Source organism: Beta vulgaris, chromosome 2 (genome assembly GCF_026745355.1).
Source record: "Beta vulgaris subsp. vulgaris cultivar EL10 chromosome 2, EL10.2, whole genome shotgun sequence".
In the NCBI taxonomy this organism is placed as follows: domain Eukaryota; kingdom Viridiplantae; phylum Streptophyta; class Magnoliopsida; order Caryophyllales; family Amaranthaceae; genus Beta; species Beta vulgaris.
Genome location: NC_079203.1, coordinates 1,841,243 through 1,985,421, shown reverse-complemented (window position 1 = coordinate 1,985,421; position 144,179 = coordinate 1,841,243). Strand labels below are relative to the sequence as shown.

At 34.7% G+C, this 144,179-nt stretch overlaps 10 protein-coding genes and 1 non-coding gene across 28 annotated transcripts in view; 8 read left to right on the top strand and 3 right to left on the bottom strand.

Moving 5' to 3' along the window:
• The window catches only part of LOC104887749 (probable E3 ubiquitin-protein ligase RZFP34), a 6,159-nt gene extending 2,444 nt beyond the window's left edge, over positions 1-3,715 (top strand). For 2 of the 4 annotated variants that reach the window (XM_010672475.4, XM_057392420.1), the window contains 9 exons: positions 6-93; positions 1,204-1,263; positions 1,382-1,414; positions 1,531-1,608; positions 2,123-2,166; positions 2,493-2,616; positions 2,714-2,805; positions 2,901-3,012; positions 3,156-3,715. In XM_010672475.4, coding sequence (XP_010670777.2) covers positions 6-93; positions 1,204-1,263; positions 1,382-1,414; positions 1,531-1,608; positions 2,123-2,166; positions 2,493-2,616; positions 2,714-2,805; positions 2,901-3,012; positions 3,156-3,266 — 742 coding nt within the window. In that variant the 3' untranslated portion in view covers positions 3,267-3,715. The remainder of the gene's footprint in view (positions 1-5; positions 94-1,203; positions 1,264-1,381; positions 1,415-1,530; positions 1,609-2,122; positions 2,167-2,492; positions 2,617-2,713; positions 2,806-2,900; positions 3,013-3,155) is intronic. The other 2 variants (XM_048638111.1, XM_048638113.2) reach the window with 2 other exon arrangements.
• A 5,087-nt stretch (positions 3,716-8,802) lies between these two features.
• LOC104887750 (FCS-Like Zinc finger 10) lies at positions 8,803-11,917 on the bottom strand. Its single transcript, XM_010672477.4, has 3 exons — positions 11,513-11,917; positions 9,570-10,692; positions 8,803-9,473 (listed from the first exon to the last, which is right to left on the bottom strand). The coding sequence occupies exons 2-3, from the start codon at positions 10,667-10,669 to the stop codon at positions 9,326-9,328; spliced, it is 1,248 nt and encodes a 415-aa protein (XP_010670779.2). The 5' UTR covers positions 10,670-10,692; positions 11,513-11,917; the 3' UTR covers positions 8,803-9,325.
• Positions 11,918-35,476: 23,559 nt separating this feature from the next.
• Positions 35,477-38,706, top strand: LOC104887751 (uncharacterized). 2 transcript variants are annotated; one of them, XM_019248246.3, is made up of 4 exons: positions 35,477-35,651; positions 36,571-36,622; positions 36,710-36,848; positions 37,371-38,706. In XM_019248246.3, exons 1-4 carry the CDS (start codon positions 35,564-35,566, stop codon positions 37,392-37,394), a joined length of 303 nt encoding a protein of 100 aa, XP_019103791.2. In that variant the 5' UTR covers positions 35,477-35,563; the 3' UTR covers positions 37,395-38,706. The 2 variants fall into 2 exon arrangements, with proteins under 2 accessions (XP_019103791.2, XP_010670780.2); XM_010672478.4 differs by having other exon boundaries at positions 35,479-35,651; positions 36,710-36,874.
• LOC104887752 (hypothetical protein) lies at positions 37,987-82,279 on the bottom strand. 5 transcript variants are annotated; one of them, XM_010672479.3, is made up of 36 exons: positions 81,287-82,279; positions 78,782-78,926; positions 76,551-76,826; positions 76,237-76,404; positions 75,908-76,123; positions 73,364-73,458; positions 71,027-71,201; positions 70,498-70,907; positions 70,131-70,254; positions 69,411-69,506; positions 69,239-69,310; positions 67,779-67,916; positions 64,819-64,960; positions 58,896-59,257; positions 56,371-56,795; positions 55,951-56,289; positions 54,136-54,354; positions 53,207-53,297; positions 51,436-51,513; positions 51,057-51,347; positions 50,703-50,900; positions 49,277-49,765; positions 47,616-47,777; positions 47,119-47,448; positions 46,557-46,639; positions 46,281-46,397; positions 45,848-46,076; positions 44,986-45,351; positions 44,176-44,277; positions 43,234-43,377; positions 41,836-41,924; positions 41,577-41,659; positions 41,375-41,490; positions 40,461-40,546; positions 39,133-39,232; positions 37,987-38,789 (listed from the first exon to the last, which is right to left on the bottom strand). In XM_010672479.3, the coding sequence occupies exons 1-36, from the start codon at positions 82,162-82,164 to the stop codon at positions 38,724-38,726; spliced, it is 7,500 nt and encodes a 2,499-aa protein (XP_010670781.2). In that variant the 5' UTR covers positions 82,165-82,279; the 3' UTR covers positions 37,987-38,723. The 5 variants fall into 5 exon arrangements, with proteins under 5 accessions (XP_010670781.2, XP_048494067.1, XP_057248399.1 ...); XM_048638110.1 differs by lacking the exon at positions 81,287-82,279 and having other exon boundaries at positions 76,551-76,843; positions 78,782-78,893; XM_057392416.1 differs by lacking the exons at positions 76,237-76,404; positions 76,551-76,826; positions 78,782-78,926; positions 81,287-82,279 and having other exon boundaries at positions 73,364-73,402; positions 75,908-76,037.
• Positions 82,280-88,589: 6,310 nt separating this feature from the next.
• On the top strand, positions 88,590-96,183 carry LOC104887754 (DDT domain-containing protein DDR4). Of its 2 annotated transcripts, none has more exons than XM_010672481.4 (11): positions 88,590-88,887; positions 88,985-89,095; positions 91,335-91,421; positions 91,522-91,559; positions 91,656-91,737; positions 92,006-92,112; positions 92,196-92,355; positions 92,444-92,536; positions 92,654-92,774; positions 93,829-93,871; positions 95,161-96,183. In XM_010672481.4, exons 1-11 carry the CDS (start codon positions 88,768-88,770, stop codon positions 95,888-95,890), a joined length of 1,692 nt encoding a protein of 563 aa, XP_010670783.2. In that variant the 5' UTR covers positions 88,590-88,767; the 3' UTR covers positions 95,891-96,183. The 2 variants fall into 2 exon arrangements, with proteins under 2 accessions (XP_010670783.2, XP_010670782.2); XM_010672480.4 differs by having other exon boundaries at positions 91,644-91,737.
• A 2,781-nt stretch (positions 96,184-98,964) lies between these two features.
• Positions 98,965-99,048, top strand: TRNAL-CAA (transfer RNA leucine (anticodon CAA)). Its single transcript has one exon. It is a non-coding gene; the product is annotated as a tRNA-Leu (tRNA).
• A 26-nt stretch (positions 99,049-99,074) lies between these two features.
• On the top strand, positions 99,075-104,031 carry LOC104887755 (hypothetical protein). Its single transcript, XM_010672482.4, has 2 exons — positions 99,075-99,437; positions 103,141-104,031. The coding sequence occupies exons 1-2, from the start codon at positions 99,248-99,250 to the stop codon at positions 103,782-103,784; spliced, it is 834 nt and encodes a 277-aa protein (XP_010670784.2). The 5' UTR covers positions 99,075-99,247; the 3' UTR covers positions 103,785-104,031.
• Positions 104,032-110,835: 6,804 nt separating this feature from the next.
• On the top strand, positions 110,836-114,387 carry LOC104887756 (putative pentatricopeptide repeat-containing protein At3g15130). Of its 5 annotated transcripts, XM_048638108.2 has the most exons (4): positions 110,836-110,941; positions 111,428-113,379; positions 113,536-113,772; positions 114,095-114,387. In XM_048638108.2, exon 2 carries the CDS (start codon positions 111,464-111,466, stop codon positions 113,234-113,236), a length of 1,773 nt encoding a protein of 590 aa, XP_048494065.1. In that variant the 5' UTR covers positions 110,836-110,941; positions 111,428-111,463; the 3' UTR covers positions 113,237-113,379; positions 113,536-113,772; positions 114,095-114,387. The 5 variants fall into 5 exon arrangements, with proteins under 5 accessions (XP_048494065.1, XP_048494062.1, XP_048494063.1 ...); XM_048638105.2 differs by having other exon boundaries at positions 110,836-113,379; positions 113,539-113,772; XM_048638106.2 differs by having other exon boundaries at positions 110,836-113,379; positions 113,536-113,754.
• Positions 114,388-115,047: 660 nt separating this feature from the next.
• LOC104887757 (serine/threonine-protein kinase AFC3) lies at positions 115,048-119,945 on the bottom strand. Of its 3 annotated transcripts, XM_010672486.4 has the most exons (12): positions 119,767-119,945; positions 119,517-119,634; positions 118,564-118,590; positions 118,324-118,477; positions 118,125-118,173; positions 117,578-117,692; positions 117,335-117,426; positions 117,101-117,245; positions 116,479-116,543; positions 116,288-116,385; positions 115,663-115,768; positions 115,048-115,560 (listed from the first exon to the last, which is right to left on the bottom strand). In XM_010672486.4, the coding sequence occupies exons 1-12, from the start codon at positions 119,896-119,898 to the stop codon at positions 115,411-115,413; spliced, it is 1,251 nt and encodes a 416-aa protein (XP_010670788.1). In that variant the 5' UTR covers positions 119,899-119,945; the 3' UTR covers positions 115,048-115,410. The 3 variants fall into 3 exon arrangements, with proteins under 3 accessions (XP_010670788.1, XP_057248398.1, XP_019103633.1); XM_057392415.1 differs by lacking the exons at positions 117,101-117,245; positions 117,335-117,426 and having other exon boundaries at positions 119,767-119,944; XM_019248088.3 differs by lacking the exons at positions 117,578-117,692; positions 118,324-118,477; positions 118,564-118,590; positions 119,517-119,634; positions 119,767-119,945 and having other exon boundaries at positions 118,125-118,147.
• A 3,109-nt stretch (positions 119,946-123,054) lies between these two features.
• LOC130590314 (uncharacterized) lies at positions 123,055-131,949 on the top strand. 3 transcript variants are annotated; one of them, XR_008967901.1, is made up of 3 exons: positions 124,819-126,087; positions 130,902-130,958; positions 131,897-131,938. XR_008967901.1 is itself a non-coding variant. In XM_057392414.1 (2 exons), exon 2 carries the CDS (start codon positions 124,901-124,903, stop codon positions 125,846-125,848), a length of 948 nt encoding a protein of 315 aa, XP_057248397.1. In that variant the 5' UTR covers positions 123,055-123,111; positions 124,895-124,900; the 3' UTR covers positions 125,849-126,224. The 3 variants fall into 3 exon arrangements, 1 of the variants encoding a protein (XP_057248397.1); XM_057392414.1 differs by lacking the exons at positions 130,902-130,958; positions 131,897-131,938 and adding an exon at positions 123,055-123,111 and having other exon boundaries at positions 124,895-126,224; XR_008967900.1 differs by lacking the exon at positions 130,902-130,958 and having other exon boundaries at positions 131,897-131,949.
• Positions 131,950-134,140: 2,191 nt separating this feature from the next.
• Positions 134,141-137,679, top strand: LOC104887758 (two-on-two hemoglobin-3). Its single transcript, NM_001303089.1, is given in 4 exon segments — positions 134,141-134,583; positions 134,896-135,026; positions 136,837-136,981; positions 137,354-137,679. Coding segments are annotated over 4 exon segments (525 nt in total). The 5' UTR covers positions 134,141-134,446; the 3' UTR covers positions 137,466-137,679.
• The last annotated feature ends 6,500 nt before the right edge of the window (positions 137,680-144,179 follow it).

Here is a 144,179-nt window from a genome sequence, read left to right as displayed (position 1 = left end):
CGCAGATGTCAGCATTATCAGCGAAGATGCCGAATTAGAGCACCATGTTGTAATGAGATATTTGACTGCCACCATTGTCATAATGAAGCAATGGTAAGTCTACTTTCCACAATGGTAGGTACGTGTGGCTTTATAGTTGTCAGATTGTCCACGTAGGACCATAGGAGTAGAATGTTTAATATCAGCTCATGATTACTTCGTCACAGTATACCTGTTATACTTTCACCCCCAACTTTTGTCTTGAGAACTCTTATGCCTTTTATATGCTTTCACAGTTTAAATGATTGGTTGACCTATTGTGCTATAATTCTGTTCTGCTCAACAATGTTTTGAATTGGTGAATCATCTTTTTCTTCTTCCTCCTAAGTCATAGCCTCCTAGGAATATCGATAAGTTTGTTTTCCCACTGGATTAACTATCCACAATTTGATGCTCATATCATTTTGGTTCTTGCTAAATGCGTAGCATGATTCTATCATGTTAAATGGTGAAAGAAACCTTTTTAGGATGATCGCAGTGAGCTTTCACATTAGCAAAAACCATTATGGGATTGTTCCCGTGAGTTTTAGTATACTGCTGGGTGCTGGCTTGCTTTATTTGTCCTGTTGTGCTTTGCTATTGATCTGAAAGTGTAGGCAGATAATAAGGACCTGTGATTATATCTACCCTTAATTTTGCCTCGGGAGCGGATGGGGTTTGATGGCTAAGGCAGTGTCTGATACATAGGTTTCATACCTAGATTTTACGTCCTGAAGAGAAATTCATGTTAATTTTTAGTATCAATGGATCGAACTCCCGCTTTCCTTTCCAAGTTGATGTCAGTAATTGAATTTCCTGCCCTGTTCTCTTTCCATCCCGTCGGTCCTTTTGTGTTGTCCATCTGAATACTTTCTTTTTCTTTGTTTTCTCATTGTCCGCTTTTAAGTTTTAACTTCCTATTTACACTGGTCAACTATCTCAAGCTCCCTGACAAGCTTTAGTTCAAAGTTGTTTTAGGACAGGTGTACTGTTGCTCTTACTTGAATTTATATAGTCTGTTATTGTTACAACTTCGCTTTCAATTAATATATATTTTCCGCAAGCTTTGCTAGGCTTCCCAGGCTATTCTCAAGAAATTACGTTATACATTCCATCATATCCCTTTGATTGTTACTTCTGTTTCTGTTTTGCTCGACTTTCTGCTTATTTCCTATTAATATGCAGAATAATATCAATCTTGAAAAGACAAAGAGACATGATATTCCACGACATCAAGTTCATCAGGTGCGATTTTCAAAAATTTGATATTTGCTTGCTCTGTTCTATCTGAGAGCCTTTCTGAGTTTCTTGATGTTTTAATGTTATAAGTGAATGACACTGTCCTCCCATAATGTTCGAATAGGTGATTTGTTCGCTCTGTGGTACTGAACAAGAGGTATGTCTGATCTCTAATATTCCGAGCTTGCTGGTCCCAGACCTCAATTATTTTGAGAGACGGTGCTACTCTAGAACTTTGATTGAAACCTAACTTTATGGATGATGTCTAACCAGGTGCGGCAAGTGTGTGTTAACTGTGGCGTTTGCATGGGGAAATATTATTGTGAGATATGCAAGTTATATGATGATAATGTGAGTAGCTCCTTCTTTTCAATACCTGAGCCATATAGAAGTCAGCCATCAATTTTTCACAAACTATGCTTTCGATGAATATCATTTTGTCATGTAGTATGAACGAGACAGAATGTTCTCTTTTAGGTCAACCTAAGCCAACCAGAAACTGTATTCAATACAAATGTTCAGGACATGGTGGGGGTGCTGAGGGCTTTTGTATTACTCCTTCTGCGGCATATATTTTTTGCCTGTTTGCCTTTTGGCACAGAGATTAAGAATACTAGATAGGGAGAGAGAGGATAGATGGAGAAAGGGTAAAAAAAGAAGAGAATGTGCACTTCAAGTGTGCAATTAGTTTGGTAAAATTAAAGCAATAAAGGTAGGGGTGCAAAATAAAAGGGAACTGGATGAACTGGGGACTGGAGTTATGATTTATGCATTTCAATGAAAAGAAATTGTGATTAGTTAGAACACTTGGCACAGTTAGCTTTATAATGTCTCGTCATAATGCGTGGTTTCGGTGTTTTTTCAGACATCTAAGAAGCAGTACCATTGTGATGGATGTGGAATCTGCAGGTATGCAAGAATTAATATGAATCCTCGTTCTTTGCTAGATATTAGTTTAATGGCTTGCTTTACTCATTTCATTCCAAAGTAATTCGTCCACTTCTCTTTTGAAATATCTTCACATTGGTTTGCTTGTGATGGATGGTTCTCTCTTTTCTCATCCTATTGCTCATTGAAGACAGCTCAAAAAACTTAAAGCACTTGGGAATTTTGATGATTATTTTTGTGAATTGGGGATATCATCTCTAATTTTCTATCACCTTTGGTGTTCACTTATTGTGCACTGTGATGATTGTCCTTGTGTTTGCTTATTACAAAGTTCTGACTTTGTACAGAATTGGAGGGCGAGAAAATTTCTTCCACTGTTACAAATGCGGTTGTTGCTACTCAGTGGTCCTGAAAAATAGTCATCCTTGTATTGAAGGGGCAATGCATCATGACTGTCCTGTTTGCTTTGAGGTATGGAACACCGACCAACTCTTTTCTAGCATTTTGGATGGACCAACACCTGGACACAGGATTTCCTTGTAAGCTAATAGTTTGTTTGGGCTTGCAGTATTTATTTGAATCCAGAAATGATGTCACAGTATTGCCATGCGGACACACGATCCACAAAAAATGCTTAGATGAAATGCAAGAGCATTGTCAGTGAGTACTTTGATTCCCATGCTGCGTATTTTCATTCATTGTTGTTTGTATGAACTGGGCTGTTATATGGACCACTGTATGATCTCATCTTGCAGATTTGCTTGCCCCCTTTGCTCTAAGTCAGTTTGTGACATGTCTAAGGTGTGGGAGAAATTTGACGTGGAAATTGCTGCAACACCAATGCCCGAACCTTACCAGAATAAGATGGTGAGTAATTTCTCTGACCTTTGCCATCTATAAACTATAGTCATGGCAGGTGTGACTAATTAGATGTGTGTGCATATGTCGTTCTTCCTGAACTGATAATTTAATTGAAATTTGAGGTAAAATGTAACAATCTTTCTATGCAGGTCTCTATCCTTTGCAATGACTGTGAGTCCAGATCTTGCGTCCAGTACCATATTGTTGCTCAAAAATGTCCTAATTGTAAATCTTACAACACTCGCCAATTGAGAAGTTGAAGTCTGGCATTTATTCAGGAGCAACGATATGTTCATGGTATCATATGATTTGGAAGACATAACTAGTTACATCAGTCAGTGTTAGGAACAGCGAATTTTCATTACTTGAGCTTGCTCGAGGAGACTCGCTATTCTTCGGATCATCTTTTTTGCAAGTTCAGTGAAATGATTCGAATTAATGCCTGTAATTTCATGCAATTTACATCATAGGAAACACCAATGGATCTCCCTTGGTCCTTGAAATTGCATTTAGACTATGATTGGCACTCTTTCCAGTCAGTTTTTAAAGATGTAGTAGCATCTTTCTGTTTGCTGCAATTCATCTGCACATATTGGGTCTTCAAGGCAGAGCTCCAGGTACTGTAGAGCTCATCTTATGAATACTTTGGGTGTGATTTAACTTTGTTAATTATCTCATTGATATATATAATTCAAAATTTTTGTTTCAATTTTGGAATTTCAGCTGAGTTGTTAAAATAGTTGATATATACACATGATTGAAAGAATTTTACAGAGAAATATTTATTTTCAGATTGAATCTCTCAAAAAGATGTAGGTAGCTTTATATTACAGGTGATTAGCATGAATCTAGTTTGCATAATTTTTTGATTTAATTGTGCAACCTTTTAATTAACAAGGGGTTACCTCGTTGACTTCATTGAAGTTGAGGGTGGAAATGCTCTATTTTAACTCTACTTTGTTCATATCTAACCAAAGTCATCTTTATTAAGTACTTATTCTGTTTCAAATTATAAGGTATTCACGCTTTACGGGAAAAAAAAATTGACTAAAAATATCTCTCGCAATATGATAAATAAAAATTATAAAAATTAGTTACTTTCGTCTTGAAAAACTACAATAACATTATTTTTAAAATTTTTTTATCAATATAAATTTAGAGTAATTAACTGTTAAAGTTCGATCTTGTATTGCGTGCTTATATTTTGAAACGGAGAGAGTAAAGGTAATGCTTAATTGATCAAAGTTGACAATTATTGATAAGTTTTAGTACTAATCAAATTGAGTTTTACCTGTTTTAACTGATTTTTACATACTAATGCTTATCTAACTGACAAAGTTATATTTAAGTTTTTTTCGATTTTCTCTCCTGAGGTTACATTGCATCTATGAGATTTTCGCAAACAATAACAAATTATAATGTACTTCCTCCGTGTTTTTATTCTTGCTACATAAAGAAAGTGGAGGGTTTTTAAGAAAGGTAGAGAGAGAAAGTAGGGGACCACCACTTTTTGAATAAAAAAACATTTGTTAAGGAAAAAGTATGAGTATTTTAAAAGAGAAGGTGGGGGACCACCACTTTTTAATAGTATTTTAAGATTTTTATGGTGAAAAAGAATCCATTTATGATATGTAGCATCTATTATGACATTTCCATTTAAAGAAAATGTAGCATCTATAAAAAAACGGAGGAAGTATATCATACTTGTCGGGAGATAATAGTATTATGAAAACTAACTTTTATACTTCAGAAATAGTCAAAACCAAAATACTCGGACTCAAAAGGCACACTTTACACTGAAAGTGAGACAATTAGACAATAAGAGAGTTAGTGGATTAAGGTAAGTGAGATTTAGAGAAAATTGTCTACAAGAAAAAGATGTGATATGTACTCTCTGACACCCCTGATAAGAAATTAAACGAGTAATATGAGACAGATCAAGTATAATCAATTATCAAATCAAAAGTAACAAGTATTCCGTTTTAGATGATTTTTTTTACTTTTGACACTATTTACAGATGTAATTTTGACTATCTTTTGTGATTTGTACTTAAAGAAAAATATAATTATGTAAAATCCTGTTAGATTCATTTCAATATATATTTTCATAATATTATTTTTTATAATTTTTACTTATTGATAATTAGAAAAATGAAAATTTAAAATAATATATTGTGTGTACAAAAGAAACGGATCGACTAAAAAAATAGAAGTAACATAGTATTAGTTAAAGTATCCAAAAAGATCAATTCATGATTATGTTTGACTCTTAAGTCTAATTACACTAGAAGAATGGTGCATGTACAAGTTAAGGAAAATCCCTTGGAAGAAAAAGACAAACCGTGTTTCACCGACAAAGTTGAACTAATTTTACAGTAACAAAAACACATTCTAACATGAGGTTAATTATCTGATAGCTTTTTGAGCAACTTTCACTTAGGCTGTGTTGTGCCTTCTCCTTTTAAGTTATTAGTATATATATATATATGGGGCAAGATCACATGATAATGTTCCTTACATGAGAAATGAGAATGAATCTCAACCACAAGATTGGATTAGAGTTACAACACTTGTTCATTAGAGTTATACCAACCTTAAAAAAATGAGCCCATAAAAAAAATTCAAATTTTGAATTTTTTTTTCTAATACTCTTTTTTTGGAGTTACATCACTTTTTCATTAGAGTTATTTCAAACTTATTCATAAGAGTTATAACGAGTAAAATTAATTCTCATTTCTCATGTAAGTATGCATTCTCATATGAACTCACTTCATATATATATATATATATATATATATATATGTATATATATATATATATATATATATATGTATATATATGTATATATATATATATGTATATATGTATGTATGTATATATGTATGTATGTATATATATATGTATGTATATATATATGTATGTATGTATACATATATATATATATGTATATATATATATATGTATATGTATATGTATGTATACATATGTATGTATACATACATACATATATATATACATACATATATATATACATACATACATATATACATACATACATATATACATACATACATATATACATACATACATACATACATACATACATACATATATACATACATACATATATACATACATACATATATATATACATACATACATATATATATACATACATACATATATATATACATATATATATACATATATACATATATATATACATATATATGTATATATACATATATAGTTCTATTTTTTTAGTTGTTCAACTTGGGAAATGGTTTTATAGTGTTTGATTAATGCGAAACAAATCAATGAAAAATAAGGACGAGAAAAGCAGTGGAAGAAAGTAGAACTACTTTCTAAGCAACCAATCTACTATTATAAAAGAAAAAAAAAATCTTGGTTTCCTGACGGAAGAACAATTCAAAGATGAATATATGGAAAGTAAAACATGTCAAACGAGCCGGTGATAAGTGATATTCAAGTCAGTCAATCTTATTTATTGGGTCTGAAGTATTTTTCTAATACAAACTCTTAGTACGTCCTCAAGATGTACACTTAACCTCTATCAGCTTTAGGAACCTATTGAAGCTATGATGTATAGCGCACACCACATGTAAGTGTCTCACATTGATTAAATAAGAGAGATAAGTTCACTTTATAATGCAAAAGGGTTATTCCCTTTATTGCCATACGATTTTAAGGTGAAACCTCATTTGTCTTGTGAAGTGGAGTTTCTCTCGTTGTGCTGGATACCGCCTAGACTCATACTCCATCCATTTCATTTTAATCTACCCACTTACACTTTTCACGCATGTCAATGTAAAACTTTGAGGACATATATCTTTAGTTTTGTATTTGTAAAAATTATAAAAAGTACATATTAATAAAATACATACTAATACGAATCTAACAAGATCCCACATGACCATGTTTTTATTCATGTATAAATCACAAACGAGGGTCAAAGTGCAATTTATGAATAGTGTAAAATGTCGAAGTGTGTAGATTAATATGAAACGAAGAGAGCATTTAACAACCGGTGAAACATAAGATTATGTTAGGTAATGTATAGTGTGTAGGGCTCATCAAGCCAAATTTGCTAGCATATTGCAAGCAAAATCATTTTTGTTGGGATTTTGCTGATGTTGGGTCAGTATTTGATGGGTTTAAATTGGGAAGATAGGAAAATTAATCACTACTCTCTAAGTTTCTGCAGCTTAGTGAGTAAGAAATCAGAATCACTGTATGTCTGCAATTACATCAATATTTTCCTTATCCTGAGTTTTGCAATGAATTTGGGTGGTCATAAAATTGCACTGTCAACCATATCAATACATAACTGACAAATCGTGCTACCCTAAAATTCCCACCTATGCAGAAATGGGAAAATCTGGGACCCAAAAAACACACATACACACACTAACCATGCCATAAACCTGGACCAAGGAAGATCTCAATAATAGAAGTAGAAGTTTCATATCAAAAAGCATAATATGCAAAACAATGCAACACACGAATTGCAACTACAAAAACATTAATGTCACATTAATAATAGATGGGATTTGGTAATAAGAACCTCAAGAAGCCTATATGGTATTCTAGATGAAGCTACTGACAGTTCAAGGAGTCCATGTTCATTGTATATCGAATTAAACGCATATCTTAAATCGAATTCCGTCTACATCTTTATCTTAAATCGAATTTCATCTACATCACTATTCATGTGACGTCCTATACACCAACAATAAATTGAATTCCGTCTACATCTATATTTCACATCGAATTCCGTCTACATCACTACCCGTGTGACGTTACAAACATCGCATTCCACACTCATTTTTCTTCCCAAAATACCCTTTAATTAGTTGGGGAAATACTCACTCAATTTATGCCTAAAATGGAGCGAGTCCACATTGTCTTAGGTGTATCGCTCCTTCTTAACTAGATTTCTTCCAAAGTTTTTAGGTTAAAATTATGGACATTATTAAAACGACTTCGTGGACCAAAGTCGCAATAATTTATTGCACACCCAAATTGACTTTATCATACAAAAAATGACTTTATCAGAAGAAAAAAAACTCCGATTTTTTCATATGAAAACTGACTATATGAAAGCTAATTAACATTTGTTTAGTTTTTAGATTAAGAGGGTCTTATGTGTAGTGATAAAAGTTATCTATACAAATATATTAAAAGACGTGCGTAACAATATATACACGCCACGTGATACCTCTATTACTCCATTATAATAGTTTAATGTGTACATAAGTCATGTCAATTAACAAAAATAAAATTAGCTTGAAACAAAATATAAACCCGAGACCTTTTGCTATTATACGTGACACAATTACCGTCTCAACTAACTTTTAATCATATTTTAAGTGTCCACATGATTATATTTGTACCTTTTATATGTTGAGTATTCCTTAATATATTTTAGTAGGAGTGAAAAAAATACATATCAAGTCAGAAACACAATACTAACCCGCAACGCCCGAACCCAAATACTAGTAATTAATTAAAACAAGTGTAAGCTTAGTACCTGGATATGCAATAATTTAGACATATAGATGGAGGTTTTCAAACAAAATAGACAAACTTGTGACCATATTATAAACTAAAACAAGCTCTCCTAAAAGTGCAAGCATGAAGCAAAACAAAAACTTATTATAAGCTGCTGCAATCTCCAAGATGGGGGAATTGAGGTCATCATCCTTCAACCACATCATAAAAGAAATGATGATATCATTGTTCTTATGCATCAAACAACAACAATCACTACTTAAATTATATAAAATTATATCAAGCATAATAATAATAATAATGCACAAGGTTTTACATCCAAAATACTACTTATATATAGATTAATCTCAACAAATTTGTCCAGATGGGAGGCTTATACATCAACTCCTTTCAAAATGGTGAACCAAAAAAGAAGAAACAAAAAAACACTTCTTTTTTTTTTTTTGGTTTTTCACAATGCCTGGAAAATCCAGGAAAATGTGGCTACTACCAAATTAATTAGCCAAAATGACAAAACAAGTCATTCAACTATTTATAATAAACTAGGTCAAAATTATATTTTGATTTTTTAAAAAAAATCTAGCCGTTTTGCTATCCAACAGTCACTAAAACCATGAATGATGAAATTGCAACAAAAGAGTTATACTTATGTGCCATGAAAAATGACCACCTGAGGCTGCAAATACATACACAAAAGACACAGCTCTTTATTATCAGATGATCAAATTTTTGGCAGTTTCATCAATCATGGTGAATAATGGCTCTAGGATAGCAATTCACATTATCTCTATATAGCAACGAATATGTTTTTTTCAAAAATGTCGTCACCATTGTTCGACGATTCTCCGGGAGCATCGATGATCGATTTCTCTTGCTCCTCCTCGATCGAGATCTCCTCCAAACGGCAATCCCAACTGCAGAAAGCTTTCTCACCTCTGCAAGAAGGTTAACAAACAATATTGAGAATTTGAGATGATGGTAATGTAAGGGAAATCGAAAATCAGCACGAAAGCAAGGGGTCTCGAACGAACCTATACATGAATATATCTTTACCCTCTTCTAACTTCTTCTTGCAAAAGTAGCAGGAGCTCAAGAAATCATTTGAAGGGTATGGTGATAATGGAGATTTCTGCAAAGAATTTTCCAAACAAGGCCTAATCGTCTCGAAGCTTTCCCTCTTATTTCCAAGATCAATTTCATTGGGGTGACATTCCAAAACACAGTCACCAAAAATATGAGTCTTTTTGGGATTGGGACCATGTGATATAACACATGTATAGTCCTCTGAGAGCTCAATCTCTTCAGGAGTGAGAGATCGAGCTATGTCGTTGCCAGAGCCACTCGGCATTGAACCTATAGTCAGCTCATTCTCGGTATTAAGATTTCCTTCAACCAAATCAGAACTCGAACCGTTTCCAATGGTCCCTTTCTCAAAACAAGAACGCTTGGTGCTCGACTCGACATTACGAGTTTTCAACCTACAAATTTCAGACCCTAGTCTCTTAGAATCCAGAGAAGAAGACTGGATTTTCTCACATGGGTCATCAGACTCTATAGGGTCTCCTCCAATCTCAAATAAAACATCAGAGCTACCCTCTTGAAGATTAGAAGGTTTCAACCTAGCATTAGGGAAAATTGCATAGTTTTTAGGTAACGATTTCGGTGCCTCACAAAAATTGCCATGGTTAGGCGAATTCGGGGATCCTTTGCTCCTAATTTGAGACCCAAATAGTATAATCTTACTGTTAGATGAAGCCATTACTTTATCTTTCACAGGTTGGTTTATTTCATCATGATCATCAAGTGAATCTACAATGCTCCCAAGTCCAACCTTATGACATTCCCAACACTTATGGGTACCCTCTTGAGATGATTTTGGGAACCTAAAAGAACAACCCAAATTACAAAACAGCTTAAAATCAAGAGGTGAAGTTGGGCTTCTAACTGAGTCACAATCTGATGCACCTCTAGGTGTTAATCCTACAAATAGACCAGGAACATTAAAAAAAGAGTTGGTCTTTTGTCTTTGCCCTAAAACATCAGATTGTAAATTGGTTTCAGAACCACCATCTGATGTTATTTGACCCATTTGTTGATCTTTTGGAATTGATCTACTCCTTTTCTTCAGCATTATTACCAGAAAAAATCCCTAATCTGCATTATTACCAGAAAAAATCAGGAACTAAAATTGGGTAAATTTCATACTAAACACAAAACTTTTTTCTGCTAATTAATTACAGAAAAAAGTGGAGCTTAAAATTGGATACATTTCATACTAAACACACTTTTTTCTGCTAATTAATTACAGTAAAAAGTGGAGCTCAACAAAACATAAATCATCAACAACACTATTTCTCCAAGATTTGAGCCACAATAAAGAAAAATTACAACCCAAAATGCAAAATCATCCAAAGAAAATGTCTGAAAGATTGCATGTCAAAAAAGTTCAAACAAACAGAATCAGGAGGAAAGAAGAACATGCAAATCTAGAACCTCAAAGTAGTATCAGAAAATCAACTGAAACACAGAAAAAATCAAGAAAATGCAGATTAAAATTGATAAAACCCAGAATATAGAACACAACAGATCATTAAATATTTTACACAGATTATCACATTTCCCAAGTTGAGTATCAGAAAAGAACAAAAACCCACAAGCAGTAATTAATTGAAACAGATAAAGAAATGAAATAACCCATCAAAAATAAATTTTGAAAAAACCACAAAAAATACAGAAAATCACCCAGAAAACTGCATCCAAAAGCTCAACCACTGATCAAATCAAAGTTAAAACTAAAAATCACAAATGGGATTTTTTTTTTCTTGAAAAAACCCAGAAATAAAAGATGTATATTTTTCTTTTTCTCAATCTTTAAACAAAAATAACATCAAGATTGAAGCTCTAATAATCAGCTAAAAAAAGATAAAGTGAAGTGAAAAATCATAGGAGAGAGAGAGAAAGAGAAAGAACATACCTTTTGATTTCTTTAATTGATTTTCCTCACCTCTCAAAATCAAAAAAAAAAAAAGAACCCAAGTAAGAAAAACCCAAAATGAAGTAAATATATATAATGGTTGTGACTTGTGAGTATAATTTTTTTTCTTTTGTCTGAAAAAGTCTGAGTCTTGAATAAAAATGGTGGAAGAAAATAAAAAAAGAAGAAGAAGAAAAAGGGAAAAAACAAAGGATGAACAAAAGAAGCAAAAAAGACTTGTCCTGCACTTCTCTCTTACTTTCTCTCTCCTCTTCTTCTATCTTACTGTAAAATGCATCAAAATCAGCAAAGCATAGTGAATTAGTGAGTGAGAGAGAGCTTCTGAAATACTCTTCTTCTTCTTTCTCTCTCTAAAAACAACAATACTACTCTGGATTTAAAGAGAGAAATATATGGACTTATGTAGTCATAGATATTAGATGGTCAGGATCATTTCTAGAAAGTGCTTTTTTTATATAAAATAAATTAAAGACAAAGAAAATAAAAAAAATGGGATTTTGCTACTAAATCCTAGCATTTTGCCATGTCACTTGTACAACTAGGACCTCCTTTTTTATAATAGGAATATTTTATTTTTGGATTATGCTTTAAAATGAAAATAAGTTGTGAATTTAAGATTTTTTTTGCATCAATCGATGTTATAGATGATCAATTAATGCAACTTATTTTCATTTTAACTTCTTATATGTAGCCTTTAAGGCTGCATATAGCTTTTTCCTTTATTTTTTCTGTGGATATGATTTTTTTTGACTTGTAAATGAGCTATTAAATGCATTGATGGATGGAGTTAATTATCTAAGAAAATAATATAATTTTGAAGATGTCAATTTTAATTAAACTTTTTTTTTTTACTTTTATAAATTTAAAAATTAATCCACGATGTTTTTAGTCTTGATAAGCGATACCATTTGACATTTATGCTTGACAGCGTATAAGTTTTATTATGAATATATTTAATTAAGTATTTTTGAAAATTATGAAAATTTGATATTATGAGATTGTTCATCAAAACTAATCTAACAACAATTTTATTTTCTGTATATTTGCAAAAAGTAATTATCAAAGCGTGTCACTTATTAAGAAGCGGATGAAGTAATTGAGTAGATGAGCTTGACTAATTAAAACTAGCAATTTATGTACGCGATGTGTGCTTCACTTTTTTGGAACATAATTTATATCTTTTTTAGTCATAAATTAAGGGAAAATTTGAATATTGGATTTCTTATATTTTTATCAACAAAGTATTTTGTTTTAGTTAAATCATTTCACTTTGTTAATTGATTGTATTTTCCTTTTTGATTTACTACTTGAATGTGTATTGATTGATCAAATATTTGATTGATATAATTTTCTTTGTTAATTTTTTTACGCTATATTTGAGTTTGATTTTCTTTCATCTTTTTTTGGTAGAGTAGTTGATTTACTAAGGGGTAATTAAATAAATTTATTGGGGGCACCATAGCTCCCCCTTCCCTTATACTCCCTCCGTCCCTTAATAGAGTGCTCATTTCTTTTTTGGACACTATTCAAAGGTAAAGAAAGCCCTCGAAAAATATTTCTAATATATAAGAAAAAAAAACATAGTCATGTGGGGTCTTGTTTGATTCATCTCATTACGTACATTAAGAAAATCAAACTTTTATAATTTTTACTAATATGAAATTAAAGATATTAACGATACAAAACGTGCATTGGCAAACGTGCATTGGAGAAATGGACACTCTATTAAGGGACGGAGGGAGTATAATAGAGACATTCATGCTTCTTCTTTTTTTAATGGGAAAATATTCATGTTTCTATCTACTTCATTTAGTCTTTAAAAATATTCATAAATTTTATATTACATATGTGGTTTTCAAAACGCACTTCTTTGACCATTAATATATTATGTAGTAAAACTTTTAAATTATACAAAATTAATGTTATATCTCTATTATATATGAGAACTTTTGACAATTTTGGTGTCCATCCTCTTTGACCAATATACTATATTAAAAAGCAATTACAAACTCTACCAGTTTATAAACTTAAGAAACTAAAGTAAAATAGGAAGAAAAAAAGAGAAAATGGCTCCCTAATAAACTGCATAGCATAGCAGACTAGCAGTTACGTTCACTCTACCACTAAATTTTAAAAAATCAACATTACACTTGAAACACGACAATTTCTTATTTATCTTCTTCCTCTTTCCAATCTTGAATTACCTGCAGTGCAATATGTAACATCAATTTAATCTCTGATCTATCTATATGAGAACGCTTAAGGGATTCGACTCGTTTGTAGAGTGATATTATTTTATATGTTTATTTTCTGTCTTTTGGTGTTACATTGTTGCATTATTGATGTTTGCTAAATATACAGATAATATCATATTTTACTACGGGATTTGTTTTAATTTTAGAGTTAAGAAATTATTTTAACTTTCTATTTAATTTAATTTCGCATGCATCGTGTGCATTTAAGGTTGGTAAAAATATATTTATATCAATTTGAATCCAACAAAACCTCACATAATGATATTTATTTCAAATAATAATATGCAGATAAATATAAAACTAAATCGATGGATCAATATAGATTATTGATTTGTGTTATGTGAATATCTTTCAGGATTTTACGCGTCTATTTAACAGGACAACATCAAATTTGATATAATAATCTAATGAGATAGAAGTATAATATTCAATAATTCTGTAAAGGTTTAATACGCGTCTAACTTGCAGGCTATCTTTAAGAATCCAGCTTTTTTGAAAAAATGAGTTATAAGCTTATGACTGTATGTAAGCTAAGTAGTATGTAAAATATAAAAAATTTAATACATCATATTTGATTTTTGATTCGGTACCAATTATAATATTATGACCACATTAAATCCATATTTATGACATATAATGTTGATATAAGTAATAAAAAGAAAGGATGTTTCTATCATTGTCATATATATAATAAAGATGATCATGAAAATCTAATGAATTACAATGATTTCAACCCCCATTTTAAAATCTAAAATCATTTTGGAGCACTAGATGTCTAAGGTCATCTTTATTTATGACCATGATAGAATATTCAACCACGAAATATAGTGAACAGTTATCATTACACCAATACTAAATTATTACATAAAAGACCTTTTAGAGTCGCCTCTAAACAACTTTTTGAGTCGTCATCGCTAATTGTTGAGGCCTACGATGTCAATTAATTGTAAAGCGAAAATCATGTAATTGGAATTGAACACAAATTTTTGTTTCTAAATTTTTCTTTATAATATGTACATTGCGAAAATCATGTGCTTTTCTAATGTATATTGTGATGTTAGTTTAACTTCTCATTTTCTTTCAAGTTTAACAATATAATGTACTTCATCCGTTTCAAATTACTTGCTACACTTTTTATATATGAATGTTTCACATTACTGCTTGTTACACTTCTTTTTTTTCCTTATATGGTAACTTTAAAGGTGTCATTTTAGCAAACTAACCTTATTTACAAAAATAAAACCCACCTATTAACAACTAACAATAATTAACTTTAAGCTGGTCTCTTCCCCTTTTTTCATCACATATGCACCTTACTTAATAAAAGTGCAAGTGGTCCCCTCCCCCCCAATAATCACATACCCATAACCCAACTAATTTAGCACTAAGAAAATTTGCATTTGAAACCGCAAAAAAAAAAATATAGCGAGTAATTTGAAACGAAGGAAGTATATAGATACAAACACAACACAAGCATAAGTTTTTAGTATTTTTTGTTGTGTTTCCTGACTACTCAATTAATAAATTATATTTCTTATTTTATTACTCCGTCTATTTCAAATTAAATGTAATACAACAATGTGCGAAAATGTCTATTAAAGAATAATAGGGAGATAGAGGTCACATGACTTATGTGCCAATGAGTTGTTCCCTCTAGGGTTTCTCCTTGGAAGGGTTTTTTCTCTCTAGGGTTTCTCCTTGGGAGAGTTTTTTCCTAGCCTCCGTCGCTAGGTTTTTCTTCTTTTTTGAAGGTTTTTCCTTCATTCTTTCTTCTTTCTCTTTGTTTTTTCATCCCTTTTCTTCTTGGTCTCAATTGTGAATCTTTGTAGGGGCTTCCACTGGTGTTCGTACCGGTGGTAAGCCCCAAAAACCTTTTTAATTGCTTCCAATAAGTATATCCAATCATTAAGATGATATTTATTCTAGGATGTTCCATTTCTTTTTTTGTTCGTCTAATGAAGAAGGAAGATCTAACAATCACTATTCTCTGTAAGAATCTAGAAGACCATAGAAGTATTTTCACCCAAACGACTATGCATCAGCGGAAGTTGAGCCGAATCAGGGCGAACTCACAAGATTGTATTGGTTCAGATGAAGTTTTTTATTAAGGCTATTTTTTATCAAATCTGCGATGTATCTAGTTCTAAGGTGTTATATGCCTATGTTGGAATTTTCGATTTTTCAGGAATTGATTGTAAGTGTCGTTTGGCTATCCCTTATAATGAAATTATTTTTCTTCCTGTCAAAAAAAAAAATTAACAAGTGATACTTTTAGTTTGAAAAATAGATGGAGATTTCAACAATTTGTTTCTTAAGACTTTAATTTCTTTAACATCGAGATTTTTTTTTAAGGACTCTAGACCTATGTATGTGGACTTGTTCGTACAAACTATAAAGTGATCTTCACACAATAAGAGATCGTATCATTGGTAAAGGAAGGTGGAGGTTGATTAGTGTTATGGGATTTTTAGAGATTGTAGAGTTTCTATCAAGCATTTCTGTTTGGTTTGCAAATTGCAACAAAGTTAGGAGAGCAGCTATTGGAAGCATTAGAGAGGGTCCATTTACGAAGTTTTTAATGAAAAAGGTGGGCTTGATGAACAACCTTTATAACTAAATGGCATTTCAAATCAAACTAGTTCTTGTTTCGAGACATACACTTCATATTATTTAATGACGTGTATTTGAAGTCTTTTAAAATAGAAATTAGTCATTAGGTTCGGCTAAGCCTCGGGTAAGAAAAATTTTCATTTATTAATATAATACTTTCTGATAATAACACTAAGGGTCTGTTCTCTTCGGCATAAAACAGCTAAACTGAACTGAACTGAACTTATTGGAGCTGAACTGAATTGAACTTATCAGAGCTGAACTGAACTGAATTGAACTGAACTGAACTGAACTGAATTGAATTGAAATGAAATGAATTGAATTGAATTGAATTGAATTGAATTGAATTAAATTAAATTGAAATAAACTGAATGTAATAAATATATAAATAATATTTTAAACAAGAATAAAATGAATATTAAATAATAATTATAATGATAAGTAATAATAATGAATAATAATAATAATAATAATAGTATTTTGGATATTTTTAAATGATAGTTATAAATAAATAATATTAATAATCATAAATTAATAATAATAATTAATGATAATAATGATAATTAATAATTATTATTTTATATTATTTGTATTAATATATTAATACTTGATGATGATATATAATAACAATAATATCTAAGAAGTAAATTAATATTACTATTTTCATAATTAGATTTAATAATATAAAAATATTTAGTAATAAATAATGATTGGGTTGGACCGCAAAAATTACATCATAAACCGTCTTGACGCGATTTGATTGGTTTATGGGCTAAAAAAAGTGGGTTTATTTGTGCTTTGACGTAAATCATGTTCCTCCTAATAATAATAGTAATAATAATGAGTAGAACTATAATAAACAAAATAATATATAGAAACAATAATAATAATAATAGTAATAATAATAATACTTAATAGTAATGATATATATATTTTGATAATAATAATAATCATAATAATGATAATTATAATAATAATAAGAGTAATTAGTAAAATAAATTATACCAACATAATAATGATATTTAACAAAATGGTTATAAAAGAATGGAGCTGAACTGAACTGAACTGAACTGAAATGATTGGAGCTGAACTTAACTGAACTTAACTGAACTGAACTACTGATTGGAGCTGAACTGAACTGAAAATAAGCTGGGGATAACAGACCCTAAATACAACTTAGCCTAGTGGTTAAAACTTTAGTATATGTATTTGAGGTCTCGGGATCAAACCTATACTATGCAATTTGTTAATTTTTTTTATTGTACATGGATTACATGAACTAAAACTTCCTAGGGAGAGCGCCATGTGGCACAGTTTCTTGCTTTCGCACGCCTTTTAATATATTTGTATAGATATATGTCTTTAAATTATTATTTTTCCTACAAAAACCAACATGATGAGCATTGTAGCGTAGTTGGTTAGTGCATTAGTATAATATATGAGAGACCATGTGTTCGAGTCTTGAAACACATATTTTTATAGTTCGAGTCTTGAAACATAATCTCTTTATGCACCTTTTACCATTTACACTAGTATTTTACTTCGGACGATGCCTAATTGCCTATGATTAGTTATAATTATCAAATATATTATTCACAAATTTTCATAATTGATTCTATCGGCTTTTCGTAATATTTTGTCTAGTACGAAATCGAAAAATGTACGTTATGTTGTTCAAAAAAACATCTAAGGAATTGAGGATAAAAAAATAACAAATCTGATGGAATTTGGGTAACCAAATGTTATTACTTAATTAAAGAGTTAAAAATCAAAAAGCTTCTCTACATGTTTTTATAATTACATATAATTATGAGACTTTATTATGTTTTACTTTGAAACGTTAAGCATTAAAATTGTATTGGATTAGTGGTTAAACTCTCACATTTCATTTCAAGGATTATGGCCATGTTTGGTAAATAACTTTTTCATTGACTTTTGGCTTTTCAATTTGGTCAAACAACCAAAAGAAGTGTTTGGTTATTGACTTTTTGGTTGGCTGAAAAGTTGGCTTTTAAGCCAAAATGAAAAAAGCGGACAGATTTTTGGATTGGCTTTTGGCTTATTGACTCATAAGATCTCTAATAAACAGCCAACAACCACAATTAATTTTGTCACACACTTTTTCAAACAGTTGGCTTAAACAGCCAACTTAAAAAGCCGATACATACAATCAATGCTTCCAGCCAATCAAACAAGTCAACTAAACCAGCCAACAACCGATTTCCAAACAACCCCTATGTGTTCAAATCCTAGTAACTATACATTATTAGTATTTTTTATTGAGATTATAAACATGTGTATTACAAGTTTGAGAAGAGTGTTATGTGACACCGTTCCTTTGATAGGAACGCCTTTTGATATATTTGTATAGATATCAAATCATTGATTATATATATATATATATATATATATATATATATATATATTATATATTTATTATATATATATATATATATATATATATATATATATATTATTAAAATTAAAATTAATTTCACCAAATAGTTTATTTGCCAGTCTACACCATTCATTATTTCTAATTTAATATAACCAAAGTCCACGAACTTTAACATGGAAATTCAATTGCAAGTGTCAAAGTTATTTGATAAACAAAGAGTTTTTTTTAACCAGTTTCTCCGTTTCAATTTAATTATGATATTTTAAAAATCACGAACTCCTATGTAATTTTTGGAGAGGAAAGAGATAGGGAAAAGAAGATAAAAGAGTCTCATGTATTAGGAGAGAACTCGAGAGAAGTTATTCACCAAAATAAAAATATCACAACTAAATTAAAACTTACTAAAATAAAAAGTGTCACAACTAAATTGAAACGAAGAAAATAATATTATCTATAGTCTTTTTTTTCTTACCTCTTTAAAGAAGGGCAACAAAAGATATAGTATTATGTTTTGATAGTGCCGTTAAGTCGAAAAATTACAACTCAAAATGCCAAATTGGTAGGTTTCTTTTGCTTAAAAAGTTTGTAGTACAACGAAGTAGACATTAGGCCATGGTGTGTTCATCCTTTCTATGTATTTCTAAGTATTTTCTAATACATCCCTTACCAACTCTGTCTGATACATGTTTATGGCATGTACATTACTCTAAAGTTAACATCTTATACTATGAAAAAAGAAAAGTTCTCCTCACCTTTGGTGACAGTAGCCTAACTAAAAAGAGTATCAATGATTACATCAAACACTTTACAGTGTAAGTAATTGGACACTAGCTACTAGCTAGCAGGCCAAAAAAATAAAAATAGATCAACCAAAAAAATTAGATATTAAAAGTAGGAATTAATTTGATCATTTTATTTTAAAAAAATTGGCATTATCAAACTTTTTATTATATTTTCAAAATAATTTTAATTATGACGATTAAGGAATAATCTCAAGTTTTTCGACTTTTTCGCACTAATTAACATTTTCAAATCACTTGTCTTCGCTAATATGTCCTGATTTTTATTGTATTTCTTGCACTTCCATTTAATTGCAACACTTTTAGTTTTACACTTACAAATATACTATATACAATATTAATATCTTTAGCTATATTTTTGGTAAAAATTACTCCCTCCGTCCAATAATATAGTGCCTATTTCTTTTTGTGGGTCAAATTTTAAAATCTTTGACCGAATATTCTCATTTGTATATATAAAAAAAAAACATATTCATGTGGTATCTTGTTAGATTTATCTCAACGTGTAGTTTCATAATATCAACTTTTTATATTTTTTATTAATTAATCCGTAATCGAAAATATTAAAGGTCAAAGTTATGTGTTGGAGACTGTGTAAAAAAGAAACAAGCACTATATTATAGAACGGAGGGAGTATAAAATTTGATATTAATAAAGTACACATTGAGACAAATTCAACCAGATCTCACATGACTACATTTTTCCATACATATGAAAGTATGAAAAACAAAAACTAACTACATGAGTAATTGTAAATAGTGTCAAAACTAGAAGTATTGCGATTAAATGGAAGTAAAAGAAATATATAAGAAAGTTAATAATTTTATTTTAGTAAGATACATGAAAATTGAGATAATTTTTACTAACCCTTCCATTTGTTTTGTATCCTAAATCCTAATCCACCCCAACAAAAAGAAAATGTAAAAATAAAAAATTGGTTAGAGTGAATTTTCAGTCTCCATGCAAGCTTAATGATGACTTAAGACAAAATTTCAGAAAATTTACAGTGCAGGTGTTGAATAAATCTGAAGAAAATCTGCATACAGGACCTGTTTACTATTAATTATGCTTTCTTTAAGACTGTTTATTCTGTGAAGGCCTTTACTTTGGCTCCTTGTGACATGCATGAACCAACTCGCTCAACATAAAATAAAATACACAAATAACATCTCCTTTTTGACTATTTGAGTATTGGTATTTCTGTTTCAGTGTAGTATAATCCCCTCCTTTATATACTTCGTGCAACACTTTTTTTCGTGTTATGACTTATACCTTATGTTTTGTTTTTTTGGATTGAATAAGTTTGAACTGAAATAAATAAGTTTGAACTAAACTGAAAAGAAATAAATAAGTTTGAATTAAACAAAATTGGTCTGAACTGAACTGAATATTATCAATAGGATTTTTTAACAAGAATAATACAAACTTTTGCTCGTTCTCTCGCAATAATATAAACTTTTGATTATTTTTTAATAATACAAACTTTTAATCAAAATTCCTCTAGTAGGGCAATACCGATTTTTAACTTGTTGTAGGAGGTAATAAGTTGAGGTGGTTCAGGTGGATGGGAGGTTGGGGGAGGATGGAGAAAGAAGAAAGATCATTGTGTATTTTTTTTTTTTTGATTGTTTTACCGGTTACAAGTCAACTTGACCTACTGGAGGAATTTTAATGTAAAGTTTGTATTATTGCGAGAGAATGGGCAAAAATTTGTATAATTGTAGTTAAAAAATCCTTATTAATAATTACAAGTAGGGTAATTTTTTTCTCGTCATTGATAATGTTAGTATATTAATAATATTAGTAATAATGATAATAATAATAGTAGTAATAGTAATAAAAAATAATCATGATCATGAAAATAATAGTAATAATAATATAATAAGAACAATAATATATAATAAGAATAAGAATGTAATTATTATACTTCATAAATTTTGGACATGCATTATCAGTTTATCACCATTATATTTATGTCTCGATGTGTAATTTTCAAATATTAAATTTTTAGAATTTTTGTCTAACTAAAATTAAAAATACTAATCGTCGAACTACTTTAATTTTTGACATCAGAGGTTTCAGAATGAGTGAGCTAATTACATTTATAACCTAAAGTTGTTGAAAATTACATTAACAAAAAATACATGGTACAACAAATCGATAATAGATTATGCAAATGTCCTTATTGATCATTTTACACAATTATGTATCAAGCATCTATCAGCTACTTATCAAATATCTTTTATATAAACAGCTAATATAATCAGATAATACAATAAGCTAATAACTAACAACTATTCGTGAATTACCAAACAAAGCCATATATGTACAACTATTTTTCCAAAGGTTGTAAATGACAATATCACCTATTCAAAAAGTTGTAAATCACAAATGATTCCATCATTTATAGGTATCAATTATCACCCATCTATTTTATCTAATTGTATATATTGTTCATTTGCAAATTCAAAAATAAATAAATTCCAAGTGTAATATATCTAATCTTTATAAAAGTTGAAGCACTTTTTTTAAATTTTTTTTTAGTAAATTCAAAAGGCAATTCCACTTCCGTCTCTATATAAGTGTTACATTGAGTAAATTAACACTATTTTTTATATGCAAAAGAGGAAATAACTTAATAATATTCATGAACTAATTTTGACTCTATTTTCACACTATTATATATAAAGAAAAAAAAATCAAGTGAGATCTTATCATATTCATTTCAATGTACATTATTTCAAACTACAACTTCTTATACTTATTACTTGTTCGCAATTAAAAATATTATTAATAATTAAACGAACGCATTAGTTATGTGAAAAAGTGAATGTAACACTTATTTAATTAGTAACAAATGAGATATTAAACTACTACTTCCTCCATCTTTTTAGATGCTACACTTTTTTAAAAAGAGGTGTTTCAAATTAGATGTATCACTTCCAGGGTTATGCTATATGCAACCCTTATGATTGTATATATGATATAAATACATTGCTTAAAATAAAAATTAATTGCAATTGTATTAATCTATGTAATAAATAATCAATTAGGCATGTTCTCCCCAACTTATTTCCAGTTCAGTTTAGTTCAGCTCAGCTCAGTTCGGCTCAGCTCAGTTCAGCTTAGTTCAGCTCAGTTCAGTTCAGTTCAATTCAGCTCAACTCCATTCTTTTATAACCTTTTTGTTAAATATTATTATTATGTTGGTCTAATTTATTTTACTAATCACTCTTATTATGATTGTTTATCTTTATATCACTATTATTAAGCATTATTATTATAATACTAATAATACTTAATAATAGTAATATAATAATAATAATAATAATAATAATAATAATAATAATAATAATAATAAGAGTAATTTTTAAGCAGAACGATAGAGACTCCATTTAATTTGAAAATTGATCTAGCCCAAAGGCAGAAGTCAAAAACACAAATAAACCCACATTTTTTAGCCCATAAACCAATCAAATCGTGTCAAAACGATTTATGATGCAATTTTACGAGGTCCGACCCAATCATTATTTTTATTACTAAATATTATTATATCATTATATATAATTATTAAAATAATAATATTAATTTATTTCTTATATATTATTGTTATTATATAATCATCATCAAGTATTAATATATTAATACAAATAATATAAAATAATAATTATTAATTATCATTATTATCATTAATTATTATTATTATTATTAATTTATAATTATTAATATTATTTATTCATAAGTATCATTTAAAAATATCCAAAATACTTACTATTATTATTATTATTATTGTTACTTATCATTATAATCATTATTTAATTTTCATACCATTATTGTTTAAATATTATTTAATATTTATTACATTCAATTTAATTCAATTCAGTTTAATTCAATTCAATTTGATTCAATTCAGTTAAGTTCAATTCAGTTCACTTCAGTTGAGCTCAGTTCAACTTTTTTATGTCGAATAAAACATACTCTTAATGCTTTTTATTCATTTTTAGTTTATTATATACAGCCCTAAGAAGCTGCATTTACCTTTTTCCATAAATTAATCTCCTATTGCTTAGATCCCTATTTTTCAATCAGAGCCTATTTCCTAATAATTTCTCTATTTTTCTCCTCCTCAAAAATTATCTAAAAAACTATAATTTTAAAAATACAACATCTAAAAAGAAAACAGAAAAAGTAATATAAGTATTACTTGATTTTTGTTTTACTTAAACTTTGGACATAACTTCTTCCCCTTGAATTGACAGTCAAACAACCACAAAATAATTTTGAAACAGTCACACAAAACGGCCATTTAACAGACATCTACCAAATTCATTACTACTTTTTTTCTTTTCTTTTTCTTTTTTTTAAGGTTACCAAAATTATTACTTGAGTTTCACTTTTCAGCAGTTGCTTTCGTCAGGTCACTGTAAATTCTCTTTTTCTTAATATTTTTTCCCTCTTAAAGAATACTCAACCACAATAAAAAATTATTTTACCCTTCTCTCAAAAAAAAAAAAAAAAAATTAACCTTTGGTAAAAATAAAAATAAAAATAAATTTATTTGCAAGTTCTGGAATGTTCTGACATAAATTGTCGTTTTGTGTGAGTCAGCTTTTCTTGCTTTTAAGAGACAGAAATTATGACACGTGTACTATCATTCTTCTGTTACCAGATAATCCAACGGTTGAGATTGTAAGATTCTCATATAAGGTGAGTTTTTCATGATTCATCCAACGGTTGGAATTATTTTAAGTAAAAGAGAGGAGGTTTTTGGATCGTGGGCCTACCAGATACCACCCGTGTGTAATACCATCAGTTGTACTATGCTACTGTCTTCTTTCTTCCTTCCTTTATTTTCTAGGACTTTAAAAGAATACAATGTTGGTTGTTATTACCCTAAGAAAAAGAATACAATGTTTAACCTAACAAATATGAAATATCATAGTGCATTCATTGTATATTTGAAGAGATTGAGATGGTAAAGTAGTGACATTAAGGATGGTAATATCGCGAGGTTGGTGTGGAGGATGAACTTTTTACACTTGTGCATGCGTAAAATTCCTACTTCTTCTGTTTCGATTTAGTCGCAATAATTCACTTTTCACGCTTGTCGAGACATAATTTTGACGGTTAATATATACTATAAAATGTATGTAAAAAGTATTAAAAAAAGTTGATATTACGAAAGTATTTAACGAGACGAATCTAACAAGATCCCACTTGACTATATTTTTCATTATGTATAAAGTTCAAATCTTAGTCAAAGTACATACTATAAACAGTGCAAAATGTTGACTGTTGCGATTAATTCGAAATGGAGGAAGTATATATTTTTATTTCCGTCCCATCACCTATTGCGGGGGAAAGTTCCAGATCCATTATCCTTGTCCCAACTGGTACGTATTTAAACCCATTACCGCCCTACCACCCACTTCGTATCCACTTCATCCTCGCCCCAGCCCCCACCACATGCATGGGTACACGCACCCGTTTCGTACTCGCGTCATACCCACATAATATTTACATTTTGCAATATAAAATTATTAATAATATAAGTATACAAATAGGATTGTGATAATAAATATAGGGGTAGGGCAGGGGTGGGGTTGGGCGTGACAAAAATGGGACGGGGATGGTATAAAATCCACACCCACTTCACCAAACATTGCGGGTATGATTTCATTCCCCATTCCTGCCCCATCCCCACGCACCAAACCTGGACCCATTCTCGTCCTAGTTGGGCAGGAATACTCGATCAGCCCCACTACCATCCTTAAATGACATCACTGTACTATTACTGAGTTATAGAGATTAAACCTTGCGGAACTCATTTGAGAAATTTTCCTTATCGCTCCTAAATGAACATCCTTCATCTTACTTTTAAAAAATGGGTAATGTTATATATAGCCTAAGGGCTACATATAAGCATTAAATACATTTTTTTAAATGGAAATAATTTAATAATTCATAATACACCTACTAGGACCTGGGTGTAAGATTAAAAACAACTAAATACCCTATTTGTCCTCAATTTATTATCTGGAAAGGTTTAGACATGTATATTGAAAGTAAATTATAGTAAATTAGTAGGAGTTAAGTGTCTAGGAGGGTACTGAACTTTGATGAAAGTATCAGTTAAGGTACTGAACTTTCAAATGTACCAATTAAGGTACTCAAAATGGATGTCTGTTAACTTAAGGTACTGAACTTTGGTTTGTACCATTAACATCCTCAGAAATAAAAATAAAATGTGACATGACATTAATTAAAAAGAAAAAGCTGACATAACATTAATTATAAAAATTCCAAACTCTTTTCTCTCTCCTCTGATTCATCACCTTCTTTTCTCTCTCCTTTTATTCCTCAACCTCTTTTTACTTTTTACTTTTTACTGCTCAAACTTTAATTTAACATTAATTCTCACCATCAATCTCATCACCTCCTATATTAATCATATAATTTTGTTTCGTACTCTGACTCTCAATCTTAATGACCCATCAAAAATAAATAAAAAATATTAGTTTTTTTACAGGGTTTTAAAATGGAGATACAATGCCAAAAAAACTGAATAATCATATTCAGTATAATTTCCACAAACTATCTCGACTTTTTTCTCTTCCTCTGTTTTTCCATTTCATCACTTTCTCTTTCACATGATTTGGTAATTATATTAACCAAATCTTCTTCACATAAAGCAAACCCTCTCGAAAACCCTAAATTTTTTTAAGAAAAGCAAACCCGTTTTCTTTCTCCTCCACTTTCTTCTTTTATGGAGCTTCTTCAATTTAATACTCTGTTGTAGTAATAGGAGTTCCTCTGTTTGAGTTTTCATCCAACCAAACAAACCAAAAAAAGTGTCTTTTTTTCTTTATAATTAAAACAAATATCCAATATTGTTACCTCTTACCAGCAATATTATCGATTTTCCCAAACACTATTACAAATCAAAATTGTTGATATAATTTCTCTTGTCAATTAACAAAGATGAAGGTTCATAAAAATCTAATTCTCTACGCTTCTCGAGTGCGTTAATAAAAAACCAATTGAACACAAGGTGGAACTATCAACTATGTACACAAACAGCAAAAAGCACAAAAACTTGAAGCATGAAACTTAATCTCTTATTGTTACCTTTACTTGAAGTATATTTGTATATAGCCCCTCAAAAAAAACTTGAAGTACACATACTTTCCTGCACTTATTGACTTTTAAGCATAATTAAGTAACTATAACGTATCTCCTCTTGAAACATCTATAGAATATTGATATTAATACTTAAATTAAAAGAAGAATTGATGGTTTGACATAATCATAAAAAAATAAAACATAAAAAAATAAACCTAAAGTTTGAGTAGTAAAAAATAAAAAAAAGGTGAGGAATAAAAGGAGAGAGAAGAAGGTGAGGAATCAGAGGAGAGAGAAAATTAATGTTATGTCAGCTTTTTCTTTTTATTTAATGTCATGTCACATTTTATTTTTATTTTTGGGGATGTTAACGGTACAAACCAAAGTTCAGTACCTTAAGTTAACAAACATCCATTTTGAGTACCTTAACTGGTACATTTGAAAGTTCAGTACCTTAACTGATACTTTCATCAAAGTTCAGTACCCTCCTAGACACTTAACTCAAATTAGTAGTGTGTATATATGTTCTTTGTGGTAGACAGAAGTAATTGAGTTTGAGGGAGAATTAGCGTATGTTTCTTAGCTTCATATGTGGCCTCTAGTGACAATGCAAGTATTGTTGTTGTAGGAAATAGTGGTATCTTCATAATGGCTATTGAGACCGCAATACCCATAAAAGGAATGGAAAAGGAAGAGGAAATGAGAGGAAAAGATCAACACTACAGTTGGAATTCAGTTGATAGTATTTTTTTTTTTTTGTCATTATCTACTTTTTTTTTTAATCTAATAATTAGTGCTAGAATCTTGAAAAAATTTAGAAATAGACAAAAAGTCCACTTTAAAGTTGAATAAGAAATGATAAAAAAAGTGTTTTCGAATATTACAATTGATGAAAGTCGAAGCAAATCAATTCCTTCCTTTTGACGAATAGATGATAAAATCATTTTATTTTTCAAAATACTTCAATTGGTACACGTAAGAAATAGACCAATTTAGCAACTTTTTGTTAAAGTTTTCATGGAGTCAATTCTCATGATGTACAACTTAGTTTCTTAATAATGTTTTTCTTACAGATTTTTTTTGAGAAAAAGAGCACTATAATTTTTTTTATCAAGTTCATTACATGAATTGTGGTAGGTCAATGATATTTCATGATAGAAACCAACCCAATTTGATAAGCACCTCCTACCCCTTCCCTCATTTTTAAGACATATTGGCGCGTCTACCATCTTTTGATCCTTATTAATTTATTATCTCCCTTGAAAACGGAAGCTTATAAGACCAACAAAGTGACAAACCGTCTTTGATGAGTGTTTTATAAGATTGTCTCTAACAAATTTTCTTTCTCTATATGTATATAAATTAATTAGTTTTCAACATTATTCTTGTAAATCAAGCACTATTATTATTATTATTATTATTATTTTTTTTTTTTTTTTCATTGACTTATCAAATCTAAATTTAAAGTAAGAATTAACGGGAAATAATAAAACAAAATTTACTTTTTATACAAGTAATGAGTATTAGATTTTACGTATTGCATAACATCAAGATTAGTTGAACTTGTTCCATCATCCTTCGTTTCAATAGATATTTTATGACTCTAACTGAGCTCTACGATGACTTTTTAAGCTTATTCTATCATTTCATTTAATGTGTTTTGTGATTATATTGCTTTAAACGACAATGATGAACTTCGTACTTTTGATGATAAAAACAACAAACACCAACAATAATTAGTAGTAGAAGGTAACAACATTATTGTAAATTGATAATACTAACTGCAAAGTAAAAATAATTATTGTGGTTGAATTTATTTATATTTTTTAAAAAAAAAATTGTGGTTGAAATTAGCTCTCACTCTACAATTTGATGGTATACCGTATATTTTTTTTTAAAGGTAAAGAAAAAAAAATTAGGTATACCGTATATATGTGTGCTTTAATTGGTAAAATACTAAAATGCTTAAATATTCTACACAAGTCAATAGGTGCTACAAAAGTATGTTACCCCCAACTTCCCTTTAATAATAATAAGAAAAATAAGAATAAGAAAAATTGATAATAGTTACACTTATACTTTTCATGTATGTCGATGTACTATTTTTGGTCTTTATTTTTCTAGTTTTGTATTGTAAAATATATAAAAATTCGATATTCTAAAAGTATATATTGAGACGAATCAAACAAGACCCCATTTTGACTATATTTTCTCTTAATCATAAATTATAAATAAATAAAATGATAGTCAAAGAGAAATTTGTGAATAGTGTCAAAAAGGAGACTTTAACTATTAAATAGAAATGACTAAATTCCCCTAAAAAAAAAAAAACTATTAAATAGAAATGGATGTATTACATATTTATTTGATAGTTTTATAGGAATATGGCATAGTAGGCAATAAAAAGTATTTGATTCTTTCTTTAAAGAAGTCTAACTAGTCAAAACTCAAAATTATAGATTAACTACTAAGCTGTAAATTTGTATCAAAGATACATTAGTGGCTTTGTGTTAATGGTAATGGTTAGAAAATGAGAATTGACAGAGTTTTAAAAATAAATTCACTTCATAATAAAAGATTATACAGACCTTGTAAGATGACAAAGACTATAATTGAATTGTTTTTACTTTTCAGTTAAGACCATTTAGAAAATTTGGGGTCCTTTAATTTTGATCATTATGTTATGAGCAATATCACTTGCTAGACTTTTTTCTTTCTCCAAAGTTAGTTCACGTTCTTCGAGAAGCTAACAGAGTAGCAGATTATCTCACCAATTAAAGAATCATATTATTTATGCTATCAAAGTTGACAAATTTACTGGAGTTGATCCCATATTAATTAGATTAAGTTGTTCTTCTTAATTCATCATGTCAATCTCTTAAAAGTAGGGTGATCTAACTTTAATTTGGGGTCTTTTAATTTTGGATCATTATGTTATGATGAATATCACTCGCTAGATAGACTTTTTTCTTTCTCCATAGTTAGTTCACGTTCTTCGAGAAGCTAACAGAGTAGTAGATTATCTCACCAAAAATGATCATACTATTTCTGCTACCAAAGTTGACATTTTTACTGGAGTTGATCCCATATTAATTAGGTTAAGTTGTTCTTCTTGATTCGTCATGTCAATCCCTCGAGAAAAAGGTGGTCTAACTTTTATATATACTTTTACAAAAAAACTTTAGACATCCTATTATTGGACAATAATACTCTTATACTATTTTCTTTTTGGGGAGCACTTGTGCTATATATATAATATATGAATATTAATATATAAACATACAAAAGCTTTCTTAAAGAAATGAAGTAAAATTCTATTTCGTTTTCTTTAGTATTCTTATTTTTTTGGACGGAAGGTGAGGGTTTGTTACCCTAGTTATTACAATTACACCTAATAAGAAACAAAAGAGAAGATGGAATGGAATAAACATAAGCAAAAAATAAGAGGAAAATTGAAGCAAAGATCCAAAACAGAAGATGACACAAATTTATTTATACACCAGACAGAAGCATAAATTGGACCTTCAATAATGTTGTTGCTTCGACCCCACCAAATTTTGTCAAGCTTATACTTTTAAATGTTGCATTTATTTGAATTACATATAGTTTTTTCTTTTTTTTTTTTAAACTACGTTAAACTTGACCTCATTGTAAGGAAAAAATATTTTAATTTTAAGGTTGGAGGTTTGATCCTCAATAGAGACACTTTGGGAGAAGATTTACCCTTATCATTCCCCACTCTTAAAGTGTCCGCTCACAAACCCAGGCCGAGGCCGGATCAACCTGCGAGAGGTTACGATCTGATAGGGTTATTCATCTTACCATGAGATCCCTAATGGAAAAAAAAAACTTTTTTTAATGAATATTATACCCAAGTTTTTCAGATCACATGAAGACTAATAAACGAATTTCTCATTAATTAATACATTCGGCAGATTATAACAAATCTTAATTTGTTAGAATCTTAGACCACTTATTCTTATCCTTAATACTCTGGACAATTATATTAAAATCAGTATAATGAGGAAAAAGTCATAAGTCTTGCAGGGACAACCAATGATAAATCTTATAAAGTTGTTATTTCTTTGCTTCATAATTTAGTAATAGTTATGAATATTCATTAGTTCCAATCAATCAAAAGATTCTTAATTTTCCTTTGTTCAAAAGCAATCAACTATATTTTTCTATTGCATTACACAACAAATGAAAATGACTCAATGATTTGGAGCAGATTACGTATCTTATATAGTATGAAGAAAAAACCACAAAGTAGTTCAAGTTACGTTAAATACTACAGTATTAATATTTTGTATTTATGTGTTTTATGACAGGTAAAAATTGGAAATTAAATTAGTATCATATGGAGTAAAAATTTTCGGAAAAGTTTACACCAATGGTCATCTAAACTGTATGTTGCTTGTCTTCTCTCATAAAAATCCCAATTATGAATCATCCGAATTTTTTTATAGGGGTGTCTTCTGAAAATGAGGAGTATAATTTTTTTAAAAAATACTTGGGATTTCATTAATCAAGCCAAAGACCCGTTTGTACACAATATGCAACGATAAGGAAGGAGGGGCTCATAGGCGGCCCAATTGTGCCATAGCACAACATGATTTACAGAAGTTTAAACTGGAAAAAAATTATAGCCAAGCTAAAAATTCATCATTTCTTGAGAGTCCTTAATTGTTTTGCTAGCGAGTCTGTAATCATGTTTGATCCTCTTCCTTTATAAATGATAGAAATCCCTGAATCTCTTTTGGACTCACCCCTAATGAAGTCTATAATGAGATTCAAATTCCATGGAACCCCATCTTATGTCAAATAAAGATATGTCAAACCTCAAATTACATTAGTTGGGAATAAGGAAGGGGAGAGCAAAAGTTTAGGCGGAAAAAATGGATAAAGGTATAGTATTAAGTATTAAGTATTAACCAACGTTTAAACAAAACTATAATCAATAGGGGATCATTTTATAAAGACATCCTATGTATATGGATTTATCTAGAGCTGGTACACGGGTCATGTCATGTCAAATTTTCGTCAGATCTATCAGTAAACGGGTTGGACACACTCAACCCTAATCCAACCACATTTATTAACGGGTCAACAACACGTAACTATGTTACTCGACCCGTTTATCAAAATGCATGTATACATAAACTAAACAAAAATGCTTCATGTATTTCTAAACGCACGTCTTATATACTAATATATATCTTGCCTAAATAAACCAAATCTAACAATAACCAAAGAATAAATCTTATATATTTATGAAAAATATTCAAATTATTTCAAGCAACCTAATAATATTAATAGTAGAATAAAGTTTAAACGGATTGTCGTGTCAGATTCGGGTTGAAATGTTTAACACTAACCCAACATGTTTAATAACCGGGTCGTGACTCATGTCGGATCAACCCGATTACTTAAACAAATTGAAAATCTTAACCCAAACCCACTAATTTCGTGTCAGGTCTGGTCGATTGAGTTAGCAGGTCGTGTCACTTTTTATCACCTCTAAATTTATCTGGAATAGCCAATAGTTAAAGTTATCGTGGAAAACTCAACTAGAAGTTTATTATACTCTAGTGATTTTTTTTTCTAGTTTTTAAACTGTATTTCAATTCTTGCAATTAATTTTCTATTTTTAAGAATTAAAACTATACAAGCTTGAAATCCATGAATATAGTTTGCCTCCATTTTTCTCGAATTAACCCCAGCCATCTAGATTTAGGCAGATTTTCTACATAACAAATATATAGAGCTTAAATATGCAAATCTTATACAATATACAGATTTATTCCTTGTGTAACAAAACATATTGTGTTTCCTTACCAAAAAAAAAGAAAGAGAGAGTATATATATATATATATATATATATATATTATATATATATATATATAGTGTTTGTAAGTGCTAAAATAATAATTAAGTGGATCTTGACATAATGGTTGCTCACTTTGTCCCTTAACCAATTAGTCAAGGTCTCGAAGGTTCGATTTTTAATCTTTGGGAAATGAAAGTGATTCTTAATCATCCCTTTACCTTTAAATGAAACATCTGGGACGAGGAGATTAGTCACTGCTATCGGTGATCGATACTGTAATTGTTAAAAAAAATATGCTAAAATAACATCATCATTGATGATGGCATCAATTAAAATATTAAGTGTTCATCGTGTATGGTTTGGCTATCAAGGCATAGGGTGGTACGTTTATGTTGGTACTTTTCTTACGGAGTAATTTATAAAATTCGCAAGTAACGAAATATTCCTTCAGTAAAGAAATTTAAATGAAGATTTTATTGTTATTATACTTTTTTAATATAATTTTTTTCGACATAGGAACGCTCGTCGAGTAAGATATAATGTTCAGGTTTTTTGCTGTTAGATGGCCTCGAATATTCAGACAATACTTCTGAACTTATAAAATTCTTGGACCGTGCTATATTGGGTATGAGAAACTTATTATATTCCTTTTATTTCAAAATATAAGGTCCGAACGATATTTAAAGTTGAACTTTGCCTGTTAATTACTCTCAATTTATGTTAATATAAAATTTTAAAAAATAATGTTATTATAGTTTTTTTCAAGACGAATATAATGATATAATTTTTATTTATCATATTATAAGAGATATTTTATGATCAAAATAAATTTTCGTAAAGTATGAATGCCTTATATTTTGAAACATAGGGAGTACACACTAAGGTGGTGATTGAAGGTTAGTCTCCACTACTTTGTGACCCTATGTCAATTATTATTAGCCTTAGAAGACCCAAACTTAAATTAGAATTGCTATCCTCATTAGTTTTGAGAGAGCTAGAGAGATAACGTCATTTTGCCTAATTTCCCTCTTTTATAGTGAACAAATAGGGCAACCTCTGATTTTGTCTCTCTTTGTACAAAAATTATAAAAAAAAAAGACGTCTAATCTATACTAATATATTAAAAGGCGTGCGTAAAGAAGGAACGGTGTCACGTGGCGTTCTCCCTAAGGGGGTTTAACTCCATGTAATTCACACACAATAAAAAAAGTTAGAAATTGCATAATATAGGGTTTGATCATGGGACCTCAAGAACATATTCTAAAGTCTTAACCACTAGACCAAATAACATTTAGTGTTATCATTTTAAAGTATAATATTAATGAATGAAAATTTTCCTTATCCGGGGCATAGCTCGGGCCTAATAACTAGTTTTAATGTAAAAGTAGACATAGTCACTAAATGGACTAAACCAGTCACCGAAAGAAATTAACTTAGTCACTATTTGGCTAATTTTCTTTTTAATATTGGGCCTACTATTGCCTAATTTAATTTAAAAATAGGCGGTCTCTTACAAGACAAAATTCTCTTTGTATAACTGTAATATACTTCCTCTGTTTCAAAATATTTATTACACTTTTTTGAAATGAAAATGTCTCAATACTTGTTACATTATATCAATACTAGTCGCATATGCACACGATGCGTATTTCAACAACCTTATCTAGTTGTATATACGAATGAACATATATTTTTTTGATCTAAAATTATTTTGGAAGTGATATAAATTATTGAGTTTATTTTGTAAATGTTATTATCTTTTTAAATTGAAGGTGACTGGTTTAACTGTACAATATTGTCACTGAAAAAATTTGGTCGAATGATTTAATAATTCCTTATCAGTGACTTTAGTATAGTTTTTTCACGATTATAAATGTTAATAAACCATATTGTTTTAACTTTGTAAATACGAATTATTATGTTGTTATGATATATCGCTAACTTTTTTATTGAAGATTCTAATTAATTTCGTGAATTGATTGTGCCAATATATTTTGTCAAGTTATTAATCGTAATTGCATATTCCATTTTTGACTTACTCATATGGCAAGTTGCATTGATTCTCAATTTTTTTTTATATAAAAAAGGTTATTTTAAATAATTATTAGAGGGTATTCTAGTCATCTCAAAGGGGGACACTACACCTCCTCCATTGGCTTATATAATAGAGATATTTAGTTTTACCCCTAAGCTTTCTAAAAATACTCTTAAAAGTTGGAGGTTCCCCATTCTCATTTAAAATAGCCTTACTTTTTCTTTAATAAATGTTTTTTTATTCAAAAAGTGGTGGTTCTCCACTTTCTTCCACATTCTTAAAAACTCCCTACATTTTCTACATAGCAAGTATTTTGAAACAAAAAAATATTTTCTATGTATATTCATGAAATCAATTATAACTTTTTTTTTCCGGCAATGTAGCATGTTTGGGTCGAGGCCCTATTGTCAAGGATCCCGAGACCAACTAAGCCCAAACACACCCCCCAAGGTGTCATTCACGGGGTTAGAACTTGGGAAATTTCCCCTAAAAACGATACAGACTATACCATTAGAGCAAAGAAATATATAAGACATATCAGACACCTGATATAATGCCCCCCAAAGTTGAAAAGTTAGGCTTAAAATTTACGTTTTACATTACTAACACAATTACTATTTACTCAAATAATAAAGTGATTCCTAAACAATTTTGTTTTTGAGGAATTTTTAAGTAGCACCATAAGAACGTTTAGCATTTTCTTTATTTCTTTTACAAATATCTAATAATCAGATTTTTAGCATTTCTCATATTTGAATGTTGAGTTATTAATCAAAAACACCAAAACGACGCCGATTGGAGTATAACATTAACCTATTGAGATCGTTACTAAAGATGCTTTGGCCTAGTGATTAAAATTGAAATGCTATATGTTCAAATTCATCATCATTCAAATTTCCCGGCTTTTTTCCCCAAAGTAAAACAAAAACACATTTTCTCTCTGTAAAACTCTCTCTCATTTCTCTGATCAATCGTCAACAATGGCGTTTTCGGAGCAAGCAATTGTAGCTTCACCACCTCAAATGGAGCAATCGATTGTTGATTCTCACTTTTCCTCCGTCCTTTACGGTTCTCTCTCCATTTTCCTCTCTCTGTTTTTTTTTTTAAATTTTCAGTTTGAGCTCTTCCAATTGATTAACAAATTGCCAGATGATAATAAATTTTATTTATGAATCGTTGCGTTAATTTCTTTAACATGTAGTTTTGATCAAATTTCTGGAGCGATAGTGTTGAATTCTTATCTCGCTGAAGATTCTTTTGAATTTTTCACCTGCAATTTGAGCTAGTTCATTTTCCTGATTTTTACAGATTCGATTCTTAATGAATTTAGCTAGATTTAGTTCTGAATTTCGAGAGATCATATATGGTTTCTTGTGTTGTAATATCAATGTTGCTGAAATTTTTATCTGATTTTACGTTAGTAGTTAAAACCATTATTTATCAGCTCATAATTGGATATTATTAGTTCGTCGATCATCTCTTTACACCGATGCTTGATATGTGAAATTCAATTGCGTAAATTCAATATTATGGCTGGATTTCGTGCGAAAATCTTCACTATAAGCTTCTATTTCTCTCTCTGATCTGCAATTTAACTTCAGTACCTAATATTTTGGTCACTAAAACTTGATATGTGAAATTCAATTGCGTAAATTCAATATTATGGCCGGATTTCGTGCGAAAATCTTCACTATAAGCTTCTATTTCTCTCTCTGATCTGCAATCTAGCTTGAGTACCTAATATTTTTGTCACTAAAATTGTATAGAGTATCTTCTATTCCACAAACTAATTGAGTTTTATAAGGTTACAAATAGTAGTTCAAGTTTACTTGAGCATGAAAGGAAAAACAGAAAAAAAGAAAATTAATATTGATAAGTAGTTCAACTATGAGAGTCAATTGGTGCTTATTACTTGTATATTGTTGATTAATTTCTTATATATGGGGAGATTAAGGGGTTTAATGCGAACTTTTACTTCCGAATGCAGATCTTTCGCAGCAAGTGCAAGGAGCAATGGAAGACATGCTTAAGATGATCAGGTGAATTTACATTCCTTAGTATTGCTTGCTAAATTAGATCATACTCGTGTTAATATTTGTATGGTTTTCCTTCTTTATTTGGTACAGCGAAATTGATGTACAATCTGCTGAAGTAACTGAAGAAATGGAGAGGTGCAAAGAATATGCTCTTGAGAGGAGGAAGGCGATTGAGGAAGAGAAGGAATGTTTCCAGAAAGCTGCTTATGCTGTTCTAGACGTGCTGAATGTAAGAGAGGGCAAACAAGATGATCAGTAAGATCTCTTGCATTAAACTTTACCATGTCAAATTTATGATTTTCATATCTTTATAATATACTCACTTCATTCTGAAATAAGTGAAACACTTGTCTCAAAAAACTCACATAAAAGAGAGAAACGTTTCACTTATTTGAGTATCGAGGAAGTACTATGATTATGGTTAATTCCTCAACAAGATGATATGCTCTATCAAGAACAGTGTTACCTAATTTATATTGCAAGAATGGAGACGAAAATGCGATTCACTACCTAGTTTTGTTAAATTATCCCAAAACTATATCAATTGTGTGTACTGTATCACGAGGGTTTAAGCGAATTGGGTAAACTGCTCTTGAACACCGGAAACATGGCCTAGATTCAGAGCTTAGAAGTTTGTGTTGGTTGTAGATAATAGAGCTAAGTAAATACTTTAGAATTTGATTTAAACCTGCCTTTGAAGCTTTCATGTTTTATGCTAGTTTGTGCCTCTAATTCAGTATGCATACAACAGGATGTTTCTGGAAAATGGGTCTGAATACTGAAGCAGATTTGCCTTAAGTGGATACAATTGGTGCAGCTGCTGAAAGTTTGACATTTGCTTGGTAAGGTTGTGAGCGTTGTCTTGAACTATGAGATCATACAAATGAGTCGTATAAATGATTGTGCCATTAATCAATTTACCATCCTATATGCTTACAACAACTTCTGCCTAATTGTATCCAATTCTACAAGAATTAGGATATGAAACTCATTAGTGATGCTGGATTGCTGCTACCAGCAAAGAGAAGTTAAGAGTTCTAAACTATTGTTGTTTGCTACTGCTTCGTTTTCCATGAATCACAGAACTTCCCAATTACTTCCTCCGTCCCAATTTAGTTGCTACATTTTGACCATAGACCCTATTCACGTCATAACTTTGACTATCTTTTACTCCATATACATAAGAAAAACCATAGTCATGTTGGATCTTCTTTGATTCGTCCCAATTTGTGTTTTCCAAATATATATAATTTTTATAATTTTTTCATATATGCAACTCAATATTTGGTGTTTGAAGTTGCATCTCATAAACTGTGATAAAACAAATGTAGCAACTAAATTGGAACAGTACATTTTCAAAGCTTAAATTATACTGTCAACCAATATACTTGGAAAAAAGATATTAGAGTGTAACACCATATTACATTATCATCTCATTTGGTACGCATCATTGTTTTTAAGAGTATACAAGCGCTTGTACCCTAGCACAAATGTAAACAAGGGATGGTCAAAACTCTGTTGTTACAACGCCAAACTAGCTCATTATGTATATACAACTTCTGTTCCCCTTCCCCCACCCTTCGGCCTAGTCTAACAACATAAGCCTCAACAGCTACAGAATAGCGGAGTATATCATTGCCAATGCCGGGTATGTACAAGCTCAAAACATTTTATACAAAAATTGGCGTATACTATGCTCCAAAATGTACATCTGATACTCTTCAAAAGATTTAGATCAGGTTGCAAGAAAACCAGTGCTTTAAAACTGTATTCCTATTTATTTTTTTACCAAGTAGAGGTAAAACTTGTTGCTTGTATGCTCTATCAATCTCAATCCGCAGTAGATTGTTATTGTTTGGTACGAGGTGAACCCTGCTACTGCTGAAAGACATGCCAAGTCAGAACTGCAATTTGTCTGTTGAAGTGTTGTATTGTAGATGAAACACATCATCTGTATTAGAGGCATCAATTTCGTTCTCATCAAGAATACGATGCCTGACATCACCGTGTTCTCTCATGGGCGTAATTGGAAGCGCGAAATGAATATATAACTTTAAGCCAAGTGCTGTCATCTCAGTCCAGTGTAATGACCCCAACAAAAAGATTACATATATTGAGCTAACCACTGTTTGCACATGTCAAGAACTGGGAGTGCATTTGCATGTAGAGCCTGCCCAAATATACATAACAATGTTTATCAACTTAACCAAATCAGATGAGAAATCAACAATCACATAAAGCAACTGTCTTTTTCGTGTGAAGCATGAGAAGAACTGCTATGTCTAAGGTCTGCAACAGGATGTCTTAATCATAAATGGACAAATTTACCTATCGATTTTGTATTTGCTTGAGGTTTCAATCAGTATGGTAAACACGTTTGAGTATATTGCATTAAAATGATCAAGAAAATAATAACCTCTTAGACATAGCTTACTCGTACAGTATGGCAGAATGACATATCAAGTCTAGTTCCATTATGCTGGAAATAGATCAGAAATTACAGACGATCATACCTGATGTGCTACGTATTGAACATCAGCCACACTGCCACTTCTAGAGGCAATCTGGAAAGCACTTTTGAGACGACCACAAACAACACAGGCCAACACCTTCCTGCACAGACAAGTCCCATTTTTTTAATATCCTGACTGATATCAGAAGTTCAATTACATACCAGTTCTAGTTATCCGTAAAAAAACAAGACAAGATAAGTTAGCACCCTTAGAAGTGGAAGGAATAGATATTCATCTCAAGTCCAGGTGGTTGGAAAAACGGGTCTGACATTCAACTGGGGGGAAGGATGGAGCGAAATCTTCCATTAATATGATTCCACATCCCTTTACCATTCCTATACCCAAAGAAACCTATTTCTAGCAATAAACAATTACACACCAAAATTTACACTTGCGCAAATAGTTGAGAGCCAAAGAGATGACACTGAATGCTTCACATAAAATCCAAAGCTCCTGGATCAACTTGAAATTCTGCCCGTTGCTATCTAATCTCTATCATAACTCTTTGCCATACATATTATTGTATACTGATTTAGGCAGAAATTTTCTTTGTGTACTTACTTCCCAGATGGTAAATCCTCTTCAAAGTGGGAATAAACTTTTATCTCCATGCTATATTGCTATGTACATTATCTACACAATAATATATTTTCCAAAGAGGTATTAAGTTGGAATATAAGACAAAAACACACATTCCGTATTATATATCATTTTTAGCTTCTTATATGGTCCTTAGGGCTACATTTAAATTTTCCATAAATTATTGCTTAACAAACACAATTTTCATACAAATCACATTTCTCAAGTAACCAAGAGCTATAGCTAGAATTTCCCACATTGCAACACACATATACATCATTGTTGAGTCCATACCATCACCCTGATAGAGAAACAAGCTTTTTTGTATAATGATGTGTCATTAACAATTAGAATAGGATGGTAAAGTCTTTCCAAGTGAAGAATCCAAGGAATTCCAGCAACAGAGCGGTCCCTTTTGACCCTTTTTGACATATCCTAGATACAGGTAGCATCGCTGACAGGGTTTTTGGTTAAAACCCACAATTATAGGTTGCGGACTACCAAGATAGTAACCACACTGATTCGTCTATCACACGTTCACCAACATTATTGGCTACAGGAAGTGCTCGGAACGCAACACCTTATCAGCTTAATTGCCATATCTAAAAGCAGTTTCATATGCACCAGGGCAGTCATTGGTCAAAAAGATAGTAACCAATTGCTCAAATCAAAGTACCAAGATCAAAGTCCGTACACTTGTACACAGAATTACATCAAATGTAATATGCACAAAGTTTATAGTTCACTACCTGTGGGTACTAATCAACATGTCTATGAGACGATCTGGGCGCTCCTTGTGTTTGTTAGCGTATACACTTATAGCAGCTCCCACAACCTGAAGCATCATTATATTCAAGCAATGTGAAGTCAAAGAGCAATGCATTGGAGAGACAATCATAAAATCCTAATGGAGCAAGATATATCGTGGTAAACTAATAGGCCGAGATAAAAAATGTAAGATCTAGTAACAACATCTTATCTCTTTCCAATGTTGATCATATTCATATATAATCAAAAGCTTAAACAATCAATCAAATGAACTATTTTAGAACCAGTTGATGCTTAAGCAGCTAAGCAATGATGGTAGGATCCCAGATCACCTTACTGTTTGCAAAGTTCTAAGGTTGACAGGTCCTAATATTGTCTTTTCAAACTTGAGTTTAGTCTAGTTTGGACTCTTATTCAAACGGGATGACGACTTAAAGTGATCGATCAACTAATGAAACTCAAAAACATAAGTCACATTTTACCTTTACGTTTAAACTAAAGAAGGAACACAGGGTGATTTGATTTAGCTTTGCATAATAAGTTCTTAATCACCAAGCCAAACTATCTTTTCCCATTAGATGAATGACCTCTGAGAATTCGTTACTTTAGCTCAATTCAGATATCGTTTAAGACCTCATAAGTCACAATTCAGAAAGCTTAAGAGAAGAAAGACTACGCTTCAAAAATTCCCAACCAACAATTGTTTAACTCCTCTGTACGCTCCTTGCAGAACACATCTTTCGACAATGTTTCTTAATATGTTACTAATACGAAGCAACTTCAGAAGGAAAACAATTTTCAATGTTGTAAACAAAACCGTCTCTGATGAATATATGCTAGTGAAATCTATTTTCGACTTGATGAGTATTAAGTCAATGGTATTCATAAGAAGTACCTCATCCCAATCATCATCATAAATTGTCCCCTTGATGTTCCTTAAGAATTCATTCAACTGGTTGCCCTTTTTCCTTTCAGCAAGAGACGCAGCCACAGCCGCATATATATCCACAGCTGGAAAAGCCCGAGTTAGAACCACAAAAGTTCAAAATATATATGCTTTAATGATATAATTGAATGACAACAAAAAAGCAAGCTACCAGAAAGATTAAATTGACAGACTACTTGAAAAGCTAAGTCAAAGTTTTTCTCGGCAAGAGTTTCAGCAATTTGACACCTCCTCCTGCAAAGCATCAACACAATAGCCAAGTTGATTACATATTTTTAGGCCCTTACAAAGCGGGAAATATAACTGGTTAATGATTATAGCAGGGGGGAGTAAATATCAGATACAGTAATTCGATACATGAATATGGTAATTAGGCGCCACAAATCTGTGTTGCCAAACGTATCAGAGACCTGAATGTTTCAGGATCATTTGGATTTCCAAATACCGAATTCTTCCACTGTGGACCTTCTGCGTCATTGAGGCATTTCACAACATCAACCTATGATAGTTCAGAAAATACGAGGAGCACATTAGTAAATGAAGTCATCAACTTTGCAAACACGTGCAAAGAAACAAATCAAAAAGATGTCATATTCAGATGGTCTACATATAAATGAAAATAATAAGCAGAGGTAACCACATTTTGAGCATAATTAAAAACAACTCTCTGTCTCTCCAGTATCCATCACTCACAATCATATACATTTTTAGCAACGTCAAAATTCAAAATGTGAATGGGTCCTATATTATGTTAACCCCGCATCAACAGATATAGTTTAATATATCTCCTCTCACATGTGAACAAACTAATAGGGAGTTGATAATGTCATTTAGTGTAAAACTCACAATATAGTGTCTAGTATCTGCATAATTTATTTTAGAATCTATAGGGGTGAGCTTTACTCATATTTTCCCGTCTCTATGATGGATGTAACACTACTCAGATTAAAGGGGGCACCTAAACTTTTTATTACACTTTTTTCAAGACAAGAGAATTGATATTAATCATGAAGAAAGAAATTACTGGCAAAAGGGAGCGGGAGGGGGAGGGGCAAGAGCAGCAATCTTCCAGAAAATACGAAAGCCAATTAACAGGATCAATCTCGTTATACACCATACAAACAGTCATGGTAGAGCCCTAATAAGCTAGAAACCGAACAGACAATCTTAACCTTTTCAGAAACTAATCTAACTAGACACTTTATTTGGGAAGATTCTGTATAAGATCGACCATCTTACCATAAAATTAATGTAAGTCCACCTCACTTTGTTCTCTAAAAGGGTCATTTTGTTCCCTAAAAGGATCACTTTATAAGCTAAAAGGATCACTCTATGAGTTAAATGGGTCACTTTTAGATAATGGGTCACGCCATGTCTTAAAGGGGTCAATTGTACCATAAATGACCCCTATCACATATATGCATGTAATTTGATACACAGCTGTTTGGCCTCTACATGAACTAGAATCGGAAAATGAAGCAGCACTATCAGGAAGGTATTGAGATTGCATACCAGCAGCCAAAAAGCAATGCACAATAATAACTAATTGTTTTTAAAGGAATATATATTGGGTTGTCTTCATTTAGATCCCATTTGGTCTTTAAGCAAGTATAATTGAGTTGGCAATTTTATCAATCTTCGTAACTTAAAGGATGAAAGATCCCAAACACTATAATTATTTACTCCCCCTTTCAAAAACAAAAAAAAAATTATTCACTCCTAAAGATAGATACAAAAAGTTGAAGCTTAAGCATCATCAAAGTTATAATGTAAATGCAGTCCCTTCTGTGATAGAGTGATGCCATTACCTGAATAGTAGCCCTAGCTGAAAGTTTGTTAAGTCCCTCCTCGGTAAGTTTCTCTGAAGCACTCTTACTTCGAGTAACTTTGGCAACAAGTTTAGTTGTCTCACCAGCTTTTTGACGGGCTGCTAATCCATCCTCAAAATGCACCTGCGCTTAAATGAAATGAAAATGAATATTTCATATGCATTTCTGCTTTATGCATGTAAAGCATGTTGCTCAAAGTAACCGCACATCATCGTGCGGTATGTCTCCGGAACATTCCAAAAGAAACACATAAGGATGAACATAGTGGAGTTGTTAGTGGCAAGCTTAACTTTCTGCATAGGTTAACAGTAGCACTATCACTTTAACAAACAGAAGAGGAAACTCGGTTGCAAAAGCACATTCTTAAACTACCTAAAATTATCATCATCTTCACATTGGTCGTTGTTGATATTGTATAAATTCAGATATCGGGAAGGGAAGTCTGATATCAAAACCTGACTTGCTCCATCTTGCACTAGTCAATATCTATCGAATTATTTTTATTACACAACTACAAGTCTACAATGTCCGCAAATAAAGTATATTATTTAGGCCACCAATTTCCGAAGTTTCTATTTAGTAATAACATGTTACATTAGGAAATTATTTCACAGAAGATTACAAAGACACTTGTGCAAGCCAAGCTCATAAGTGTTGGTGGTGAGGGGGGTGGGTGGGGTGGAATGTACTTAAATTCAGTTCCAATGGAAGGCAACGTGTATTAAGAGCATTTGATAAAATATCACCATTATCTATCTCGATAGCTAGTTTATTTATAAGCTTAAGTGCCCAACTCTTCTAAGTGTCAATATGAAGCACAATCTGTTATAGACTTCGATATACTTTAGAAAGTTAAAAGAGACATAAATTATTGCGAGTTACAAAATGCAGTCATGGACAGATTAAGCATTAATTAAGTACCTTGGCATTTTCCAAATGCTTCACTGCATCTTCTTGTGACAAAGAATTCATAAATAACTGGATACAACAAAGACCAGCAGCAACATGGTCTCTTTTAATCACCTACATCAATAAAATGGTGACATACGGAGGCCAGTTAAAGTTTGCCTAGATTAGAAAAAGAAGTCTGCTAGAAACGCAAATGACAAATAAGACAAGAGAACTACAAGGAAAAACAGATATGAAGAGAAGAAGGCATGATAATAAGCATTGATCGGGAGAAAAAGGAACGCAAACTGGTTACAGCCTTCGCAAATCATAAGCATCAGTATAATTTATAACAGGCAGAAATGGAAAAGAGAGCCATAGATGATGATGGGACAGAAACCAAAGTATCAGAAAGCTCCGTCCCCAAATAGACTTCCCATTTCTTTTGGGCACAAGTATTAAGGAGAAGTTCTAGGTGGCTTCAGTTGCATAAAATTAGAATAAAGAAATGGAGGTGGTAGTCTTGGTACATTATTCATGAATTCTTTATTGAGGATAGATAATGTAAGTGGATAAGATAAGTGGGTGGCACCCATGATGGAATTATTGGTAAGTGAGTAATATAATAAAAAAGGGAAGGTAAGCAACAATTTTAATGTGTGAATTCATCCAAATAAGGAAATGGAAAATATATTTGGGACAACCATAAATGGAAAAATGGAAAACCTATTGGGAGATGGAGGAATATATTATTTGATAATGTAAGAATGACTTAAAAATTCAAAAGCCATTCAATGCAAAATTCATTCTGAATCTAACAAATAATTAAGGGAGTCTCATTACCAGAAACTTGTAGAGGTAATTAAAATGTTTATGAGTCTCGCAGTAGTTGCAGATTTTAGTCAATGCCGCTTCTGTATACTTGTTCACAGCATCATCTAGGGATGCTGAAGATGAAATTCTCACAAAAATCACTTCCTCCAACACTGACATTGCACCATAACCTATACATAACTCGCATAAACTATCAATGGTCCCATAATCAGTAACCAATGGATCTGGTCTTTGTGGAGACGAAGATGAAGTGACTGTCCCGACAGATGATGGTTGAGGAGGTGGAGGAACACCATCAGGCGAGAAGAACAACAAGCAGGCATCATTATAGTGTCCATGCCTGAACATAAAATCTAGTAATTCCTGTCGTGCATACTGCAAAGGAAAGAAAATAGTTCGACAACTTAATGGCAATGGAAATGATAGTTTATACAAACCACAGGAGTTCCCAAAAGGATGAGAGGGGAGGGGGGCGGGATGGAGTGAATTGCTAAACTGTGAATATGCAATCATAAGAATCTGAAAAGTTAGAAACAGCAGAGACAATTAAATCCATAGTCTATCACTGCTGCTCATAGCTATACTGACCACAGCTGCACAGATCAGTAGAATTACAATTTAGCAAAACACTGAGTGAAAACTATGTTCTACCAGTAAACATACGACCGAACCACAATTGATTAATGGCCATACCAGAAGCACTGACCCATAAACCGGAGACCTCACTAAATTTAAGAAAATTATGGGCAACACTAGTGGCTAGTGAGACCAATTATTTGAAAGAATGGAAAGATTACGTTCTTCTTCACTTTTGACTCCAATACTTGTCATCATAATATTCATAGAATACATTACAAGGTCTGATGCTTACATCCTGAAGGTAGTTGACACATTCAAGGTAGCGAATATTGTCCAGATTGCTGCGTGGCCCATCATCAAAATCTGTGCTGCTCATTGAGCTACTATTTGCAGGCTCTTGAGACCCCCTTGACCTCTCTGAACGAGGAAAAGTAGATGGCATGTGCAGGACATTAAGATAGGAATCTGCAGATAGGGAATCATCTAGAATTGTTGGTGCACTTTTGGCCAGATGCTCATACCTGTCACATACTACAGGAATCAGCTTCTAAACAAGCAACTGCATACATTTCTTTCTGAACACGAGATATCCTGAAGGACTTGAACTATATCTAATACAATGAAAGAAATATATGCTTGTGCAAGTGAAACCAAAATTCCAGCATTCAGCCCTTCTCTTGATAAAAAAAAAAGCAGGGCACATAATACAGCACATGCACACTTACATGGAACGAACTGCAGACACGTCAACCGGTGGACCGCCTTCAATAGTATCTATAATCTCCAAAATAATGGATGCAACATGGAATTCAGGATCATTCTTGCGTAGCTGGAGAGCTTGTCTGCAGGTTAGCAGTAAAGTGTTGATCATAAACCTCTGAATTATGGCCTAATCCTCTTCCAGAGGAGCAATTATAGAAACAGAAGTTGCTGAAGAGAATAGTCATTTTAAACAGAAAGATTAATGCCAGGTAGCTTCAAGTTATACATGAAATGCATACATAAATTTTACACGAGCCTGTGAGTAGTGCTCCATCCGAAGTAAAGCATGTCCCCAGGCGATCCACACAGGAAAAAGATCGATCTGGCAAGGGAACAAGGAACTCAAATAATGTTAATAAGGTGATAAGTAACAAACAGTGGATTCCATCTTTGAGATTAGATGTATCCTCCTTCCATCTAAAAGAGATTAGCCAAGTCTTAACAAAGTGCAATGGAATACCAAGTAGAAGCAAATCGAGTGGACGGCAATTAATTAAACACAGTGATACTGAACATTTAGAAACATCATATATTAAATTCAGGGGTGGCAGAATAGGTATACATGCAGCCTTACAAAAAATGATGCAATCGATGAATAAAAAATACTACACTTTTTTGAAGGGAAAGGAGTGTGTGTGTGACCTCGTCTGGAAGTAAGATGTGGCAAAAGCGTATATGTAGGGGGATCTTAAGAGAAGCCATAATGAAGATTGAGAAAATATCATATTTGAGAGTTGCAGGAGAAGACCAAGGAGGCAAGGACCGAGTGGAGGTCAATCACTTTGATGCAGAAGAAAATACCTTGCACTTTTTGCAGGTGTAGACAGCCATACTGTAACGTTCCTCACTTATTAATCTGTCACGAAGACATGCCGATGACTCCTGATCAGCAATATCATCAAGAGAAACAGAGATTCCTGATCCGAGAAGGCTCTGAAGTAATTCTGCTCGTCGAAGCCAGAAATCAGCTTCTGACAAGAGCTCAGATAATTCATTAGTAATTTGATTGCCAACACCAGAGCTTCCAGCTTCAGAAGATCCATCATCTGCATCCTTGCTTCTTTCAATACTACCAGGTAAGTCACTACCCCCAACAAGTTTCTTAAGCAGAGATCTAGCATAGAGTAGTCCCTGCAGATATTGCACCACAATCATCAAGTGAAGTAGGTCAAAAAAACACGGGAAATGGTAACTGATCTGGATAGCATACATTTGCACACCTCTCAAATCAATCCCCATTCTTGTAATTAGAGACAAGAACCCACTAAATCTTATAAAAGATTTTCTATGGTCACTACCTCCACAAAAGTTTCTGTTGCATGGTATGCTCGCCCAATGATTTCAACAGAAGCATTCTCGGGAAGCTGTTGAGAACTTAAAATGCATTTCATTTGCTTGACACACAAATCTATGGCACCTTTGGCGGAAACTGATTCATCAGAACACAGGGATAAAAGTGCCTAGATAAAAGAAAGAAACCATAAGTATAGAAGTTCTCAACTATAAAAAATAACACTATAGCACACTTCACATCAAGGCAGTATAGAAGCTTGCTGAACTGGAATTATAAATGAGCATCAAATGAAGGATGATTATTTCTAGATACCCATTTTTCAATATTTAGTAACAATGTAACAAACACACAACTTGCATCCAAAAAGAAGAGCATAATAGTCAATTCTTAGTCCAGAATCTATTCTCTCCTAATATAAAAACCGGCAGCTTGCTCTTAGTTCCAATCATAAAAACTGGCTCCTTATCTGTGAAGTTGGTAAAAGGATTTAGACTAAGAAGGAGAAGAAAGGGGCAGCTTTTCGACATTTTTTATCAGACAAACTTCCTATGAGTGGTTACATCTAGGCATGACATTAACCGAAAATGAAGAAACATCCAGTTATCTTTCCGATCATGACGTCATGGTGATAAAAATTAACCAGCACGGGGATTAGGGGTATTTGACCTATAAAACACCAAACCACCATCAAACCTTATCGCACTCTTACATATATCATGCAATATCAAGTCCAGATAAGAAGATTCTGGGTGAGACCCAAAGTCTCACAATGAATTTTCTGCCATAGAAGATTATACAATGAGCATCAAGTCATTAGATTTAATAGCTAGTTTCTACTAGGAGAGCACTGTAATTCTCTCAACTCTTATAGAACAATGCTAAGTAATCACTAAAGCAATGAACTAAAAACACCAATATGTAAAGGATAATGGTCTCAATCCCACAGGGCATTGCTCTATTAATAATATCCTTCATTATAAAACATGCATCAATTTGTCAAGAGCAAAAGGAGAAAAATTAGAGAGATGTATATATTTTTTCAGTCATACTAAGAAATCTGAACTAATGTATAGCAATCAAGGCGGCAACTAAAGATGATAAATTTCTCCCCAAAAGAGTTAACATGCACAAACTACATCAAATAGCGAGTTAACCAACATTAGGAAAGCCTCTCTAGTCTCTAATAGTCTTGACCTATAATAGTGAAGGATGGGTACAATTGGAACCATAGAATCAAAACTCAGCCATTCCTCGAGTTGTAATAGATTCTCAAGTAACCATTCTGCAGAATCCTGTTACAAGATGGCAAGAGAATTATCACATCCTCGCATTACAGTGACTCGCTGCGTTAGAATGTTTTTTCAACAAGTCCATAATGTCGCCAAAATTGGCCAAAAGTATTAAGTAAATAATTGTATGCTAATCAAAAATATCAATTCAAAGAAAAGTTCACCAAATATATATCCCACTCATATTATGATAGGTTTGGCTATATCATGTTGCATAAACACATTTTAAACTGCAAAACTCAAATGAGGATACAAACCCACTTTTGAGTGACCTCGGAATTCAAAATTAAGTTAGACAAAGATTAGCTTCAGTACTCAGCTAGAAACATTCAGTTATTGATATGTCTGAGATTCTGGTGTCAATCAGACAGCATACCTTAAACAAGATGATGTCTGGAGCACTGTCATATCGGTGAGAAGAGCGAAAGGCATCATCTTTGATTGGGTCTCCTGTCAGCATCCATTCTTCAGCAATTGATACAGAAGGAAGACGATCTTGTCCTTCTGTAGATAACGAGGAAGCATGATCCTCTTGTATTCCTGTCATTGCTTCCCAAGCAACTTTCTCTGATGGTGTTAAAACAGAGCTTTTCCTTTTCCGGTATGGCTCCTTAGGAGGGACTTTATCTGCAGCACCACGCGGAGTCCAAGAAAATGCTCGCCGAGCCTCCTTTTGCAAGTTACTAAAACTACTAGTCAAAGATGGTTTTGTGGGAGTTACGGTTCTTGTTTTCTGCTTAAGTTTAGGACCAGATACAGATATTCGAGTTTCTCTGGGTGGGGAGCTGATACTGACAGCGATAGCCTTGGTACCATATTTGAGGATTACATCGTTGTCCCTTAGAGAAGGAAACTCCTTCAGGATCTGCAAAAATATTTCCTCAAGTCCACCATAAGAGCAACAAAGGTAGTTAAATATTTTTTACTTCTAGGAGAAAGACAGCTGAATAAGTACAATAACCAACCAGCATGAAGTCCACTGTTCCAGCATAAATTATTCAGAAAGAGACAAACGACAATTTAGCATATGCGCATGCTCAGAGTTGTGCACACACCCACGCGCGCGCACACGCAAACACACACACACACGCACGCACACCCACGCACGCACGCACGCACGAACGCACGCACGCACGCACGCACGCACGCACGCACGCACGCACGCACGCACGCACGCACGCACGCACGCACGCACGCACGCACGCACACACACACACACACATATATCATTTACTTACCACTAAAACATTACCCAAGCACGATACATGTCAATCTCTCTATACAAAATTCCCCACCTAAATGAAACTCTTTAAGAAAAATAGAATGTGCTGTAAAATCTGTATCTTTTAAGTAAAACTCTTAAAAAATCTTCTTACCTCTTTTTGGTAAACTAATGTTTTTGGAACTTCAAGTTAGTTATGAAGATTTTACATTTAATTCTTAAAATTAAACCCAAAAAAAGTTAAATATCTTATATATAATACTTCCTCCGTTTCTAAATAAGTGCAACATTTGCATAGTGTTTACTATTCACAGTTTAAACTTTAATTAGCTTTGGTGATTTACATTTTAGGAAAAACATAGTCATGTGGGATCTTGTTAGATTCGTCTGAATGTGAATTTTTTTAATATCAACTTTTTATAATTTTTACTTATTAATAATTGAAGATATTAATGGTTAAACTAATGCATTGGCAAACGTGCAAACAAGAAATGTTGCACTTATTTAGAAACGGAGGAAGTATATTCCAAGTTAAGCTGAACAATAGTGTATATATATGTATATATAAGCAACAACATACCAGAGAAGCGGATTGTAGTTGTTTTCTCATCAACAGAACCTCCATGATCAGCTGAGGATGCTCATGCAGAGAAGAGCATCTTTGCTGCCACGGCAACGGCAAGACAGAAAGCACACGAAGACCCAACGCCCATGAGTTCAGCCTAGAAACCTCAGCATCAGATAGATTACTATCTTTCCTCTTCAGAAAAAAGTGAACCTTCAGCAAGTCATGAAATAACAATGACATAAGTGAAATTCCAACAAATCAATCGAATTTTCATAAAAAAAAGTGTGTGTGTGTGTGTTGTTCTATTTGAAGAGATTAAAAATGTTAAAATTACTAATAAAGCACCAGAAACAATAAAATATTTACAAGAAGTTGCTTTGATCTCAGGTTAGGTAAAAGCTGCATTGCTCCCATTGCAACAGGTAAAGCATCATTTGAGTCGCGCAAAGTTGAAAGAAAACGTGAAGCTTCAGCTGGCCCCCCTCCACTCAATGGGTCTGCTGTAAGAAGTTTGACAAGTTGTCTGCCTTGCAATTCTCTCCGAAGATCAATGGACAACCCTGCACTTTCAGCCACCTCCAAAGCAGCAGAAACAGCGCCCTTCTCAGCTAATTTAAGTGCCAGGCCCTCAGGATCATCCTTACATGCTGCTTCCACCTTAAAAATCAAGTAACACAGAAGAACATATTTAGATAGTAAGTATTATTTATGCACATGATAACATCCAAAACAGGCTCTTACGTACCTCCTGCCAACTTCTGTACTGGTCATCGGCAGATAATATGTGCTTGTACTTTTGTAACGCTTGTTTTCGGTGAAGAATCTAAACATCAAACAGATCAACTGTCAAGAATTTTCTAATTGAGGGGTCTGTGATATCAGTGGAACCCCGAAGCAAGTGAGATGTAGCTGAAGAAAAATCCAGTGGATATAGAGTAAAAAGAAGCTATTTGAAAATTTTGAAGTTTCTTTTAATCATGTAGGCTTAATAAACTTGAAATTTTCTTTGTTCTCTACGATTTACATAGGAAAAAACTTGTGAGATTAATCAAGTAACAGATTATAATTACCCCACAAGAGACAAACTAAGAATACTTAAACGTCAACTTATAGTGGAGAGGATAAAGAGCCAGATGTTCTGAAATCAGCATAACTCCCTCGGAGATGACACAAACAGTAGCAGAAGACATAACCTTAAGGCCCTTGGCATCACAATTAGAACGCCAACAAAGGATTTGATATTTTGATGTGCCTAACTATATTCAAATTGACTTGACCTCAACTTTTATAATGGACCAAGAAGGAAGAATAAGGCCAATTTGCTGCCGAGTTGAGTTGGCACTTAGATCTATATCCAACGTAATCAAGTTTCCACCAGCTTTGCTAACACATATCACTACTTTACAAGCTAATTTGATTTTTATTTCTTGTAAAGAGGGAGGTCCACACCCCCACCCGCCCCAATTATTATCCGCTCCTACTTTGAACATATAGGTTAATAACTCAGAAAATACAAATGATACTTACTATGATACCTCCATGTTCTTTTAACATACAGGTCAATCAGTTAGAGGATACAGGTAAATCATCAAAATATTTTGACATACAGGCGAATCAGTTAGAACAAACAAATAAACATCTTGAACATAGTAAAGTTTTGTTATGAACATAGTAAGCATCTTAACATACAAGTTAGGATTTTTAGCGTCAACTCGTAGAGAGTTAGCCTTTATTATAAAAATCAAATGTTAGCAAGTTTTTCTTGTATGCTCAAAGGATATTTGTGTATGTTCAAAAGTCCTTTGCCTTTGAATTTATAATTATATGTTCAAAATTGTCATCTCGGGACCATAAATAGGTTTGCATATATAGTATCACCTATCCCCCTTTTTAAACCAACTACATCCCTTTCATATTCTTCAAAATTACATCGCCCTTTCATATTCCTCTGTGAGAAGAAAGGTCCTAATCTACGAGAACAAAAGTTGGAGAAAAGTCGAACGTAGAAGCAGTTTAGAAGCAATATTTGGGATACGCAGTCTCCATTGATGTAGTCCAGCAAAGATGAGAGCTCCAGAAAATCGACTGCGAGACAACAGATAGAGACAAATAGAGTGGTAGGTATCACTGTCAATACTCAGCACTTTCACAGCCTTCTCAAGAAAAGCATTTGCCTTATTTTAACAATTTGTTGGTGGGCAACGGGGGTGTGAGGATACACCATTTTTTAAGCACTTCCAGAGCCTCGTTCAAGATGTTCAAAAGAATGAGACATTCCAATTGTCAGCCTGGCATTTTGGAGGCGTTCCATCCCAACATTTCATCTTTCCGATACAAGAAAACACCAGGACAACATTTCCAAGCTTAATAGTAATATGAAGAACAATCAAATCGAAACATCCCAAAGAAAAAGGCAAACCATAACTCTGAAATGGAGGAAATAACTAATAACTTTCTAGTCATAATACGGTTGATAGAAATATATGTTAGGCATAAAATGAAAGAGAAGCAATGACCTCATTCTTAATAGGCTCATTCTGAGACAGATGGCAGCTACACATAGTAAGTACATCCAAAGCAGAATCTAGTTCCCATCTATGCAGACACCTACACAAAAAGGAGAGAAAAAGTGTATAATACCAAAAAAAAAACCCGAAAGGACCATACTACAAGACCTTCAAAAGCAGCGACCACTATCATGCGTATAACAGTCTCATATATACCAAAACACAATGAAAAATAATTTGCTACAATATCCTTTGTTGTATCGTTACTAACGATAAGCGACAAGACAGAAAAGCCTGACCCCAAACACAGAGTGGGGGGAGGAGAGGAGTGTTATCGTTCCGCCAGAACAAAAATTGTCCCTGTTTCCGATCAAATGTTCCACTATTTGTAGAAAAGAAGTTTGATCTTCTTTAGCCAATTTTCTTCCTCTTTTTCACTGTTTTCTTTTATACACATCAAAATCCTTATCCTTTACAGATGTGATTCGTTCCTAGCTTTATACTTCCTCCGGTTTTCTATACTTGCATCGTTTCCCTATACTGGAAATTGCATATTACTTGCATCATTTCCTAAATTGGCAATAAGTTCTCTTTATATCTCTCCTAGCACATGGGATCCCCCCCCCCTCTCTCTCTCTCTCTCCCCTTCCTAAATAATTGTGCTCATGCTACAATATGCAAGTATAATAAAACGAACGCAGTATCAGCATACACACATACATACATAGGTACGTATATATATGTATGTACACGGATACACGCACATGTTTCCCCTTCTCTTCTTCTTTTGTGGCCTAGGGCCTAGGTTCAATCCTGGAAATTCTCCATACAATGTAATCACAACAATTCATAGACAAAATATGTCAAGAATATAATTTTGCTTCGCCCTTTTCCATACACACAAATAAGCACAGTAAGATGTGTCTAGTAGGACATACCTTAGGGCTAGCTGTGCTGCTAGTTGTTTGTCCTTCAATCTCAGACAATACTGCCAACTGTTACTTAGCATCCTGTTTCCGAGATGTTGCAAAACTCCAGAGTTTCGACGATTTTCTTCACATTCAATGAGAAGTCTAAGCAACTGATCTGATGCCCCACCTCGCAAAAAACGATCAGATAGAGCAAGCGCATCCGTCAAATTCCCCTCGTCAATCAATCTGTGAATAATACACAAAAAGGCATGAACATATTAATCATTTAAAAAACCACTTTGACAAAAGAATGAGCACTAATTACCTAACTATGCAGAACTAAAGCAGCGGCATTAACAGTATTCCACCCCCCAGAAAATTCTTCTACAAATATGTGTCTCCTAGAAACTCCAACAAGTATGACGCTACACTTAAAAAACTGATAAAACAGATAGAAAAGAGCCAGATAGGTAACCACGTTAAAGAGAGGTAAAGAAAAGCAACTTCTATAAGAAGATGATTTTACAGTCTAGTCATCCTCAGTCTGGTCCCTCATAATACCAAAGTCGCCCATAAGCAAATGCAGCAAAATAGTGTAGATAGAAACAAACAGGTTTTGTACACGTTGAACAAAGCAACTAGCCTAAAGAAATTAGCAGGATTCTAACGAAAGAGAGCTATTATATTAGGGGGAATATACAAGAACAAGTTCTTCCTATTATTCTTTATAAATGCTTATGCCCATCTTCTTTGCTTATCTAATACTATATCAGGGGGATATATTACAATAAATATGCAGTCTCGCGTGTTAAACAATGGCAACCCCTTGAAACTTCAACACAGTAAGATGATTATGATTTTTTTTTGTCATGCTCTACGCAAATTTCCCAACCCCTATTCTTAACCTCTTACTTCTGGCCAGTTATTTCCCTTAAGCAGACGAAAAAGGTTATATAAACTTGACACTTCAGGTTTATGTTACTGACACTCTCATGCACATGTTGCCAAAAAAATTGCAGAACCAAGTAGGCAGGTTAGCCTTACAGATGATGATTCCTGACTATCGCTAGTGATTATTAATATGTCCAGCAGAGCTGATGTCGTCAATCTCATGTTTTACACATTTTGCTAATATCACATCCATTGAAGGCATTACTAAAGACTGCTAGCAATGATTCGGGCTTTGTTGTTCTACACCTCAGACTCCGAAACTTGTAATCTTGTATAACTTGAAATGAACTTATTATTCCTAAGCTGCACTAATTGGGACTTTTTAGCCCTGAAACAAAATTAAAGAGACCTGAATTCTGTATCCGTGAGCTGATCATATCTGAACTTATTACCCAAAGGTCAAAACCAAAAGCGGACTGATGTCTTTTAGTAGCTAGAGAAAGTGAACATTGAAAAATGATTTGCAGTCTAGAAAAACAAACTACAATCATTATGCTCCTAGGTGGAGCTATGGTAGACGAAACAATCGGCAGTCCCCTTTGAAATGAATACAAAAGCTACTTTGCCACCACTAATAAGTGACCATTTCCGCAAGTCAAGCTGGTGCTTTTTCTTGCTTTCAAAGCCACGCCGTAGATGCAAAGGCATGAGTGTTTTATATTCATTGAGCAAAGATTTTATAAACTTGTAAGGCGCAACCATGATTAACCGAATCTATCATGCGGGACCTTATTTCATAACGTGAAAAGAACAAAGCTTAAATATAAATTTCGAGGAAGATAGTATGGGATTAAGACGACAGGTCGATGAACAACTAAGCTATACTCTTACTTATAAAAATTTAACAAGCAACTCAGAATTACTATTTCATAAAGGAACAACCAGAGATACCGTTTAACAGCCCTTTCATACGGTTCTTCATTTTCCCAGTTAAAAGTTTGAAAAGTAGTTGCATCGTCTTCAGCAGCTTGATACTTCATGGAATCCTGCAATGTATCACGGTCAGCTGTAGCTTGAACAATTTCTGTAGCAGATGGTAGAGCATTATTTCCGATACTATCATCAAATTCTGACTCAGTGTCGGTGTCATGCTCTCGAGGTCGTTTCACAGAAGACTTCCTGATGTTTTGTGTACCACCAGCATCATCCATATCCTTGGATGTTACAGCAAACTCAGAAACTCTATGAAGGTTAGTCTGCATCTGTATCCATCGATTCAGAGTTGGATATCTGCAGACGAAAACAATAATTAATAAGTCAGAAAGTAATTTACACCTCTTGTTGTGACATATATACAATAGTTAATTCTACCTCTCTGACTGATCAAGAGCAAATTCATAGAACATCCTGTCATCATCTGGTGAATGCAGCACTTCTTTATTCAAGGATTTGAGAATGGATGAGTCGTTACTACTGTATAGTATATTGCTTCCAAAGACACATGCTAGTACAGCCCTAACTGGTGAAATTTTGACCAAATGCTTTATTATGTCCAACTGAAGATGGTATTGAGCAATTCCAGCTGAAGCCAAGGAACTGCTGACATGACTTGGATGGTTACTCTTAGCACTGGACACAACCAATGGAATACAAGCCCAACCATGGCCGAACCGTGAAGGATAAACAGGAGGTACACAAGCTGATATCACTTCATGAACAAAATCAGCAGACATGATATCTGCGACCTTTTCGGCTGCCTCGGTGCTGCCTCGTTCAAAAACTAAGCGAGTTACCAGCTGTATGAAAACCATGAAATATATGAGACATTGCAACACAAACCTCCCTGAACTTATTACACCTAATTCTACTTCATCAACACTGAAATAATCTTATGTATACACCTGACCGGACCTGCTGAGCCCTAAGTGGACCTGATGAGCCCTCAAACTTACTTTTTAGAGGTGAACATCGCACCCTTAAAGGGTGGTGTCCCTCCTCCCTCCCCCCTCCCCCCTCCCCCCTCCCCTCCCCCTCCCTCCCCACCTCCCCCTCCTCCCCACCTCCTCCCCCCTCCCTCCTCCCCCTCCCTCCCCCTCCCTCCCCCTCCCCCTCCCCCCCTCCCTCCCCTCCCTCCTCCCTCCCTCCCTCCCCCTCCCTCCCCCCCTTTCTTTATTAATATGCTCAGACTCATCAACTTAGTTCAACTACCCAAGTCACAGACGTCAAGCTCCAAATGGCTATCTAAAACTCTAAACTTCGACACTTCTTTTTGGCCAAGAATTGTTTGCTTATACACCCATGTATAAAATCTGAAAGTATCATTGCCCAAATGGCCTGATTTTGACACTCTTAACCATGCTCTCCGATTCACAAGTTCAGAATTTTCCATGTCAAGCCATCAGAAGTCAGAACCATACTAAGTTTGACATTTGTACCGGTCCAAGCACTATAAGTATGGTTTATTTTGGATTTTAGTTGTCAGTTTCTTTCTAAAAGATTAAATTTCATTACATTCATTTCATATTTAACGAACATTAATAATTCAAGATTGCGTCAAATACAACAAGTATCATGATTTGGTCGTAAACATACACAACAGCTAAGGATAACAAATAATGTAATGAAGAACAAGGATAAATTACTTCAAAGAGCAAAACTCGAATTCGTTATTCCCACTATAAAAATATACTCAACATGTAGCTAAAAATCACTCCACGTCCCATGAAGAACTACTCACCTATTATAGACACACAATTACATCTAAGAAGAGAGATGTAAAAACTTGGGTCCACATTCGTTATTATATTTATTGAGGAGAAAGAGTATGAGTTTATAATTTTTGAAGAAAGATAGAGAGCATGGAAGAGAGAGAGAGAGAGAGAGAGAGCATGGGATAAGAATAAGTATTACGTATATTTAGCCTATATAGGAAAAAATTACGAGTAGTGTATCATAGAATGGACAAACACGGAGACTGAGTAGTTGTTCAAAGAACAGAGGGCGTACAATAGATTCTACCAACAACTAGAGAAGGACATACTTAATTTGAAGACAAAACGTTCTAGAAAGAGATATGACATCGCCATTCAAGACTAGGTGTTTTAGCATCCAAAGTCTCCAATTGTTCCACTAGATCTATATTTATATGCGAATACAATAAGGGTTTTGTTAAACATGGCCCTTAGGGATGATAAAATTAAGTTGGGAATTTATGACAAAAATCACGTGTCATTCGTTGTAATTAAAGGAATATTTTCCTTTGAGAAAATTTATAATGGTTAGACATAACTTTAAGGGCAGTGCAATTTCACAAAAATAAAACCAAAAGTTCAAAAGAATTGAAAAATGAGATATAGGGGGACCAAAGATCCACCAAAGCTAATCAAAAACAGAAGTTCAATCACATTTTACATTCAAAAGAAACGTCATTAAATGCCCCATGTCAGTTGCCCAAATAAATGTCAAGAAACCCTAGCCCCTCATAAAAAAATTCCTTGATGTATACCTGATCCCTGGAAAACCTATCATTAGCATAAAGATTTTTGCCGCTTCTGCCTCCCAAAGCTTACGTATAATAAATATGTCGACATTTTCCCTTCTAGTGATCTAGCCACACATAGATTTTACTTCCTTCACTCTCGTCAAAGAAAAATCAATAAAACTACTAAGTTGCCACATCTCAATCGATTGACTAATAACTTGGCTAAACACGTATACAAGATAATGAGCCAACGTCGTCTGTGGGTAAGTGGATCATTCTAATTTCAGATGCACCTTTTAAAAAAAAGTATCCTAATTTGCTATAATCAAGACAGTAAAAACCCAGACAATATTGTTCAAAAATAAAAATCAAGGTTCATAGGCAAAGATCAAAGTCAGAAAATGAATTTACTTACATCCTTAGGCCATTCATATATGAGGGAGAAGTAGTTAAAGTCATGAGTTGTATCAGTGCCATCAACGATATCACCAATTGCAGCAATATGAAGAATAAATTGCGAGAGATATGTTGATTGTTTTGCACTTAATGGATTAAACAGCCGCTTCTCAACATCCTTTATGCCATAAGCTGAAGGTTCTGCAATGCTTTCCCCAGTAGCTGAACTGAAGGATGCCCGTTTAGCAGTTCTAAGCCCAAGACCAACAAAACTATTCTTGTCAGAATCTAAAAGAAATTTTGGCTCCCTGCCTTCAACTTTGACAATATCTATCCCTGCTTCTTCATCAGCTACCGCTCTTGCAAGATTATGAAGTTTGCCTGAAACAAATTACAAGTAACTTGTTATGACACTAATCATGATATACACCCACAAAAAAATAAAAATTAAAGAGCTAATTCCCAAGATATCTCAACTTTATATACCCAGCCACCTGTTTTTAGGTGGGGATAGGTTTAATACCAACACACTATTTCAAGTCCTACTCAAGGAGATAGCACCATAAATCACCTACACTTGAGTAGAGGATATAGGTATGGGTAAGTATCTGATACATTTGCTAAGAATCAGCTCAGATTAGTGACCAAAACAGAGATTATGGACAGGAAAAGAGAGATTATGGGGCAAAGAAGACGAACTAAGGAAGAGCAACCAACATATGACTGAATTAATGCTTATCAAGGTGAATAATCACCCATTACAGCCTTGCCAATCATTCGAAAGGAATAACACTCTCCCAAGCTACGAACTATTAATTACTTTCCACAATGTTCATGTTGTCGACTTTATTTGTTTGCCTTTGTCGTTGAGCGTTTTGCTTGCAAATGTTTCTCAATACATATTGTGGAAGAGGTCTCTTTTCATTCTTCAAAGGTTCCAACTCATCACCACTGTTCTTAATGCCAAGAACTTTGGTAACATGATGCGCAGAAAAAGACATAGATGTGTAAAATTTTATCATTAAATCTGAAATTGATTTTTTTCGTTCTCTTTTGTTGTAAAATAGCAACTGCTATTAGGAATTTAGGGATGCCAAAACTTCATGTTTACTCATTATGTGCGCATGATGTTACCCAAGTTCTTGGCATTAAGAACAGTGGTGATGAGTTGGAACCTTTGAAGGATGAAAAGAGATTTATTCCACAGTATGTATCCCCTTTGAGAGAGACGTTTGCAAGTGAAACACTCAATAACAAAGGCAAACAAATGAAGTCGACAACATGCGTGGATATTACACACTTGACCAATTAGTGGGCTCCACTTACACTGATTAATATGCTTATTAGGAAGTAAAACCAGAAATTAGAAACCATTAATAGGTTTCCTACCCCCAAAGGCTTCCTATTGACCTCCTTTAGGACTGCTGATGCAGCAGCTAGCTTAATCTGCTGCCAGAACCCCTTTTTATGGCAATCTAAGCCAGCTAAACATATGAATAGGACACTGACATACTGTAATTTTAGTCCCACCTCTTGCTTTACTTGATAAACACCCAAAACACAGCTGCCCAGAACCACACAATCTCTCTCTCTCTCTCTCCTTCCTCCCCCTCTCCCCCCCTTTCTCTCCATCCCTCCTCTCTCTCTCTCCCCCCCTCTCTCCTCCCTCTCTCCTCTCCCCCTCTCTCTCTCTCCCCCTCCCTCCACCTCCCCCTCCCCTCTTTCTCTCCCTCCCCCCCCTCCCCCTCTCTCTCCCTCCCTCCCTCCCTCCCTCTATCTCTCTATCTCTCTCCAGTTTCCACGTTTTCTACTCTAGGTGAGTTTCTTTCATTTTTCTTCCCTTCTCTCTTCATGTTCGCCACGTTTTCTTACATATTCTTGTTCTATTCTTGAATACCCATAACCTAGAGCCTTTGTTGATGCTTTAGAGCCATTAGAAGTTGGAGTTAAAGCCCCTAATAATTCAGCTATGCTGCTGAAAAATCTGTCAGTTGCTCTTTCAGTTTTTTCCTAGATTAGCTAAGCTTTAACCTTGTTTTCTTACCAATAATTTCTTATTTTGATAGTATTTCAAGATATTCCAATAGTTGGAATAATAAGGACCTTTAATCAAGGTTTAAGCTATGATTTCTAAGGTACTAAGCTTGAGTACCCCCATAACCTTTCTTCTTTAAAGCTAATATTGCGGTTATGTGTGTAATATGAATTAAAACTTAATTTCTATGATGTAGCAGAATGTGTATGAAACTATGACCTGTTTAGTAGTACAGTATATACTTAGTTGTTGCAAGCTTATGAGAATTTAATCTTAAGTTCTATTCACTAATTATGGTTCTTATAAGTCAACTAAACAAGTGTTTCTATTTCTTAAGCTTATCATTAAAAAAAATTATGTCATATGTACAAACGTGTACTTAGTGTCTATAAAAGTATTTGTTGCTTTGACCATATATTACTAAAAATTATTAGAGTTAAAACCCCGATTTATGGTCAATTCGCATAAATGAAATTGGTGTGATATTTATTATGTTGATCTTTGAGTGACACTGTGTTTTAAGTTGATCATATTATGTATAACATTCTGCCTCTATGTCTTAAATTCATGTTTCGTCATCTATAGTCTTTCGATAGAGGTTTAAAGCGTAAAAACTAAAGTTAGTAATAGAATGGTCCTATTCATTGATCTTGGTTTCTCTTTTTGAATCTATATATATGTAGATTGTATGGTTCATAATATGAAATCATTTTATGTTAGACGAGCAATGAGGTGATGAATCGTTCCCCATGGCTGCAACCTTGGGGGTTCCATAGGGAAACCTGCCCATAGCTCTATGGAAAGATAATCGGGTGAATTCAAGTAATGTCAAACTTGAATATGAAAAGTGATTGGAATTGGATTATGAACTTCAGACTGGTCTCGGTAATGGCCAAAAAAAAGAAAAGGTTGGGTACGACCCCACAGCAAAGTTCGAAAATGTGATTTCAGTCACGGTAGCGGTAATGGTCACGGGAATTATGCGATTGTCGTACCACTAAATATCGGCTTTAACCATGATATCCCTATAACCCGCCTAAATGCAGTTTTTTTATACCTTTAGAATGCGGGTAATATCGGTTCGGTAGTTTTGAAAACCTTTACAACACGGGTGATATGATACGATGCGGCCTTGTTTTGCCTGGAACGAAAGAGGAAAATTGGATTCACGAAGGTTTGATCATTGAATCACTTCCTAATAATATGTTAGGGGAAATAAGGCAGAAATAAGCTTGTTGGTGTCCGATCCGAGTTGTTCTAATAGGTTTGCTTCGGTGCTAAGTAACCATATGAGGGGTTACTTTGCGCAACAATTAAGCCAAGGAGTATCAATGATTAAATGATGATTTCCTTGCTCAGTAAGGCATACTTCACACATTTGTAGGTTTCCTACATCTATTTTGCTTCTTTGTTTTAATAGCATTAGTTTCATGAAAATTTGTTACAAGTTTGTTTCCTGTTCTCATCGGCAGAGTTAAGAAGGTTGTCATTTGCTTTCCTAGGACATTTAGCAGTTGAAATTGGTGGCCTATATTATAGGACATAATATGTAAGAACAAATTCAGGTTGGAGTTAAATTAACTTAAAGCTTTGAGCTGAATTTCAGTTTGCGTAGCCAGCAAATATGAACTACCATTTGTGTTTATCTTGTGCTTGAGATCATCAAGATACCATCTAACTTGTGAGCATATAGTTCTATCCGTCACACTTTTCCATCTAAATAATAACTATAATACGTCCATCATTAACCATTGAATAGTTACTAAATTGGAAACTGAGCTTGCAGCTCGTGAGCAGCTCGTGAGCAGCACGTGAGCAGCTCGTGAGCAGCTCGTGAGCAGCTCGTGAGCAGCTCGTGAGCAGCTCGTGAGCAGCTCGTGAGCAGCTCGTGAGCAGCTCGTGAGCAGCTCGTGAGCAGCTCGTGAGCAGCTCGTGAGCAGCTCGTGAGCAGCTCGTGAGCAGCTCGTGATCGACTCGGTCAATACTCTGGTCAACGCTCGACTCGGATTTGCTCGACTCGAGTTTGTGATTGACTTGAGACCTTAACGAGTCGAGTTGAGCAAGCTCCAACTCAACTCGATAAGCTCGCAAGCAACTCGTTAAAAATTTTTTATATAAATTGTTGAAATGAGAATGAAAAAGAAATATACTTATAAAGAAAGTAAGGTAAACAAGTCAGAAAAGGGGAGGGAGAAACAATGCATAAAACTTATACCACATTGGTAGATAGACAAAAAATCAAAGCCGATTTTACTTTATAAAAAGATGGTGGCTTAAACAAAAGTCCCACATTGGTTGCAAACTAAAAACCAAAGCTTCTTTTCTTTATAAAAGGGAAGGATGACACTTGAAAATTTGGGTTGAGCTTGATGGATTTGTGTTGGGTTGAGGCGTTGAGCATAATGAGGCCAAGTCGAGTTGAGCTTGACGAGTTCGAGTCGATCAATCGAGCCGAGTCGAGCTTAACGAGCTCAAGTTGAGTACTCGAGCCGAGTCGAGCATCAATAATTCTTATCGAGCACGAGCGAGCTAGGAAATTTTGTGCTCGACGAGTTTCGAGTCGAGCACGAGTCGATTGATTTTCGAGTCGAGTCGAGCAGAACCCAGCTCGCGATCGACTCGCTTGATTAGCACCCCTAGATCTCTATTTCAAGATTGTTGCTTATCCTAAAAGTTTCATCAGAATAAGGATTGCTTCTTTATCGCACCCATATACTTCCTCCGTTTTTTTATAGATGCTACATTTCCCTTAAATGGAAATGTCATAATAGATGCTACATACCATAAATGGATTCCTTCTCACCATAAAAATCTTAAAATACTATTAAAAAGTGGTGTCCCTCACCTTCTCTTTAAAATACTCATACTTTTTCCTTAACAAATGGTTTTTTTAATCAAAAAGTGGTGGTCCCCTACTTTCTCTCTCTACCTTTCTTAAAAACCCCCCACTTTCTCTATGTAGCAAGAATAAAAACACGGAGGAAGTACAAAAGGAGGATAAGGTCAAAAAAGCCATGCCCTCGGGCTATCATCAAGTAGCTCATGTACAAAATGAAAAGTCAACCAGCAATGGCAAGCTGAAACTTGACTCCCACTATAAATAAGCCTCATAAAATGAAGCTCAAAACCTTGACGAAGCAAAGCAATACCCTAAAAAACCCTTCCTCACCAAATTACCGACAGACCACCAGCCACACCTAGCTAACCAACCTTTTTCTCTTCATTCTTTTCCAGGCAACAAGCACATCTAAATAGAGACTGCAACTGACAGCAAGTACTGTTACTAACTAGGTATGTTAGCTTTACGGAAAAAAATAAAGATAAATAAATAAAAGACTATGGAGATCTGCATGCCCAGCTGCCCACTGGATTAAGCAGAAGAAGAATAAAATTTCCGAATAGTTTCTGCAATCACGAGTCCTTAAAGAACAGAGTAGTCTTTCATGCTTATTTGTAGCCTTTGGGTTTGCTCGTAATTCTTCTTCCATCAGTGTAGTAAAGTATATTCCATATCTATTTTGTGATGAAAATTTCTCGATGTTAATAAAAAAAATAGAATTCAGTATTCTTTACACCAAGAAATTTCAAAGATTATACTGCACTATTTGTGGATAACTTACTGAAAAAAATACTAACATGAGCCTGAAAGAGAGTCCCCCATATCAAACAGGACAAAAAACAATTGATTAAGCACTGCAACTCATCGAATCACTAAAGCATGAAGGAGGGATGAGAGACCCCGTCCCCTGAGAGAAAATAGCATGCCCTCAAGTCAAAGAATCACTCATGATATTATCTATAAATGAAGAAAGGACAGATGATGCTTAAATAAGGAGTATGGTCCAGTCATTCTTGACCACAACAATATCATCAAAGACAATCTAATCTATTAATTTAAATATCTTACCACTCAGAAACTGCCGCTTTCCCATATGAGCATCTTCGATAATCTGATGTAGCAATGCAAGAGCACGATCTCTATTCCCTTGTTGATAAGTAGTAGTGTTGGTATCCCCTGACAAGGTAGCCTGAAGGACAGCCGGATTTTCCTGGAAGTCACCCATAATTATAATAAACATACAACGGAACCGCAAAGATATTCTAGATAACATAAGAGAGACTAATTTGAAAGAAATAACGATCAGAGAGATCATTATTTTGAAAAATTATGATGCATCAATTGTTTCATTCAGTTGACGAGGATTGTTACATTACACTGATACAGATAAGTATATTGTGAATCTGGTTCAAGTTTTGGACAAGGAATAGATTCAAACAGAACCAAAAACAACATATGAATGGTATATATTGATATCTATCAATGACGATAATGATTATATGATTATCCAATCACTTACCTACAGTTGTGATCTTTATGTAGCAATAAACATTAAAAAATAAATAGCAGAAAAAAGCTCAGGTTTCATTAGTCAGTTCATTGATTTTTACTAGTTAATAAATATAAACAAATTTCATTTCTTTTATATTCCAGATATTACTGAACACCCCATGCATTAGTAAGCATGGTTAGAACTTAGAAGTATAGGAATATTAAGAAAACAAGTTGAAAATGTTGGAAGCTAAACAGAAACGCAAGAGAATGAAACACAACTTCAGAAGGAAAACAATGCTACCTAGCCAAGGTCAAGGTTTGTTTCCACCTTTCAATTTTAGCCTACTTCACCGTCCTACAAGTACACGTAGTGATGAAGATACATTCAGCTCAAATATATACTCTCCTACTACTTTTGGCAAGTTTGTTGGTATATGTTTTTCAATTTCAGTGCAAAACTTAAAACTTAGTTGTTTCGAGAAAATCAGTAGAAAAAATTTAGTTCTAGTGTTTTGAAGGCATTAACATCACTCCCAAGTACAACCCATCAAGGCTTGGTTACTAACTCCGCATTAAGCATCTCAAAACAAATATAGTGACAAGAACAATTGTAGTGGAAACTCTGAGCATGATAATGAAATCAGCCATATTAAGATTAATGAATATTACTATATATGATTGTCAATCAACAGAAGTTAAACAATCTTTATCGAAACAGTATTTATACTGAATTCTATAGATCTGATTTTTACAGAAAATGAATTTTGCAGAAATTTTCTAAATATTGCGGAACAAAGCTGAACATTCAATAGAAAGAAGACAGCCTAAAGAAGTAAAAATGAACTCCCTCAACCTGGACCTTAGAGCAAAGCTGATTTTATCAACTGATAAATACTACCTCCGTTTCTTTTTAATTGTTACACTTTGACATTTTACACTATTCACAAATTGCACTTTGACCCTCGTTTGTGATTTATACGTGAATAAAAACATAGTCATGTGGGATCTTGTTAGATTCGTATTAATATGTACTCCCTCCGTTTCCTAAAGATCTTCCCACTTACTGTTCCTACAGATACCAAGGAAAATCAAGTTGTGTGGGCATGGTGTGAGTAAAGTAGGAGAGAGAAAGGGGTTAAGATAAATAAACAAATAAAAAGGGGTTAAAGTAGGAGAGAGAAAGGGAGTAAAATTGAATTAATAATGTAATGGTAGACCATATGATAGTGACATGAGAGGGTAAATAGGGAAATTTGTTTTGCCAAATAAGGAATAAAGCAAAAGAGGGAAGATCTTTTGGAAACACCCTTAAACGGAAAGAGGGAAGATCTTTAGGAAACGGAGGGAGTATTTTATTAATATGTAGTTTTTATATTTTTTTACAAATACAAAATTAGAGATATAAAGGCTCAAAGTAGTGCATCGGCATGCGTGAAAAGTGTAAGTGTAACAATTAAAAAGAAACGGAGGTAGTAAAATTCTTGCAATTCTTCTTCGATCTGCTTCTTGTATTACAATGCTTTAAAATGATATATTATCTCCCCATTTCTTCTCCTAGGAGCACCTAGCTATTGATCTTAATGTCCCTGAACCACCAAAGCCTTACCCCTCACATCTTAACTCTAATAAAGGACAAACATACCTTGTTCCTATCACCTCACACAAGAACGTGGTTCTCCTAATAATGTTGCATTCTCAATGAGGAATGACAAAGTGTGTAGCATAGAAATGATTGGGGTTCTGGGAACGGAAATGTTTCGAAACCAGTGAAACCTCTAGTCCCACTCACTTGCGGTCTCCATTAAAACGAATTCGTTTTGGAAATGGAGGAACCTCGAGTCCTAGAAGTTTCCGTGATTCATAGATGACACCATCAACCCATGATATTGAGCACACGCATTAAGCAACGACACTCACTGCCAAGATTAAAGATGCAAAAGGCAAGATGACAAGATTAACCAAAAAACATCACCGCGAAATCAGCCCACAAAAATCCAAGTAAAACAAAAACCAGCTGACAAAATTCACTACCAAATAAGTTCCAAGATATACATCCAACTCAAATTTCTTCCCATCTTTCCTGTCAAATACACATTGATGTATCCTGATTTGCTGCTCCATCTCAGCCACCCAATAACAATAAAATCATTAGAGATGCAAAAAGCAAAAGGACAAAGATTAATCAAGTGAAACCTCGCAGATAAAACAGCCCGCCAGATTCCTATGAAGTTTACAGAAAAAGCCAGAGAAAAAGGAAAAAAGAAAATCAGCTCCACATACTTAAGTTCCAAGAAATGAACATTCCACATCTTTCTCTTCAAAGACACCCATTTGAACATTTTGTAGAAGAAAATTCTTGCACTAATCTCATCCACTTTCAATTCAAAGGCTATTTGAGGGAAGAGGGGCCACATCCTTTCTCTCTACTTGGTAAGTCTTAACGACTTAATAAGATATTCATCGGATGATCTAAGTCCTGAACATATATTTATGATGTGTGAATAAATGCTCATTCTAACAGATTAGAAACGCACCAGCTCCAAACATTCTCGTAGACGCTTGAGAAGATGTCTTGCTACAGAAATCAATGCAACTTCACAAATCTGATCCCAATAAGTAGATCCGGTCTTTGGAGACCCTCCTGGATATATTTCTGACAACATGGTTTGAGCCTGCAAATACATTAACATTACATACAAACAAAGCAGGTAAATGTAATTACATCATAATAAGATTTACCTATTAAGTTATTTTAAGAAAAAGTAAAGCAATCATAAAAATACAGCAACAAGATAACAAAAACGTTGCAACTAATGTGAAGCTTCCATGTAAGGAAATATTGAAATCAATATAAAACGCAGGACGTATACATAGGTTAAACTTCTCATGATGATGACTTTTTATTCTAACTCCACATGTCTCCGCAATTTTAAAAGATGTTAGAAAACAAAGAAAAACTTGATAAGGACGGTCCAACTATTGTCGTCCTGCCATAAAAAGTCCCAACTATTGAATATTGCACAACAGTCCAAATTTTCACCCTTATTTTACAAGCGTGGTCCGGCATGACTGTGACAGGTTTACCGTTAACGCGCTAGAATGCCCATATCAGCTCTATGGATTTCAGAATAAAATACCATTTCCATTTGTTTGATCCAAGAAGAAATGCAAGAATTTGTAAATAAGAGTAAAAGTTTGGCCTGCTGTTATAGTTCGGATTGATTTTATCAATTTTTCCAAAAATAAAACATGCTGGTAAAGCTCTATTGAGCAATGAAAAAAGCATATTTGTTCTTTTTGCTCCTATTGCCAGCTAAATGCCCAGGTTCATGTCAATGAATGTAGACAACTCAAAATTCAAGTCATTGAGTAAATTTACCTTTTTAAAGTTAATTCATGGTTAAGAACTGAAGCTGAAAGCCATATTTTACAATGTCGGGTGATGACTCAGTAATTTGTTTTTGGCATTTTTTGAAATTCTAAACCTAGCTTTTTTCTCAACTAATTTTACTTGGTATTGTCGCAAATAACAACAATGATGATAACAATGATGATGATAATGATAGTGATAGTAATAAAATTTCATTTTTGAAAATTATAATTCTTTTTTATGCTTCAATTCGATAGTGTTCAGTTCTTATCGCTTTACTCCTGTACATATGATGTTCCCACGAGGAAAAAAAGAAAAGCATTGGAGCATTTCTTATATACAGCGAATTCATGCCATATAATATAACCCGTTAACCACTAGTGACGGCTGCATTATCTGGGATGCAATAATGAGTTAGATTAATTACTTGAGTACAAGGAGTGGAACAACATACAGTGGACAAGTAAGGGAAATTTTGATCTTTTCCTTTAGTATAGCATTGCATGCAACTTTGCAGATGCGAGTTTCATAATATTAAGCACGTTAAATTAAATAATGGCCAATATGCCTACAGAGCATAAGCATTTTCCGATTTGTTCTCAGCTACACATAAACTAAGCATACCTGATCTAGAAGCCGCTCAGATATGTTTATAGACCTTGCTGAAGCAGCAGCAACATCAATACAGAGAAGAATCTGCAAAAGGAGCAAGCATTCAACAGTTAAATACAAGCATATGAAGTAAATCCATACAAGAATTCTCAACAAGGAAAAATAAACATCTGTTTGCACTCACTGCAGCGATAGGACCAATTTGAGATCGTAAAGATGAAAAATCAATCTCTTGCAGAGTTGTTGTTTCATCTGTAGCACGAGAGACTGCATCCTCGACCTAAGATTGATGTTTTCAAGGAATAGCACGTTAATACAACAAAGACACTGGTTTAAAAGTGAAAAAAAGAGGAAAGAGAATACTCCAGGTAAAACAATATACAGAGATAGATAGCAAAGGCTGCAAAATATTTAAAAAAAAATGCTAAAAAGGAAGAACATATTAATATCATTTGACCTAATGTTAAACCTCTTTCTTGTTGTCATGCGAGAAGGGTGGCAAGTAAGGTAGGTCATTTGATGGCAAGATGAGATGCCAGTATAGATTCTGAATATGTTTAAATGGAACCTTTTAGTATTCTTTTTGGTCAGTTGGTGGAGCTTGGTCTGATGGTCCTCCCAATTTTCCCCTTAACAAAAATCTTGTATGACCCGAAATCGACAAACCAAGCATTAATTGGGTGAAGCTACCAAGATCAGATACAACATCAAAAATGTGTTGATCTGTCTATGGCATCTAAAATAGTTCTTTTGTTATAACAAGTAAATCAAGTCTAACCCAACTAATAGAAGAAGCATGCCAATAGTGTTCAACCATACAAGGAAAAGAAATACTGGTATAGCAAAATACTGGACAGCCAAAATAAAAGAGCAATAATCTTAGTAATATGAGAACAATGCTTACAGATGCTCTTTTGAAAGTATCATCCACCCATTCAGCTAATGTAAGTGTAGCTCTATCTTCATATGACAGGGAAAATCTATGTACCGCCTCTTCCCCTATGTCATACTTTGCCTTTTGCATGCATCTGTAGGGAATGAACATATAAATAATGAAAGCAAATAGAAACTTGTGGACCAAAAAATATATAAACAAGAAAGGTAAAGCAGGGGAGAACAGCTAGAAGATTCGGCTTTCTAAAGCCATCCAAGTAGTATACAAGTCCGCAAACACAATCATAAACAACAGGTAAGATAGATCAAACATAGAAATTTCATGTAAAAGCAACTGTTTATTTGCCCAGTAGCATCATAAGCATTCATGAGCTTACAGGTTGAGTAATTTCGATGGTGCTGCACGTAGTATAGTCAATGCCTCCTTCCATCTCCATTTCAGCTCAGGAAGGGGTAATAGTTGCTGCAAAACTGACAGACGCCACTGCCAATCTTCAATAAAACTTTTAGCATTCGAGATTCTCCACTCTAAGGCTTCTCTTTCACCACTAGAGTCAGTAACCTCCAAGGTCAGCTCTGTCGGCAAATTATGACGCAAAGTATCCAGCAGGAATTCTACAATGGAAACAGCCATGTGGTTTCCCATTTCATCAAAATCGACATCATCACACTGCTGCATGCCAGTCTGAGATAGCTCATAGTTACTCCCTGCTAAGCCACAATGTTCAAAATCAACTGAGATGCTGTCAAGATGTAGGAGTGAAATAATAATGTTCACCATGAATATCTGCATCATTTGGAATTAGTTGTCACTGGACTGTTGATAAATTAGTAAGTCATAAAAAGATAGTCAACACTAATGATGCAAGATTCACCACAAAGTAAAGCAAAACCAGGAAAAATTACCTTCCGTGCCACACTATTGACAGCCTCAAGATGATGCCTCAATTCTCTCAAAAATTTTAATGACAACTGAGGATAGCATATCTGATCATCAGAAATACTCTTTTCCATAGCTCCCATTGCCATGACGGCATAGTCAAGGGCATAGCGCATGTGAATCAGTTCAACATCATGCATCCTATCACAAAATGTTAGCTAAGTTAAAATTTCTGTAACTTTAATGTCCACATATCTACACATTAACCAGAAGCTTTTACTTTTTTGATAAAAATTTAATCCTGTATTCTAGCAGCACTAAGCTCAAACAGATGAAAGAAAAGAAAGTTTTGGAGGGAGGACTGGAGAGGCAGAGAGGAAGATTAACAAGGTAATGCTACATGCAACTGCCTTCACACTCTCCTCCAAATGAACAAAATGGTGTATGTTCAAAGAAAGTGAGATATTGAATAAGCAGAAACGGGAAAAGGACTAATCTACAAGAAACAACAGAACTAAAATATATATATTACGATCAAATAAGAAGATTCTTAGAATGAGAACAACTTTTTCGCCTTTTTTTTGAACAAAATGTGTGTATTATTTGTACTAAACTACTAATTATAACTTTTCTTCAACTGCATTTTTTCTAAACTGAATGTGCATGTTATTTTCAAGAGCATATACTTGCCGTTCGAAAACTACAATATGCATATTTAGTACAAAAAATATGCACATTCAGTTCAAAAAATATGCATATAAATCCTTCTCACCTTTCTCACTTTAAGATCCTTCTCAATGGATCTCATCTCATATATATATACACACACACCCACACATATATGGAGGTTGAATCAACTGAAAACAAGCTTAAGTTGAAAACTGAAAAACGGGTTTTTTTCCTTATTTTTATAAACTTTTGCTCATTTTACAATTTTTTGCTCATTTTATGCTTTTTTTTCATTTTATGTTTTTGCTCATTTTACATATTTTTGTTCATTTTATGTTTTTTGCTATTTTTATGATTTTGCTCATTTTAAGAAACTTTTTCTCGTTTTATGTTTTTTGTTCATTTTATATTTTTGCTCATTTTAAGAAATTTTTGCAAGTGAATACTTATTATATTCTTTTTTTTGTTATTATGACTTTTCTAAGATATAGTGCTGCACCATACACTATACTATAAATAGAAGACTTAATACAACTATGTGTTCCTGACTCTACATCCTAGATTCTAATATCATAGACTTGGACAACAATGCTCGGTAACTTTAAGTTGAAAATCTAACAGTTTCTTAACCCAAACCCGAGTACAAACTTTGTAACTGACTCCAGCACTGCAGATGTAGGTGAGGCAAACTCCTTGATTGTTTTCTAATAACGTTCTTTGTTTTTCAGAGAAAAAAAATCATTACTATTTAGTATTTACTAATACAATCAGAAGACACGACAGTCCTTTGAAAAACCAGAAACCAAGCCCTTTCATTTGCTTCCCTTGTAACTGAAAAGGGCTTATTCCATCAAGCACCACCAGCCATTTCACAAAGAAGAATACAATGAGGATAACTCTGTACCCCTGTAACACATATGTTGAGAGACAAGACTCTAGTTGGCCGCCACTCCTACTTATCATCAAGAGAGTTTATATGTTCCAAACTCTTTCCACACAAAAGCCTGAACTTAGCCTATAATAGAACTTTCGTCGTCCAAATGAAATTGGAAATAGTAAAATCCAAGGAATTCAAAGTTTTCTGCGATTGATTTTCAAATGACATACAATAAAAGTTGCCTGAAGAATAAGCCTAGTCAAATTCTTCAATCAGGATTATCTTAGAAAGCATAGATGTTAGTTTCTTGCTAATGAGAGAGAAGAACAAAAACAAATTTTACATACAAGTACCTAACAGGAAAATCATTTGATTTTGGCAGGTAAAAAGTTCCACAAATGAGAGGAAAATCCTTTAGTACAAAGATCGGCATATACTTAAAGGACACATTGACCTTCTTCACATGACAGGGATAAACATCAGATGTAAGATTTGCAAGGTCATACATATATGTTTGACAGTGGCGGACATCCTTTCTTGAGACATATTAGAATATGGAAGTATCTTGAGTGCAATTCTTGGAACTAGAAAGTGATTCACTGGGAAACAATAATGTATGACCTGACAAAATGCTTAGTCATACATAAGAGCAAGAATAACCTCTATACTCTAAAAAGACACACCATCACTTCCTCTACCATCCTCGCAGTTTTTTTTTTCCTTCTTAAATTTCTTTTCACTTTTGTTTGGGAGTCAGAGGCTTGGAAATTTGTACTTACAAAATTTAAATTTTCCACCAGAAAAATAGGAGTCACACCTTTTCCATTCTGCTGCAGTAGAATCTGTCGGCTGCATGCTGATCAATTTAAAAGCATCTTCAAATTTAATAGTCGGAACAACATCAAATAACACCTAAAGAAAGATGGTCAGTTAGAAGCCAATCACATTAGCTTTTTAGGGGGGGGGGGCGGGGGGGGAATGAATTTTTGGGAGCAGAAACAATTTTGTTGCTTCACATAATTGGGGACACTTTAGACAAGTAAACTGGAACTATGAATCCACACATGTCAACATATAATATGCATTTGCAAGAACAACAATCTCAGATCCTTACTCCCAAAGGAACAATGGATATACTTGCTCCAATCCATATGACGTGACCAATTAACAAAGTTATTTCTATTCCACATAATTTGTCGCTTCAAGTATCTATTTATATTACTAGTTAGTTTAAACTATAAAAATGCATTGTCGGATTTAAATACCAATGTAATGTGCATAACTTTGACGACGCTTATATAGGAGTGGAGGGAATATACAATTTTGCAGTTGCTTATGAAATGACGAGCAGAATCAGCCAGACAAAGCTAAACAATCGTAAAACCTAATGCTTCTCCGTATAAAAGCAACTTTTACAAAAGCCAATCATGGAAAAGAGGCAAGTAAAAATAGTAGAAGAAACAAAAAAAAAAAAGCACTTATTTTGTTACCACATCCAGATGGCACAATCTAATATAAGAAGGTTATATACAGTCAGATGGTCCAAGTTACCCTATATGGCTACACTCAGACAACAGTCACTCAATATCCACTTAAAGGTCATACAAGTGCATAAAGATCACTTAAATAAATCGTCCCATATCTCAACATAGGACACTAGTCTCACTATACAGTATCCACTTGCCCTATAGAAGATATATCCTACCCAGTCACACTACACGCGAGTAACATAGATGTATACTACAACAGTACAACTAGGTGACTTTTATAAGATATAGGGCTACTTTTATAATTAAATAAACATGATAACTTTCAATAAGAAAGCAAGTTATTTTTACCCTCTTTGATACACCCGTCATATCCTACAATTTGCATTTTATGAAATTATTTCATTTAAAAAAGGGAAATTTCCTTGCCCCTCACATCTGGGGAATTCCTCAAATACCCTTGAATTTTGACTTTGTGCTCAAAATACCCTTACTATAGACGGATTACTAACGCCGTTAGGTTTTTTTTTCTCTTTCTCCTCTCCATCTTCATCTTCTTCATCTCTCCTCCCACCCTCCTCCATTAATGACATCCTAAACCTTCAATTTTCCATCTCTCCTTCCACCTACATGGCTTTGTGTCCTCATCATCTTCATCTTCATGTGATAATCAGTTATGGCAATTTCAACAACCATCACTAATTTTGGGGGAATTTCAAAAGGAGAGATAATTAACTTCACCATCATATAAAGTGGGGGGAAATTTACAAGATGAAGACGTGAGGAGAGAGAATTAGAGAAAGGCATGTAGATGAAAGAAGAGAGAGAAAAGTTGATGTTTAGGATGTCATCAATGGAGGATGGTGAGAGGAGAGATGGAGAGGAAAGAGAGAAAAAACCCTAATGGCGTTAGAGCTCCGTCAATAGTAAGGGTATTGTGAGCATAAAGTCAAAGTTCACGGTATCTTAGTAATTCCCCAAATGTGGGGTAATATGAGAATTACATCAAACCTCGAGGAATTTTTCCTTTAAAAAAAGGGGATAGGTACAATCCTACAACAATTTAGACCAAGGAAGCCGATGAGTCTTCCACATCAATAATACTGCAACAGAGCAGCTGCCGATCAAGCTTTACATTGTTATAAGACAGCCAAGAAACACTGCCAAAAATAGCACCACCAGGAAGCAAGGTGACACTATCCCACTATAGAAAAAGCCAACTTCAGAATCATTGAACATTAATTTGGAAGGCTAAAGATCCAAATTGGATCGAGGGTTTTGTGCCAGTGGTTATTTTGGGGAAACTCAATAGTCATTACCTGTGATAATTGGCAGATTTGAAGACATGACAGGGATGTAATTCCCACACGTGTACTCTAAGTCTTGGTAGTTAGGAGACAACAAATAATTTGTTTTTGCATTGACGAGATGTGATGCTTCTATTTAGGAAGGATCCAATTTACTCTTTGCCGTCAATTACACATAGTTCATATAAGGACTGGAAGGCCACGCACAAAAAGATTTATTTCTGCCATTATGTCGGTGTTTAAGCAGGAGAGGAACTAACGGAAATTTTGTGGTCGAGAGTCTTCTTTGGTTTACTCCTAAGAACTCAAGTTGTGCATTTAGTCTCTCTTCAGGCCCACGCTCGCGGGACGTTGCATATCATTCCCTGTTTAATGTACTGCAAGATTGGAGTCCTTTGTTTTGTTTCCCTTGATTTCTTATAATTTTTGATGCAATTGCTTTTCTTATAAAAACTAGCAAGATTAAAACTAGAGCTTTTGAACTTTTCCAAAAGCCAGAATGAATATAGCTCTCAACACAATATCAGGACATCTAAGATAAACCGACTTATACATAACAAAACTTACCCGTAGAGGACTCTGAGAAGATAGCCTTTCCAGAACAAAGTTCTCCACAAAAGGATCTAAATAAGCATTCCCATTTTCGAACTCTACTTGTCCAGTACCAGAAAAGAACAAAGATGATGTAATGTCCCACGATTGACCCGAGTTCACACACGCAACAAAAGAAGCTAGGTCAAGCCGATAACACAAGGTCTCGCAAAGAAACTCCACGCAAGATCTCTGTGCAAAGTAGGAGAAAATATATATTTTAAAAAAGGTAGCACGAATTCAAATAAACACAAACCTAAGAGAATGCAGATCCGGATTGTGGTAACCTGCAAGTAAAGTAATACCTCATCTGATTCAGTTTCATATAGAAAGGATTCATCAAGCTGGCAAATTTTTGACCGGCCTGTCCAAAGTAGTTGCATTAATTTTCGTCGAGCACCAGTTTTGCTGGGCAATAAATCCCATCCCATGACACCAACTAGAGGTTGAAGCCGCGGAAACAATGACACAACCTGCAGAGTAAATAGGCAGCTCAGCCAGGTAAAGACAAATCACATAGACAAAAATAGCAAAACCTGCAAACGATGATAAGCTTTTGCCACAACATTTCCCAATCAAATAACCCATATATCTCAGTTAAAAGATTAAGGAACCTTACACAGCTTGCTTCTTCCAGCTGCTCATTCTTGACAGCCAAAAGAACCGTTTCCATAATACACTCCAAAACATGCAATCCAGCAACACGAGCATAATGGTATAAATCTCGCATGCAAGCAGTTATCTCCAGATTGAAAGATAAAGAATTGCCATCATCGTAATTCCCAAGCTTCTTCTTTTGCATACAATTCTGAAGTTGCTTTAGAGGAGGCAAGATCGGGCAGTCAGAAGCTCTGAGCAATTTTATCTCTTCCAGTAGAAGCTGATCTTGAGCAGCCTGGAAGAATAGAAATCCTGTTGAAATTTCTAGAAACTTATACATGACCTGACAACATAAACCTGCTTTAAAGATGAATGTGCGTCTATGAAGTTATTGAAGTATAGCTGTCAACACTGGAAAGCTCATGAATCAAACATGCACTATTTTCCAATAACAAATACACACATAATTTGTGTTAAAAAAAGAGTTCACAATCATAAAAAACCAAACCCAGCTGTGTACTACTGGCAACTAATTCAGAAGTAAACTAATATGGGACATACCACACCATCATAATTCAATAACATAATTGACGTCATCAGTATGAGGGTATTTAAGCAAGAAAAAAGTGTTGTGGCTGATCAGGAAGCAATTTTGAGCCTGTTAAGTGTTGACCAAGTATCAGCTACAGCCCCAAGCTTAGCAGATGGACAGCCTGCAAGCATTGCAACAGACTACCACTGGTAGACGGAGCTTCAAGGTTACAGAAGTCCAAACACCCCAAAATTGATTATAAGTCACTAAGTTAGTCAAAGGGGGAAAAAAAAGATTAATTACTCATTACACATACCTAGATATTCTTGAATTCCGCTACATACCATGAGAAGCTAGACAACAGATGGTGGAGAATAGATATGCAGATCCTATTTTTTTTTAATTAGAAATTGCTTGTTTTATTGAGTTGTATAATCCAATCCTCTTGGACTGTGTTCATGTTGTTCCTTTTCTTTTTTATCGATTTAAATTCCTCATCTGCTTATATCAAATTACACTTTACAAATATCTATATAACTTAAAATACCCAGAATCAACCATCCCCTGTAGAGTATTATTTTGGAAAAATTGACAATAGAGGTTTAAACTTTGGGCGATAATTTTTAAAAGGTTTGAACTATTGATTAACCTGTGTAAGTCCCAACTTTAGGGGGTCTTAACTTTTAGCGGCTTCGGTGACTTAAAACTGGCGATTTTTTAAAAAATCTCACCTAGTTCCTACTTTCCTCCATCAATTAACCCTTCTGGTGTGACCCAAGTCTTACAAGTTATGACCTATTAAGCCAATTTCAAGTCATTAAGGTCCGCTAAAAGTTAATATCCCTAAAGTTGGGACCTACACAGGTTAATCAATAGTTCGGACCTTTTAAAAATTATCACCCAAAGTTGAGACCTTTATCGTCAATTTTTCCTATTATTTTTAAAAATAAAAAAAGGCCCTTATAAAGATGTGTTCTCTTCACCTTAAGAAAAAGTTTCAAGGCTGATCAGTGGATAGAACACACTCATAGTCGCACTGAATACACAGTATCCGGAAAAAAAGAAAAAAAAAGATCATAAAGGTATATGAGTCATAAGCTCTGCAACAAACCATCATTTCTGCTTTTCATAATTTCATTTTTCTGACACGAAAGCCACCATAATCCCCCATACAATTCTTAGAAACCCTGTCACTTCATGCAACAAATCACACAAAATCCTACACCAAAAAAAATTCAGAAGACCATAATCCCCCATACAATTCTTAGAAACCCTGTCACTTCATGCAACAAATCACACAAAATCCTACACCAAAAAAAATTCAGAAGATTTTATTTCCTCCACCGTAATTAATGAATTGATATGATCTCATAGTAAACAAGGGAGACAATACGCAAGGTAAAGCTGGCAAGCAAAAGCTAAAGAGAGAAAAGGCCCAACAACTGTAAATAGGAAGCCCCTTAGAGGAGTGGGGTTCTTTGCAACAGAGTAAAACCTCACCTACAGGCTACAAGGTTGATCATGCATGGTTGTTGTTCAGATATATACATATTACACCAGAAGTACATTAATAAGCAAGCAACATCACACAGATTTAATCAATAGTTTCAGGGAATTATAAGATTATCTTCAAATATTGAAATCTTTGCAATGATTACCAAGCTACAATGATTATAAAGTCATCTATAAAGTGAACATAAGAAAAGACAATTCTTGACCTGGAGCATTTGAACAAGATGCGTGCAGTTTGATGACAGAGCTTCTCGATAGATATACAGCAATTTATATCGTGTCCTGCGTGAAACATCTCCTACTTCCTCTTTTCCTGACAAAACCTTTTGGAGCAAATCTTGAAAAACCATTCTAACACAGAAACATCAAAAGAAAAATGGTATTTTTAATACCAAGAAGGAAAATGTACAAAGTCAGATAAGAGGAATACACTAATCTCAAACCTCTAGCAGTGGACTAAATTGACAAAAGAAAGAAAAATATAGACATGAATAAGGCCACCAACTCAGTTTTGTGGACATGTATAGATTGTAGTAGCAGTAAACTGAACTTCAAATTACCATAAAACTTTAAATAACACAGTACGAACCCTACAAAACTAATCAGTTAATTAGTTCAGAGGCAGCTTCCAGAAAACTCTAAACATACACATATGACAAACATGTTTTGACAGTAAAATCCAAGAGACACACGGCCGGGGATATTTACTAGGAAAGAAACTCAAGAACGATAATAAATCCAGAATCAGAAACTTTCACTCTACTATAATGCAGATAACAGCCTTGCTGGGGAGGAAGACACACCTCTTGAATACGAAGCAATTTGCAGAAGTTGTGAAATATTAGGGGGGGAATAGCAAGTTCTTCCAAATAGGGATTATTCCGACAAAGTAAACACTAGAAAAGGAAACATCATGTGCAAAAGATCATAGATACAAAGCTTCCAAGGAAAAAGGGACCTGCTTCAAAAAGTCCTTCCTTCAACAACAGCTATCACGCATTCCACCTAATCCAAAAGAGTAAACAAACTTCCAAAGGCTTACTCCATTAAGTCGGTATCACTTTTGCCCAGCCACTGAACCCACTCCGCCCTCTAACATGAAGCACTTCATGCCATTTGGAGTTCCAATCTAGACCAATTGCAAAAATAACATCCTAAATATCACAATGTTCTACGACAATAAAGACACGATATACTCAACACCTAAGCCAACTGTCTCCTAGAATGTCTGATTCAAAAGATGATCTCTATGTCATTACCCTACAAAAACAAACTACAGAAAAGAAATACTTCCTTGATCTTATAGATTCTTTTGTGACTCTTAAATTGTACTCTCGCGGTTCACAAAGATTTACTCACTTTTCTATTTTTCACAAAAATTAACTCACTTCCATTTTTCTATTTTGGGACACGAGCGGAATCTTCTTGCTTTGATACTCATGTTTCCTTACTTTATAACTGTTTCTCTCTCCTTACCCCTACCACCTTTTCCATTTCTCTCACAAACTTTTCCCCTGTTCCCTTGGTTCTTATGAAAAGCAAAGTGAGTAAATTATAGTAAAAGGGAGGGAGTTCTAAGCAAAGAAATAATCCCCCTGGGGAGAAAGAGAGGGAGGAAACGAGACAGAGCATGAAGTAAATAGATAAACCCCTCCCCCCCCCCCTTCCCCTAGCCCAGAGGAAAAATAAAAAGCTCCCATATCCTATCTATTCTCTCAATATATATTCATAATAGCACCCAAAAACAGTAGACCGAGGGTACCTTGCACGGAACCATAGAGCTTCTCTTGGTCTTTTCGCACTGCTCTGGCCAACAATAGATTTCAGAACACTCTATATGACGTCCCATAGGCCATAGCTACTTAAACTGTTTTAAAAGCGCCCGTAATATGCTTAGGGAATTTCAAAAGATATGAAAGATCTCCGTCCAAACCGTACATGTGACTTTCATCACATATAACAATAAGCAGCAACCACAAAAGTAAATTCTGACCGATCTCCTAGAAAAGATTCGAATAGTAAGATTCATAAAGGGTATCTTGTCTGGATACAATTTAATGACAAATCTTTCACAAAATACCTCATCAAAAATTCTAACCAATCCAATAGGCAAATTGTTAGAAATGGGATACCTATCAACCCAACAGCTTAGACCTAATCAAAAGGCTAAATCCATCGTCTTTAGGATAACAGATAAAATCATCTCATAATACATAAACGAGACCATTCATATTTGTCACCCGTCTTGAACAATAAAACAGATTACCCGTCAAAGCATCAAAGATCAGGCCCTTCACTTATATTATGGCCATCCTACCAAAACCCTCACTTTGCTCAATTGTTAAGTATAACACCAATGGAAAAACATTTAAACTGCAAGAAACTTCTAGTACGTAACGGCATCCCATGAGCCACTTCCATCTATATAGCTTTGAGCCTTTGACACAATACTCGAAAGACAATACTCTCTTAATAAATAATAATGAGTATGTACATCACTGCTGCAAAAATTTGATTCCAATATAAAATGTTCACATGATAAAAGGGCAAGTTCTTAGTAGATTGTCATTGTGATTAGTGAAGCAATCGGATTATAATATAAAGCATAAATATATCAGTAACAGTAAGCATGTAGTATTTCTTACTCTAACCACATGTTTGGTCCTAACATCACCATAGAATATATTGCAAGTAGTACAAACATTACATACCGGTACTCTTCCTCGCTAACACCATAACCCAAGCGTAAATATCGAATGTGTGAAAGAGCCACATCTACATCCTCCTCCTTACTAATACATTGTCTCATTTCATCCAAATGCGCAATCTGAACATACTTTTGGATTAATTTTAACACCCTCTCATCCTCCTCGCTCGAAATCGAGTCCACCCTCCCATTCCCTTCCTTCCTCAAAGTTATTGCCAACTCATTATTATCATCATCAATCTTCTCTAACTCCACACCTACCTGTCCTTGTATATTCTCACACAAAGACACCAAAACATCCGCATTTTCCACAATCAACCTCCTCAAACACCCCAACTCCTCCTCAATCACAACCTCTGTCGCCGCCTCCTCCTCCCGAATTTCTCTCTCCTCACTCAAATTAACAATCAAATCCTCCTTCAATCTCCTCAAACCTAACTCCATCATTCCATCCAACAACCGCATCGAACCTTTCAATTCACTCACCACTTCCTCCTCAACGACACTCTCCGAAACCCTAGAACTGATCATCTGAACGTACAGCAAGAACTCAACGCGAAGACGAAGAGAATCAATCGACATCGAATTCGACCAAATGGAAGTAGAATTCTCGAATTGGAAAAGCTCGAGAGAAGAAAGCCAAGTGAGAAGAGCAGGAGAAGAACAATTGGTGGAGTATATGAAATTGTTGAAGTTTCCGCCATTAACGACGATTGTTTGGAGGAGAGAGAGTGCGAGATTAGGGTTCCGATGACGGAGACTAAGGATTGTAGCTCTGAATGCCTCGAATTGCGTGAGGAAGAGGTGGTTTGCAGCAACTTTTGAGAGGAGTTGAGTGTCTTTATCCATTATCATCGGTGATTCTCCGTCTTCTTCTTCCATTGTTGATGGAATTTGGAAGTTCTGAACACGATTGAAGGAGGAGAGAGAGTGTGTGTGAGAGAAACTGACAGTTGAATGCGTCACCTCTGTGCTCTGTGTGTGTCTGTAAGCGGGAGATCGTCGTCAAATGTGAAATAAACTTATTATTATTATTATTATTATTATTATTATTATTATTATTATTATTATTATTAGGACACCAAAATATTAGAAACCCCATTTTACCCTCAATACCTCTCCATTCTAACTCCTTTTTTTTAATTAAAAAATAAAAAAAGAAACTACCTAATTAATTTTAAAAATAAAAAAGACATTACAAAAGGAAAAACCATCAACAATTCAAGTATCCCTAATTTATTCGATATAGTTAACAATTAATTTAATTTTTCTACATCGTATTTTCGCACGCATCGCGTGCATATAAAAACTAGTTATTATTATTAGAAGTATTATTATTCCTTTTTGTTTTAACTTGCAACATTTTTTTTTTCACATCAACTCCGATGTAAAATTTGGATAGAAGAGAGTAAAGAGAAAAAAAAAAGGAGAGGGTTGATGTGATTGGAGAAAGATAGATAAAAAGGAAAAGCAAAAGAAAAAAGTATTGCAAGTAATTAATTATTTTCCTTTTAGGGAAGACTTGCAAGTAAAAAAAAAAAAACGAATGAAGTATAAAAAATTAAGAAAATAATTAATACTGTTAAAAATTAGAGAGGAAATTTTCACAAAATATGTTTTAAAGTTTGAGTCCTAAAACTAGCAATTTATGCACGCGATGCGTGGATGAAATTAAATTTCTGTGCTTTAGTTTTTAAATCTAAATGTTACTTAATAAATTTTCATAGGGTTACGAAATATCACATCACCTCTTTCCTTTATGTTAAAGAGTTATCCACATGATATATTAAAGACTTCATGATCAACACATATTTTATCATGATTTTAGGTTATAATTTTTTTTAAAAACAAGTTATTTCGTAGATGACAATGTTCAGAGGGATTAATCGCATTATTTACAGAGCAATAAATTGTCAATTTTTCGACTGTATTATTGAAGTTATTTTATAGTTGTTAGATACCCGGTTTGACATAATTGAACGAACTTGTTATAGGGATGATGGCAAATTATGAATGTATGCTATGTAAGAATTTTAATTTTATTGTAATTAGATTTTAAGTAAAAATAATGGTTTTTGTGTTGTATGGAGTAATATTTTTGCATTGTAGTTTCAAGGTTTTTCTTTCCTTCATATAAGAACTTTCCTCATTATTCAAAGATTTGGAATCAATATTAAATGGAATACTTTTTGAAACTTGTACTGATTTACAATTATGTCAAATAGATTATTATTGACTTATTTAAGTATTGTTGATTTTTTTTTCATTCAAAAATTTATTCTTTATTAATAATTACACGATTTATTGTGTAAGGGTAGGGAGGTTATTTTCATGTGGACACCGTTTGCTCCCCCTCTTTTTTACTCCCTCCGTTTCATAAAGATCTTCCTTGTTACTGTTCCTACATATACCAAAAAGGAACCATTTGTGTGGGGTGTGGGGTGGGTAAAGTATGAGAAAAGGAGGTTAAGATAAATAAACAAATAAAAATGGGTTAAAGTAGGAGAGATAAATGGAGTAAAATTGAATTAATAATGTAATGGTTGACCATATGATAAGGAAATAAGAGGGTAAAAAGGGGGGAAATATTTCAAATAAGGAACAAAGTAAAAGAGGGAAGATCTTTTAGAAACGCACTTAAAATAAAGAGGGAAGATCTTTAAGAAACAGAGAGAGTATATAATAGAGAAGTGTAACAAGGAAATAATTAAGAAAATATTTTCTTTATTATTTTTTGTGAAATTAATGGTATCTAAGTCTTTTAAAAAGAGGACACCATAATTCTCCTTTAGCTTATATGATAAAGATATTGTTATAAATTAAATTTGTTTTCTCCACTAGAAGAAATAATTGTTTTTGATACAATAATATTGGACAATTAACAAAAATTTTGTTATCATAATTATGCAGTTCATTGATAATATTTTGCTCATAATTATGTAATTTAAGCATGTTTAAGTAGGTTTAAAGAGAGTTTTAATACTTTGTAAGTTGCTAGAATTTTAGAAAGGGTGTTAGCAATGGAGTTTTATTGATTTTAATGACTAGTGTGGTAATATTATGTTAGGTAAAATAAGTAATTGAGTTAATGGTAAAAACGACTTTTAAATGTTTTTAAAAAGGATTTAGAGTATTTTAAAATTGCTGGAATTTATTTGGAGTATTGACTTTGATTTATATTGGTTGTTTTAGGCGGAGATTTTCCAGTAATCGATTTTCAAGGTGATTAAAGGTGGCCTACCGATTTGTTTACACAAGATACATACATACCTATGTATTATGTGATGTATTATCATGATTTTAGGAAGAAAAAGTTGTAATATCATCTATAGGAACTTTGTAAGTTCATGTGTAATTTCTATTATGATCGAATTTTACATGTTTTATGTTTGTATGCAAACATGTTGATTATGAGATTTGATTATGAGTTGATTATCATGTTTGTATGGAATATTGATGCAAGCATGTTGGTTATGAACTTTATTTATTAATTCACATAGGGGAATTAATATAATTGTTGAGTTGAATCAAGTTGAATCATATGTTCCCTTATATTTGTATTTTCACTACTTTATGAGAACCGCGGGCCTTATTTGGTAAGTTGATGATTTACGCCTTTGAAAGGTAAGTTGGTTGTTGGCTAGGTTCAACAAATAAGAAGATTGGAATGAAAAGGAAATAATCTTGGATTGTATGTTGTGTGATCAATTATTAAATCCTAAGATAAAAGATAAGTTCAGTTGTGAATGTTTGATTTTATATTTTTGTGTTACTTTGCGTGTGTGTCATAACAAGTAATAAATTGTAAATCACATAAAGTGTAACTTGGATAGCCATAAACTTTAGACTAGTGCACGTCTAGAGTTGGACATAGGAGTTGGAGTACATGGTGGTAGCCCATGGTTTTTTCTGGGAGACGGATTGATCACCGTTCCTATTTTTCAAAGATTCCTCGATATCGCAGGTCATTCTGGAATACGGAGTCGCGCCCGTGTTTCGTCTTCCTAGGTGAAATCAAGTTTTAGTTAGACAACTTGGTCCAATAACTATTCCATTAAAGTAATAAAAAAAATGGTTCAAATTTAGTTCAGTAAAAGTTATTTGCAAAATATTAGATTGATATATTATTATTTATCCTTGCTTATTATTTCTTACTATCATGTTAGAAATGTTTATGTATTACTATGTAGTACTCAACTTTGTTGATTACGTCATTTGTTTGTGTACGTGATCATTGGTTTGCCTTATTGATCTTGTGATGACCCATTTTGGTGAGCAGATTCTTTAGAGCATTAACATCTACAAATTTGTAAATGTTGCATCATGGGGATCTGAAAATGGAGAGTTTGTATAACAATTTGTTTTATCAATTGATTTAGTAGATACATTATATTAAGTTTGGTTTGAAGTTAACAATAATAGTGTATTTCGTTTTAAACTACTTTGTTTATTTATCATATTTAAATTCTAAAGTTTAGTTATATGTTTTCCGTTGCAAAATTCTGAAAAAGCCGATGCGTTATTACACGGGCGATAATGCTTTGATAATTTTTTATGTTTTATATTGAAAATGTATTTTTGAAAAGAGATAATTATTGGGGTGTTACATATGAACTCAACATAGTTCCTATACATGATACTATATAACTTTCCTTCTTAAAATCATGATACTACATCAATCAACGCATAGGCATGTACGTACCTTGTGCTTCATTCCCTTGTTTAGGTTGTTTATTCAAAACAAAACTCTAATTTATCGTTATCCAAAACTCCTTTAATGTATTTTAATATATGTAGGACTCTATTTTTTAAAATATTTTTTTAAAAAATTAATAACATAACAATCCTACACGGCGTTCTCTATTTCATAAGTTGTAGAACTATATTGTAAACGAATCTTATTTTGGAGCATATTTCAAACACTATTCAATGGAATAAAAATTAGAATATTTCAAATTACGTAGCAAAAGTTTACACAATACATAATATACTAATTTAGGTTGTTGATGCAAGATCAAACTCTAATTTTAGCTTATTTAGAACTCCTTATATGTATTTAAATCTATGTAGAACTCTATTTTTGTAAAAGAGTTATCGTTATCCAAAACTCCTTTTATGTATTTAAACTAGTATTTGGTCCCGGGCATTGCTGCGGGTTGATACTATTTTACAAATTTGATATGCATTTTTTCCATTTCATTAAAATATATTAAGGAAAACTTAACATTTAAAAGGTATATATATAATAATATGGACAATTAAAACATGATTAAGTTGGTTGAGATGGTAAATGTGTTACATATAATTGCAAGAGGTCACAGGTTCAAATCTTGTTGCAGTCTAATGACTTGTGCGCACACATTAGACAAAACAGAGGTGTCACGTGGCGTGTATATATTGCGTGGAGGTGCCACGTGGCGTGTATACATTGTTACGCACACCTTTTAATATATTTGTATAGATATACAGTTTTTTCACCAAATACCCCCGACAAATCAACAAATTCACAATATACCCTAAATGTTTCAGAAATGCACCATATACCCCAAAATTTTAGAAAACGTTCACCAAATACCCTTTTTCTAACTACTGTTAAGTCACTGTTAGCTTTATTTACGATTTTGCCATTATTAAGCCTAAATCTTAATTCTAATCTAACCCTAATTCTAATCTAACCCTAACCCTAACCCTAACCCAGCCCAACACCCTTCCAGCCAGGCCCAAACCCATGGCCAACCCCCACCCCTAACCCTTCCATCTCCACTGCTGCATCCCTCTCCCTTCCACCGCCGGCCTCCCCCCTACCCGACAACATCCTTCCCTCTCCCCCTCCCCCTCTTCGTTCACCATCACATCAACTGCTCGTGCAGGGTGGTCGGATTTTCGTGCAAGGTGGGGGGTTTTCGCGAGGGTGGGTTGGATTTTTTGCGTAGGGTGGCCGGTTTTTCGCGCAGGGTTGTCGGATTTTCGCGCAAGGTGGGGGATTTTCGTGAGGGTGGGTTAGATTTTCGCGCAGGGTTGTCGGTTTTCGCGCAGGGGGCGGGGGAGTCGACAAAGAACGAAGAGGGGGTACGGTGGGGGATTCCGGCGGAGAACGAAGAGGGGGTGGGGGAGTCCGGCGAAGAACGAAGAGAGGATGGGGGATTCCGGCGAAGAACGAAGAGGGGGTGCGGGAGTCTGGTGAAGAACGAATAGATGATAGGGGATTCCGACGGAGAACGGAGAGGGGGTGGGTGTGGCTGACGGTGAACGAAGAGGGGGTAGGGGCGGTGAACGAACTGGCGGTGGGGGAGGGGGAGGGGTAGGGGCTGGGGTGGGGTGGGGTGGAGGGGTGGTGGGCTGGGTGGGTTAGGGTTTGGGTAAAGGTAAGGGTAGGTTTAAGATTAGGGTAAGGGAAAGGGTTAGATTAGGGTTAGAACTAGAGATTAGGGGTTAACGATGGCAATATTGTAAATAATGCTAGCGGTGAGATAATGACAGTTAAGAAAAAGGGTATTTGGTGAACGTTTTCGAAAACTTAGGGGTATATGGTGCATTTATAGAACATTGAGGGTATATTGTGAATTTATTGATTTGTCGGGGGTATTTGGTGAAATAACCGTTAAATATATGTTACTCTTTCTTTTTTAATATTAAAAACTAAAAATTAATGACATGACAATCCTACGTTGCGCTTTCTATTTCATAAGTTGTAGAACAAGTAAATGAATCTTATTTCAGAGCATATTTCGAGCACTATCCAATAGAACAAAAATTATAATATACCGAATTATGTAGCAAAAATTATACACAATTTAAATAATATAATCTATAACTTCTTATGTGTATCTAAAACTATGTAGAACTCTAAAAAAAACATGATGACATGACAATCCTACGTGACGCGCTCTATACCCCGGAAATTTACTCCTTTATATATATATATTGATTCTTTTTCCTAATACTAATTCATGAACTATTTTAATCTCCTTTCATGATACTTTCATATTAACAATAATCTTAATATAAGTTGGTTAAAAGTTTAATGAAATTTTTGTATAAAAATAATAAAAAAACATTTTCAAAGCAACCAATTTGACCGAAAAATTCCGATTTTAGACCACATTGGAACACCAAATTCCAAAATTTTAAGATCGGGGACAAGACTTGAAACCACCGGTCCTACTCTAATTCGATTCCTTTTTTATGCCAATCCGAAACAACAAACCCCTACTAGGCTACTACTATAAGTCTATAACTAGTTTTTCTTATGAAACTTTGAAATTCTACATTGTTATAAACCAACACAATAAGAAGTTAAGAACAACCCTCTTTCTTGTGAAGAAAAAACAAAAAGGACCAACACTCTCCAAAAATAACCCTAACCTTTTAAAATTTATCCCCAAAAACTCACAGTAAAATCAGTTTGGGCGGGAGAACCTCTTCATTTTCCGCTCGAAACCTCCAACTCTCTCTCCTCTCTTACCTTCACTTTCTCTCTCTTCAATGGCGGACATCCATGACGAAAATCAACAATCAATCAATGTCGAAGATTTCGACGATTCATCATCGCTATGTAAGCTTCGTCAGCGATGGGAGCTCGCCTCTGTCCTCAATTTTCTCAGCGTAAGATCTCCTCTTTCTCTTATTATCGTTGTTCATGGTGCGACAGTTTTGTTTTTTGTTCGTTATATATATAAGTGTATGTTTTTTTGAATGGCAGGTTTTTGAGTCGTTGATAGGTAAAGAGTTGAAAATGTCAGCGGAAGAAATCGAGAATGCTTTGATAAATCCAAATGCTTCACTCGCTAAACTTCATATCGCTCTTCTTCAGGTATAATTTGTTGTTAGTTTCGTTTTTATATCATATATTTATGTTTAGTTGAAATATAAACAATATCTGAAGCTATGTTGTTTGAAATTTGAATTCTGTATCTTGAAATTCTGGTGCATTAGTCTTGCGCAGCAATGGTGAAGTTATTGTTTCCTCCTTAGTTGGTAGAGTAATCGAGATGTCGGATGTATAATCAATCTTAGTCCGGTTTGTTTTTGGTGTAAATTAACCATGAACTTTTGTTTTCTCGATTTTCCATAGGATGATGGATAAGTGATACTTGATTGCACTGCTGAACTTTTGATTAAATGTACCTAGGGAGTGGTGTTTAATGTAAAAAAATCTGAAAATGTTAGCATTGCTAGTTATGAACTTAACATCTTGAGTTGAAGAAGCTATACAAGGGATTTTTGTCAAGACGGTTCCTAGGGTACTTGGTCATATTGTACCTAACTTATGTAATTCTGTAATACCAGTGGAATTTGAGTCTGTCAGGTTCAACTAGGATCATAATTTGTGAATATTTAGGGGAATTAAGATTAAGAAACGGAAAAATTATTTATGTGTGTGTGTTATCTCCAAAATTATATTGCTACTTGACACCTGATATAGTATAGTTGTTTCCTCGGACTGTTATTGCTCAGTCAAATTAGTTTTTAGATTCATGGGTTCTGAAAACTAGGATGCTTGCTAGTCTTGATTTGGTTTTGTTGGTCTTTGTTTGGGTTGGACTTTCTATGCGCATAATATTGACTTGCTTTCATTGCGTTCTAAATGTTATGTACTTGTATAATTGTGATTGATTTCTTCTACAAATGATGACTTCTTTTCGCTGTATATAGATCAGTAATTCGGTTGGTTGTTTCTTTGCATGTACAATAGAGATTATCCTTTTTGTATTTAAAGTATTTGAGGTCTTAAATAGCATTTGGCACTAAGAAAAAAGGGCCCCTTTGTTTTGTAAGTAATATTCATTATGAAAGATTTAAATTAAATCTGGATTTAATCTAGAAGCGGCTTCTCCTATTAGGTTTATTTCTTAACAAAACATAATGTTGATGGTTGTTTCTCTATAAAGTTTTCTTGGAAAAACCTTGCAACCATTTATTGACCAGTTAGATACGTGAGCACTTGCTTCAAAATGTAATGCCACTCTTGCCAAAATATTATGGTGTCTTTGTAAAAGTTTTGCATACAGCTTCTGATAGAGTTTCTTTCTCCACTATAATATACAATGTATGAGTTATAGATCGCATTTGCTTATTGCACTTACTTGTGAGGAAATCCTCGCAATTAATACTTGATATTGTTGCGACATGATACTATACAAACAATACCACCTAGCTTGAATCCTACCTTTGGTAGATCTAAGAAGGTAAGAAATTTTTTCTTACAATTAGTCATGACTCATGAGTTGGAGCTACTACAAGAGGTTATGTTTCATAAACCTGAGATTTCTTATGGAGTTTGTATCATGATTTAGTTTCTAGTCTGCTTTCTCAAACAGTGGATATTTGCTTTTAGTGCTTTGATGGCATTCTTGGTTGCCTTCTTAGTTCTCTTTAAATCTGGACTCTATAGCTTGTGTTATTCAGATTTGTGGAGGTTGCATGAAGCATATAAGTTTCTTATTGATATGAAATAATCAATCTTCTTTATTAAGCAGGGGTTATTATATTCTACAAAAGGACAATGCTGCCTCTAAACTCAGAACTTGTGTGAATGCTTATTGGATTTGTAGAGTTAATACCTGTAGTTTATAATTTTCTCATTTGAACAAATTAATTTTTTTATTCCTCTAAATGAATAATACCTGTAGTTTATAATTTTCTCATCTGAACAATATGCCTTTAAGCTCAGAAGTCAGAACTTCTGCATCCATTATAGATGTTTCATGTTTTCTTTTTTTCGAAATGTTAGGAAGGTCTCTAGGAAATGTGACTTATGTCCTTTCTTGCTCCTCTATTTATTGGTTTATCAACCGAATCCTCTTGTAGATAAATTGTTTTCTTTGTCAATCTTCCATAGATTTTCTTTTGACTGGAAAACAAGTTGTATTCATCATTTATGGTTCAATACTATGATTAAATTTTTTGAGGAAGAAACACTTGCGTAACTGAACAATATCTTTGCTATTTATAATCTGGTTTGACTGATCATGACCTGGAGGAGTCATACACTGCATTTAATCATCAAACACTTTTTCATAACATTATTGTAATTTTGTAATGTTGAGCAGGGTATACGACCTGTTAACAAAAAGTTGTCTAATCCTGATGTTTGGGTGACAATCCTTTGTAAGAAGCTCGCTGATTGGTGGCCACAGGTAGTTTCCAGTTCCTTGAGCTTGTAGAACTTCACATATATTTTAACGTGCTGGTTAAACCTTGGTAATATCTTCTAAATTTCTCGCTCTTCTTTGGTAGGTTGCGGAAGGTGAAATACCCCTGATTGCAGAAAAAGGGTATCAGCATTTGCTTCTTCACTCTGACCCCCTATTTTACTCTTTTTTTTTTTTTTGAGTAATTTGACTGCTGAGGTGTTGCAGTTTCTTGTGCAGAGAAGAAGTATCCAGATACAAAGAACTAGATCCAACTATTCGTTTGTTGATGTTAAAAGCATTGTGTGAAGTCCGAATAGAGGTGAACTATTTCCATATACTATCTACTTATTCTAAAAAAATTTGGTATACTTGGTAACCTGTAATTATAGCTTAGATGCTTACGTTTGTTAGACATGTGCCAGCATTCTCTTTTTCGTTTTCTGTATGCATGCGACTGCACCGTAACTTTGTTCTTTTTCATTTTGATGAAGTATGGCGGTCTTTGAATATGTCTCAGGCTAAGTTCTGTATCTTGATGATAGTGTAGGCACTAAATTTTGGTTTTGATCTGTTTTCTTTGCTTATAGCAACCTGATCTGGTTTCTTATATCAATGGTGCACTGAAGCAAGGGGACCAAATCTCTAATTTTCGTAAAGATAAGATTGGTCAAGACAGAAATGGAATTTCTTACTGGTATTTAATAGTCTTTACTGCTATATTATGTAATTGTAAGCAGAAAATTATTTTGAGAACCTATTCTTTGTTGCTGCTGGTAGGTATGATGGAAACTCAGTGATTGGTCATAGACTGTACAGAGAAGTAAACAATGTCAATTTGAAACAGAAGCAGAGGGGCAAGAACTGTCTAGATTTGCAAGAAACCAATCTCAAGTGGGAGACTCTTGCTACCAATCTTGAGGAATTTCGTAAAGTTTCGGTGTGAAATTGGGAACTAGTGCTGTATATGTCTCTCATAATATCAGTTGTCTTCTAACCTAGCTGACATCTTTTCCAATTATTTGCAGGAGAAATTATCAGCTTGCCAAGTTGGAGTTGAGGCAGCAGTGCATGAGACTATTGAAACTGAAGTAATTCCTGTACTTGAAAAAGTGCAAAAAGTAAGGATGTTTTCCTTCGCAATGATATCTTCGTGATTCAACTAGCTCTCAGCACTTGGGCTTTTGCCAATTTCATTCATTTCATAGTTTTATTATCTACTATGGTTCCACTTGTAGAACAAGGAGAGGAATTTGAAGCGACGCCAGAGACAAGAAGCTTTTCTCAATGGTTCTCACACCTATGCAGCTGGAGTCACTCGTTCTTGCCGCACGCGCAGACCTGTGACATACACATTTGGTATGCTGTGAACATTCTTCACTTCTAAAACTATTTGCTGTACATAAGATGTTACGAATGACCACTGCTCATTTAAGCTGCTAAGAGTATGGATAGATTGTGTTTTGGTTAGCGTAATGGTCTTCGCTGTTCCGTTATTGATAAACGTTTGAGTTTAGAAACGCCTACTGAAAATTTACTGTTTAGACAAGAAGAGTCCTATAGCAGCATTACAGTCTGACTTCTACTCAATGGTTATCATCAGTCCCTTGTTGCTTACCTTGGTTTCCAGAATATCTACCATAGCATCCTCATCTCTGCTTTCTCCCCAGTGTCCTGAAGTGTCAGTTTCCACATCTTGAATTGATAGTACCTGTTTGCTGCTTGCTTTCAATCTGGAACAACTTGCTGCATCACACAGCCCTTTCATTTTATGTACTCTGCTTAAGTCAAATATTAAATTTTCTCATCAATATCTCCATTCATTTATACCTTTGTCTATGAATTATATATTTTTTAGTGATTCCTGAATGCTATTTCATGTCATTGATATTGCTCATATCATAATACAAAATTTCCTCCCCCCTGTCTTTCTTGGTGACAAAATGGTCTTTCTTGCTGATGATTTTTATATATATCAATCATACCAAGGACTAGCATAATTTGAATTATTGCCCGCATAGCTGCGTTTAACATTGTAGCCAACTAAAATAGTTTATGTGCAATTTTTCTGGGAATACCTTTCATGGTGTGTTGCTGTTTTGATGAGTATTTTCTCCATGTAAATTGTTCTGAAGTATGATTGACAACTGATTTTGGAGAATCTAGATTTGTTAATGACTGCCTTTTCAAAGAAACTAGATAGGTTTTCTATTTGAATATCTTCTCATTTGTTGAGCAATTCTTTTGTTAGTGCTCGCATTCTGTTCTTGTTGGTCTCCGTTCTTATGGGTGTTTGTTCGACTGTAATGTATTCAGAATATTACCTTTCCAAAGTCTCCTGCTTATTGTGTAGCTGATTATTTTTGTTTGACTGTGATGTATGAAGAACTTATCCTTTTAAATCAATGTGCAGATGAATTTGACCGAACAATTAATGAGGCAATAAAACAGACAAGGCAGGTGTTCTATATCGCTCTCTCTCCCTCTCTCAATTATGAAACTCTGTTAGTGAATGCTTAGTAAGTGATGATGTTTGTCTTTTTCGCATAGTGAGCTTGCTTTGAAGTGGGCACTTGGATGAGTCCTTTAGCATCAGGATATAAATACTGCTTAACTCAAGTAGTAAACATAATTAATCATATAGTCAAACTGTCAAAGGGATATCTATACACCTTGATTACTGCTGCGTTTCTTTGCATGAGTTTTTGCGGTTATTTTCATTTTTAACGGATCTTTGGTGCTTTACTTTCTGTATGTATTGTGGAACATTAAGCTCTATATAAGGATACCCTTTGGTTCAATAAGAGCTAAAAGAGAAGATTTTTTTTATTAGTTTAATCTAGGAAGAGGAAAGGAATAGATAACAGTAGTGGTAGCTAATAGCTATTACATGTATCATTGCTGTTGTCACTTTCAATTATTGATTTTCAACTAATTTTATTTCATTACTACATATATGTATTGTTACTGTTTAAAAACTCTATTTGGCTAACCGTTCTCTAGCTAACAGGTAACTAAGATTGCAAATTTACCCTCGTAAGGCTTACTATGGCTCATGTGTAATAGAGCTCCTTTTGTTCTTTCTCCACTCCCATCCTCTTAGCTCTTTCCCTCCATCTTTCCTCCCTATGGCTCTTTGTCTCCCCCAGTCACGTAACTCAAAAACATAACATTAGGGGGGATTCATTTTTTGTGGACTTCTGTTGAGTACCTAAGAATCAAACACAGAAAATCTTTCATGTACTTTATATACCTACTTTCTTGTATTTCCTAAAGTGTTTTCATGTACATCCAGAAAATATTTCACGTACCTTCAGATTCTATTATTGTACATCCAGATGTTCTTTCATGTATATCTAGATTCCAGAAGCTGCAACGAAATTTTTTGTGTATTGTGACTAACCATTGTTTGACCAAGAGTAAATGCATCTTTATATATTCTTGTTTGGTGGTTAACTGCTCGTTAAATATCTTAATTTGTATGACGAGTATTGCTGTGTCTATCACTATATGTTTTGAGTATCAATGAGGATCGTAGCATACACAAATTTAGACATTGTCCGTTGATACTGTTGCATACCGCCTGGCAATGTCTCTTGGAAGTCCCTCCCCCAAGAAGTATTTGTCTCTATATGCATGTCAATACGTGATGATTCTCTTTTGGGGGATCGTTTATATGATCCACCTAATAACCTGGTCAGACTTTCTCTCTTGAGCTCATTTATCCTCCTGTTATTTTGTTCAGGAAAAGGAAAGGTCGAGAGGTGGAAAGAAATGACATTAAGCATAACAAATGTGGGAAAAAAGGTGGTGATGCCTCTGATGAAGATTTACAAAGAGATGCTCGTTCTGAGGAAGAACCTCGTGCTTGTTCTGAGGATGAGGAAAATGACCATCAAGGTGAAGGGAGTAACAATGCTGAGAGTTATGACCAACAGGGTGAAGGAGTTAACAATGATGAGAACACTGAGCAACAGGCTGAAGGGATGAACAATGATGAGAAAAATGACCAACATGGAGAAGGTAGTGACAGCGATGAGGAATATGATCAAGAGGGTGAAGGCAGTGAAAACGATGAAGAAGATGATCGACAGGGTGAAATCAGTGATTTTGACGAGGATACTAATTGTACTAACAATGCTGACAAAAGTGATAATGAGATAGCTAATGATAGTGATTCAAGTGCTTTTGAGCTTAAAAATGGCAAGCCTGAACGAAATTGTAACACTGTGAATGGTAATATTGCTACTGGCTTGCAGATGAAAAAGAGTTCTGATCGTATTTCTCATCGGAGTCTCCAGGAAGCCAGGAACCCAGAAGCAAAGAATCGATACAGGCAGAGGCCTACGCGAAACAGTGCCTTTGTTGTCCCTGATTCAGAAGATGGAAGCTCGTCCCAGAATCTTAGTGGTGATGCATCAGGTGAGGGAGATCCATCAGTGGTTGCTGATTCCGAGGATGAAATTAGCAGCTGATACAGAATATTTTTTGATTTCTCTGCGTTTTTGGTATAAAGAGAAATGTAGATGAAATATGGGCTTGTAGAGGTGGCATAGGTAAGTTTTTGGCCCTTTGTTTATGTATCTAATCATGTTTAGAAAATGTTTTTATTCTCCAGTCTGGCCTCTGACTGACGAGAGTACTGGATACGCGAGAATGTATCAGTTACTAGAAATGTTAGTGGTTTAATTGACGTGCTACACACTAATACATCGCTTCGTTTTGGTACTAATGCTGTATATATGAAAGTCCATGTCTTCAAATTGAACTTGTTGGAAGTATTGGCTATCGAACATTTGTAGTTAATCGTTAAATTAAACCAACATTCAGTGTGATTTTTAGCCACAATCAGTGATATTGTTATCTGGAGACATATTTCGTGAAATGGTTCACACATGTTTGTTGCCACGGGAAACAAGATCAAGTTGGTAAGTAACATGCTAAGATATTGCCTTGCTGCCTCGACAAGAGACATAAGTCCTGAACTCCTGAGTTGTATTTGTCAAGCCTTAAAAATTCTTGCTCTTCTTCGCTTCTTCCTCCCCTTTCCCAGATGAGTTAGAACTTCTTTTGATTTCAGAATTGAATTTATCTTCTTGCTTTATGTCGACTAATTGCTCCTTTATCGACAGTGAATCTTGTAGCTCTCTCAATCTTGATCATGCTCAGAGTTATGGTCTACCCTCGTCAAACTCCATGGATGCCAATTTAAGTCTAGTTGGTTAATGTCTTGGAAAATGGTAACCAAGATATGCACTTGCATCTCTTTGTTGCTCTCTCTACAAAAAAAAAACGGTTTTTTCACCAAATACCCCTAACAAAAAAATTTATTCACCAAATATCCCAATTTTTTTCAAAATTCACCATATACCCCTGACTTTTAAAAAAATTCACCAGATACCCTTACTATTGACGGACGTTAGTGCTCCGTTAGTATCTATTTACAAGTTTGCCATAAGTCAACCTAATTAGCCCTAAGTCAACCTAATTAGGCCTAAGTCAACCTAATTAGCCTAATTCAACCTAATTAAATCCTAAACTCTCCTTAACCCAACCCCAACCCCAACCCCAACCCCAACCCTAGACCCACCAGCTCCACCACCCAACCCCAGCCCCACCCCTCCCCTCTCCCTCCCCGGCAACCCCCGCAAACCCGTTTTCCGGCAGCCCCTCTCCCCTCGCCTCCCTCGCGCCACCCATCCTTCTCCTTCCCTCGCACCTCCCCTTCCCTGACTTGGTTGTTTCTTTAACAATGACAAACAACAGCATCAACATAGCAAGGAGAAACAAGGGAGGAGGAACAACAACACCACCATACAACCACCAGCATCACCATCTCGACAGCATGCGAGCAGCAAAGCGGCGCCGAACACGAACAGAGGAGGGAGAAAACACGAAGGAGGGGGGAGAATGCATCTCCGACGAACATGAAAGGAACTCCGGCGAAACACGCATACCTCGACGGAGGTTCACCGAAGCTTCGAAGAAAGAGAAACAGAATTGCGCCAAACAACATCGACGAACAACAATAGCGGTGTGGTGGCTTGCGAGGAGCACCACACGCACAGCTCCGACGAGCAGCAAGAACGCCAGCGAAAAATCAGGCGAACACAGGGAAACGCGAGGATGGTGATGAGAGCGAAATCACGAGGTATGGGGTTTCTTGGGGAAGCAGAGGGAGTTCGAAGAGAGGGAAATAAGGGTTTGGCTTTCAGGTAGGGGTGCGGGGGTGGTGCGGCTGGGGAGGCATGGCAGCGAGGGAGATTGAGGGGGAGGGGGTGGCTGGTTGGGTTGGGTTAATGGGCTGGGTAGGGGGCTTGTGGGTGGGTGTGGGCTGGGAATGGGTTAGGGGTTTTAGGTTAGTTAGGGTTTTAGGATTTTTAGGGTCTTTTAGGGATTTCTAGGGTTAATTAACGCTAATGACTAACGAGTTAACCGCCGTTAGTCATGAAGGGCATTTTATGTCATTTTTTTAAAATTTTGGGGTATCTGGTTAATTTTTTTTAAACTCAGGGGTATATGGTGAATTTTGAAAAAAGTTGGGGTATTTGGTGAATAAATTTTTTTGTCAGGAGTATTTGGTGAAAAAACCGAAAAAAAAAACATTCCTCAAACTCATGTTTCTCTATATATCGTCTCCCTCCCCATCCCCTTAGAATGTTTCCTTCTCATTCAAATCTCAATCTCTACCCAAAATCATTTACGGATTGCAACTCAAATTTTACAGTCGAAAAACCATGCTTTTATTTAAAAATTATTTTCATAATACTTACATTTCATTATAAATTGCATAGAATATATCATATATTATTATAAAAGAAAAGAGAATAAGTCAAATTGAAGGAATCGTCTCTAATGTTAGAGAGAAGTTATAAAATCAATCTTAATGAATTATTCCTTGCATCTCAACTCGAACCCAAAATCCAATAAAAACGGCTAATCAAAATTATAAAACATGGTACCACAAATATAATTACAACATAATGACATATATAGCATTTGATAATCAACAACAATTATTAAAACTATACATCGTTAAGAAAAAAATAAGAAAGCAACGCAACAAATGTAGTAATCATAAACTAATCATCATCTCCTCAATAGAAGTGTACAACATAAAATAAAACACAACTAGTTTTTAGTCCCAGATTATAGACTAAATACTTATATTTTCCATTCATTAATACTTCCTCCATAACAGAATAGATGTTACACTTTTAAAAACACACTTTCAAATTTTTGAAAAGGTGAGAGATAAAGAGAAATAAAAAAGGAGTCCCATAGAAAGAGATTGTTGCCTAAAAAGAAAGTGTAGCATCTATTTTGTTACAATCATATTTTCAAAAGTGTAACATCTATTTTGGAGTGATTCAAACCTATGACCTATCGTTCACAGCACCTCAATCTTATCCAATAGGCAAAAACATCTTTAATAAGATAGTACAGTAATTGATGGTTAAACTCTCATATTTCAATTCGAGATCAGATAAATGCATGTATTAAGAAACAGAGATAGTACCTATTGTCAATTGACAATTTAAGCAAGAAAGTCAGGATGGCCGAGTGGTCTAAGGCGCCAGACTCAAGTTCTGGTCTTCGTGAGAGGGCGTGGGTTCAAATCCCACTTCTGACATGATTTTTTCCTCCAAATAAATCTTTTCACACTCTCTATTTTCACCCTCCCATAACAAAAACAAAACAACACAAATTCTCATTTTCACAATTTTCTCCCGAAAACCTTCGAAGAAGATCAACTCGAAAAGTTGTACACATCACTGAATCCGCCATTAAAGAGATAGAGATAGAAAGAGAAAGCTTCCTGTAAAACAGTTATGGCGGATTCTGGAAGAGAAGCAAGACGACGTCGTATTTTAAAAGGAGGTCAAGATCGTTTAGCTCTTATTACAGGTCGAAAACCTAATCTTTCTTCTGATGCAAACGATTCCGATACTTCTCCTCCTTATGTTGCTCAACAATTTCATCAAGATCTTAGATCAAATCTTCCCTTTGATCAACCTTCAGGTAACTGAATTTCTTCTCTTTAATTTACTCAATTGATTTCGTTCTAAATTTTGTCGTTGATTTTGCAATATTATTTCATTATTTTGTTTATGAAGGTTTCGAATTTCATGTTCTAAGCAATAATTTTGGTATGTGAACTTGAGCTAGATTATTATTGTTGTATTAAAAGTTTAAATTTTAGTATGTAGTTTAATTGAAGAGAGGATTTACACATGTGTAATGGTTAATAGTTGATTTCATCTTTCTTTGCAATAACTTTGGCATTTGAACTTGAGCTAGGTTATTATTCGTTGTATTTGAAGTTCAGATTTTGATTTGTAGTTTAATTGAAGAGAGTGTTTTAATGTTGAAAGAATGTTGAGGGGAGGATATGGTAGAAAACTAGAAATGTACGATGGGGGTTATTGGATTCTGATTATATAAGGTAGTGACGACTGTTGAGGTTAGAATAACTCTCATTTTTCGTGCGATATCTTGGAAAACTTTGGGCGAAGTGAAACTCTATTTGTTTAGAGGAGAATAATTACCTCAGCTTCGGCTAGTTGGTGGAGCAAAATAATGAATATGTAGTATTTACTACCTATGTTTGAAGAGCTCGATACATGATGCACCCAAGAGTGTGTGCTTTAAGTTTTATGACATTAGTCTAGGGAGGGAGGGGCGTGGAGGTTGAACCATCATTTTATTGTCCTTCAGTTGTTGCCAGAACCTATTAGAGGAAAAAAATTACCTCAACTTCAGCTAGTGGGTGGAGCAAAAGAATGGATGTGTAGTATCTACTACCTAAGTTTGAAGAGCTCGATAGATGATGCACCCAAGAGTGCGTGCTTCTAGTGTTATGAAATTAGTCTAGGGAGGGAGGGGCGTGGAGGTTGGACCATTGTTTTTTTTCCTTAAGTTGGTTCCAGAACTGGTGCAACTTGTAATTTGTGAGGTACTTTGGGCAGTGTATGAATTTACATATCATCAGTTGTTAGCCGAGAAAATTTCCTTTTGTTGTGGAAGTTTTGTGAATATGGTGGAGTTCAAGTAGATATCTGTTTTGTTGGGATTAGGATCCATAAAAGGTGGGAAATAATACGTTGTGCTGAGTGGATGAGATTTGTATGATACCCTGACTGGCATATTGCTGATGCACATAGCTTCATGGATCAGGACCATGATTGTAAACATTCCTAGTGGTTCTGCCTTGAATTACTCGTATCTCTTATCCTCTCACCAGCTTCTGCTCTATTACCTTACTCCCACCTCCAAGGTGTGTGGTGTAGCTTTTCTGCTACTTAACCCTTCACCTAAGTCCCCAGCATACCAATATTGACAGAACATCATAAGTTCTGAAGCAGGACGTCTTTCTGATGGGAAAACCGAGAGGTCCCAGACAAACAAGAGGGAGGTATACATGGATGCCATTTTTTGTTTTAAGCTTATTATTTGAAAAACACAAGCAAATAGCATCCATTGAAGGAGATCTTCTATTTCTTGCATGGAATGATGATCCATCAAGTGGGGGGCAATGATTAAAATTAGAAGGAATAGGGTCCAGGCATATAGAGTTGGAGGCTTTGTACGTTCTCTAGTTTGAGTTAATCTATGGTTGTGTATGTCTCCCTACATGATTCTCACCGAAGTCTCTTTTAAAAGTAAAAACTTATCCTTTCTGAAAAGAGTATTCAGTTCATTTAACAATAGTTGTCATGCTTAGGAAATATAAATTCTTTTAGGTATAGTTGTCATCTATTACGATTATTTTCTACATTTTTTGTCTCTTGTTACCGTAGCTATTTAGTTTAATGGTGTATTTGTTACTATTAGAGTCTTGACAAATAATGTTCTCATGTCTAAGTTCTAGGACAGAATGATTATTTAAAAATTCCAATTTAGTATTTGCTACTTTAAATATTAAAATGTGTTACAATCTTGAAGAAATTTACATTACTCTTCTTTTTGTTGGTTTGACATGATAGAGTCAAATGGAACTGCTAATGTAGAACAAAGGAAATAATAGGTTAGGAAGAAGACTCAGTGGATGACAGGCTTGCAGATGGGATGTGGACGGAACGAGCTAGTAAGAGCACACTCTGAATTTTAGCCGGTATTTGTTTAACATAGTGGTCGCAAAGTTGGGTTGTCTAGCAACCAGGTCATTTCGATGCTAAAACAGCAGAATTTTTGGCTGTTGCTGATTTTTGCTGAAGTGGGATGGAGTGATGAGCTACTTTCTGTCACTGTGGAATGCGGGCCATTAGATGTTTTAATCAGGAGGATATGGAAATCCTCTGCCTCTTTGTCTTTCTCTCTCTGCCTTTTCTTTTTCTGTCTGTTCCTATCTCTTTGTGTGGAGGGGAGGTGGTGGGGGAGAGGAATGGAATTTCTGAATTTTCATAGTTCCTTGTGAAAATGAAACCCTAGCCAATGACAAGCTTATCTTCAATGTTCATCAAGTCACTTCTCCATTGGGGTTCATATTTCTTTGGAGTATGCTTTTCTATTTTTGTTCTCCTCAATCATACATTTTAGGGGAGGGAGTAGGGACCATTGACCTGTGAAAGGAAATTGCAGTTTGAAACTTTTCTGGAAATGGAATTTCTTTTCCAAATAATAATTGCCTAACTGCAGATGGGGGTGCGAGGGTGTCTTTGTCTTTAGTCTAAAGAGCAAGTGAAAGTCTGTGATTCCAAACTCCAGCATGTTCGAACAAAATAACTTGACCTTATATGTGCACTGACATAGTGACATCATTAGGGAAATGAGGTTAAGATCATTCATTTTGGGAAGCCAATTTTGAGCGGTTCAAGTCTATAGAAATATAACATTAGGTATGAGGTGAATGTGGGATAAAGTAGAAGAAAACATAATGCATATTTACTACTTTACTAGATTTAAGAGGTCTGATATGGGTATAATATGAACTTCTCTTATTATCTCATATTCATACTCTGGTTTAGGTTGAGTATAATTTGACAAATGGTAAAACATAGAATGGGGCTCAAAATGCTTAACAAGGTCTTTGGGTTGTGGTGCTAGCTTTAACATTCAGGGCCTTGTGTTGGCAGTATTAGTCCTGTGGGAGCCTTTGATTGACACCATTGAATAAGTAAATTATTGGACTATGTTAACAAGTGCAAAGCGAAAATTTGGAGACATGAAATCTGGAAATGGTTGAGCATTGCGAAGTGAGACCTTTAGTTTTGAGCCGCATATCTTTATATTGGGCTACTTTCCATATTTTATGATGTTTGCAAACTTGTGTTTGTGTATCACTTTTACGGTCGCTCAAAATATCAATGTAGTTTACTGCTTTTGATATTCTCCTCCACTAAAAAATCTACATATCTGATTTCTTTGAGGTTCTCTCAATAATCTCATTTTATCAGCTTTGAGTGTTAGAAGATGCTCCCTCCATTCTCTATTAGCTGTTCCAATTTGACTTTTGTATCATTCACATACCCCACTGTGACAATTCCTTTTACTACTTCTGAAAACACGTGTTATTATTTATATTGTTGTTGGATATGTCTTAGTGTATAGTTTCAACATAACAACTTATATAACTTGTTACTAGTAGAAAATTAAAAGATATCAATGGTTAAAATTATGTGTTGGCAATTGCGAAAGCTTAACTCGAACAACTATTAGAGAACACGGGTAACATATTGTGTTTCCTATATATATTGGAAGCTCACCGATATTTATGGCATTGCAGTTTCTGAAGCCGAGGAAGACAAATCCTCATATTTCATGCGTGATCAAGCTTCCAATATCAGTCAAGATGGCGCAATAGGTGGTCTTGGCATAGAAGAGCCTTTTCTAAGAAAATCTGAACCAGTGACTGAGCCCTCGAGAGCATCTGCATCTGTAGAAAACAGCAAAAGAGAAGCTTCTTCAGGAGTTCAGAAAGTTTTTGATGCAGCACTAGGGATTGCCCAACAGATACCTGTTAGAAATATAACTTCACAGCAAGTAAGCGTAGCTGTAGCAGAGACTGAGCATGACAGATTATTGTGTGCTCTAACGATAGCAATCTTAGTCGTTCTGTCATCTGCTGGATTCCCGATAGTGGGCAGCAAGATATTTAGGTGGATCTTACTATTCCGGCCACTCATGCTCGTTCTGATAACCAATATAACTCTTATCAGTCGAAGACTCCTTCCCGACAATCGGAAGAATTTGGTACGAGGGGAGAAAGATAATAAAGCATCTCTTTTAGGTGATGGGTATGCTTGGGCTGAAGAAGCTGGGAGAGCCCTTGAGTTGGGTCTGATGCTGCAGAATCTCTCGGGTGCGTTATTCATGGATTGCAGTGTGTATGCTGCAATTGTTGTATTCGGCCTTTCTCTGTTTGGTTAAGAACCACACAATCTTAATTTTTCTAGGCTTATGAAAAAGAATCTCCAAATTGTAATTTTCTCAACCTTAGTTTTGTTAATTAAGCAGCTTGATACTTTTTAATTAGGCAATTTCTTCCCAGGCTGTTTCACTTTCAGCATTACACTAGAGTTTTGAGACAATTGTTGTATTTGGTGTCTCGTGAATCTCGTGACTAAGCTGATAATTCACATAACCATGTTCTATAGGCAAATATTTTTTACACCAACTGTATTTTTTGCGAATTTTCATGCTAAACACTTCTTATTCTATAATTTCAACACGTGGCATCGTGTATCATTGTTGGAAGTTGGAACCCATCGCCTTCAACTTTATATGATTTACTCCTATGTTATTCCGACATCTTAATTTACCTCAAAAACTAGGTGTCGTGTCGTGTCGTGTCGTGTCGTGTCATGTTTGACACGACGCTTCACTTAGATACTTCATTTTAAACTAAAAACTTGTTTTTTTTTTCTATAAAATAGCCGAGTCGGATACTTGGACACCCGTATTCGAGTAACACTCAATTCGTGTATGAACAACATAGATTTGCTCTATCACCTCCAACCAAATGAAGGAAGTATCGATTCCAATCAATATACTCATTAATGTTTAGTTTCATTTAATATTTTCATTTTTAGTTATCTTATCTAATGCGTCAGAAAACTTATTAGCTTTTTTGTCTTATGTCATTTTCAAATAAAAATTACACATTTATTTATTATTTCTCAAGTAAAACTCATCTTCTTAGCACCACCAAGGCCATAATAAATCTAAAATATCACACTAACTACTTACCACATTGTCTTCCATCACAACCTATGTCAATATATCAAAATCACTTCAACCATTTCTCTCAAAATAAAAAATCACAGTAATATTATTACTGTACATTGCGCGGGACCAAACACTAGTTTCTATGTTAAACCCTTTCAACCAATTGCATAACAATTAGACAACTAACACTGTCCGAAATAATAAAATAATAATAATGTTCTTAATCTAACTCTAATACCTATAATTATTTTTCATCAAACATATCTAGTATCAAATTTGGTAGCAAGTGAATATGCTTCTGTAATCTGTATTACCTCAGAATAATCACAGTCCTTGTGTTTTTCCTTGATTCATAGTAACTGAATAAAGATCCTAAAGAGATCCCATAAATCTGAACATCACATGCACAATATCAATCACCACTAGCAAGTGGTTACAAATTCTGTTGAGCAAATATTGCAGTGGGGTTATCCCAATTTCCATCAATGATGAATCAGTCAACCCCTTTCAGTTAAAGGGTTTTTATCATCTACACAACAAATCATTAAATAACTCACGTTGCGAAAATACAACAACTATTTACAACCACAATATTAATTCCAACTTTAATTCAAAATCCGATCGACGGTCTAGAAAAGGACACATTGATCATTAAGTGGGGATATTCCACAGTAGAATAAAACCATCACAATTCACAAAACAAAACAAAAAAAGTAAAAAAATAATGTGGGGCGGCTTTCAATCAAATAGTTAGTGAAGTACTAGTGATAGTACTGATTTTTGAAGTAAGTAATAGTATCCACTCTTATTTTGGTAAATTCTCACCTTTCCTATAAATAGGGCTCAAAACTACACTTTCAAAAATACTACTACTACTACTATATCCTACATAATTCATCTTTTCTCTCTATTTTTTAGTCCTTTAATCTCTTTCTTTTTTAACAAAACTCGAGAAAAAAAATAAGATTTGAATTTGAATAATTCGAGAAGGAACTTTGCAGTTCGTTCAGAAAAGAATGATCGTTGTCAATCTCGAAAATTTGATTTTTAGTATTAAAATATATGGAATAAGTGTCTAAAATATGGAAATTACTGATGTACCCTCATGATTGATGGTAGGGTATTAATAATTTTTTTTTTTGGAGTAGGGGGAGCAGAAAGTGGTGGGGAGGTGTTGACAGAAGATAGAGAGCACAGAGGATGAAGTGCATGGAATGAAGAAATTAATAATGCCAAGAAGCTGCTGCTATGCTGCACCTCATTTTCCTTCGTGCTCTCTATGCTTCTGTCATCATCACCTTTTGTTTCTCCTCTTTCTCTCTACTCTCTCTTTTTCTCTTTCTACAACTTTTTTTTTTGTTAGTGAGTTATATGCAAAAATATTGCTACTTCACTTAGAAGTATATATATTAATTGATATGAGGGTGAAGGATAACTTAGTGCGTGGTTAGAACTTTTTTTGTCGGTTGGGATCTTCTGGTAAGTTGGGATTCCGTGAAGTATATATTAACTTGTATGAAAGTGAGGGATAACTCGGTGGTTAGTGTCTTTTTTCTTGGTTGAGATCTCCTGATAAGTTGGGTTCCTTGAAATATATACTAACGTGTATGAGAGTGAAGGATAACTCGGTGGTTAGAGCTTTTTCTCTCGGTTGGGATCTCCTTGGCAAGTTGGAATCCCCTTTAGTATATACTAACTTGTATGAGAGTGAGGGATCATCCAGTGGTTAGAGCTTTTTTCTCGGTCGGGATCTTGACAAGTTGGGATCTCCCGAAATATATACTAATTCGTATGAGGGTGAGGGACAACTCCGTGGTTAGAGCCTTTTTTCTTGGTTGGAATCTCCTTAATAAGTAGGGATCTCTTTTTCCACAATTTGTCAAGATTTCTCCTTATTGAAAAAAATAATACTAACTGATGTGTCATATATTAACATTGTTTTGTTGGTAAATGTATTTCTTAATTCTTATGGTTATGTTTTATACATAAGTTCTTAACTTTTGAGTAGGTTCTTTACAACAGAAGTATGATTTGGAAGCATGATTTACAGTAGATTATTTTTTATTCAACATAAGAAAAAAGAGTATTTTTTTGCCTTCTAGTTTTAGTATTATTTTGATGTTATGGTTAATATTTTTTCATATTATCTTATTTTTCAAAGAAAAATACTAAGGGTAATTATTATATAAACCCTAATTTTCTTATATATATATAGAGTCGGGACCTATTAAAAGTGAGCGAAACATTATTTGCTGTAACTATGAAGTTTTTTGCTGTAACTATTGTGAATACATTTTAACCTTTACATCATATATTACCAAGATAGGGTTCATATTGCAGTGTTGTCATTGTTGTCATCTTTCATGCTATATATTGAATAGTTTTGTTGCTGACTTTATATATAATGCCCAGTGTTTTTCTCCCTAAACGAAAAAAAAAATGTGCAGTGTTTTTGCTGTTAGCTAAATAGTTTGGTTGCTGACTTTCTATATGAATTATGAAGTTAGTAGTAGTGTACTTATAAGGGACAGTTGCCGCCTAGTAATTGTTTCACAATAACCAACACCTTAATCATGCATCATACATCGAAGAACGTGTTACAAGACAGGTTTGTCGTTCTCTAAAGATAGATAGTCATAAGAAAATTAAGTAATTTAAAGACGTGATTCAATTCTAGGTCTATGGTACCACGAACATTACAAGACTTGAACTAGTACCAATAGTGCAATTAAATATGTACCTACTAAGCCATCTCGCCTATTCTAGGCTAATTTTAATGTATATGCTTCTTTCAAGCTCATGTTCCGACATTTTACAAATGATCTTTAGTTTTTAGGCTTGATGCATTTGTTAGAATAACCCTACTTTTTCATTTTAACTACTTTTTTTTTTTTGTTTGCTTCTTGAAGAAATAAGCAGAACCAGTAACCTTCTCCCAGGGGCCAGGACATTTCTTGTGCACTTGTTTGGCTAGCTAGCTAGTAACGGAGGCGGCGCGCGCTATGGCTTACCCAGGCTATGATTCCGGGAAGATGGGTTAACATTGGCTCTATAGCTACAAGCATGAGCAAGGACTTGCATTGGTGCTTCTAATATGCTCTTGGTTTAGCTTTTGTCCATGAGTCAGATCATGTATATACATTACTACATTAGTACTACATTTCAAGCAAAGTTTCAATTCACTTAAGGCATTTTTCACTGTTTTTTGGTAAAATTAACAATCTATGGTTGTAATGAATTCATATGATCTTTTTCATAATTCTTGTATGACATTTGTTTATGAAACCATGATGATAAGCTTGTGTTAAGTACATTATTTGTTGGAAAATTGCCAAAAAAAACCTTTTAAAGGTTTAATTTTGCGAAAAAATTCTTATAAAGCATTTTTTGCAAAAAGAAACCACAAACTTAATTTTTCTTGCAAGAAGAAATCTATTTTCATTTTTCGATATATTTTTTCTCAATTCTAACGCTGATCGTGCTATCTTTCTGTAACCCTCTATTTCCATTAATGGCAACACCGCCCCTATACATCTCAAAAACCACACCGAAAAATGAGAATAGGTTTCATCTTATAAGAAAATTTAAGTTTGTGGTTTTTTTTTTCTCAAAGAATGCTTTAAAAGATTTTTTCTCGTAAAATTGAACTTTTAAAAGGTTTTTTTTTAACAAATTTTCCTTATTTGTTTGTCAAGAATGTGATGTTTTTTAAATAAATGAAAGATCTTGGACAGATATGTTGAAATAATGAAATGTAAGAATAAATCAAAAGAGAAGTCGTATTAGATTTTGGTAGCTAAAACCAAAATATGAATACTTGAATAGTTGAATAGTGCATGTGTTTGATGATTGAGGTCTATCTATTACGAAATTTTGTTAGTCACTACATGAGAAAACAATTTGGTGAATTTTCACTATCATCCTTTTTCATGTATATCTAAATCCTAGTTATCATTTGTTTCTGAAGTGGAATGTAGAACAGTATTATTCATTTTTTGTCGTGTCTTTTATGGAATAATCAAAGAGCTGTAGTGTATGGCTGTAAAATCCCCCCAAGTTGCAATAAAGATTACATGTTTGTACCTACTAAAAGATTGTATAGTTGACATAAAACTTCATGGAAAGTAGTGCTTGTTAAGAAGTAAGATAAGGTGATCTTGTTTGGTTGACAGATATCAAATATTTAGGTATTTAGAGAGTTCTACTTCAATAAAATGGAGGATGGTACGTACTTAGGGGGACCTAGAAAGTAGAACTTCGCACAAGAAGTTTTTCTTTTCTATGATCAACCAAACAATTTTTACCATTTCCTAGGATATTAAGAGAAATACTACTTTCTAGGAAATACTAATATCTTTATGTAACTAAATCAGCCCTAGAGAAATTTGTAGTTAGAACAATAAGTCCTGTATCTTTATCTTTATAAAGAACCTAAAACAAATTGAAAGTCCACTTAAGTTGTGGGAACCTAATACAACAAGAAATGTAAAGAGAGAGTTGTACTAGTTTAGGGTATGTTTGTTATCATTTTTCTGGAAACTAGAAACAAAAAATATGTAAACTAGAAAATGTAATTTTCCGTTTACAATTGTCATTTTTCAAAATTGAACTGTTTAGTATAAGAATGACTAATTTTAAGATAATTATAAAACCAAAAACTAGAAATTGAAAGTGATCCAAAGTGGACATCTTAGGGCTCGTTTAGCATCATTATAAGTTTTCAGTTTTTGATTTTATGAATGAAAAAGTCATATGATATAAGAGGTATAATTAATAAACTTAATATTAGTCATACTTGTAGTAAACATGTCAATTTTGAAGACTCATTTTCTGGTTTTCATATTTTTGGTTTTGGTTTTGGTTTTCAATAAGACTGAAAACAGAAAACAATAACGAACAAACCCTTAGTTTTCTAAAATCTCTATTATATAAGTCAAGGAAGGAGATGTGGCGTGTTCCATTGAAAAGACTAGAATAACGTCTAATAATTTATAACAACGTTTTCTTTTTTATTAAATAAAATAAAATATGAGAATCAATGCAACTTGTCATACAAAATAAGTCAAAAAAAGAAGGAAAATTAAATAGGAATAATCCCACCTTTGTTTGATCTGCCAAAAATAATCCCACCTTTGGATTATTTTGGAATAATCCTGTCTTTGCTTACTAAATATGTGGTGGTTGGATGGTGGTGGGTTTAGGCTTTGAAGTTAGGGGGTTAAGTTTAGAAGTTAGGATTTGGTTAGTTAATTAGGGTTTTATCAGGGCTAGAGGGGTTAATTAAGGTCAATGACTAACGAAAACTTGACCCATTAGTCATTAAAAGGACAATTTTGTGCATTTCACCCCCAAAGTAAGGGTACCTGGTGCATTTTTTAAAAGGAGAAATTCACAAGATAGAGTCCGACTATTACCCATTTTCCTTTTATATGTCCCAACTATGAATTATTCTTTGCAGGTCCCAAGTTTATAAGTCATGAATTAATTATACTCCCTCCGTCCCAAATTATTTGCTACATTTGCTTTTATCACAAAGACCAAGGAGGGAGTGGGGACCGTTGCCATAATAAGAATTAACAAAAAAAACAAATAGGTAAATTGTGGGACCTATGTACTATATATGGAAATATTTACAAAAACCAATGAGGGAGTGATGGCAAATTTGTAAATAAAGTGTGGGACCTATGTACTATATATGGAAATAGTTGCAAATGTAGCAAATAAATTGGGACACACCTAAATGGCAAAATGTAGCAAATAAATTAGGACGGAGGGAGTAAACGATTTAAAAGGTAATATTTTTAAATATTCGCCCCATTTTATAGGACTTTGTCACTTGCTGAAAGTGTTCGAAGATGGTAAACATTTAAAAATCTTTCATTTCAAACCGATTATAAGTAACTCAGAACTTATGAAAATCACAAGATAGTAAACTTGGGACCTGTAGAGAATAATCAATAATTGGGATTTATAAAAGAAAATGGATAATAGTTGAGCTCTCTCTTATAAATTTTTCCTTTTTTAAAAAGCAAAAATATCCCATAAATTTTAAAAAAATACAGAAATACCTAATGAAAAAATCGTTATTTTTATTATTAAATTGACCTCTTTCACAACCATGTTTAAAATTCGTTTTTTTTATTCATATGAGCCATGAAGGCGGTACAAAGTACAAAGAAGGGGAGGGAGGATTTGAACCTGTGACATATCGTTCACAGCACCTCAAGTAAACCCTATTCTCACTAGCAGTTTCCATCCAGTTGTTTTAAGCAGATTCTTTAATCGTTACTCCTCCCTTTCCCGCCACTCAAACGAGGTAGTGGACTTTTTGATGAGCTCAGATTGGGCGCAAGCGCAAAGTGAGTATATTTGAGAGTAATTCTGGAAAAAATAGCTTTGGAAAATTCTACTAATACCAATTAATATTTCTTATTGATCCAATTATTTACCACGAAATCCTATACGATTGTTTCTACTTTTTTCTGGGTATGTTTAATAACTAAATATTCTCCCTTATACAAAAAATTGCATACTATTATAATTTTAATCTCGTCATATGTAAATAATCTTCAATGAACCAATCTTTAAACTTATTGAGGAGAGAACAATTAAGAATTTCAAAGTTTTTGAGGGACTGCTCGAAGAATATGTTCCTAGAACAAGGAATGCAAACTCATGCTGCTGTGGTGAAAATGGGTTTTTGGTCTGATATGATAATAAGCAATAATCTTGTAGATATGTACAGTAAATGTCGAAGATTGGACAATGCATATAAGGTGTTTGATGGAATGCTTCAAAGAAATGTTGTTTCTTGGACTGCTCTAATATGTGGGTGTTTGCATCAGGGTGATGCTGAAGGAGCTTTGTCGATTTTGTATGAGATGAGTTTTTCTGATGTTAGACCGAATGAGTACACTTTCTCTTCGAGTTTCAAGGCATGTAGTTTGTTGGGTGTTCATGAAAAAGGAATGCAAGTTCATGGTGTGTGCGTGAAAGCTGGGTATCAGTGGCTTCCTGTTGTTGGTAATTCGATTGTTGATATGTATGCCAAGTGTGGGAAGATGGGAGATGCAGCTCTCGCCTTCGATGAAATGGGTGTGAAGAATCTTAGAGCCTGGAATACTGTTATAGCAGGGTACAGTTCTCAAGGGGATGGTAAGAGTTCTATAGAATTGTTTGAGAGATTGCAGAAAGAGGGTGTGGTTCCTGATGAGTTTACATTTACATCTGTTCTCAAAGCTTGTAGCGTTCTTGGAGTGGTTTCTTGGGGTACTCAAATTCATGCTGCGTTGATCACGAGGGGGTTTCCAGTTTCTGTCCAGACAGTTCTTGTGGGTGCGCTTATTGACTTGTATGTAAGATGTAAATACCTGGTTGACGCCCGGAAACTATTTGATTATATTGAGGATAGGAGTGTTGTTTCCTGGGCTTCTCTTGTTTTGGGTTATGCACAAGACGGAAACTTTTTGGAGGCTATGGATGTGTTTAGACAGCTTAGAGAGAACAACGTACAAGTTGATTCATACACATTGTCAGGTTTAATTGGAGTCTTTGCTGATTTTGCTTTCGTGGAGCAAGGGAAGCAACTTCATGCCTATGCCATTAAGGTCCCCTCTGGCTTAGAGCTAGAAGTTGGCAACTCCATTGCTGATATGTACCACAAATGTGGACTGATGGAGGAAGCAGAGAGGTTTTTTATTGAAATGCCAGTGAAAAATCGAGTTTCATATACAGCTATGATCACTGGCTATGGAAAACATGGTCTAGGGAAAGAAGCTGTGTTTCTTTTTAATAAAATGCTATCCGAAAATGTCAGGCCTGATAGGATAACTTACTTGGCTATCCTATCAGCTTGTAGCCATTCGGGGCTGGTGAAAGAATGTGAAGAATACTTCTCACAATTGTCCAGTGGCCATTGGATCAAAGCAGAAGTGGAGCACTATTCTTGCATGGTCGATCTCCTAGGTCGAGCTGGGCGTCTTACTGAAGCTAGAAATCTCATAGAGAGTATGCCAATGAAACCAAACATAGGCGTGTGGCAGACATTGCTGAGTGCTTGTAAAGTTCATGGGAATCTGGAACTCGGAGAAGAGATAGGAAAGATCATCTTGGAATTGGACGGAGATAATCCAGTTAATTATGTTTTGATGTCAAATCTTTATGCTAATGCTGGTTACTGGGAGGAGTGTCAGCAGCTGAGAGAAGCAGTTAAAAAAAAGGGCTTAAGGAAAGATGCAGGCCAGAGTTGGGTGGAGATTGGAAAAGAGGTCCATTTCTTTTATGGAGGAGACGATACACATCCACTCACTGATAAAATCCATGAAGTATTAATAAAAATGGAGACAAGATTAAAAGAAGAGTTGGGCTATTCCTATGAAGTAAGGTTTGCATTGCATGATGTGGAAGATGAGTCAAAGCTGGAAAATTTAAGAGTTCATAGTGAGAAGCTGGCTATCGGACTGGCACTGGTCTGTAGTGGAAAGGAAGGAAACACGAAAGTTATCAGGGTTTTCAAGAACTTGAGAGTTTGTGGTGATTGCCATGAGTTCATCAAGGGTTTATCTAAAGTTTTAAAGAGAGTGTTTGTTGTCCGAGATGCTAATAGATTTCACAAATTCCAGGACGGGTTATGCTCTTGTGGAGATTATTGGTGATGTAGATGTGTCATCATCATCCAGAGACATATACTCCCACTTGAATGACACTCATGAATGATCAAATGCAAATATCAACGTCAAGAGCATAAAACTGATTTTAGAAACTGGAATGACATGAATGAGATCCATCGTACATCAAGGTAAAAGAAGTTTCTCTGCAGTCCACCTTTATTTTGTTACTTTATCCTGTCCATGGAACTTGAAAAAGGTTCTTATTCATACACACATTATCTCTTCTGAATTTTTTCATTGCTTGTGAATTCAATCGCTGACTGGTGCTGTTTTACATGTACTAGTAGTGATGATGAAGGATGGGCACCTCAATTCGTTGGTGTAAGAACATAGATAATGTACGCTGGTGAAGCTTTCTGTTGCAGGCCTGAAAATTGTTATTCTTATGAGTGCCGTCTTCATGTATTCGAGGAACAACTTCTCACGACAGTCAAAATATTAGATGAGCAGCTTTTGAGGACAATCATGGTTTGAGGTCAATGATTCGAGATTCTAAAATACATGTGAGGGTATAATAATGTGTAAGTCTAAGGCAATATTCCCTTGCAAACAAACGTACTGCTCAAAAAGTTTCATTTGTAGCAGGATCCTGTTCCTGTGCAGCTACCTGGTGTAGTGCTCAGTGATTCTATAATGTCCTGAACATTATTTTCTAGAAGAGTTGGGATGCTCTTCTAATTGTTGAATAAATGTTTAAAGGCTTTATTGAGTTTACTACCTTACAGAAACAAGCTAAAACTAATGTGGATAGTGTATTCGCTTGCGAACATTTAGCTATTTGGTCTATTTTTCTCCCTTATTCAGCTGTTCTTTACTGATGTTTGGCACTCAAACTTTGTGCAGGACGTACTGGAAAGAAAGCAAAAGATCAAGCGGATGAAGATTTACCCCTGTTGATTTGGCGGCTAAATTATCATGTTCCATCTGTTGAATACCTGTCCTTAGAGCCCTAGGCTCCGTTCGTTAGGGCGTAAAATATTTTTCCGAAAAATTGCATTCCTCTATTTTTAATTTTACATTGTTTGGTTGGCAAAGGAGTATAATTCTATTTTCCTTAGGAGCAAAATTGCTCTCCCGATGAGGAAAAATCATTTTCCCTTCTAAATGAAGGGACGACTGATTTCCTTTCTTTTCCTTATCTCTATGGTACACTTTTTTCACTACTTTCTTACTTTTCCTTTCATTTTCCTTTCGTTTCATTATTTTTCTCACATGGATGATGAAACCAAACAACAGAAAAAGAATTTGAAATTGTGTTTTCCATTGTAAATTGTTTTCCATGAAATTCATTTTACGCCCAACCAATCAGAGCCTTAGAGACTTAGAGCTAGTCAGAGGAAAGAAGTGAACTAGAAAAAGTTTCGCAGCGACACACTGTTTATATTCGAACTCGACTCCATACCTTAACGAGCCGAGCTTTGCTAGTGAACAAGCTCGATTATTCTTCTATAATAGAAAAACAATATATTTATATGGATACATAAATATATTTAATGTAGATATTACATAATAATAAGGTAATAGTTCCATTGTAAAACAAAAACCTAAAGATCTCAAAAATTAGAGAAAGAAAACAAGTAAAAACTACGGGTAATAGCGAGTCAAGTCTATTCGCAAATAGTTCAAGTTTGGCTCATTTATAATTGGTCAAAGCTCTGCTTGGACAAAGTTTGGCTCAGCTCGAATAAATTTATATGAACACGAGCCAAGCCTATCAAAGTTCGGCTCACTTCGACCGATAAGCTACCCTCGTAATGACGATGAACGACACGAGTTAGCAGTTTCCACTTAGCATATAGGCAAATAACTAACTTGGTTAGCAACGATGTCATTTTCCAGTAAAAAGGTTCTACAATGGTGCTGCTAAATTAAATCATTATCAGATGCAGCTTGGCTATTTCTATTGGAGTTTGTCACATTGGAGTTCTAAACCTGCGTATACACGAGATATAAACATTACAGCGTTTATGTACAAACTGTTGCTGCTAAATTTCTCAGCCCACACTATACAGGACGTTCATTTAAAGCGACTGCCCATTCTAATCTTGCATCAGTCTTGAAAACTCGTTTATATTTGGTCATGGCAGATGGGAATCCTCACTGCATCAGGCTGATACTTTCGAGATGGATGCTGTAAAGCTCCACAACACAAACATGTCCTATAGAGTTGAAGCTTTTATCTTGAAAAATGGATGATTTAGCGCTTCTTTTGCAGTAAGCCGCTGTGACGGATCAAACCTTAACAGCTTGTACAGCAGGTCAATGAAGAGGCAGGACTTTGAACTATTTACATGCCGAGATATGAGGTCCTAAATAATCAAGTTCATAGGCGAACATAAGTAGACAATCTAACACTATAAATGAGAAATTATCCCAAATGTGCATTTACAGGATGCTTGAATGATCCAAACCTCCAAATGTTCAAGCTTCTGCACAGCTCGGGAGCTCTCCCTTGACTCTGCTCCTTCAGGCCAGTTCAGCCGTGATCCTTGTCTAAAGTACTTTTCAGCACCTCTGCTGCAATGATCAAACAGAACTAGAATGAGAATCAAGATAAAGTGCAACATATAATAATTTGATTCATCAACTGTAGCAGTGTCTAAATTGGAAGGAAAACAATTTTTGAGAATAGTGATTTTCCGATTTTCCTTTGTTTGCTTTGTTATAGGTGAAAAATGAATGTGTCAATTATGGAAAAAATAGAAGTGAAAAGGTTGGAATTTTTTTTTCCGACATATTTCATCAACATTTCCTCCCTCTGTCTCTTTTCCCATCTATCCTCTCCTCTTTATTTTCATTCTAAATTTCTCTCTAGCTTATCTTTTAAAAAGTCTAGCAAGGAAAAATTAATATCAAATTGTGATTTCCCTAGGAAAATGCATTTCATTAAAAAAATATTTTTCACTGAAAATATTTTCCATCCAACCAAACAAAGCCCAATTATCCACATCTTGGTAAGGGAACACATCTGTTAATATACCATCAATCTACGGCAAATTAAGCATGAGGGTTAACTGAATTTGGTAAGAAACTCACGTGGCTTTTTGTATCATATATTGCGGAAGAGGTCCCAATACCCTCTCCATCATTGCTAGATGTTCTAGGTTCTCATGAGTTTGAAAGAGTGCTCTACCCTGAAAGAAACTTAGGAGAGTCACATCATCTCACGGATAAAGACCACATCCCGTAGATGCAGCATTTTGACTAAGAATTGAAGGTGGACTCACGGAGCATAGTTCGACAAGTATACAACCAATACCCCACAAATCACATGGATAGCTCCAACCTAGACCTGCAAAAATGCAAAAGCATAAGTCATCAGAACAAAAGAGGCCGCAAGTGAAAGTAACTGGTACCACACAATATACACATAGTCCAGGCATCTGCATTGTGCAATAGGGTTTGTGAGCATTGAGGGTAACAAAAACATATACAGGCTTCTCACGCCAATCCCTAAACAAGAATTCAAGAAAATAGAAAGAAAATGAAGGAGAATCAGTTGTCAGCTTAGATGAATATGAGAATGCCAAATAGTTGCAATTCCTTCTTCATTCTCTCCAACATACCAGGGCAGCACGTATTACAACTGAAACCTCTAGTTTAAATCAAAAGTAGGCAGAAAGGTAATAGAGATTAGACGGTAAGTTCATATGGGTCAATATTGCTACGTCTACCTAATATCACATTTCTGGACAAAACATAGTGAATGGAACTCCACCCAGTGTACAGGCACATCACGGAGCAGGGTAAGATTTGTGAGCAGCTGATAGAACTAAGATGAACAAAAACAGTATGATAAAACAATTATCACACTTTCAACTTCCACTAATCCACAATGTAACTAGTTACCTAGAATAACTTCAGGTGCTCTGTAGTGTCTGGTGGAAACAGTGGAGCTATGATTTGGATTATCATGTACAGTACTACCAAAATCGATAAGCTTAATGGAGCTCGACTTTGGCAAGCAGCTAAAATGCATTTCCTGTGAAATCCTCTGTGACATGGAAGTTACTTCTAGATCAATACTAAGCACATCTACATATACAACGGCACCAAATATCAATCACAAAAACGGCCAAATACCTCCCAGTTGGGTATCTTCACACACTCAGAAGACACAAGAAGTATGTTTTCTGGCTTCAGATCAGTGTGGATATAGTTCAACTCATGCATATCTGTCACATATGATGGAGCATTGCAAAAATGTTAACAAAGATGAGCAATTTTGAACGGACAAGGCTCCTAGACAAAACAGAGCATGAGAAGTGTAATTAAATGGTTAGGGGAAATAATGCAAGAATAGAAGGCCAGAATTAATCCACACACATGCTATAGATTCCAAAAGCTGACGTCCAAACTCCTGAACAAGGTCCACAGGAAAAGGGCGATATCTATTTCTCTTTAAGACATCATATAAGCTCGGTCCAAGCTTCTCAAATACCTGACAAGATTATCAAAACGCATCCAAAGGAAGGTTTCCATATAGGGGTCAGCAATGATACCAGTGATTTGCAGATTACTACATAGTAGAGCAATCTTGACACATGGAGCTAGAAGTAAAGGCAGGACTATAGGAAAAGGCACTGTAGCAACTAAGCAAAAGGAGTCATCAAATCAACAACAAGCAAGAAAAAAAGATCAACAAAAGCAGCTCCAAAATTAATCTAGAATTAAACGCAAATTTAATGTTCGAAACATATGATCTGGCCTCAACCAAATCTTATGACTCTGTATGCACATAGAAGCAATACCAGCATCTTCATCACAATTACAAAATCTAAAAGACCAGCTGTACGATGACCTGACAAAAAAAGAAAAGAGGAAAGGTAAAAAAGAACAAGTTATATAGCTTCAAAAAGTTGGGAGTACTTACAATGCAAACGTGATTACGATAGTCAAACCAACTCCTTATTTGGACACAACTGCATCCAGAAAGCAACAATTTGTAAGAAGAGAGCATCGACGGTCACAACAAAGTGCTGTATCTCCAACATTTAAGGCAGCTACATGAATACGTTGTATTCATGGCTCCATAATCAAAAACTTTGCTTCAAGAAGCCAAAAGTACGTACTGCGATCCAACGTTATCATGCTCTGCAAGATGACGAAGCACATCAATTTCAATCATTGCAGCACCACGATATCTTGAATTGCTTCGAACTACTTTGATTGCAACATGCTCCTTTGTTTGATGATCCAAACATTCCAAAACTCGTCCGAATGTGCCTACAGTACGAGCAGCTTGCTAAGATGACACAAGCAGAATCATAAAATGGAACATCTGAGAGGCACTTGATCATTTGACAGCTAACCTTCACCCATCTTGCTTAGAATTTTATCTGTTAAGCAATTGACAGAGAACCATATATGATGTCAGAGTCTGGATAGGATGGCATTCAGAACAGCAATAGTAAAGCATGGAACATATCTCCTATAAAATAAAGCATGGAGCATACATACTCGCACCCAAAAAAAATGAAAAGAGTACCAGGAATCGAGCCATTGAGAGAGAACCATTTCATTAAAATTTCCCATATCCTTCCTTATGAACTTATCCCCATATGCACTCGTTAAGTGAACCCTGTGGTTCTTATTAAATTATTTATTTACTGCTTTTCTTCCTTGATTTAATCAAAACGCCTGCTGAGACAAGTCAAATACGACATCTTTTTTCCCAAATAAGGTTTCATTGCCCAAAGTATAAGAAGCAACAACTGTCATGGGACTCAACATAGAGTAATGCCAGAAAGCCAGCTAATTTCGTACACTTCTATATCACACTAACAGCATGTACATCCTCCTAACTCTTTAATAACATTTTGTTTAGGAAGCGGGGAAGCATTTCAATTTCTTCATGTTTTCTTCTAGAGATACTATATAACATTAACACAAACCCACATGAGCTATACTGAGCATAATCATATTCGAAACGCAGCGCCTCAAACGAGGCAACGACAACATATTCAGAGGCCATCCCAAATTCTAGATTCCAAATACAATGAATACCTACACCTTCACAACAATAAGCAGTACAACATATTTACATAACCATTTTAATCTAGTCCACTACAACCCAAATCTAAAACATGCTCAATTATGAATGATTAGCTGCACAAAAGCCCATCAAATTACTCCCATAGAACAAAAAAACATAATTATAAGTAATTTGTAGCATATACCAAAAACCCAGTTGCCAAAATTCAAGAAATTGCTCAACAAATAATCAGAGGCCAAAAATTACACCAATGTTTTATAAAAAGCTTACATCTTGGAGTTAAATTTTCGCCAACAGAAAACACATAATGCCCTTCACGATCATCTTCTCTATTTGGCGGCGTAACATATCTTTCCACTACGTCACTTTCAGCAACTGGTTCATATTCCTGAAGAAATTTTACACAAAGTAATTAATTATACATTCAAGGGTTGTTATAACATAAATCAGAAATCATGGAATTTGGGGGAAAAAGTGAAGAACAAACCCTAAAACCCTAAAAAAATTAAAAATCAGAAACCTGAATAATGTCGGAAGGAGCAACATCCCAGACTATACGGCGTCGTTTTCGTGGTTGTCTTGATTCGATTTCCACCGTCGCCATAGTATCTTGTTGTCTCTTTTTCTCAACCTCTGACAAAAGCAGAACCATCTTCTCAGGAGTTCGTGGAGATTTAGCAAAGCAAAGCCTGTCAATTTGGGCTGGGTCTTATAAAATTGGGTAGGAGTTAGACTTGTGAATTGGGTTTGGGTTGGTTTGGGTCGGGTCATAGGTTATCATGGGTTGGTTTAGGAGTAAGGGTGTTCATAAAAGATCGAAACCAAAAAACCGTACCAAAACAGGGAAACTGGTGTACATATTGTAGAAATATGGAAGTAGATAAGAGATGATCAAATTGAGCTCGGCTCGGCCCGGCCCGAAGAATATCTGGGTGTGGGTAGATTTTTTTGGCCCGAGTTTCGGGCCCGTTATGATTTTTTTTTACTTCAATCGAGTTTTGGGAAACCCGAAAATGACTTTCAGGTTCAAATTTTGACTTTGGCCCCAAAAAACAAGATTTACATACAAAAAATTGGCCTGAAACTTGGTTTGGTGCGGCTCGACTAATGGACAGTTTTTTAGGACGGACCGACCTGTTATTTGATCTCCTCTAGAATATATTAGTATCATTATCCTACTTCTATTAATATTAGAACTAGTGAATGTCCCACGCGATGCCTCTGGTTATTTAGTTTTGCAATTTATCGTCTAATGAGGAAAAAAATTGACGTCATAATAATTTGAATAAGAGAACGTATCGTGTCGGACTCGTCCGACCATAATCTTGGTCGGACGACTTTCAGGTGGTTCCAATTTTTTTTTCAGGTAGTCTTCATTTTTTTTCAGGTGGTTCCAATTTGTTTTCAGGTAGTCTTCATTTTGTTTTCAGTTAGTCTTCTTTGTTTTTCAGTGGGTTTTTGTGCTTTAGTTAGACTTACTTGGATTTCAGTTGGTCTTTATTCTTTTTCAGGTAGTCTACATTTTTCTTCATGTAGTCTTCATTTTGTTTCAGTTAGTCCATTATTTCTTTCAGTTGGCCCATTATTTCTTTCAGTTGGTCCAACTGAAAGAAAAGAAAGTCCAACTGAAAGAAAAGAAAGTCCAATTGAAAGAAAAGAAAGTTCAACTGAAAGAAAAGAAAGTCTAACTGAAAGAAAAGAAAATCCAACTGAAAGAAAACAAAGATCAACTGAAAAGAAAACAAAACACTAACCTCTGCTTTCTCTCACTTTCTCCTTTTTCTTCATTCCTCTTAGAACTGAAAAAATTCAAAGCCCTGGTTTTCCTCCAAGCCATATTCATCTTGCTTTACCATAATGCCATCCCTTCTTCCAGTAACAACATCATCAAAGACAGGTGCAATGCTTTACCATAATGCCATCCTTTCTTCCAGTATTGAATGAGAGATTCCACTGTATTTCTTAAAGGATAGAGAATATGTAAGCAAACTTACGAAAAGAAATATGAAGTACTGAAATTCGCGAAAAAATTCGACAATGCTCAATGAAACGAAATTTCCGATCGTTTTCGTCGTCGGTCGCCGGTCAATACCATCATCAAAATTTTCGCCAACGACGAGATAAGACGGAGGTAGTAGCAGCGGCATCAGTTGGGAGGAAAGAGAGTATGGCATCAGTTCGACGGAACCTATTGGGTCAGACGGTCTGACCCAATACTTTCGCTTTGAATAATACACCCCTTAACTTTTTACAAGGAATTGGAGTAAGAGTTCTTGTCTACAATAAGTATTTTGTTATTACCATAAATGTGTTAGGTATCTAACTACTTGTGTAAGTCTTTTTATGAGATATATTTACAATACTTTACTAATATGTTGTATATTTGTATTTATGGTTAAGTTCTTACTTTTCATTTCAAAGGTTACTTGTACGGTACCTAGTAACTACACAACGTTATTTTTTAAATTGAAGGATTTGACATGAAAATAGAGCATTTATATTAAAATTGTAGAGGATAGTGTCATGTGGCATATGAACTTTTTTAGTAATGCATTTTAATATATTATTATAGATTTTTTGTAATACTCCGTATTTTTTAGAATTAATTCGTATTAATTAAGAAATACCAAGAAAATAATAAAAAGGTATTTTAATATTATTTACAGAATAATGAGAATATAATAATAATACGAGTCGGTTGTGTTAATTTCGGATTTATAAAGGTTAAACCGAGTTCACTCAATCTAGGGTTACCACTTTTAGAAGGGTATAAAAAGGGAAAGTAAGAGGAGAAACTTTGTGAAACCCTAAATTTCCCTTTCTCCTCTTCAGCCGTCATCTCCTTCCCTTTCTTCTCTCTCCTCTCTCTCGCTGTTCTTCCTTCATCTCTCACTGTTCCTCCTACCCCTCTCGCTCGTCCCTCAGCTTCTCTCCCTCGCTCTCTTGTTGCCTCCCCTAAACGCTTCACCGTCGAGGGTGCGTGACGGGTGACGCTGCTGTGGGTGCGGAGTGACGAGCGCGCGAGCGAAGGTGTAGTGCGAGTCGAGGGCTGGATCGATTGCTGCGCGTGGCGGAGACGGGCGAGCGCACGAGGTTGCGCGAGGAGTGCGGTGCTGGTGCGAGGCTCGCGTGTGCTGCGAGCGACGAGGGTGGACGAGGTGCTCAAAGGCCTGGTGCGAGCGAAGGTGTAGTGCGAGCGAAGCTGGTGCGAGGCTCGTGTTGTGCGACGAGCGAAGGGTCGCGAAAGGGTGCGCGAGCGAGTGCTGTGCGTGCTGCTGTGCGACGTGCGAGCCTTCGTCAGGGTTTGGCCATGTGCCGGAGGTTGGTCGCCGGAGTTAGTTGCCGGCGAGCTTAACGGTATAAAACATTTTATATATTGAATATATTATATTAAGTTTAATTATAATTTATGTTTTCATAATTATGTTAAATTATAATTAGTTAATTAATAATTCAAGTTAATGAGTATTTTATTATTCTGATTATAATTGTGAATATAACTTTGGACATAATACTGGATTGGACCTAAGAGTTTTGGACATAAGATTTGGACATAAAACATGGTTGGACTTATAATTTAACTGGTTTGGTAAAGATAGTGGACTAATGACACTAACTAATATTAGTATGTTCACTAGCTTTGACTCCTAAAAGACGTTAAACTCTTTATAATAAGAAAAGTAACGAAAATTCTTAAACAAGGGGTTTATTAATCGTTTACTTCGAATTATTAAACCGTATAGTCTTAGTTACGTAGTAGTTGTTAATTTACAACGACGTAGCACTAAAGTTTTATTTAACGGTTTAGGTCCCAATTTCATAAGCGGAACGTTCGATTAAGACAGCGAAAATTCTCCGTTACAAGGTACGTACGCGTACCAGTTTAATCCCAAGTATTAGTATCATGATTAGGTTGCAATCTATGTTATTGGAACCTAGAAGCATGATAGGGAACGTTTGATTGATTGAGATTGTCTGGTTAGACATTTGTAATTGAAATTGATATGTTGCATTGGAATGCGTAATTCTATCGTAGTATAAACAAGAGCATTTTTTTTATCTATCCATAGTGTAACAAGGTTGTTACAAGAGATATGATTCGAGCATTGTAACTAAGAGGACAGGTAAATGATTCTATGTATCCATAGTGTAACAAGGTTGTTACAGAGATACGATTTGAGCATTTTAATAAGAGACAGGTAATGATTCTATGTATCCATAGTGTAACAAGAGTGTTACAAGAGATACGATTTTAGCATTGTAACTAAAAAAAAGGTAAATGACTATATGTGGTTATGAAATGAATGGTTAATATTAAAATGAATTATGGCAATATCTTGTAGCTGGACTCCCTACAAGTGATGAACAATGGGGGGAGTGTGGGACTTGTCCTACGCTCCTACGCAGGCCTACTGTGACGACAGTAGTGTCCTTATATTTTTGACACTCAAGTAGGCGGAAGGTTCCGTTCGATCTTGGGGGTATGCATACTAAGGTGATGGGTGTGAGACGGAACAAAACCGTATTTGCATTTCATCTAACAGACCTAGTGTCTGTTAAGGATTCAGTAGCCCGTATGATTCTAGTAAGATGACGGTGCCCGTTCGATGCCAATTAAAGATTAAAGATATAAAGGTTAAAGGATGTAACATAGTGTAGCATCATGCTTAAGATTGTTCATGTGTGCATCATTTATGTTATATGTATTCAATGGTTCATTACGTACTCAGCATAGCTGATTGTGTGTTATTATGTGTTTGATGAACTGCGATGAACCATTGATGCTACAATGGGGAGCAGACTAGGTGTGCTGGTGCTGCTGCATAATCTCGAGCATACGGGGACTAGGCTTGGTATTTACATTAAAGCATTTTGAAATAAGTATTATTGGTTTTTCTAAGACTTATATATGGTTTGTGGTTTGAATGAAAGGGGTCATTGATGATTCCCGAGTTGTATTTATATTTTAATTCCGCTGCATTTTAGTTTTCAAGTTAATGTTTTAAGTTATCGTTAACTCTTATTATGCCTTGCGTTCCATCGCGGCGGTAACGCCCCCGAGGTCGACGCGACGCAGCAGTGGTAGGCGCGTGTGGATTTTGGGGGTGTTACAAAACTGGTATCAGAGAGCTCTGAATTTCAAATACGTTTTAAAAACGATTTCAAAATGGGTAGTATGGGATAGGAGCATATAGAACATATTATGTTATGTGCATTAAGTCATAGGAATGATTGCAAATGTGATTTCGTTTCGTGTCTTGAACTCGAATGTGTGTTTGATTGTTCAATTGAAGTTGCGAACGATTCTTGCAATATTCAATATGAATAGGTAAGAGGATGTACAAGGTGTTTCAAAAATGGTGTTGAATAAAACCTTATTTTTGCGACAAAACTATTTACTTGATTGAAACGATCGTTTTATCTCTTAAATACATATATATACATATAATGATATATGTTGAAAACCTTTAAGATACTTTATGATATTCCTTGTTATGGTTGTGACGTCTCATGTGAGATGTTTGTGTTGCAAGTCAATAAAGACTTAATATTTGTTCGTGACAATGCTTGCTATATGTGCAATGTGTATTGGTTAAGAAAGGACAGGATGATGTGTGTCACTGAGATAGCTATTATGTTATTTTCAGCGTAGAATGGTTCGGGAGGGAGGCACGCCTGAAACCTCTCTGAATATCGAGCAATCGATACGTGACTTGGTGCAAATCACTGCCAACCTAGCCCAAGGTCACAATCGTGAAGGGGATTTATCCGAAAAGGTTGCCCGTAGGAACCCACCAATACTGAATGGGAAAGGGGGACCTGAAGAATTAGAGAACTGGGTTGGGGAATTCGATAAACTTTTCTTCACCTTATCCTGCCCTGATGAGAAAACTGTGCCCTTAGCGAGCTACTACCTTCAGGGAGATGCTCATTTCTGGTGGACCCAAGCTAAGAGCAACCTCCTGAGTCAGCCTGGTTTTGGGTGGGAAACTTTCAAAAAGGCCTTAAGGGACAAATATTACCCTCCATACCTTAAGAAGCAGAAAGCCCAGGAATTTATGATGTTGGAACAAGGGACTCTGTCTGTTGAGGAGTACTACCGGAAATTCATCGAGCTGATGAGATTTGCCCCGGAAATAGCACCTACTGAGGAATCTAAAGCCTCACGTTTCGAACTAGGACTTACCCTTGACCTGCAAGGAAGACTAGGGGGAGATACATTCACCTCTTTAGATCATGTGTTTGGCAAAGCTGCTCATCTTTATGCCATCAGGAAGAGAGAGGAAGGGGGTAAGCAGGGTGAGAAACGAAAGATAATCCAAACCCTGAGGTCCAGAAGTTTGAGAAGAAGCATAATGGGAACCAAAACCATCAAGACCCTCAAAGGAATTTCGGTAAGGGACCCAATAACAACAACGCTAATCCCAACAACAATAACCGCAATAACAACACCAATAACCGCAGATCTGAGCGTGTGTATAGGTGTAGAAAGTGCCCTAACAACCATCCTGGTAGAGACTGTGAGGGTAACAAGGTGGAATGTCGAGAATGCGGGAAATTGGGACATAGGGCATATGAGTGCTACTCGAAGAACAAACTGATCAACCCTAATGGCCAAAAGAATGGGAATTATGGGGACAAGCCCCGAAATGGAAATGGAAACGGGAATGGAAATGGGGGAAGTGCTTACAATGGGAATTCTAACTACTCCAAGCCTTAACCAACACCAATAATCAGACATCTAATGGGAACAATGCAACCAATTCCCAAGATAAGGGCAAGGGGAAGCTGTATATGATGTCGACTAGAGAACAAGAGGCTCGAAGGGATGTTGTCTCGGGTACATTTTCTATCAACTCCACTCCTGTTAAAGTATTGTTTGATTCTGGAGCATCATTGTCATTTATTGCCCATTCAACTGTTAGGACTTTAACATTGATCGAGTCTGAGTCGATTTCTATGCCTATAGTCATTCCGTCTGGGAGACTGTTAATTGCTCTAAAAGATTTCTAAAAGTGCCACTGAAAATAGGAGGAGTTTCTTTCCTTCTGACCTGATAGAGTTTAACTTATCAAACCTAGACGTTATTTTGGGGATGGATTGGCTTGGAAAGTACATGGCTAAGATAGATTGCGATGCGCAGAAAGTGGAACTGAGAGATCCTTTGGGAAAAAGAGTGTCATATAGGAGAATACCTCGAGAACCCGATTAAGGTGATCAATGCCTTACAACTTAAGAACTAGTAGACAAGGGATGGCCTCTCTTTATGTGTTCGGTGAGAAGAATTGAGGATGATCCTTAAGCCTGAGGATGTGCCAGTAGTCCGAGAGTTCCAGGATGTTTTTCCTGAAGGTATACCTGGTATGCCACCAAGGAGAGATGTAGAGTTCACCGTTGACCTAGTACCTGGGACTGGACCAATTTCGAAAGCCCCATATCGAATGGCTCCAGCAGAAATGAACGAGTTGAAAAACCAGTTGGAGGAACTACTAGACAAAGGGTATATTAGACCTAGCATGTCACCATGGGGAGCACCTGTCTTATTTGTGAAAAAGAAGGATGGTAGTTTGAGGTTGTGTATAGACTATCGAGAGTTGAACAATGTCACTGTGAAAAACAAGTACCCATTGCCTAGGATTGATGACTTGTTCGACCAACTTCAGGGTGCGGGGATGTTCTCCAAAATAGACTTAAGGTCAGGTTACCATCAATTGAGGATTGTTGATCATGATATACCTAAGACTGCTTTCAGGACTAGATATGGCCACTATGAGTTTACGGTAATGCCTTTTGGGTTATCTAATGCACCTGCAGTTTTCATGGATCTTATGAATAGGATCTTTCGACCCTACCTCGACAAATTTGTCGTTGTTTCATAGACGATATACTGATCTATTCTAGGAGCAAGGAGGACCATGAGGGTCATTTGAGAGTCATTTTGCAGACACTTAGGGACAACCAACTATATGCGAAGTTTTCGAAGTGTAATTTTGGTTGGAAAGAGTGTCATTTTTGGGTCACTTTTCTCCAAGGAGGGTGTGTCAGTGATCCTGCAAAGATCAAAGCCGTGAGTGAATGGCCTACTCCAAAGAATGTCACAGACATAAGAAGTTTCTTGGGTTTAGCCGGTTACTATAGGAGATTTGTGAAAGACTTCTCCAAAATAGCAAAGCCCATGACCACTTTGATGAAGAAGGATTGTAGGTTTAACTGGAATGAGGACAGTGAGAAAGCCTTTCAAACGCTCAAAGAAAGGTTAACATCAGCCCCTGTCCTAACCTTGCCTAATGGGAATGAGGGATATGAGTGTATAGTGATGCGTCCAAGAATGGGTTGGGTTGTGTTCTTATGCAAAATGGGAAGGTCATAGCTTATGCGTCTCGCAGTTGAAGCCTATAAAGTCAATTACCCAACACACGACTTAGAATTGGCCGCAATAGTGTTTGCCCTAAAAATCTGGAGACACTACTTTTACGGGGTGACTTGTCGAATCTTCACTGATCACAAAAGTCTCAAATATATCTTCACCCAGAAAGACCTTAATATGAGACAGCGCAGATGGTTAGAGCTCATCAAGGACTATGACTTAGACATCCAGTACCATGAGGGTAAAGCCAACGTCGTTGCTGATGCGTTAAGTCGCAAGTCTAGCCATAGCCTGAATACATTAGTCGTTGCCGACAAACTTTGTGAGGAGTTTGCTAGACTCCAGATAGAAGTTGTTCATGAAGGGGAGGTAGAAAGATTGCTGAGTGCCTTAACCATCGAGCCCAACTTTCTAGACGAAATAAGAGAGAGTCAACCTGGGGATGTGAAGCTTGAGCGAGTCAAAGCAAAGCTTAAGGAGGGAAAAGCAGAAGGGTTTGCGATCCATGAGGATGGAAGCATAAGATATAAGGGTAGGTGGTGTGTGCCACAAAAATGTGAAGAATTGAAACAAAAGATAATGGGTGAGGGTCATAACACGACTTATTCCGTCCACCCAGGGGGAGATAAGTTATATAAGGACCTCAAGAAGATGTTCGGTGGCCTGGGATGAAAAAGCAGTAGCTGATTTGTTTCAAAATGTCTCAGTGCCAGAAAGTCAAAAGTGAACACAAGAGACCTCAAGGAAAGATTCAACCTTTAGACATTCCGACATGGAAATGGGACTCGATATCCATGGATTTCGTTGTAGCCTTACCTAGGAGTCGGGGAGGCAATAATACCATATGGGTGATAGTGGATAGACTAACCAAAACAGCAAGGTTCATACCTATGAAAGATACGTGGAGTATGGAAGCCTTAGCCAAGGCCTATGTGAAAAATGTCATTCGATTGCATGGAGTACCCACGAGTATAGTATCAGATAGAGATTCGCGATTCCTTTCGAATTTCTGGAAAAAGGTTCAGGAAGCTTTTGGTAGTGAGCTATTGATGAGTACAGCTTTTCACCCAGCTACAGACGGTCAAACCGAAAGAACTATTCAGACCTTAGAGGACATGTTGCGAGCATGTGCCTTAGAATACCAAGGATCATGGGAAGACCATTTGGACCTCATAGAATTCTCATACAACAACAGCTACCATGCTAGTATTAAGATGGCACCATTTGAAGCACTATATGGGAGAAAGTGTCGTAGCCCTTTGTGTTGGAACGACATTAGTGAGACTGTGGTGTTAGGACCTGAGATGATTCAGGAGACAGTGGATCAGGTGCGATTCATTCAAGAAAAGATTAAGGCTGCACAGGACAGGCAGAAATCCTATGCGGATCAGAAGCGAAGGGATGAGAATTACGAAGTCGGGGAAAAAGTATTGCTTAAGGTGTCTCCAATGAAAGGAGTGATGCGATTCGGGAAAAAGGGGAAGCTAAGCCCTAAATTCATAGGACCATATGAGATTCTGGCGAGAGTAGGCAAAGTCGCTTATCGCCTAGATTTGCCCAATAACTTAGAAAGGGTCCATAATGTGTTTCACGTATCCCAACTCCGGAGATACGTACCGGATGAGTCACATGTACTTGAACCGGAAAATGTCGAAATAGACGAAACCTTATCCTATGAGGAGAAACCTGTCCAATCTAGACCGCAAAGTGCGTAGTACGAGGAATAAGGACATCAGAATTGTCAAAGTGTTGTGGAGAAATCAAAATACTGAAGAAGCCACCTGGGAAGCCGAAGATGCAATGCGTCTGAAGTACCCTGAGCTTTTTCAAGAGGTACGTGAGTTACGGGGACGTAACTTTTCTTTTAAGGGGGAAGAATGCGATAGAATTTCGCGCTTTCACCCTAAAGTATGTTAATTATATAGTTATTTGTAGTTATTGCTGATCTGTTGTGCGAACGTTAGAAAACGCTTATGAAATTTTGGGACTTAGAAGTGCAAAAATCGTCGTTAAGACTGGCTACCTCCAAGTTTCGGGACGAAACTTCTTTTAAGGGGGAAAGCCTGTAATACTCCGTATTTTTAGAATTAATTCGTATAATTAAGAAATAAAGAAATAATAAAAAGGTATTTTAATATTATTTACAGAATAATAGAATATAATAATAATACGAGTCGGTTGTGTTAATTTCGGATTTATAAAGGTTAAACCGAGTTCACCCATCTAGGGTTACCACTTTTAGAAGGGTATAAAAAGGAAAGTAAGAGGAGAAACTTGTGAAACCCTAAATTTCCTTTCTCCTCTTCAGCCGTCATCTTCCCTTTTCTCTCTCCCCTCTCCTCTCTCTCGCTGTTCTTCCTTCCTCTCTCACTGTTCCTCCTACCCCTCTCGCTCGTCCCTCAGCTTCTCTCCCTCGCTCTCTTGTTGCCTCCCCTAAACGCTTCACCGTCGAGGGTGCGTGACGGGTGACGCTGCTGTGGGTGCGGAGTGACGAGCGCGCGAGCGAAGGTGTAGTGCGAGTCGAGGGCTGGATCGATTGCTGCGCGTGCGGAGACGGGCGAGCGCACGAGGTTGCGCGAGGAGTGCGGTGCTGGTGCGAGGCTCGCGTGTGCTGCGAGCGACGAGGGTGGACGAGGTGCTCAAAGGCCTGGTGCGAGCGAAGGTGTAGTGCGAGCGAAGCTGGTGCGAGGCTCGTGTTGTGCGACGAGCGAAGGGTCGCGAAAGGGTGCGCGAGCGAGTGCTGTGCGTGCTGCTGTGCGACGTGCGAGCCTTCGTCAGGGTTTGGCCATGTGCCGGAGGTTGGTCGCCGGAGTTAGTTGCCGGCGAGCTTAACGGTATAAAACATTTTATATATTGAATATATTATATTAAGTTTAATTATAATTTATGTTTTCATAATTATGTTAAATTATAATTAGTTAATTAATAATTCAAGTTAATGAGTTCATTTTATTATTCTGATTATAATTGTGAATATAACTTTGGACATAATACTGGATTGGACCTAAGAGTTTTGGACATAAGATTTGGACATAAAACATGGTTGGACTTATAATTTAACTGGTTTGGTAAAGATAGTGGACTAATGACACTAACTAATATTAGTATGTTCACTAGCTTTGACTCCTAAAAGACGTTAAACTCTTTATAATAAGAAAAGTAACGAAAATTCTTAAACAAGGGGTTTATTAATCGTTTACTTCGAATTATTAAACCGTATAGTCTTAGTTACGTAGTAGTTGTTAATTTACAACGACGTAGCACTAAAGTTTTATTTAACGGTTTAGGTCCCAATTTCATAAGCGGAACGTTCGATTAAGACAGCGAAAATTCTCCGTTACAAGGTACGTACGCGTACCAGTTTAATCCCAAGTATTAGTATCATGATTAGGTTGCAATCTATGTTATTGGAACCTAGAAGCATGATAGGGAACGTTTGATTGATTGAGATTGTCTGGTTAGACATTTGTAATTGAAATTGATATGTTGCATTGGAATGCGTAATTCTATCGTAGTATAAACAAGAGCATTTTTTTTATCTATCCATAGTGTAACAAGGTTGTTACAAGAGATATGATTCGAGCATTGTAACTAAGAGGACAGGTAAATGATTCTATGTATCCATAGTGTAACAAGGTTGTTACAGAGATACGATTTGAGCATTTTAATAAGAGAACAGGTAAATGATTCTATGTATCCATAGTGTAACAAGAGTGTTACAAGAGATACGATTTTAGCATTGTAACTAAAAAAAAGGTAAATGACTATATGTGGTTATGAAATGAATGGTTAATATTAAAATGAATTATGGCAATATCTTGTAGCTGGACTCCCTACAAGTGATGAACAATGGGGGGAGTGTGGGACTTGTCCTACGCTCCTACGCAGGCCTACTGTGACGACAGTAGTGTCCTTATATTTTTGACACTCAAGTAGGCGGAAGGTTCCGTTCGATCTTGGGGGTATGCATACTAAGGTGATGGGTGTGAGACGGAACAAAACCGTATTTGCATTTCATCTAACAGACCTAGTGTCTGTTAAGGATTCAGTAGCCCGTATGATTCTAGTAAGATGACGGTGCCCGTTCGATGCCAATTAAAGATTAAAGATATAAAGGTTAAAGGATGTAACATAGTGTAGCATCATGCTTAAGATTGTTCATGTGTGCATCATTTATGCTTATATGTATTCAATGGTTCATTACGTACTCAGCATAGCTGATTGTGTGTTATTATGTGTTTGATGAACTGCGATGAACCATTGATGCTACAATGGGGAGCAGACTAGGTGTGCTGGTGCTGCTGCATAATCTCGAGCATACGGGGATAGGCTTGGTATTTACATTAAAGCATTTTGAAATAAGTATTATTGGTTTTTCTAAGACTTATATATGTTTTGTGGTTTGAATGAAAGGGGTCATTGATGATTCCCGAGTTGTATTTATATTTTAATTCCGCTGCATTTTAGTTTTCAAGTTAATGTTTTAAGTTATCGTTAACTCTTATTATGCCTTGCGTTCCATCGCGGCGGTAACGCCCCCGAGGTCGATGCGACGCAGCAGTGGTAGGCGCGTGTGGATTTTGGGGGTGTTACATTTTTGAGATAATATATTAGAGTAGTTGGCTAGCTTTTCGACTTTTAGGTAGAAGGTCAGAGGTGAAATCCTACCAAGCTCATTTTAGGAGGGATTTTTCCTTATCCCCCTCTGAGAATGGAACTTCCTCTTACAAAACAAAAATAATATTAGATTTTTTTTCCAGATGTATTTTGTTAAAGCCTTTTTTTGCTAGGGATCCTCCAAAACTTGTAGAAATGTTATTTTTTTTTACAATATGGTATTAGCTAGTAGTTTAGTGTTTTTATTTAGATAAACTTGTGTTAATTTCAATTGTATATGCACTTATGTCCATAAAAAGTTATCTATAAATTACGTAAAATAAAATATTAAAACTTCAGTAAAGTTAATGGCTAAAGAAAATCCATACCAAAAAGTCGGTTTACCGTTTAGCCGGTAACTGGTTTAAAACAGTTACGGTTGTGGTTCACAAAAATGGTGATTCGATATTTGCGGTTACAAATCGAAATGCACGGTTAACCACCCATGAACAAGCCTGATAGAAATTAGACCTGTGAATTGGGTTTGATTAAGTCGCGGCATTTTGAGTAGTCATGAGTTATCTTGTGTTCAGTGACGGATTTAAAGGTGCTCAACTTAAAAAATAATTATGAGTACGAGTCAACCCAATGATTGTTACTAATTAGTAGTGATTGAAAACAAATCATTTAAAAGTGTCATATGTAAGTGCAACTTACTCATTAACATGTTAAACATATAATAAATAAACACATCAAATCATGTGACAATTGGAGACAAATTCGAAAATCATAACAAAGATAAGGATAGTTTAAAAAAAAGCGTCATTAAGCAATGCCACACCCCCTATATATAGTCAATTTCATTTTCGATACGTGTCTTTTTAGGCTGAAAAAAACTACCAGATTCTCATGTATCTGGTTTAGAATAACCATATTTGATCAATCTTACATATTAGTAAACCATAACAATTAATCTCAACTATTTAGGTGGGATATGCAACAACTCTCTTGATTGAGTGAGATTATAAATAACCAATAGATGAATGTAGAAGACTTTTTCAAAAGATTCATTTCTCACTTCTACTAATGCTATCTACTTTTTACAAAAAGAATTATCACTTTTTTTTGTTTATCTTTGATCCAATGGGTTGAGCCTAAACTAATCCCCTTTAACTTTGGTATCTTTCAATTTTTTCAAGTTTAGGCTTAATGGAATAAAAAAACAAAAATGTGATAATCTATACAAATATATTAAAAGGTGTGGGAAAATAAGAAACTGTGCCACATGGTGCTCTCTCTAGGGAGTTTTAGTTCACGTAATCCATGTACAATAAAAAAATTAAGAAATTGCATAGTATATGGTTTGATCCGAGACCTAACCACTAGGCTAAGTTGTATTTAGTGTTATTATCATAAAGTATTATATTATATGAAATGTTTTCTTACCCGGGGCATAGTCATGGCCTAATAACTAATTTCTTAATAAATTTGGCCCAACACAAAAAAAGGCAATTGAAATTTTCATCATATCTTATTTAGACATAATTTGGTTAAACTAGCCAAATTTGAACTAAATATTGATACGAAAACGAATAAATTATCCCTTCAAAAAAAAAAAGGAATAAATTATTATAATAATAATAATTTAAATTCAGTTCAGGTCATTTAAACTTCGATTCAACGTGAACCGATTGAATCATAAAATTTAGTCCTAAACTCTCAAAATTAAGTCATGTTTAATTAAATCGAGTCGGATTTGGATCAATTTACATCCCAATTTAAAGTTTTTTTTAAAATTTTTTGCCCACCAATTAGATTAGTAGTCTTGCCTCATTGGTTGGTGTACATGTGCATTTTGCCACTAGGACGTTTCACCATGCTAACCTCACCATGTCTCCACAGTCCACTAAAAACTTCCCCTTTCACTACCCACCAAATCAGCCCACAGTTTAAAACCAATTTTCTCCTCCTCAAAAATCTCCTCAGAATCATATTCTATTACTTCATCTTAAACTCATCATCAATACATGCATGAATAGAACCATATTGTGTAGTAGCAATCAAACAAAATTTCTTGCCTTTTTTCTCACAAGAATATTACCATTCTATAATCTTCTTCTGCTCTTTAATTTATAGGACACTTACCAAATCTCTCTCACTCAAGTCTCATACCACAAGAATTCCACAAGCTGAAAATTTGCAAAGCAAAAGAACATCAAATAAAACACCAAATAAAATGCAATCACTTCAGCAGAAAGCTTCAGAGTATAGTGGGGTTGACACAAATGATGCTCTTTCAATTGATGACACTAATCTTTTCGAGAAATTGGGCCTTCAAACTTTCATTGATCTCTCTACCAACTTTTATACCAGGTTCAAGTTCATATTCAAGTTTGTTTTTTTTGGTATTTTTTGGGTAAATTTGCAACTTATTTGAGTTGGGTTTTTGATTTTAATGTGTTATTGTTCTTGGTTAATTTCTGGAAAATTTGATTTTAGTAATACCCTTTTTTGGGTTGGATTTGTGATTTTGTAGTGCAACTTATTTGAGGTAGGTTTTTGATTTCAATGTGTTATTCTTGGTTAATTTTTGGAAAATTTTGATTTTGTTAATACCCATTTTTTTTGGGGGGTTGGATTTGTGATTTTGCAACTAAATTGAAGTTCTTTTTGTGGTGATGATAGGGTTTATGATGATGAGGAAGAATGGTTTAGGTCAATTTTTGCAAATTCGAAGAAAGAGGACGCAATTCAGAATCAATATGAGTTCTTTGTGCAGAGAATGGGTGGCCCATCTCTGTTTTCTCAGAGAAGAGGTATTTTATTATGTGTTCCAATTTACTTGTTACTCCGTCCGTCCCATAACATAGTGCCTACTTCATTTTTAGTGGGTCAACCTTTAAAATCTTTGACCCAATATTCTCATTTGTACATATAAAAAAAACATATTCATGTGGGATCTTGTTAGATTCGTTAGTTTCATAATATCAACTTTTTATATTTTTTGTTAATACGGAATTGAAGATATTAAAGGTCAAAGTTACGTCTTGGCGACCGTGTAAAAAAGAAACAAGCACTATATTATGGGACGGAGGGAGTATGTGGTAAACTTTTTTTTTCTTTTCAATTTCTTTCATTTTGATCATATTTGGTGAAAAGATGTCTTTTTTTGTTTGTCACATCTGACTTCCTGTGTAACTGTAATTAACTCAACAAGATCAACGAGAGGGTTAGTGCTAACATATGATATGCAAAACAGTAGCTCTTTTTGTGTTATTTTTATTGTTACAATTGATAGGGAAAGGGGGTATTCAGTGTGATGCCTAGAAAGTTTAGGGGTACAATATGGAGAGTTCAAAAAGGCCGCGTACAATGTAGAATTTCGTAAAACACAATGGCACTAAGTAAGAAAACCCTTTGGTTTTTCTTACTGTTATCTTAGGTTTACTGTTATTCTGCCTTGTTGAACTGCTATTTGTATTAAGCTAACTAAGAAGGCAATTCCAAGGAAGTTTCATCTTATGAGAGATGTAGAATATTCATTGGTGTCACTGACCTTAGGGAGACTAGGCAAGCGACTTAGTTGTGCTTCTAAGTGTTTTGTCAATCAAATAACACAACGGTGTTTGGCTTATGAACAGCTTTTGACTTTCTTTTGATGGATGGTGAGAACATATCAGATGCTTGGTTGAGGGTGAAGCATTTACCGGGTTTCAAAATTATGACTTCGAAGGGCATGTTTCTGTTGGGGTGACGTGTTAAGGACTTAAGGTGGTAATAGGAGAAAGTTTGAAGAGAATGACGGTGCGTGGATCAAGGTGGGGTTAGATTGATTAGATAGTGATTATGTATGGAAGAGGAGGGGAAGGTTTACGGGATTTTTGTGTTGTTCTATCTGATGCTACTTGAAGTATATCTACTCTCAGGCAAAGAATCTGCCCTGTGCATGAATATCTGAAGTTGGCTTAAACTTTAGTGGTCTTGGTTTGTGCTGGTCATCTGTGATGTTTGTTATGCTATGCTACTTTCCTTTACAGTGCTTACTGCTTACTATCATTACGGAGCAATCACTTTTTACTCCCTTTAATGCTTCTTCGAGAAATTTTTTCAATCACTCCCTTTAATGCTTCTTAGAGAATTTTTTTCAATCACTCCTTGACAATAATTAGTAATAGTTACATCAAGACCTTTCCTTGATTTCGGAAAATTGGAAGTTCCTTTGATGTGTTTGATGGGTGTTATAAATAGGCTATTCTGCACGATAATTCATATCTGATTTAGTAAAATCCAGAATTAGTGTGCAAGCAGTGCAACTGTTTTGGCTTATCGCTTACATAATGGGAATTCTATGGTTGAAGTTGGACTTTATTGGATCTAGGAACTAGCAGGGATGTATATATGTAGGCTTTAGAGTTTTGACGGTCTACCATGCTTAAGAATTCTCTTGGGATTTTGCTAGTGTTTTTCATTTGTTCTGATTCGAGAACCAGCGTGTGCTGCAAAGGGTTGATTTTAGTTATTTTAGGAATTTCTGAATGCTTGTCTAGTTCCATTTTCTGTTGACATGCATTATTGAAGTTCAGCGGTAGTCTGTATTTTCCAATAATTTGAGGCTTCTATTTCCAGGTCACCCAGCGTTGATTGCACGTCACAAGCCCTTTCCGGTGACTCACCAAGCAGCAGCAAGGTGGTTGCATCACATGCAACAAGCCCTGGACACAACTCCTGACATTGATCCTGATTCAAAGACTAAGATGATGAACTTCTTCAGGTAACACATACTCCGTTGATAATAGATGTCCACTTAGCTTTTGACTCGCATAATGAGTATTAGTAGAAAAGAGTACACTTGATGGTAACTGGCAGTCTGGTAGATAAGAGTGAAGAAACAGTTATTTACTAGACAGAATCACATAGAGAAAGATCATGTAAAAAGTTTTTATGTCGGAACTCGGAGCCTCAACACACTGTAGCCTTGTAGGAGTGAGATAGTTTCACTAAATTAAGGTAACAGGGTATTTGTTGTGGACATCTCAAAATAGTATGATGGATGTTTATTTGTGACGAAGCGAGTTATTATTGTGGAAGTCCAAGAATTTACGAAGTTTTCCATCACTTTCTGAAGATATACATTTTTCTGCAGGCACACAGCATATTTTCTGGTAGCAGGAGATGAGTTAAAAACTAAACATCAACAAGTTACATGCTCATGCAAGCATCATGGAACTAAGAAACCTTCTGAAGAATCATCATAAGGAAATATTCCCTTGATTAATAAGTTTTGCTGGCATTTTTCATGCCATTTATTTGAGCTGGTTGACCTCAAAGCCTTGTAGTTTTAAGGAAAATATGGAATCAAAATAGCAACTATACTTTTTTTTGCTTAGGACAAATGAAAATTTACACAAATCTGAAAGAGATGGTTCCTGGTTTCTCTCTGAGAAGTTATCATAAACTCGAGTTGTTTACGCAGTTAGTTAGTTCTTATTATTTGATGATGCGTTTGTTTAGCATTTTTGAAGGAAAGGGATTGGAAGAGGAGGGGAAGAGTGAATGTCTATTTTTCTCTTAAATCTTTCCAGTAGTGGATGGATTACAGATTTTATCATATACTCGGGTAAACTGTGAATATGGTACACCCAAGACTATTTTTATGCTCATTGATCATTTGAAATTACCCAAATAAGCAAAATATATTAAAAATAAGAGTTCCAAATGACCATAATTCTTGGGTGTACTATGTATATGTTACATCTGGGTGTATGATGAAAAGACATCTGTGTGTATGATGAGAAGAGAAATAAGAGTTAAATGGACCACCCTCTAATTTCTTTCCCTTCCCTTGTATCTTATCCAAACAACGGAAAATAGATTGCCAACTTTAAAGACAAACAAATACCATTATGCCACATGTACCTCACTTCTCCCAAACAAATGATATAAAGTAGTCAACAAAAATATATGTGTGAAGACTCAAACATGTAACTTCTCATTTGAAATATCAACACACTAACCAACTAATACAACACTTTTTGGTTTTTATAGGGAGAAAAAAAGTATAACATACATATAAGAAAAACATTTAAAAATATTGTAACTTGCATCCCACAATTATTAAAAAGACCCACCAATAATATTCAATTATATCAAAGTTATGGTCCATAATACTTGAGTTATCTCATCATATTTACCAATATGATAATTGTCCACAATACTTTGCTAAATGATTCGGAGTATCGTCCGGTTTAACAACTAGTTTGACTTCTAAATCAGCTACCAAAACTATCAAAGGCTTCCGGAGTATCGTCCTGGGTTTTCTCCAAGAAGAATGTTTCTTCTTCCATCTCTATCAAAAAGTCTCATTGGGCCGCCACCGAATGGTTCTACTCTACGAACCAACCTAAGGCGGGTAAAGCTCACAATTCTAACCCCAACGCGTTACATCCTTACCCCACTTCCAATGAATTGAACCCCACTCTTAGATGGTCCCCTCCCCCGGCATCGGCTCTAAAAATCAATGTGGATAGCTCCTTCATTTTGTTATCAAAAAAATCTGGCTTAGCTGCAATATGTCGAGATACATTAGGTAGAGGGCAAGGTGGGATATGGAGGAGCACCTACTGCTCTAATGCCCTGAAGGCAGAAATTAGGGGCATTCTCATGGCGGTTAATTGGGCGATAAATCAGGACTGGCGGCATTGCATAATTGCATCTGATTGCAAAAATGCGGTAGAGGAAGTGTACAATAACAGTGGTGCTAAAAGTGTTTTGTTTGATGATATTCATAACTGCAGAGTGTTGCTCCAAAAAAACGCCGGAATAGAATTGAAACATGAAGGAAGGAGTGCTAACAAGGCCGCGGATGCACTAGCAAAGTATGCGCAAGGGAGGTTCACAGGCCACAATATTTTGCAAGAACTAAGTACCCCTCCCCCGGTTTGTATTAATTTCTTAGAAGAAGACATTCGTAATTGTAATATGGAAGCCAATGATGATGATCATGGCTAAACTATGTACTTGACAGGTTATATTTTATCTAATGTTCTACTTTTCCAAAAAAAAAAAAAAAAACTATCAAAGGCATTATCAAAGCAAATAAGAAAGTTTGAAGTGGACGAAGGGAGTTTTGCATTGCCTTTAGCAACAACTTTTCAAGTAAAGTATTTTTGGGCCTGGACCAAGCATAGAGTACTTGTGTGTATTACGGTTTTATAGTTTAGTAGGGCTAACATCATTCACAAATTATTAAAATAGACGGTTTAATTTTAATATAAAATTAGACGAATTTAAGACTGGATTTTTCTAACAAGTCATTTTATTTCACTCTAACACAACATTATTCTAGTCATCCCTTCTCTTCTCCCTCCTTTTTTTTTCTTGATTATCGAACTATAACAGATAATTTCAAAAAAATAACTCAGTAGTTTTACCAAACAAAGTAAACTAGTCACTGAATGGATTAAAAAAATATCATTACTAAATAGATCAAACTGATCACCAAATAGATTAACCTTGTCCCTAAATACTAATTTGTAATTAAAAAAAGAAGCTTTTTCCTAACTGCTCGCAAAGCCCTTTAAAGTCGCAAAAGTTTTTATTAAAAACTCCTTAATAAGCTTGTTAAGTTGGCCTTGATTATTATTTCAAGTACAAATGTCATGATAACCAGCGTGGGATCATCATTAGATCTATATAATTTGAGAATTATGGCCATAAAACTAATCAATAGCTCCTAATTGCTAATCTTAGAATTATATCATATTATTAACTGATCAGTTCTTTACCAAAAAGATGGTCTACGCTATGCACATCTAGCTTGGTTGGTATGATGAGGGAAATTAGTATATTGATTAACCATTATTCCTAATTATGACTTCTAACAACACAAGTACAACCATCTCCGTTGTTTTCAGTAGCTCTTAATTAGTGTGAAATTGTAAGAATATTGTTTGTTTGGGGGTCATAATTGCAAATTGTGATGATACTCCTATCGTCTCATAACGATGTTTTCCTTTGGAATTTTGGCACTATTCAATAGTTAAGAAAATATTCTAAATTCTTTTCAACATATGAGGGAAAACATAATCATATGCGGTCTTCTTTAATTTGTCTCGATGAATACATTAAAAAATTCAAATTTTAAATATAATTTTTTTACTAATATGTTATTAAAGATTTAATAATAGATGAGAAACGCGAAAAGGAGAAACCCTAACATCTGAGTATAATTTTAATTTTACTTCCTATTTCCTTCCCAACCATGGTTCAAAAATAATTTTAAGCTACCTACATTATAGCCACAATGTTTAGGGAATCAAGTGATTATTTTATGTAATAATCTATTAAGTGATTATTTTATGTAATAATCTATTAAGTGATTAATTTATGTTTGTCCGACTAGGGATAATTGATTATGTAATTACTTCAAATCACCTTGTAATGAGTGGATATCACTTAGACTGATATTAAGATCGGATTATGAACAATTATTCTCATACTTTCAAAAAGGTTTCATTCATCATAGAATAGCGAAATTGTGAATGTCACTTATATTAATTGGTAATAATTTTGTAGTATTTTACTAAAAGAAAAAAGACTCTGTCTTTTGCTTTTAAACTTTTTCAATATTGAAGTTTTATGGTTTACTAAGAGGAAGGAAAATAGATAATTCCAATTCTTTTCTCTCAGATCATATCTAACTAAAGGAAAGTAAATCACTTTGTTTAATTCTCTACTTGTTCGTACTAAATTTCTCCATCTAAACACGCACACTATATCAGTTCAATTTTACGAATATTATATTACAAAATTGGGTTCATAATTCATTTGCATCATCATTGATTAATATTTATAGCGTTCTTATAAGCTATAAAAAAGAAAAAGGGATATTTTTTTTCTAAATTTAAATTTGGAGGGAAAATGATGGGCTATATAGTAGGGCCTCACATCCAGGCCACTCTATCTCATTGTCTTTGCCTTTCTTTATTTTCCTTTCTACTATTCACCAATCTTCCTTTTGCACTCCCCCTCCCAAAAAACAAATTAAAAAAAGGAAAAATTCACTTAAATAATCTCAACTTTCACCCGTCTTCTCAAAATAATCCCAACTTTGGATTATTCCAAAATAATCCCAACTTTTGAGGGGACCTTCTCAAAGTAAATCAAATTATCTTTTCCCTTATTTATACTAATCCATTTTAGGTCTATAATATGTTGAAAATTAATAGTTTGGATTATTTTGAGAATGTACCTCCTAAAGTTGGGATTATTCTAAAATAATTCAAAGTTGGGATTATTTTAAAAAACTGGTGAAAGTTGGGATTATTCATGATTTCATGTCAATTTTTTCATTAAAAAAGGCTGGTATTTAAGATTTAAGTATTTTCTAGTTAAAAGCTAAAAATCATCATTAAAAGAATTAATTAGGATCACTAAACAGGACCACATCAGCTATAGCATGTGAGGGCCTCTTATATTCTCATAAAGTATCTTATGCTTTTACTATATTTGAATAAACCAATTCCTCAATGTTTTGAGAGGGAAGTGGTGTAAATAATATTCTCACTGATGTTGTAAGTTACTCCTAGAACTTATGTCTTTGTCTTATCTTATGTATGTACCTTGCTTTAATAGCACACAAAGGATCATGCAAAGCACTTAAGCTCACAAGTTTTAACTTTTACACAACAAAAGGAATTTGTTACATCAGAATTCAGAGATTATGCATATAAACAATGATATTATTATCACTTAAAATCAAGCTGATTAATTAGGGTGGTAATTAACTAAAAGAGAATAAAATAAAGAAAGTATCAAACTTTATTGAACCATTTAGATTATTACTTATTAGTCCCAGTATAACATAAGATTTTTCTATGCTTTAGTACTTTTAGTAACATTAATTAGTCAGTTGATAACTAACAACACTATTATGTAAAGTTTGGATTTCAAATAGATATCACAAAAAGGGAGATCAGATTTTACCATATATTTTCGAAGAATTGACTTATATTATATGTTTTAATTTTAGTTTGTTTTTGTTTTATTTTTCTCAATTTTTCCTTTAAAATTTGGCTCAACTAGTATACAAATTAAACTTTGTCTTTCAGGTATCTTGTGATGTCCATTTAGATACATTGAGCTTTGGTACCTATATGGGGCTATCTAGTTTCCATACCGGTTTAACTGGATTGCCATTAACCGTCATGGTCAAATCATCCTGGAATATATTAGTGAATGGAATAGGTATTTACCGGTGTTAAACACCTGGGCCATTCTGAATGAGCCTGAGCCCGTGTCTGATCCAGTACTTGATCAGCGAGGCCTATGGGCCTAAAAATAAGTATCAAAAAAGGATAGAATTGTATTCAACCAATAAGAGTAGTGTCCTACCTAGCTTGAGACACTGCCGGCTCCTATAAATACCCCATGATCTGAGTCATAAAGTACATTCACAAATACTAATACTCTCTACTTGAGATATACGGACTTTTACCTTTACTGACTTAGGCATCGGAAGGGTACGTATTCCTTGGATCAACCCACGAGCTTAGTTTATGTGTTATGTATTGCAGGATATAAAATCAGCATGCGTGATAAGAGATACCGGTTCACCCAACAACATTTATTTATTCCATATCGGAACAGTATCTACAAGAATTATATTCATTTTATTATCCTCTACTCCCCGTCCCATCATATAGTGCTCACATTCCCTTTTGAGTGTCATAAAATATTGTATCTATCTGTTTTCTTTTTTATCAATTTGTTTATACTTAATTATCCATAATTTCTACATAAACATTCCAAAATACTCCAACGTTTCTTTTAAAATATGTATCCCTATTTATTGTTTTATACCATTCCAAGTAACATTCATTGCTTTTTGATTTTTTTTTAGCGGAAAACGAAAATAAAGAGCTAATCCCAAGACAAAAGTACCAAAAAATACTTTCTTGAATATTTTTTTTAGAAATACTACTACACCTTCCACTTTCTTTAATTTTCGTGAAAAATGAGAAGTGAACACTATATTATGAAACGGAGGGAGTACTTTTTAATAGTGGTTTTGTTATATCAGGTTAGTCATAGCACTCAAAAACAATATGCATGTACTAATGAGTTCATTTTATAGTTAATTTGCACTTTGCTTAAGTTTCATCCTTATTCCTTGTTACTTAAATAGAAAAGAACTAAAGTTGCTTAGAGTTGGTAAACCTCGTATTACAGGTAACTCAAGTTATTTATTCACCAAATGTACTTGGTCATTGATCAGAAAGAAGTGTGCTTGGCTATTCACAAAGCAAGTTTAGTTATAACTTAAGCAACATTTTAATGATTGCTTAATCCTACTAATATCTTATACTTCTAAACTAGGCCAAATTTTCATATTTTCTTTGGATTAATACTTCATAAAGAAGCACAACTCACACAGTCGATATAACGAACAGAGTTTTGGTGATATCATGGGACGAAGGGAGTACCAATAAAATTAGGGAGTTGTACATGACTTATTTTAGAAACTTAAATGACTGACTTTTCTTTTAAAGTGCTTACTTCATGCTATTGGAGTATATTTCTACAAAAACTAAATAGTCTCAAATTCAACAACACTTAGCAAAGTTTGTAATGCAAATCTCAAATGTTGTGTAAATTTGAACTTAACAGTTGACATATCACATAATGCTCACATAATGTGAAGAACAATACTAATAAGAGTTGACTTAAGTGGTAAGCAGCTTGATGTCGCTTAAGGGAGGTCTTGAGTTCGAGCCTTACCGCATGCAAAAGCTCTTGTTGGGGGACTCACCCACCAAAGCCAGATGTGCGACCCGGTTTAGACCAGCATATCTTGAATAAAATGTGAAGAACAATGGAGAAGAGTGGTACAACAAGATCAAAACTTCTACATTAAACTAATTGCCTTTACTATCCTTTTACTCAACACTAATCCACTAATTAAGTTCAAC

What these genes read in the sequence shown, in the direction of transcription:
- LOC104887757 (XM_010672486.4), bottom strand. Translation starts at nt 119,898, where the DNA reads ATGGTTCTGCTTTTGTCAGAGGTTGAGAAAAAGAGACAACAAGATACT. An exon ending in ATCGTAATCACGTTTGCATT is followed by an intron (nt 117,693 to 118,124) that starts GTAAGTACTCCC and finishes TAATCTTGTCAG; the next exon opens with GTATTTGAGAAGCTTGGACC. An exon ending in TACTTGTCGAACTATGCTCC is followed by an intron (nt 116,386 to 116,478) that starts GTGAGTCCACCT and finishes AGTTTCTTTCAG; the next exon opens with GGTAGAGCACTCTTTCAAAC.
- LOC104887755 (XM_010672482.4), top strand. Translation starts at nt 99,248, where the DNA reads ATGGCGGATTCTGGAAGAGAAGCAAGACGACGTCGTATTTTAAAAGGA. An exon ending in TCCCTTTGATCAACCTTCAG is followed by an intron (nt 99,438 to 103,140) that starts GTAACTGAATTT and finishes ATGGCATTGCAG; the next exon opens with TTTCTGAAGCCGAGGAAGAC.
- LOC104887751 (XM_010672478.4), top strand. Translation starts at nt 35,564, where the DNA reads ATGGCGTTTTCGGAGCAAGCAATTGTAGCTTCACCACCTCAAATGGAG. An exon ending in CTTTTCCTCCGTCCTTTACG is followed by an intron (nt 35,652 to 36,570) that starts GTTCTCTCTCCA and finishes TTCCGAATGCAG; the next exon opens with ATCTTTCGCAGCAAGTGCAA. An exon ending in GACATGCTTAAGATGATCAG is followed by an intron (nt 36,623 to 36,709) that starts GTGAATTTACAT and finishes TATTTGGTACAG; the next exon opens with CGAAATTGATGTACAATCTG.
- LOC104887750 (XM_010672477.4), bottom strand. Translation starts at nt 10,669, where the DNA reads ATGCTGAAGAAAAGGAGTAGATCAATTCCAAAAGATCAACAAATGGGT. An exon ending in AAAGATATATTCATGTATAG is followed by an intron (nt 9,474 to 9,569) that starts GTTCGTTCGAGA and finishes ACCTTCTTGCAG; the next exon opens with AGGTGAGAAAGCTTTCTGCA.
- LOC130590314 (XM_057392414.1), top strand. Translation starts at nt 124,901, where the DNA reads ATGGTTCGGGAGGGAGGCACGCCTGAAACCTCTCTGAATATCGAGCAA.
- LOC104887756 (XM_048638105.2), top strand. Translation starts at nt 111,155, where the DNA reads ATGAACCAATCTTTAAACTTATTGAGGAGAGAACAATTAAGAATTTCA.
- LOC104887752 (XM_010672479.3), bottom strand. Translation starts at nt 82,164, where the DNA reads ATGGAAGAAGAAGACGGAGAATCACCGATGATAATGGATAAAGACACT. An exon ending in TATATGAATGGCCTAAGGAT is followed by an intron (nt 56,796 to 58,895) that starts GTAAGTAAATTC and finishes GTTTTCATACAG; the next exon opens with CTGGTAACTCGCTTAGTTTT. An exon ending in GCAGCACAGCTAGCCCTAAG is followed by an intron (nt 53,298 to 54,135) that starts GTATGTCCTACT and finishes CTTTTTGTGTAG; the next exon opens with GTGTCTGCATAGATGGGAAC.
- LOC104887754 (XM_010672480.4), top strand. Translation starts at nt 88,768, where the DNA reads ATGGCGGACATCCATGACGAAAATCAACAATCAATCAATGTCGAAGAT. An exon ending in CCCCTGATTGCAGAAAAAGG is followed by an intron (nt 91,560 to 91,643) that starts GTATCAGCATTT and finishes GAGGTGTTGCAG; the next exon opens with TTTCTTGTGCAGAGAAGAAG. An exon ending in ACCTGTGACATACACATTTG is followed by an intron (nt 92,775 to 93,828) that starts GTATGCTGTGAA and finishes ATCAATGTGCAG; the next exon opens with ATGAATTTGACCGAACAATT.